The sequence below is a fragment of the Pelophylax lessonae genome, assembly GCF_965119305.1.
Source record: "Pelophylax lessonae genome assembly, chromosome: 3".
Classification (NCBI taxonomy): domain Eukaryota; kingdom Metazoa; phylum Chordata; class Amphibia; order Anura; family Ranidae; genus Pelophylax; species Pelophylax lessonae.
Window position 1 is genome coordinate 319076811 of NC_138770.1, and position 144179 is coordinate 319220989.

Below are 144179 nucleotides of genomic sequence, written 5' to 3' on the forward strand. Positions count from 1 at the left end.
ATCTTTGTGGGGTGCAGTGAACACAATCATTGTGGGGTGCAGTGAACTCAATCTTTGTGGGGTACAGTGAACACAATCTCATACTTCTGAAGATTTGAGGGTGCTGCCTGTTCCATACTCCCCCTACTCCTCATCTAGCCTTTTAGGGGTACAAACAATAGTAATTGGGGCCTAGTGTGGTTGTGTACGTGTGATATACATACACTTTTTTTGGATCATATTTTCTATTCCGCTATTTAATCAAAAACCTTTGGGGATCAGTTAAATTGGGGGATAGTCTGTGTTGGTACGTGTGAGAGAGATCCACCTTTCCAAGTTGTTGGGGTTCATCTCATACTTCTGAAGGTTTGAGGGTGCTGCCTGTTCCATACTCCCCCTACTCCTAGCCTTTTAGGGGTACAAACAATAGTAATTGGGGCCTAGTGTGGTTGTGTACGTGTGATATACATACACTTTTTTTGGATCATATTTTCTATTCCGCTATTTAATCAAAAACCTTTGGGGATCAGTTAAATTGGGGGATAGTCTGTGTTGGTACGTGTGAGAGAGATCCACCTTTCCAAGTTGTTGGGGTTCATCTCATACTTCTGAAGGTTTGAGGGTGCTGCCTGTTCCATACCCCCCCTACTCCTCATCTAGCCTTTTAGGGGTACAAACAATAGTAATTGGGGCCTAGTGTGGTTGTGTACGTGTGATATACATACACTTTTTTTGGATCATATTTTCTATTCCGCTATTTAATCAAAAACCTTTGGGGATCAGTTAAATTGGGGGATAGTCTGTGTTGGTACGTGTGAGAGAGATCCACCTTTCCAAGTTGTTGGGGTTCATCTCATACTTCTGAAGGTTTGAGGGTGCTGCCTGTTCCATACCCCCCCTACTCCTCATCTAGCCTTTTAGGGGTACAAACAATAGTAATTGGGGCCTAGTGTGGTTGTGTACGTGTGATATACATACACTTTTTTTGGATCATATTTTCTATTCCGCTATTTAATCAAAAACCTTTGGGGATCAGTTAAATTGGGGGATAGTCTGTGTTGGTACGTGTGAGAGAGATCCACCTTTCCAAGTTGTTGGGGTTCATCTCATACTTCTGAAGGTTTGAGGGTGCTGCCTGTTCCATACTCCCCCTACTCCTAGCCTTTTAGGGGTACAAACAATAGTAATTGGGGCCTAGTGTGGTTGTGTACGTGTGATATACATACACTTTTTTTGGATCATATTTTCTATTCCGCTATTTAATCAAAAACCTTTGGGGATCAGTTAAATTGGGGGATAGTCTGTGTTGGTACGTGTGAGAGAGATCCACCTTTCCAAGTTGTTGGGGTTCATCTCATACTTCTGAAGATTTGAGGGTGCTGCCTGTTCCATACCCCCCCTACTCCTCATCTAGCCTTTTAGGGGTACAAACAATAGTAATTGGGGCCTAGTGTGGTTGTGTACGTGTGATATACATACACTTTTTTTGGATCATATTTTCTATTCCGCTATTTAATCAAAAACCTTTGGGGATCAGTTAAATTGGGGGATAGTCTGTGTTGGTACGTGTGAGAGAGATCCACCTTTCCAAGTTGTTGGGGTTCATCTCATACTTCTGAAGGTTTGAGGGTGCTGCCTGTTCCATACCCCCCCTACTCCTCATCTAGCCTTTTAGGGGTACAAACAATAGTAATTGGGGCCTAGTGTGGTTGTGTACGTGTGATATACATACACTTTTTTTGGATCATATTTTCTATTCCGCTATTTAATCAAAAACCTTTGGGGATCAGTTAAATTGGGGGATAGTCTGTGTTGGTACGTGTGAGAGAGATCCACCTTTCCAAGTTGTTGGGGTTCATCTCATACTTCTGAAGGTTTGAGGGTGCTGCCTGTTCCATACCCCCCCTACTCCTCATCTAGCCTTTTAGGGGTACAAACAATAGTAATTGGGGCCTAGTGTGGTTGTGTACGTGTGATATACATACACTTTTTTTGGATCATATTTTCTATTCCGCTATTTAATCAAAAACCTTTGGGGATCAGTTAAATTGGGGGATAGTCTGTGTTGGTACGTGTGAGAGAGATCCACCTTTCCAAGTTGTTGGGGTTCATCTCATACTTCTGAAGATTTGAGGGTGCTGTCTGTTCCATACTCCTCCTACTCCTCATCCATCCTTTTAGGGGTAGAAACAATAGTAATTGGGGCCTAGTGTGGTTTTGTACGTGCGAGATACATACACTTTTTTGGATCATATTTCCTATTCCGCTATTCAATAAAAACCTTTCTAGGGCAAGATCTTAAATTACAGAAATATGAGGAGACCGTCAAATAAGGGCCGTGGCCTGGGTCGTGGTGCTGCTGGTAGAGCTCCTGTTGCAAGGAGAGGACGTGGTCGATCTGTGCCAGCTACACGCACAAGTGAAACACCTTCCTCAAGTGTGAGTAGGCGACAGAACCTGCATCAGTATTTGGTAGGGCATCAAACGCCCCTAGAAGTGATGAGGCCAGAACAAGTTGAGGCGATAGTAGATTGGTTTGCTGCTGACAGTGCCTCCAGTTCCTTCACATTGTCTCCCACCCAGTCTACTGCAGAAAGGTCAGAGTTGGCACCTGCAGCCAATGTCCAACCGTCTTTCACCTCACCCCCTTGCAAATCAGGCCAGCAGTCTGAGCCCCAAGCCATACAGCAGTCTCTTATTCTTTTTGAGGACTCTGTCAGCAGGGTTTCCCAGGGCCATCCACCTAGCCCTGCCCCAGAAGTGGAAGAGATTGAGTGCAGCGATGCCCAACCACTTATTTCTCAAGATGAGTACATGCAAGGATCATCGCAGCACGTCTCCGATGATGATGAAACGCAGGTGCCAACTGCTGCGGCGTTCAGCATTGTGGAGACCGACAAGGAGGGCAGGGGTGAAGACTGGGTGGAAGATGATGTGGAGGACGATGAGGTCCTCGACTCCACATGGAATGAACGTCATGCAGGTGACCTGAGTAGTTTGGAGGAAGAGGCGGTGGTCGCACAGAGCCACCAGCACAGCAGAAGAGGGAGCAGGGTGCAGAAGCGGAGCGGCCGTGCCCTAGACACTACGCCCGCTACTGCCCAACGCAGCAAGGGAACGAGCGCACCAAAGTCAGCTCAAAGGAGTTCTCTAGCGTGGAAGTTCTTTAGAAAATGTGCTGATGACAGGACACGAGTGGTTTGCACCCTGTGCAATCAGAGCTTGAAGCGAGGCATAAACCTTCTCAACCTGAGCACAACCTGCATGATCAGGCATCTAAGTGCAAAGCACGAGCTGCAGTGGAGTACACACCTTCAAAACCAAGAAACGTCTCTGGCTCATCCTGCTTCCTCTTCTGCTGCAGTCTCGGCCGCTCCAGCCACATCTGTAGTGATACCGGCACCTGCCACCCCGCAAACAGACGATCTGTCAGCAACACCACCACCTGGGTCACCAACAACCATCTCCACAATGTCCCGTGGAAGCGTTCAGCTTTCCATCTCCCAAACACTTGAGAGGAAGAGGAAGTACCCCCCTACCCACCCGCGATCCCTGGCCCTGAATGCCAGCATTTCAAAATTATTGGCCTTTGAAATGCTGTCATTCCGTCTGGTGGAGACGCACAGTTTTAAAAACCTTATGTCGGTGGCTGTCCCACAGTACGTCGTGCCCAGCCGCCACTACTTTTCCAGGCAAGCCATCCCTTCCCTGCACAACCAAGTGGGGGAAAATATCAGGTGTGCACTGCGCAACGCCATCTGTGCCAAGGTCCACCTAACTACGGATACGTGGACCAGTAAGCACGGTCAGGGGCGTTATATCTCCCTAACGGCACACTGGGTAAATGCAGTGGCGGATGGGCCTGAGGCGGATAGCAATTTGGCGCATGTCCTTCCACCACCGAGGATTGCAGGGCGCTTCAGTTTGCCTCCTGTTCCTAACTCCTCCTACTCTGCTTCCTCATCCTCTACCGCCTCCTCATCCGGACAGCGTAACACCTTCACCACCAACTTCAGCACGGCCAGGGGTAAACGACAGCAGGCAGTTTTACAACTTGCCTGTTTGGGGGACAAACCACACACCGCGCAGGAGTTGTGGAGGAGCATGGAACAGCAGACAAATGAGTGGTTGCTGCCAGCGAGCCTCAAGCCCGGCCTGGTGGTGTGCGATAACGGGCGAAATCTCATAGCAGCTCTGGGCCTAGCCGGTTTGACGCACATCCCTTGCCTGGCGCATGTGCTGAATTTGGTGGTGCAGAGGTTCCTTAAAAACTACCCCGATATGTCAGAGCTGCTGCAGAAAGTGCGGGCCGTTTGTGCGCACTTTCGGCGTTCTCACCCTGCTGCTGCTCGCCTGGCAGCGCTGCAGCGTAACTTCGGCCTTCCCGCTCACCGCCTCATATGTGACGTGCCCACAAGGTGGAACTCCACCTTGCACATGCTGGAAAGACTGTGCGAGCAGCAGCAGGCCATAGTGGAGTTTCAGCTGCAGCACGCACGCGTGAGTCGCTCTGCGGAACAGCACCACTTCACCACCAATAACTGGGCCTCCATGCGAGACCTGTGTGCCTTGTTGCGCTGTTTTGAGTACTCCACCAACATGGCCAGTGGCAATGACGCCGTTCTCAGCTTAACTATCCCACTTCTATGCCTCCTTGAAAAAACAATTCGGGCGATGATGGAAGAGGATGTGGCACAGGATGAGGAGGAGGAGGAGGATGAAGAGGTAACATTTCCAAGGCTTTCAGGGCAGTCATTCGCAAGGGGCTCCGAGGGTGGGTTCCTGCACACGCAAACGCCAGGGACGCAATTGTCCAGCAGGGGCACAGTTCTGGAGGATGAGGAGGATGAGGAGGAGGAGGAGCTGGAGGAGGAGATGGAACCATGTTCACAGCAGGGTGGCACCCAGGCCAGCTCATGGCCATCACTGGTGCGTGGCTGGGGGGATACAGAGGACACAGACGATACACCTCCCACAGAGGACAGCCTTTCGTTGCCTCTGGGCAGCCTGGCACACATGAGCGATTACATGCTGCAGTGTCTCCACAACGACCGCCGAGTTGCCCACATTCTAACTTGTGCTGATTACTGGGTGGCCACGCTGCTGGATCCCCGTTACAAGGACAACGTACCGTCCTTAATTCACTCACTGGAGCGCGATCGCAAGATGCGCGAGTACAAGCGCACGCTGGTAGACGCCATGCTGCTGGCATTCCCATCTGACAGCGGGGCCACAGTGGAAGCACAAGGCAGAGGAGGAGGAGGAGGAGGTCGCCAACGCAACCAGGGCACCGCCAGCACCTCAGAAGGCAGGGTTAGCATGGCCGAAATGTGGAAAAGCTTTGTCAGCACGCCACAACAAACAGCAGCACCAGCAGCTCAGATGGAACGTCTTAGCAGGAGGCAGCATTTTACCAACATGGTGGAGCAGTATGTGTGCACACGCCTACATGTAGTGAATGACGGGTCTGCCCCCTTCAACTTCTGGGTCTCCAAATTGGGCACATGGCCTGAGCTTGCCCTTTACGCCTTGGAGGTGCTGGCGTGCCCTGCAGCCAGTGTATTATCTGAACGGGTATTTAGCACGGCTGGGGGCGTTATAACAGACAAGCGCAGCCGCCTGTCCAGAGACAATGTGGACAAGCTCACGTTCATTAAAATGAACCAGGCATGGATCCCACGGGACTTTTCCGTACCTTATGCAGAATAGCAATGGATACCGACCTTACCCACCCATTGTTCCATTTTTGCTCTTTCTCACTCTTTTGGGGTGTACCCTCATTTAAAATTTTTGAAAAGAAGCAGTGTTGGCTACCTCGTCCTCCTCCTCAGGGCCAGATTAATGTAGGGGCTATTGGAGCTGCAGCTCCAGGCCCCTACCTTTTATATAGGCCCCGGGTTGGCCATATTCACTGTTACCGCTCTTCTGTCACTTGTAAACACAGAAGTCTGGCTTCTATGCTCGCTTCCCCAGGCAGCACCCTCAGAACCTCCCCACACAGCGTGAAGGCCGGACAAGGAGGGACAGTTGGCGATGCATGGATGTGTTTATGGGCTTCAGAGACAGCATCCCATGTTGAATTAGGCATGCATGGCTGCACCCTTCCTCCTCTGGGTGCATGGCAAGGCACGGCCCTTAAGGCCCTTCAAAATCCTCAGCACCAAGCCCATGATGCTGTTAATCCGGCCCTGGTCCTCCTCCACCGCCGCTTCCACCTACACCGCCCATAGGTGTGCGCAGCCTATTGCATTAAGGTGTGCACCCCAAAGTTGAAATACACATGCATGTGTTTGCCAGCAGGGAGAGTAATGTATCGGGGCCATGTACCTGTAGGCAAGGAGAAATAGAGCAGAGCAGGTCCCAGGGAGATCTTTCCCATCTCCTCACTGGCAATGCTATGTGCCCTAGGTGATTAGGGTGTGCCCAGGCACACCCAGCACACCCTGTGCGCACGCCTATGTCACCGCCACATCCACCACCACCTCAACCTCCCTCCTACTCCATATGGGCCTCGTCCTTCAGAGATGAAGAAGAACATTGTTTTATTTTTCTGTTTTTTTTTGTTGTTTTAAGTTATTTCCCTATCCACATTTGTTTGCAGAGCACTTGCCATGCTCTTAATTACGTTTTGCTGCCATTTGCAGCACTCTAGCCCTTTCCTTTGGTGTTTTAGAGCCATTTTAGTGCCTTAAAGTTCGGGTCCCCATTGACTTCAATGGGGTTCGGTGTCCGGGAAAAGTTCGGTAAAAGTCCGGGACACGGACCCGGACTTTTTTTTAAAGTTCGGCCGAACCCGTCGAACACGGACATCTAGGTGTCCGCTCAACCCTAATGGAGAGACTTATAACTGACTGACATTTGACCCTTCTTCCCATTTTAAAAGAGAACTAGGTAAATTAGTTAATAGAGGTTTTGATAGAGGGATTATTGATAAAAAAAAAAGAGAGATTAGATCTTATACCAGTGGCCCCCAGAATTCCGATGATGTATTACCTTCCAAAGGTGCATAAGAACTTCACCCGCCCTCCAGGACACTCCATAATAAGTGGGATCGACTCGGTCACATCCCCGATTGGATGATATATAGATTTTTATCTACAGCCCTTGGTGAGAAAGACACCGTCATATTTGAGAGACACTAAAGGCACTATTAAAATACTAAAAAATATAGAGTTCCGGGAAGGTTACGTATTGGCCACTGCAGACATGGCATCCCTGTATATGTGTATACCACATCATCTAGGTCTGCTAGCTGTTAAACATTATCTGTCTATGGAGAACTCCCTACTTAGATTTCACAACTAAACACAATTATTTTTGGTTTGAAAACATCTTCTATTTACAACAGAAGAGAGTTGCCATGGGGGCCAAGTTTGTTCCAAGTTTGGTGAATCTTTTCATGGCAAAATGGGAGGAGGATGCCGTTTATACTCAGGATAGGCCAGAATTGGTCTTCTTGGTAAGATTTATAGACGACATCCTCCTCCTATGGAATGGAGACCTGGATTCTTTGCAGAATTTTATGGCCCATTTGAATACCAATGATAGAGATATTGCTCTGATTTATGAGGCAAGCAAAAAAAAAAAAAAACATACACTTCCTTGATCTGTAAATAACAGCTATACATGCCAAATTAGAAATTAATACCTATTTCAAACCGACAGATCTAAACGGATATATTCCGATGGATAGCTGCCATCATAAGGCATGGTTGAAATCTGTCCCTTACAGTCAACTATTACAGTTGTGACGTTATTGTACCAATGTTTCAGATTTTGACTGTCAGGCACAGATGTTCTCAAGAATGACCGTATTTTGTGCCCATCCTGATTGAGCCAGAGTAATCTATAGGGGTGCAGCCTCATTACGAGCAGTGTTAATTTCGTCGACTAAAACATTTTCGTTGACTAAATTAACACAATTTTAGTCGACTAAAATACGACTAAAACTAAAACAATTCAGATGACTAAAATACAACTAAGACTAAAATACGACTAAAACTAAAATGGCACTTTAGTCAAAAGACTATAACTAAAACTAAATGGAAATTTGCTGCCAAAATTAACACTGGTGCATGCTCAAAGCTTAATACCATAAATAATAGCTTATTAGATTTTTCACTCCAGGACCAGCAGTAGTATATAATGAGTTTGGAAATTGTAGAGAAATGCTTAAATAATGCATTACAAATTACAATTGAACTACACCCATTCGATTATAGAGGACTAAAATGAGTTATAGTCGACTAAAATGTACTGGAGTTTTAGTCGACTAAAATGTACTGGAGTTTTAGTCGACTAAATACGACTAAAACTAAAACACTTGCAGAAGACTAAAATGGGACTAAAACTAAAATGCCATTTTAGTCCCAAGACTAAGACTAAATTGAAATTTGCTGCCAAAATGAACACTGATTACGAGGAAGGATTGCACCCAATGTAATTAATCCACTGACAAGAACAACTTTTTTCACAATTTGAAAGGCTAGTACCCTTGCTGCAGATGCAATGTGTGTCACCACAATATAAGTGGCAGGATGAAGTCAGATACATTTGAGTCCACAGTAACTAACCGAAAGTACCAGATGAAGCATTTTTACACCTGTGCCACTAAAAATATTGTTTGCTTACTTACATGCCTTTGTAAAAAAACAATATATTGGACAGACCATAAGGCCTTTTTCAGTACGAATTAATGAACATATAGCCAATATTAAAAAAGGGAAAACTAACCATAGTGTCCCCAAACATTATCTACGCCAGCATAAAAAGGACCCCACAGGTACTGAATTTCTAGTTATAGATAAATACACACCCCCTTGGAGGGGTGGTTCAGCAGTTAAGAGTGGTTTCACAATTGGAAACTTATTGGATCTATGAGCTTAAACCCTTTTGGCACCATAGCATGAATGTCGGTTGGGACATCAACATTTTTAGAATATGGCTTGAGTGTACTAGAAAGGATTATTAGATCCCTATGGTCTGATAGGCCTCTTCGCCCTATTTTTCTTCTTTTATATTTTCTGTTTGATATATTTTTTACATATTTTTCTATATATCCCCATTTTTTCATAATATTTCCTTTTATTACTTTTTTTATTGTTTGGTTGTTATACACTCATAACCATATACTAGGAGTGTTAGCTTAAATTAATATACTGTACTAGCGTATTTTTAGGCTTTCCAGTGCTTCAGGTATCTCAGTAGCTTAGAAGTAGTAATATCAATGTTTATATTTTTTCTCCCTCGGTTTATATTGAGAACTATCATACACTTTTATACATGGCCTTTTTTCTACTTTGTACGCTGACCCGGTCTCCAGTCCTCGCATTGGGGCTATGGCATATTTACGAGACTAAACTGAGGCTTGGAATGCAGGTATTGAAATGAGGAAATGAGGCGCGGCGCGCGTAGTACTGCGCATGTGTCATATATTCGCGGCATTGCGAGACGGTTTACTTTCACAGTACTAGCCAGTCTGATAGTGAGGCTTAGTTTACTTAACCACTTCCGCAAGTGTAATCAATACCCGCGGTTGATTGAGGCGTGGAACGCACACCGCTGGCCACGCTACAGACACTTCCTGGTTACTTGTATGAGGAACAGATTGTACAATCGGAGCTAATAATTTCTCTACTTATATAAAAGTGAAATGGATTGACATATACTCACACCCCAGTTGAAGTCTAAGAGGATGAAACACATTGGATCCATTGAGTTTGCGCTGTGACATTGCGCCATTTGAATTTCTTTGTGATCATACTACTTTGTACCATTATTGCCTGCTAACTACTAAGAGATAGTAAGTTTTCTTTTTTTTTTAAATAAAGTCTATCTTTGATAGTTTTACAACATGAAGAGGCTTTTTGTTTTCTTGGGTACCCAAGTTCCTTTATGCCTATCAAAAAACTTGAGGAAACTGTGACAACTATTGTCACACCACTTCCTGCTTGAATGACTCTTTACCTATGGTTTAGAGTCCACATGTTTTGGTAAGCGCTCCTGACTTGATTCTGGTGATGGTTGCACTTAGGGTGATAATTCCCTGTTTCTGAACACATGAAGTTCCTCCTTTGATCCTTTGATTGGATATAGACTTTATATTTCGGAGCACCCTTTTTTTTTTTTTTTTTAAGAAGATTGAGGATTTTATTCATCCTGTTCTGCATTTTCAATTTATGTTTGATGGAATTGATTCATTTCCACTATTGTCACACTGTATATTTATTTATATTGCACATATTTGGACTTTATTTGAAGTTTTCTTTGCACAATTCTCTGCACTTTATGGATATCGGTATCTTTGATATACACAATTGTATATGATTATATGCAACACTTTATTTCATTAGGAGCTTGTTGCTTAGTAATGCAGCACTTTTTTCCTTTTTTTTTTAGTCCATTCACAACATTTCCCTATACAGTAAAACCTTGGTTTGAGAGCGCTTTGCAAGACAAGCAAATTTTTTAAAAAAATTTTGATTTGATATACAAGTAGCATCATGTCACAACTGAGTATAAAAGAGAAGAGAGGCGCCTCTAAGTGTAGCAAAATGGTTACATTTAATGAAGGTACAATATTTAGCAACTCACATGGTTGATGATTAAAACAGGCACATCTAAGTCTGCAGGGATCTGGGGTAAAGCTGTCCACATAGACCACCCTCCACACTGCCATCTATGTCATCCCTTCTACGCTGTGCTCCACGAGTGCTTCAAGCCTCGCTTTCAGATCTCTCTACTGCAGGGTAGTCTTCCTGGTCACAATTGCAGACTGACAGTGGTGAGAACTGGCAGTGCAGAAGATGGTCTATGTGGGCAACTTTACCCCAGATGTCTGCATACTTAGATGTGCCTCTTTTATTCATCAACCATGTGAGTTGCTAAATGTTGTACCTTCATCAAATTGCTACACTTAGAGGCACCTCTCTTTTGTACTCTGTAGCTCCTGCTGGATTTTGCTTCTAATCCCCTTGTGGGGGCTGCAATTTGTGAATGGACATTTTAGGGTTACACAACCTATCACATTGCTATTGTTTTTATTTGGACTATAAACTGAAAGACTTCTGAATAAATGGTTGTAGATCGACCCATCTGAGTTTATTATTTCTTATGGGGAAATTCGCTTTCATATAAGAGTGCTTCGGATTGCAAGCATGTTTCCGGAACGAATTATGCTTGCAATCCAAGGTTTTACTGTATGTGTAAAGTGAATATTGATTTGATACGGTTTTAATGGTTAGTTGGGGAAACCACTCACACTTTAGCTGTAGGCAATTTATGTGGATCTGTCTGATCACGTATGAAACATGACTTTTTATGGTCAGAATAAGAAGTGAACAGCATTTTACTAAATTATTACATCTTAAAATGTGGCAACACTCAAAAGTTTCTTTAAACTTTAAACCATGGAACATGAAGATTAGGCACAGGGTGGTCAGTCCAGTCTATTGATGCAGAATAATGTGGCTACAATTAACAGCGCCTCTATTCATTCCAAGAATAACCAAGAGCATAGCATTACTGCTGTGACAAAAATGTGCAGAACTACGCTACACTAGTCACATATCCTGCCATCACTATCACTATTGCCGTTGAAGGGTTCCTTGACCTACTGAACAGTGGGGTACAAAAATAGGACACTAAGGCAGTGAATTAAAGAGGGATCTGTTCTACACCACAGAACATTCTAAATGTCCTACATCAGAGAAGAACATAAGTGTCCTGCCAGCTTGAAGTCAAGCAAACAAGTCTGTCTCTACACACTGCTGGAATCAGACCCAGCGCTATTTTTTGGAGTAACATATCAAAAGGAATGGAATTCGAAGGAACATCAAAAAGAGGATTTGGTTCAGTAATTACAAGTGGCTACTGTAGAAACAACAAATAAAGATGCCGTGGCTGTGTGACACTTGTTGGCGCTCTGCACTGGATCTCTGTGTGAGGTCAGCATGACCTTGGCCCATGAAGTGTCTGAACCGGAACAGGGGATTCTAAGCTTGGTAGAGCAGGAATAAACAGCTTAACATGTCAGTGCATAGATTACGATCAAACACTGGGAAAGATAAAAGTGTTGTGACAAGCCTAACACACAATTTTATTGAGCGATTATATATTGGAGAGTGAGTGGGAGTATAATGTCAAAACTGAGCAGGGAGGATGCAATTACCTTGGCAGATGCCGAAACTTTAAGTGACATTTCTACGTGGTATATACTAAATATTGCTGAGGTGTTTTTATAAAGAGATCAAGTCAGAATTAACAGGCTGCATATAATCAATTCTTTGAACATCCCCATTCTGTCATCTGTGATCAACTGATTTCTATAGACTTCAATGCTTCTGCTGCATTCCCTGTTCTCGGGGACTGTAGTGCAGTGCATCTTTGTCTGTGACAAGGCTAACAGGATGATAGGAGCACAGTGTAACCCAGTACAAAATGTGCCAAAATGAGTGATTCACATATAATGGTCATCCTTCTCATTCTCCTATGTTCATATTTTAGCTTTAATTTACCTATACTTATCCAGAATAGACAGGAAACACAATGGTCCAAAGCACCATAAGATCTGTTAGAAGGACTGAAGCAGTAATTAAATCACAGCTAAGTCTTAAGCCAGCCATAGACAGTTGGAATCTCAGCCGGTTCAGCAGGAAGGGGCCAAGATTCGAATCTTGTATGGCCAGGCTGAACTGCTAGCAGCCATTATAGCCTCTAGAAATAATCCTTGTGTTCAGAAGCCATCCTTGTCGGGAGAACACAATGGCTACATAGGAGGGATTTCCCCCTCAATGACTGTGTTGATGGGGGAATCGAGCAATCGCTCCATCTTTGGCCAGCCTTAAACTAGAATTCTATTTAGTTACAAACTGCCTAGCCTGCATGTATTCTGCAGTTCCTTTATGAACTTGGGCTGTATAAGCAGGTACTTTAATCCTCTCCTTAAGCCGGCCATAGGATCAGCAGGAACCGGCCAAGATTCGAACCATGTATGGGCAGGCTGAATGTACCAAAGTTGATTGCTCGATCGACTTGGGTACAACCAGTCTGTGGGATTTTACATGCGATCACTGCTTTTGGCTCTTACCGTTTTCTCCCGGCGAGGATGGCTTTTCCTAACCACTCCCCGCTGAGAGAACACAATGGCTCCATTGGAGGGAATCCCCCATCAACACTGACTGGTTTTCTTTCCTGCACCCCGTGGACTCAGACTAATGCCCATCCCAACGCAGACCCCACCCTCCCACTATTTCAATTGTGGCAAGTGTGAGCAAAAGCTTTAGCAGATGTAGCATGTAAATATACAGGACACATACAGGCTGGGGCTTTTAGACTAGATTCTTCTGCTTAAAAAGTACACCATGATATTTAATAATTGGAAAATAACTATTTCAGAAGTTATAGAAAAAGTACACATGCTTTAAGCACACAACATCTAGCCAACAAAGTTTAGACTCAATGTTTGCCTGCAGAAAATCCTAAAAATTACTCTAGGGAAGAAAACTTCAGTAAAGGAAGTGTATTAACAAGGCTGAATGCCCACCACTAGAAATATAGTGCCTGAAGATCTCAGATGGATGAACCTATAAGATGAGTCATGTGAATCTCAAGCAAAATGCAAATGGGGGTGGGGGGTAAATTATGACTAGGTTGGTATTAAAAATATCCATAAAAATGTAGAGATCAGTAGAACTTTTACCACTAAAACACAGATGTGAAAGTTCCACCTAAGGAACCAATTCCCACCTGACAGCCCTTTTGGGCTCTCCTAGCACCCTTAAAATTGTCTTACATTGATTTTCGGTTATTAAGTGTGTAATATACTGAGGAGGCAACGGTTTCTAATTAGTCTCTCATCACCATCAGTAAGCTGTAAAGCTACCAAAGACTGACCCACGATCTGAAGGTTAAATGTATGAGCAGTGGGCTGAACGAAAAAAAAAAAAAAAATGTCCTTGATACACGCAAGTGAGGTGGATGGAGGAATTCCTCAGTCGCTAATTGAAAAAAAGTTTTACAGCATGTTCCAACAGAAGACTTCTGTTAAACAGGAATAGCAATCCACAGATCAAAATTGGACCAGTCCCAGCTGAAGCGGCTGAATTTTTATCAGTGTATGGCTAACTTGTGCGTTGTTCTTTTTTTCTAAACTGATGGTTTGTTTGGCTATCCAGAACAGCTGATAATTTAAAAGGTGAGCTACAAACTACTATATTCAGAGCTAAAATATTATATTATATATATATATATTTATTACACACATACACACACAGTGCCTTGCGAAAGTGTTCAGCCCCCTTGAACTTTGACCTTTAGCCACATTTCAGGCTTCAAACAAAGATATAAAACTGTAATTTTTTGTGAAGAAACAACAACAAGTGGGATACAATCATGAAGTGGAACGAAATTTATTGGATATTTCAAACTTTGTTAAATAAAAAGCTGAAAAATTGGGCATGCAAAATTATTCAGCCCCTTTACTTTCAGTGCAGCAAACTCTCTCCAGAAGTTCAGTGAGGATCTCTGAATGAACCAATGTTGACCTAAATGACTAATGATGATAGAATAGAATCCACCTGTGTGTAATCAAGTCTCTGTATAAATGCACCTGCACTGTGATAGTCTCAGAGGTCCGTTTAAAGCGCAGAGAGCATCATGAAAAACAAGGAACACACCAGGCAGGTCAGAGATACTGTTGTGGAGAAGTATAAAGCCGGATTTGGATACAAAAAGATTTCCCAAGCTTTAAACATCCCAGGGAGCACTGTGCAAGCGATAATATTGAAATGGAAGGAGTATCAGACCACTGCAAATCTACGAAGACCTGGCCGTCCCTCTAAACTTTCAGCTCATACAAGGAGAAGACTGATCAAAGATGCAGCCAAGAGGCCCATGATCACTCTGGATGAACTGCAGAGATCTACAGCTGAGGTGGGAGACTCTGTCCATAGGACAACAATCAGTCGTATACTGCACAAATCTGGTCTATATGGAAGAGTGGCAAGAAGACAGACATTTCTTAAAGATATCCATAAAAAGTGTCGTTTAAAGTTTGCCACAAGCCACCTGGGAGACACACCAAACATGTGGAAGAAGGTGCTCTGGTCAGATGAAACCAAAATCAAACTTTTTGGCAACAATGCAAAATGTTATGTTTGGCGTAAAAGCAACACAGCTCATCACCCTGAACACACCATCCCCACTGTCAAGCATGGTGGTGGCAGCATCCTGGTTTGGGCCTGCTTTTCTTCAGCAGGGACAGGGAAGATGGTTAAAATTGATGGGAAGATGGATGGAGCCAAATACAGGACCATTCTGGAAGAAAACCTGATGGGAGTCTGCAAAAGACCTGAGACTGGGTCGGAGATTTGTCTTCCAACAAGACAATGATCCAAAACATAAAGCAAAATCTACAATGGAATGGTTCACAAATAAACATATCCAGGTGTTAGAATGGCCAAGTCAAAGTCCAGACCTGAATCCAATCGAGAATCTGTGGAAAGAACTGAAAACTGCTGTTCACAAACGCTCTCCATCCAACCTCACTGAGCTCGAGCGGTTTTGCAAGGAGGAATGGGCAAAAATGTCAGTCTCTCGATGTGCAAAACTGATAGAGACATACCCCAAGCGACTTACAGCTGTAATCGCAGCAAAAGGTGGCGTTACAAAGTATTAACTTAAGGGGGCTAAATAATTTTATACGCCCAATATTTCAGTTTTTTTATTTGTTAAAGTTTGAAATATCCAATAAATTTCGTTCCACTTCATGATTGTGTCCCACCTGTTATTGATTCTTCACAAAAAATTACTGTTTTATATCTTTATGTTTGAAACCTGAAATGTGGCAAAAGGTCGCAAAGTTCAAGGGGGCCAAATACTTTTGCAAGGCACTGTATATATACACACATATACATACATACACACACTACATTTGCAAAGTATTCACAGCGCTTCACTTTTTCCACATTTTGTTATATTACAGCCTTATTCTAAAATGGATTGAATTCATTCATTATTTTCCTCAAAATTCTACAAAAAATACCCCATAATGACAATGTGAAAAGTTTGTTTGAAATCTTTGCAAATTTCTTAAAAAAAAACAAAAAACAAACAATGACATGTACATAAGTATTCACAGCCTTTACCACTCAAAATTGAGCTCAGGTGCATCCTGTTTCCACTGATCATCCTTGAGCTGTTTCTACAACTTGATTGTAGTCCACCTGTGGTAAATTCAGTTGACTGGACATGACTTGGAAAGGCACACACCTGTCTATACAAGGCCCCACAGTTAACAGCTTGTCAGAGCACAAACCAAGCCATGAAGTCCAAGGAATTGTCTGTAGACCTCAGAGACAGGATTGTTTTGGAGGCATAGATCTGGGGAAGGGTATAGAAAATTTTCTGCAGCATTGAGCAGTGGCCTCCATCATAAATTGAAGAAGTTTTTATCCACCAGGACTCTTCCTCGATCAGGCCGCCCGGCCAAACTGAGCAATTGGGGAAGAAGGGTCTTAGTCAAAGAAGTGACCAAGAACCTGATGGCCACTCTGACAGAGCTCCAGCGTTTCTCTGTGGAGAGGAGAACCTTCCAGAAGAATAGTCTCTGCAGCTCTCCACCAATCAGGCCTGTATGATAGAGTGGCCAGATGGAAGCCACTTCTCAATAAAAGGCACATGACAGCCCGCCTGGAGTTTGCCAAAAGACATCTGAAGGACTCTCAGACCATGAGAAACAATTCTCTGGTCTGCTGAAACAAGGATTGAACTCTTTGGCTTGAATGGCACCGCTCATCACCTTGCCAATACAATCCCTACAGTAAAGCATGGTGGTGGCAGCATCATGCTGTGGGGATGTTTTTCAGTGGCAGGAACTGGGAGACTAGTCAGGATTAATGGAAAGATGAATGAAGCAATGTGCAGAGACATTCTCGATGAAAACCTGCTCCAGAGCGCTCTGGACCTCAGACAAAGGTTCATCTTCCAACAGGACAGCGACCCTAAGCACACGTCCAAGATAATAAATGAGTGACTAATGCCCCGTACACACGTGCAGATTATCTGCAGACTTTTGTCTGCAGACTCACCTTTTCTATGTAGTGCAAGGGCCTGCCGGATTGCATACAAATTGAAAGTGTTTAGGTTTGACCTCATATTATATGGTTTTAGTAAGTCTGCAGACAAAAGTCTGCAGATAATCTGCACGTGTGTATGGGGCATAAGGGACAACTCTGAATGTCTTTGAGTGGCCCACCCTGAGCCCAGACTTGAACCTGATTGAATATCTCTGAAGAGATCTGAAAATGGCTGTGCACCAACACCCCTTCTAACCTGATTGAGAGGTCCTGCAAAGAAGAATGGGAGAAGTGCCCAAAAATAGGTGTGCCAAGCTTGTAGCATCATACTCAAAAAGACTTGAGGCTGTAATTGGTCCCAAAGGTGCTTCAACAAAGTATTGAGCAAAGGCTGTGAATACTTTTGTAGACGTGATTTTATTTTTGTTTTTTTTATTTAATAAATTTGCAAAGATTTAAAATAAACTTCTTTCACATTGTCATTATGGGGTATTGTTTGTAGAATTTTAAATAAAATAATTAATTAAATCCATTTTGGAATAAGACTGTAACATAACAAAACATGGAAAAAGTGAAGTGCTGTGAATACTTTCCGGATGCACAGTGTATAATTTATATCATGTAAAAAGAATTGTGGGACTTTTTTCCCCCCTTTATGACTGTATAATTGGAATACGTTGTGATCTTCTTTATCTGCCTGGAGGAGTTTGGGTATAAAAAAGGCATGGATGAATTTTCTTAAGAATTGTGGTATGCTACAGCTAACACAAAAAAACTGATTGTCTAAAGTCAATATAAATTCATCTGACATTCACATTTTTCCTAGTTCCTCCCAAAGCATATACTGCAAGTTGTGAAAATAAAACCCAGTCCCTCCCCATCAGTACATGTGTGCATCTTTCATTATCAAAAGGTGCTATGGAATATGTTGGCCATAATAAATTTCTATTGTTTAACCCATGAGCTGAACAAGAGAAAAATAAAATCAATTTCCCCATCCATGCTAAACAGTGTGGATGGGAGAATATTCAATGCCAGCTATTGTATTCAGGCAGGTCTGAATACCCAAATAGTGACTACTTCTGATAGGAATTAGGCGGTAATTTTCCACCTAGCTCAGTCGAATATTTGTAAAGCTGGGTATTGCTGACAAGGCCACCCAGGGCTCAGATTTCGTGCAGAAATCAGTCACTATTCTAGCCGTCTATGGCCAGCTTTTCTGGCTTCAGAACAATTTCAATGTTTCTTTGATAACGTTTGCAGCTCATCAATTCTGCTTATTGTCTGTAGTATTTGTTCTTTAAAAAGTTCCATGTTTTAGATTAATAAGTACAGATTGCATTGTTAAACAGACTAGGATGGCAGGGTTAAAATAATACAGTGAATCATTTATTCTCAACTCAGAAACTGCTGCTGAAAGTAAAGCCTCTTGCATAATATACGGATTCACCATTCTATTCATTTTCTCACTGCCCTTTGTACAAACATGACAATGTGAAGTGTTTGTCAAATCTCCCAGTCTTAGTCATACACCTTTGATAGGCTCACTGTACAGGCTTGTACACCCAACAGCTGGAAACCATATATGGATATTTGAAGTGCTTCTCTCCCTAACTGCTGGCCATTCAGGGGCGAATTCTCTCCTTATCGGCTATTCAGGGGAAAATTCAACCCAAGGGGTCACCAGCAATCTTATTTTTCTCACCATACTGCTCGTTATACAACAAGCAGTATATATTTTTGATATTCTAAAAGAGCAAAGTGAAGACCCATCAAATGCCTGATACTATGGAAGCTCCCGTACAGTTAGGTTGTGGTAGACCGAATGTGCGATTGTGTCTGCTGCTCAGGCTGTGAAGGGTTCTAGTTCTGTGCCCACCACTGTGAGTGCCAGCCGGGGAAGGAAGTCTTGGCTCCAAAGGTCAATGGGTAACAAAGGATATATACCATGGGCTGCACAACAAAGCAAACATGCTGTAGTAAAGTGTGTGGAAGTCTAAGTCCAGGCTCCCACTAGGCCACACACACACGGGAGCCTGGGCTGAGACTAAAGCCCCGTACACACGATCAGATTATCGAACGATCTTGCGTCCGATTTTTGTTGCATGCTAGTCTCATATCAAAAGTGAAGAGGTTGCTTTCATAAGAAAATACCCGTACGACAGAATTCAACTTCAGAAGTGTTGTCATGTGTTAAATTGTTTTGTATGTATTCTTTCGTTTTTGAGCATGCCTAGTCTTGCGCTTACGATTTTTTTTCGGACGAAAACTGTACTAATTAAAACGAAAATCGTCCGTTGTGTTGACGTACGATAAAAATTTTATAGCCTGCACATTCAGTTTTTGTCGTCAAAAAATTCATAAACGGTTGTCGAAAGCACTATACTAACAATCTGAAAATCGTCAGATCGTTCGTCGGACGAAATTTTACTTTCGATTTCCGTATCGTGTGTAGGGCCTTAACACACTAGACTACAGCGGGTTTGCTTTGATGTGCGGCTCACATGATACATCTTTTGTCACACATAGGCTGTGGTGGAGTTCTAGTGATGCTCTAACAAACAGCTGACCCAATCACAATCCAGCTCTTTCACAACTTTGTCTCCAAGGACTGCCTGGCAATATGAAACCAGCATGGATACACACAGGAAAAAAATGGGCCTTTACCATGGCATTCCCAATATAATCTAAAACTTGTACTATTAGAAGCATCACATCTCGTGTTTGCCTTCCTTGCCCTCCTCATTTACAGCAGTTATGATTTAAAAATTACAGGCAAGCCAGTATGTGCTATTGAACAGTGATTAGGCAATAATAAAAAGCTAAAAGAACTTTATGGGATGACACAATATAAAAGACAAAAAAAACAACAAACCAAAGTTTTCCTTAAATAATTTAATTGAAAAAGGTATTTCTTAAAAAAAAATTATAAAATGTAAAGTTATGATGAAATTTCCACTCTAAAACGCACCCCCTTATCACTGAAAGTGTGAGCAAACTCACAAAATAAAGAGCATAAAATGGTTGCAGGGGGGGAAAGGTAACAAGGGAAAACAGAAGCAGGAAAATGGATAAACAGAAGCAGTAGTTAAATATAGGATGGGCAGCACTCAGTGGATTTTAATTAAGGGGAAATACCATCTGAGATGGGAAAACAAAAAGAAATTCGGTATTCGGTAGCAGGATTGTGAAACAGAAAAAAAAAAAAAAAAAAAAAGGATAAAAGCAGAAGTGACTAAGCTGTATGTCTCCACCTCGTTATCTATAAGAAACGCTTCTGGCCTTTAAAGAACACCTTGTTGCTGGAAGTCATACTTCTAAGTGGAATTGATCACCAACATTGGGTCTATGTATGTAAGCCGTAGGTTTTCACCTCAATATTTAATAGAAATGCTTCTGGCCCTTTAAGAAAACATTGTTGCTGGGGAGTGCCTACTTCATACTGGAATAGATCAATAACAATGAGCCTATGTCCAACTTCCATAGACCCACATAGAAAGAGCCTTCTACAGCTAGGCTTCTGTAAGAGGAGAGTGGGCAATGAATACTCTGCATGCAGATATAAACTAAAAAGAAAGGGACAATCAGGAAATATGAATGTATTCTGGTGATACATAGAGAATAAAACAAATAGCTAGCTCTGCAACCCTGCACCTTTATTATTGGCCTAGAGGTTTTTGTACTAGGTGGAAGACACTTAAAATATATTGCCTTTCTTGTACTCTCAATGGTTCCCTCTACTTAACTTTACTTTGCTTATAATCACATACACTCCATAATCTTTTCATTTACACTACTAATTTTTACACACACATTATCATTCACACAGAAATCCATTCAGACTGGTGCGCCTATGGTGGAGTAGCAGAGGCGTATCTTAAATCTTTCCTGCTCATAGCAGTAGATCAAAATGAAGTGCAAGTATCCAGCAAGCAGAGGGCTGAGAGTTCTTTTGTGCAAAGGAACTGTGACTCCACTCAAAACCCCACCACGATCCAGGATTACTCTTGTGCACCCTTGAGCTGCCGTAGAGCTCTATTTAGTCCATATTGTTTCTTCAATATGAAGAATTTGGTCCCACGGTGTTGTAACTTCACACCTGGACTGGAAGAGTTTGGCTCATTTGCAGCCTCATGTCTTGGACACTATGGAGAAGCTTCTTTTGATGGCCAGCCAGTGTCACCCCGATTCGGAGCAAGTCTCTGAAATTAAAATGAAATTAATGTACAAATCTATTGAAAAAATTCCAAAATGTCTGATACACACAATCCCATCTACTTACTCAGCTGTCATTTGAGCCACTAGGTGAAAAGAGGTGAATCCAGCACTCAGAAAGTTCTCTTGATACTGGCCCATCTTGATCGCCTCCAACCAGTCACCCACAGTAGGAAACGTTGTATAGTCTGGTACAGTACGGTCTAAAAGCTGCTGGGACACACTGGAATAAATAAATGGAACAAAATAAAAGGGTTAGGAAAAAAATAAAAAAAAACACAACAAATGATGTTAAACTGTTGTGAAATGTATGCTAAGCATAATGAGCAAGGATGAAATATAAACAAGATTAGTGGTGCACAAAAAGGAAAATTCTGATGCTGAAATCGAAAATTCGGGATGCACTTGGACGTAACCGATATTGATGGTAAAAAAACCAAACACTACATTACTTTTTAATATCATGAATTTAAAAAATGAATAGGAATTTATTGCTGACACCTTTTGAAGTGGAGTTAAAAATACTGCTTGTTGTATTTTTGGTGCATATTTGGTCAGCACTTCCCCATTGAAATGCATTAAAAATGTAGTAGGTACACATCAAAAAAGGTATTTGAGTCACACAGCTAAAAATAGGATTTTTGACTTGCTGTAAAATCCATTTCTCTGATGTTCATTGACGGACACCGCTCCTGTCATTTTTTACCATTGGGTTATACTGCCCCCAATAGGAGTAGGACAGTAGGCAGAAAAAAAAAAAAATTCTGGCTACACCTATGGGCAGTCCTAGGGGGTATACTCCCTCTCTCTGCTATAGTCACTCAGTTTTGTCACAAGCAGTGTCAGGAGAATTATAACTCCACAGAGGGGTGGGTGCTGTGTCCATCAATGAACAGAGAAATGGACTTTACGGTAAGTCAAAAATCTCATTTTCTCTTTCGTTCATTGACTGACACAGCTCCTGTCATTCTTGACCATTGGAACATCCCAAAGCAGTGTTAAACCTGAGGGGTGGGAAACAGCAAAAAATTCCCAAGGCTAAAATTAACCAACCAGGCAACAGGGGCTCAATCAAAACAACTGAAGCCCACCTGAAAAAAACACCTCAAAAAGGATCAGGTCCTCTCAACAGCAGCCTGCAAAACCTTGCAGCCAAAGGAAGCATCCCTAGATGCCAACATATCCACTTTATAAAACTTTGTAAAAGTGTGCACCGACGAAGAGGTGGCCCCCTTGCAAACCTGCAACACTGATGCTTGATGATGGAAGGCCCGGGAGGCACCAAGCACTGAGACCTGAACCACCGTCTGTGTGATCTATCTGGAGATGGTCGCAGAGGAAGCGGACAACCCTTTGCGAGGTCCATCCGTGTGCACAAATAGAGAGTCAGACTTCCTGAAAGACTCGGTAGCTGCCAGGTACACCCCGATTGCCTGGACCACATCAAAGGCATGCGAGGCAATTTCCTTCGGATGTTTATGCCTGGGACACAGGCAAGGCAACACAATGTCTTCATTCAAATTGAAAATCAGTGACCACTTTAGGAAGGAATGACGGTTTGGGGTGAAGCACCACCTTTATCCTTGTGAATCACTAGATAAGGTGATAGCCACCAAAAAGGCCACCTTCTGGGACAGCGTAAGCAGGAGAATCTCCCGAAGGTTCTCAAAGGGAGGCTTCTGGAGGACCGAAAGCACCAAATTAATGTCCCAAGGTGGCAATGGAGCCCACACTCGAGGAACCAAATGTCAGACACCCTGAAGAAAGGAACGCACCAGGGAATGTGTGGCCAAAGGTCATTGGAAAAAGACCACCAAGGCCGATACCTGGCCCTTGATGGTACTTGAGGCCAATTGCTGTTCAACCCCCTGTTGAAGGAAGGTTAAGATCTAAGCCCCTGGGAAGGAGCGAGGATACACCCCAAAAGACTCGCACCACACAATTTACGTCTTCCACGTACGAAGGTAGATCTTCCTCGAAGTAGATTTCCTAGCTTTTAACAACATCGGAATCACCTTGGAATCACCTACTCAGACAATCCTCTATCCTTTAGCACCTGGCGTTCAACAGCCAAGGCGTCAAAGCAGGATAGAAGATTGGACCTTGGGACAGCAGATCCTCCCCGAGAGGAAGCTCAAAAAAACGTTGGCGACCAGCCGCACCAGATCAGCATACCAAGCCCGGCGAGGCCAGTCTGGGGCCACCAAGATGACCGGAATCCCTTCTGCCTCCATCCTGCGTAGGAGTCTGGGCAGAAGATTGAGAGGGGGGGGGGGGGGAAGGCGTATATCAGATGATACTGACCCCCATGGGCCCACCAGCGCGTCTGTGGCGTCCGCCAGTGGATCCCTTGACCGAGCCACAAACCTCTGTACCTTTCTGTTGAGCCAAGACGCCAACAGATCCACCTCGGGAGTGCCCACCAGAGACACAGCTGATGAAACACCTCCGGATGAAGGGACCACTCTCCATGGTCCAACGTCTGCCGACTGAGGTAGCCCGCCTGCCAATTTTCCACCCCAGGAAAGTGTACGGCAGAGAGGGCAGGAACTAATCATTCTGCTCACCTTAGAATGCCGTCTACCTCCAGAGCTGCCAGGGCACTTCTTGTTCCCTCTTGGTGATTGACATAAGCCACGGCCGTGTCATTGTCCGATTGAATGAGCACTGGGCATCCCAGAAGACGATCCGTCCAAGGATCCAGACACAGTCTGATTGCTCCGAGTACAGGACATTGATCGGTAGTTTGGACTCTTCCAGTGTCCAGATCCCCGGAGCAGAATGCTTGCCAAGGACGCCTCCCCAGCCTGACATCCGTGGTGACCACTGTCCAATACAAAGTGAGGAAGGGTTTTCCCAGCCGAAGCGCTGGATAGGGAAGCTACCATATCAGGGACTCCTTTTGTTCCCCGACTCAGCTGGATTTGACTGTCCAGAGACTTTGTGGGTCTTGTCCAACTTGGTCGTAACCTCCCTTTGCAGGGACCTCGTATGGAACTGTGCAAATGGAACCGCCTCGAAGATAGATACCATTAGGCCCAGAACCTGCATGCAAGTCCAGAGGGATGACCACCTGTTGGACAGCAGGAGACGAATTGCAGCCTGCTATTTCTGGAATTTGTCCAGAGGAAGGAGCACTCTGGCTACGGCCGAGTCCAGAGTCAGGCCGAAATAGTCCAGCTTTGAGGACTGAACCAGGGCAGACTTCTGAAAATTCAGAATCCACCCAAACTCCCGCAAAGTTCGTATTGTGATCTCCAGGTTCTCTGCCAAAGCAGAGGGAGACTCTGCTCGCAGAAGGAGATCGTCCAAGTAGCCCAGTACCGCGATCCTCCCCTTTGACGTAGCAAGGCTAGCACCGGAGCCAACACTTTTGTGAAGATCCGAGGAGCAGAGGCGAGACCAAAGGGTAACACCACAAACTGATAATGCTCCTCTCCCACAGCAAAGGGGAGAAAACACTGATGACTTTCACATATTGGAATGTGAAGATAGGAATCCTTGATATCTTTAGAGATGAGGAAATCCCCCTGACACAGGGATGCCACCACTGTTCAAATAGACTCCATTCTGAACTTCTGTACCCGCACAAAGCAGTTTAGCGCCTTGAGGACCAGGATTGGATGCACTTTGCCTTCCTTACTGGGGACTGTAAACCGGTTTGAATAAAAACCCTGAAAATGTTCTGAAGTCGGAACCAGAACAATCTGTCTTAAAGGAACAGGTCTTGTACTGCCCTAAACAGACCCTGTAACCGATCTGGGAACAGGCACAGGTTGGAAGGAAAAAACCTTGCCGGGGGACCAGAGCGAAACTATCTTGTAGCCGGACCGAATGACTTTGTGAACCCACTTGTCTTGCACCAGGGAAGTCCACGGGTCTGGAAACCAGGGATGACTTCCCCCCACCACTGATACGCGTGAGGGCGCACCTTCATGCAGAAAGAGCTTTGTCCGTGGGTCTTGAGAACGCTCGCTGGATCCGCCAGAGGTCCTGAAAGGCTTCCAGCCCTTGTCAGTTGCCCCTGAGGGATGAAAAAAAACTTATGAGCTGAGAAGGAAGGTCCACGTCGAGATTCCTTGCCCTTAGTAGCCTGTGGGAAAGCCGGTCAGCCGGGTCCTTAAATGCCGGGGATTCTTCAACTGCAATCATGGTTGCCTTGTTTAAACACTTCCTGCCCATCATATAGCAAAGTGACGGCCGCAAAGTGATTGCTCTATTCTGACTGGGTGTCATGAGCGGCGATCACTGGTGCGGGGTGTCACTCTGACACACCGCATCTCCGATCCCGGTAAAGAGCCTATGACGTATGGGGGTTGGTGCTGGACCAGTGCAGACCCTTGGAGGATGCCACTAGAGCCACCAGGGTTTGCCCACCCATGGCCACCAGAGATGCCCACCCATGGCCACCAGAGATGCCAATCAGTGCTCAGGGAGCCTGTCAGTGCCCTCATCATCAGTGCTGCCCATCATTGCCATCTATCAGTGCCGCCCACCAGTGCCCATAAGTGCTGCATATTAATGCCTCATCAGTGCCACCCCATCAGTGCGGCCTCATCAGTGCGGCCTCATCAGTGCAGGAAAGAACATATTTACAAAATTTTGAAACAAACAAAAATACTTTTTTTTTTTTTTCAAACTTTTCGGTTTTGTTTAGCAAAAAAAGAAAAAACTTGCGGTGATCAAATACCACCAAAAGAAAGCTCTATTTGTGGGGAAAAAAATTACACAAATTTGGTTTAAATACAGTGCTGCATGACCGCGCAATTGTCATTCAAAATGCAACAGCGCTAAAAGCTGAAAATTGGCCTGGGCAGGAAGGGGGTGATAGTGCCCTGTATTGAAGTGCTTAATCTGGAAACCAGAGGGTTCACCACCAGTGGCACAGTCCGCTTCTTAAGAAGGAACTCCTCATAGCAGTAATGCCTAATAAAGCGCTTCGGAACCCCACGTGGATGCTATGGTCGCCCCCACTCCTTAGCGACAATTATGTCAGAATAAGCAGGGAAAGGGAACACCTTTGCCGCTTTGGATGGCTTGTGAGTGCCAAAAGGGTACCTGCGCCTCCGCCGCAGCTTCAGCTGCGTCCTCCATCTTCAGGGTCTCACACACAGATACAATCAGTGCATCCATGCGCGGTCGCAGATGTGGAGGAATCATTTTTACTATCAGAGGTTTCCAGGCACGTGGTCGCATACCCAGAAGGGTGACCAACATCAGCGGCGGCCAAAACATATTCAGGATCTGATGAGATGGATAAGGCAGGGGGAAGGTGGGGGGTGCTTTTTGCTAGCCCGTCGCCCACAAGCTGCCTCCACACGGGACACAAGGGGATCCAGGACCATCGGCAGTGCATGGATAGTTGGTTGGGACCCGGAGCGCCCCCGCTGGCTCAGAGAAGGGATCAGGTGGGGAAAGGCTCCAAAGACTCCATGAGTCACTATGAGGACCCCACAAAAAAGTGTAACACACTGCTAAGGGACAACCCCCACTGCGATGGCAGCACCACCCAGTCGCCAAGCACAAGGCACAGAGCGATCCTCAGCAGAGAGGGAGAGAACCCCACCAGACTCCCCACCTGCCGATACAGGCACCGGCAACCACCAGGAGAATCTGCACTACACGTGTGGCGATCAGGAAGCTAAATGATCCAGGAGTCAAAATCAGGGGATAAGGAGGGGCTCCCACAGCCGAAATCGCTCCACTGTCATGGCCGCCGCTTTTTGAAATGCAAACCAAAAGAAAATGGCCGCTGGACTACGCAAGCATGGCCACCGTCTATAGGAATACACAGGCTACAACAAAATGGCGGCATCATGAGGTATACAGGGACCCAGAAATGCGAGACCAGGCCTCAAGTACAGATCCAGGCAGGGTGGGAGGCCCTGGCAGGAGCTTCATCGGGAACAAACCCCCCTCCCCCCACAGTTGATCATCCGATCGCTGGCGAGGGGGGGCCCTGGCAGGAGCTTTATCAGGAACAAACCCCCCTCCCCCCACAGTTGATCATCCGATCACCGGCGGCGCAACCCCACACCCCCCCCTCACCAGTTAGTGCTCTGTTCCCTTGAGGCCAGTGACCAGCCCACCCAAGCAGCCCCAGTGTATGTGGGGGGGGGGGGGTGGCCAAAGGTTGAACAATAGAAAGGTAGCCGCTCAGGTGTGAGTAGTTAAATCCTCAAAAGGTCGGGTGCACCCCCAGTCCGCGGTCTGCGCAAATCCAAGCACAAGAAAAGTATCAACCGCACTCCGGCATGAAAGGCAATTAGTGGATTTTATTAAATAAAATATCCAAATATGACAAACATCCAGGACATAACAGGCAAGCAAAAGAAGCGGTTGACGCATTTCACTAATTAAATTTGCTTAGTCATAACCAGTTATGGTTAGGACTATGCAAATTGAATTTGTAAAATGCGTCAACCACTTCTTTTACTCGCCCGTTATATCCGTTCGTCATATTTGGATATTTTATTTAACTAAGTCCACAAATTGCCTTTCATGTCAGAGGGGGGGCTGAGGGACTCTGCAAAAACAGGGGGGGTGCCTGCGGGAAGGAGGGGAACCCAGGGGTCCGACTGTCCCCAAGAGGGGCCCACGTCCACCCCAAATCCCTCCAGGGGCATAGGGGGGGACAGCTACTCGCCATAACAGGAACCAGGTGGGCACCGCTACAGACAGATCCTCCTCGCCATTGAAATAGGGGGCTGTCGGCCAGGAGGAGTGCTGCGACTCAGGTGGAGGCCAGGTCATATGTGACCTTGCGAGACATTTAACTCGCAGGGCCAGCCCCCGACCAGTGGGGCTATGTCAAGGCTGACCTTGCGCAGGGATGAGGCTTGTGCGCGCGCACTCGCTGGCCAGACTGGGGTGACCACTGGACCTAGATTATCCAGCCTGTTGCCCAGTCCGGCAGTTGAAAGTAGATCTCACAGGAAAAATCCAGGAGGAAAAAAATGTTCCAACTAAAAAAAAATGTTGCTAGTACTAGAGATCCCAGCAAGGAACTAGGTACTTACTTCTGACTAGGCCGAAAAAAACTGAGTGACCATAGCAGGGAGAGGGAGTATACCCCCTGGGACTGCCCATGGGTGTAGCCAGAAGTTTTTTCTGCCTAGTGTCCTACTCCTGAAGGGGGCAGTATAACCCAATGGTAAAGAATGACAGGAGCCGTGTCCGTCAATGAACGAAAGAAAACCTTATTTTCGGCAGCCGAAATTTCCGTGCATCACTAATCAACATCAATAGATCTAGAAAGCTGCATAAAAGTACAGGACAGGAATCAAAGCACATAAAGAACATTAATCTATTTAAATTCATAAATTTATTAAAAGACTAGAAGTCCGCTACCTCCATCAAATACTAACCCTGCTTGAGCTGTGCTGGTCACTTTCAAACTTGCGGCATTGCGTATTAACTTGTCCAAAGAGCTAACAATCTGTGAGAATTTGGGCCTCAGGTTGCGATCACGTAGCCAGCAGTCGAGCATGAGCTGGTGCAGGGCAGACGGGCAATCCATAGGAGGCGGCAAACGATAGTCTTGTTCCACTGCATTAATTACCTGCAAATAGAGAATGTGTTGAAATGAAATCATCCATCAACATGGACCTTAACAGGTTTTTGCGATTTGATCCAAAAGATTTTACCAAAGACAAAACAGCACTTACATCTTGATTTGACATGTCCCAGTAAGGTCTTTCACCATACGACATCACTTCCCACATAACAATACCATAACTCCAGACATCACTAGCAGATGTGAACTTTCTGTATGAGATTGCTTCTGGAGCAGTCCAGCGAATCGGAATCTTTCCTCCCTGTTTAGAAAATAATAAGCTTTAAACTTTAACACGCAATGCCTTTAATGCCCCCAAATGCCACGAATACAACTAGAACCCAAGTCATTCTTCTAAACCAAATTAAAATTCAGGAATATGAAGGAGTTTGTTTCCAGCTGGATATCAATGTGTTCTTATTTGTCGTAATAATGTGCTTTCTTGCTAATCTACTGAAAACCTTAGGAGGAGATTTACTAAAGCTGGTGCACGTAGAATCTGGTGAAGCTGGGCATGGTACCCAATCAGCTTCTAATTTCAGCTTGCTCAATTAAGTTTTGACAAAAAAAATGTAGGAGCTGATTGGTTAGTATGCAGAGCTGCCACCAGATTCTGTGTGCCCCAACTTTAGTAAATCTCACCCTTAGTGTCTTCATTACTCCCAACACAGCTACTCCCGTGCCTCAAGCACAATAACTGGAATGAGACATTCCTAGGTTCCAAACAATAGCAATCATAGTACCTGAGCATTGTAAACCTGTGGACTCATTTAGTGAAAGTTTAAAGCTAGCCATACATGGAACAAAATTCAGCCAGTTCATCTGGAACTGGTTAATATTCGATCTAGGTATGGGCACCTTGGTTGTACAGAAGTTAATCAATTTCTGAAAAACCACCTTGATGGGTTTTTCTCCGAAACCCTGATCATTGTGTCAGAATACAATAGCAGTGGGAATGATTCCCCCATCTGCCTCGAATGTGTGGCTGGGGAAAAGCAGCACAAGTTTTTTTAGTTCAACCCACTGGATGAATAAAAAGTAAAAAAAAAATAAAAAATGTATAATGTATGGCCTTCCTACAACTAAAAAACTTTTGTCACATGCTGGAGAATCCAGCACTCAGAGCAAAACACTGATTTGCATGCCCTTATTTGGATACAGTCAAATATGATGCCTCATTTTATACATCATTTATTTTTTAATAGTGTCACAAAGGCTTCAAGCTGCTAAATGTTACCAGGCTTTTGGCAACCTGTATGTTTCAGTACAAAAGGGATTATTATTATAATATCGAACAAACTGGAGATCCATAAAATTAACTTTAGAGCCCAATTTGGGCTCCTGACCCCAAAAAGGTTCCACGCTTATGGATTTGAAAGAAGTGCAGAAGAGGTTTTTGCTTACCTGCATGTAATGCTATACATTTTATGTGAAATCAACTGTTCTATATTAATAATTTCACATAAAAGTATGGTTCACTTATATGACTACTTCTACTCATTCGGGAAAATTAACATTTTTCACATGCTCTCTTTTCTACAACATTTTCAGCTTTAACATTTATGAATCAATGTTAGTGTATTAAAGCGGAGTTCCACCCTGGATTTTTTTTTTTTTTTTTTTTTTTAATACCCCCGGGACAGTCAGGGCTAGTGCATTCCACAATGGCTAGCCTCTGATCTGTCCCGGGTTGCACTTACCTGTTAGGACAAATACTTACCTTGAAAACGTCTTGTCCAGCGCTGCCATCTCAGATGTGGGCAGCTTGAAGCCAGCGAGATCCCCTTCGGCGTCTTCTTCCGCCTTCTTTGGTCCCACGATGCTCTGCGCCGGCCCCGACGTCACTTCCGGGTCGCGCACGTCATCCCTCTACAGCAGGGGTGGGGAACCTACGTCCCGGGGGCCGTATGCGGCCCTCAAAGTCATTTGGTCCGGCCCCCCGTGCAGCTGAGTCTGTGTCCCTCAGCTGATCTGTCAGAACGGAGCCGATGCTTCCTGTATAGTTTCGGCTCCGTTCTGACAGTCTGAGTGATTCACAGGTGGAGTGATATCAAATGCACTGCGCCTGTGACCAATACAGGAAACATCGCCTCTTCCTCCAGCGTGGCGCCGCTTCTAGCCAGCATTTCCCGCCAGCAACACACACTGCAGTACCAGCCAGAGCAGGCAGTACCAGCCAGAACCAGCATTACCAGCCAGAGCCAGCAGTACCAGCCAGAGCCAGCAGTACTCACAGCAGTAAAAGCCAGACCCAGCAGTGCCAGCCAGAACCAGCAGTACCCACAGCAGTACCAGCCAGAGTCAGCAGTACCCACAACAACAGTACCAGCCAGCAGTACCTACAGCACAGTACCAGCCAGCAGTACTAGCCAGTAGTACCAGCCTGAGCCAGCAGTACCAGCCAGCAGTATTAGCCAGTAGTACCAGCCTGAGCCAGCAGTACCAGCCAGCAGTACTAGCCAGTAGTACCAGCCTGAGCCAGCAGTACCAAACAGCAGTAACCACAGCACAGTACCAGCCTGAGCCAGCAGTACCCAAGGCAGTACCGGCTAGCAGTACCTACAGCACAGTACCAGTCTGAGCCAGCAGTACCAGCCAGCAGTACCCACAGCACAGTACAAGCCAGCTGTACCCACCAGCAGTACCAGCCAGCTATGCCCACCAGCAGTACCCGCCAGCAGTTCTTTTTAAAACCTACCACCACAAAGTCGACTGCACTCCAGACTGACCGACGCAAACCTGGAAAACCAGTTGCGAGAAGCAACATCATCAATACCAGCTAACATCACACACCTCACCAAAGAGAAGCAGTTGCAGCCACCACATTAGGGGTGAGTTAATTAAATGTTTAACCAAATATAACAGGCAAATTTTTAAGTTGATAATTTTGTACGGCCCCCGAATGATTTTATAAATACCCAAATGGCCCTTGGCAGAAAAAAGGTTCCCCACCCCTGCTCTACAGCTTCTGGGCATGCCCAGAAGCTGTTTAGAAGGGGATGACGCGCGCGACCCGCAACTGACGTCGGGGCCGGTGCAGGCACAATGATTCCTGGGAGCTATGACGTTTAGCTCCCAGGAATCATTGCAGAGCCAGGAAGTGACGACGGGCCGCGGCCGAGGAAGGAGGAAGAAGGAAGTAAGGTAAGTATTTTTTCTTCGCTACGAGGTAAGTAAAAAAAAAAAAAAATATGCGATTATCCATTTCTTTTTCAGGTGACCCGGAGCGAGAAGATGGAGGTAAGTATTAAATTAGGGTGGAACTCCACTTTAAGTTTAAAACTTAAAAAAAAAGTTAACATTTAATACAGTGAACATCCACAACCCAGGATTCACAGTATTTTTCTAAAGAGAGCACAGCAGCTACTCCACTGACCCTACATTAACAGGAAGAAAAGTGGAGTCCTCACTCTTTCGCCTTTTGCAAGTGTTTATGTAAATGTAAGCATTAGTTATGGAGCACTGCAAACAGGCTTTTACAGGGTCTTTAAATAGTATTCATACTTCTTGAAATTTTAGACATTTTGTCATGTTACAACCAAAAATGGTAATGTATTTTATTGGGATTTTATGTGATAGACCAACACAAAACGGCACATAATTGTGAAGTGGAAGGAAAATGATAAACAGTTTTTAATTTTTTTTTACAAATATATAGCTGAAAAGTCTAGCATGCATTTGTATTCAGCCCCCTGAGTCAATACTTTGTTAAACCACCTTTTCGCTGCAATTATTGCTGCAACTCTTTTTGGGTATGTCTCTATGAGCTTTACACATCTAGAGAGTGACATTTTTGACCATTCTTTTTTTGCAAAATAGCTCAAGCTCTGTCAGATTGGAAGGAGCGCGCCTGTAAACAGCAATTTTCAAGTCAGTCCACTAATTCTTAATTGTATTTAGGTCTGGACTTAGACTGGGCCATTCTAACACGAATATGCTTTGATCTAAACCTTTCTATTGTAGCTCTGGCTGTAGAAGTTTAGGGTTGTTGTCCTGCTGGAAGGTGAACCTCCGCCCCAGTCTCAAGTCTTTTGCAGACTCGGACAGGTTTTATTCCAAGATTGCACTGTATTTGGCTCCATCCATCTTCCCATCACCTCTGACCAGCTTCCCTCTACCTGCTGAAGAAAAGCATTTCCACAACATGATGCCGACACCACCATGTTTTACGGTAGGGACGGTATGTTCAGGGCGATTCCCTCTCCCTGCTGAAGAAAAGCATTTCCACAACATGATGCTGTCACCACTATGTTTTACGGTAGGGATGGTGTGTTCAGGGTGATGTGCAGCGTTAGTTTTCCACCACACATAGCGTTTTGCTTTTAGGCCAAAAATTTAATCTGACCACCTTCTTCCATGTTTTCTATGTCCCCCACATGGCTTCTCGCAAACTGCAAATGGGACTTATTGCTTTTTTCAAAAAATGGCTTTCTTCTTGCCACTTCTACATAAAGACCAGATTTGTGGAGTGCACAACTAAAAGTTGTCCTGTGGACAGATTCTCTCACCTGAGCTGTGGATCTCTGCAGCTCCTCCATTGTTACCATGGGCCTCTTGGCTGCTTCTCTGATTAATGCTCTCCTTGGCTGGCCTGTCAGTTTAGGTGGACAGCCATATCTTGGAAGGTTTGCACTTGTGCCATACTCTTTCCATTTTTGGATGATGGATTGAACAGTGCTCCGTGAGATGTTCAATGCATGGGATATTTTTTTAATTACCTAACTCTGCTTTAAACATCTCCATGACTTTATCCCTGACCTTTCTGATGTGTTCCTTAACCTTCATGATGCTGTTCGTTCACTAAGGTTCTCTAAAAAACCTATTAAGGCTTCACAGAACAGCTGTATTATTACTGAGGTTAAATTACAAACAGGTGAACTTATTTACTAATTAGGTGACTTCTGAAAGCAATCAGTTTGACTGGATTGTAGTTAGGGGTATCAGAGTAAAGGGGGCTGAATACAAATGCACACCACATTTTCAGATATTTGTAAAAACATTTGAAAATCCTTTATCAGTTTCCTTCCACTTCACAATTATGCGCCACTTTGTGTTGGCCTATCACATAAAATCCCAATAAAATACATTTACATTTTTTGGTTGTAACATGACAAAATGTGGAAAATCTTAAGGGGTAGGAATACTTTTTCAAGCCACTGTAGCAACAAGGCAGTGAGGATTAGCCTGGTAAACATGAACAATATAACTACAGTTTCAAATGACTAGAAATGTAAATGCACAATCTTCAAATGCAATATTTAATTTTTACCAGACTAAAAATAATTTCATCTGAAGAAAATATATATAAAAAAAAAAAAAAAAAAAAAGATACATTCTAAATACCAATGGTGTCTTACCAGAGAGCTGGTATATGTGGGGTCAGATCGGCTATTCTCCAAGAACCTGGACAGGCCAAAGTCAGACACTTTACAGACGAGATTGCTGTTCACCAGGATATTACGGGCAGCAAGATCACGGTGAACATAGTTCATCTCAGATAGATACTTCATTCCTGATGCAATGCCACGCAGTATGCCCACCAGCTGGATAACTGTAAACTGCCCGTCATTCATCTGATGAAAGAGAAAGATTTACAAGGCTTAAACACTCCTGAGTAAACCAACTTACATTGAAGATTGATAAAGCACAATGCATAAACCTTTAGCAAGATTTCTGACTTCAAAGATTCTTTAGCGTTCATAAGGAACAAAAAACAAAGAACCAATATGCAGAGACAATAGAGGTTACAGATTCATAAAGCAGACACAGGAGAAACATGTGTAACAAATCTAAAAGTAAGGTTCATCAAAGGAAAAGTTATTGAAGTCACTACGTGAAAGTCTGAATTGGAGGGGGAAAAAAAAAAAAAAAACACATGCAAGGTTTCCAACAAATACATATTTCGTAAGAACTGCACTCTAAAGTGACCAGCACAATGGGCTATAAAGGACTGTTTCAAACAAGTCAGTCTCCCTGTCAGAATACAATGTCTCAGCAGAAGATATCCCAGCATCAACGTCGCTTGTGTTGATGTGGAAATCTGTCAGTTTTTTTTTTTTTTTCTCAATTTGCTGGTTAAAAAGGAAAAAAAAAAAAAACCTGAGTGTGTACCCAGCTTAAGAACTAAAGCCAGGAAAACCAATAAATATAATTTTTTTTTAAATGAGTGAGCAATGGCATCCCTTATATTGGGTCTAGATTTACTAGGCTTCAGCTTACTTTAAAAAGGAGTTGTTTGCCCAAAACAGGTACTTTATGTGGAGTCTAGAAAGTTTAGGCTACATCTGAGTTTGTATTTACCTTGGAGACTACCACTCACAGTTGTCCCCGTATCCTCTAAAAAAAAAAATAGATGTTCCCACTCTTCCTGAGGAATTCTCCATAAATAAAATTATATATATATATATATATATATATTATATATATATATATATATATATATATATATATACACACACACACATATATACATACCTACACACACACACACACACACACACACACACACACACATAATATATATATATATATATATATATATATATATATATATATATAAAATCTCAATGGCAAGTTGACCCTATAGCAAGTGCTCTCACGCTTAGTACACCTGGTAACTCACAGCTCACACCTCAACATCACAATAAATTATTAGGATATTTAGCTTTCCAGCACCTAACGAAAACTGAACCATCAAGTTTTGAAGGGACTGACCCTTCAAGGAAAAGCATTTGCTAAATAAAGTTTATATTATTGATTTTTTAAGCCTGGCTCCAAAACACACAATAGTGTGGATTGCAATAACCAACACTGCGATAGTATGTTTTTAGTTCACAAATCAGATTTTTTTCTGATGACTAAGCTGCACATAAAACAACTATTTACTATTGTGAAAACTTCAAGTCTACAGGTTAAACCTCCACTCACCTAATAAAAAAACACAAGAGCGGAGTTTAATGTATAGAGTCAAACTCTGAACACTGTTTAACTAGAAGATTCCAGAATGACTGGGCAGACTTAGACCTGTGTGCTTGGTTAAAAAAAAAATACATGTTCTATCCTACTTAAAAGAAAATTGTGCTAAAGGAAACTAACGTGTTTTGTTCAAACGTACTCCTTAAAAAAACTCAGATCCTTCAAATGTCATAAAGCTGCCTTCACAAACTACACAACAATCTATGTTCAACCCCACACAACTTCTTGATTCCTACCTACCTATCTGCATTTTACACAAACTACCTTTAACCTGAACTTACCCTTAGGAAGGAGTCAAGGGCTCCATTCTCCATAAACTCTGTTAAGATCATCACCGGACGACTCCTGGTCACAACTCCCTCTAGCCGTATAATGTTTGGATGATCAAACTGCCCCATAATGCTCGCTTCCCCCAGAAAGTCACGTCTTTGCTGTTCGGTATAGCCTGCTTTCAGAGTCTTGATTGCCACCAGCTGCTCCCTACGTCCTGCCTGTTTAAGTCGTCCACGGCAAACCTCCCCAAACTCACCTAGAGGAGAAGAGATAAGAAATCAATCTGCCCATTCTTTTCTGCTTGGTTAACAGATCACGTTCCATTTAATATATTCACGATAACCTTATGTCTGCACTATGCACTTCTCAATCCCCTACTGTATCATTAAGTGAAAGACGAGAAGCATCTGACTTTAATGGAAAGACAGTCAAAGTGTTTATGAGACAAACCTGCACCAATCACTTCTTCAATCTTCACACACGAAATGTCAATTTCTTTAGCAAAATCTCGCACAGCTTCATTAGGATCCTCATAAGTGAATGGATCAATGTACAGCTTCATGCCAGGAACCACTGTGAGAACAAGAAGCATCACGTACTTTACTGAACAGTGCCAATGAAGCCTAAAAATTCTTAATAGCCATACTGGGACACCATTTTAAAAGTGGTTATTAACTGCACGATGGACACTAACGTGTGAGATGGCCTGATCTCCATTATCCAAACAATTAAAATTTTACCCACTTAATAGGTTTATAATTTTCATTTTTATTGTAGAACACTCTATGATTGGGAAGCGTTTATCACCTGAAACCATTAGTATACCCTACGGTTATAAAGCTGCACACAAAAAGGTTTTGTTTCAAGGCAAACCGCAATTAAAAGCAGTAACCCATATTAGCCAATAAGAACTTATCTCTCACTTTCCTGATCACTTAAAACCGACGATGACTAAACTATGATGCTCTATGCACTACTAAAGTGAACCATATACATTAAAGATAAGACTACGGCTTCCATTTTCCAGAGGTTTTTTTTTTTTTTTTTTAAAGTAAAGTCTGTAGGAACCCCCCCCCCCCCCCCCCAAGAAAAAAAAAAAAAAAAACACAACAGCTAAAACCTCTGGAAAGTAGGACATGGAAACCATAGCCTTTTGAGAAATCAAATGCAGAGAGACTTAAATTGACTGAAGTGAAGAACATTTTTGCAGACAATTTTAAAGCTTTGAATGCAAGGCCAGAAAAACACTAAACTGGATTGGAAAAGTTACAAATAACTGAACATTTATACTAAAAATGTGGTAATGAAGATGAACTTTGCCTATCAATATGGAACAAAATTTGCAAGCATTGCATATGTAGTATGGCTACTTATTGGAATAGGAAATAATGTTACAATAACTGAGTATTAAAATTAGTAAAGCAGTAATGCTAATTTCCAATAAAAGAAACCATTTAGTTTGACCTTTTCCAGCTGCTCTTTTTCTCTGATAATTTATGGAAATGTTTTCATTATATATGTAAGTGCAAGTTAAAATGAGGGAAGGAGCAGAGACCAGAACACACAGGATTGACTCTTTCAGGAAGTAGTCAGATTCCACTAAAGTTACATGGGTCACACCATAGGAAAACATTTTTTTCTTAGAAAGTGGGAAAACATGCAAGTGCGTTTTTTCCTGTACCGATGCAAGGTTTTTAATTAAAAGGCGAGGTCTTATGACAGCGTCTCCAAGTATCTTCTATAACTCTAAGGGTCCATGTACACGGGACGTTGTAAATGGCTGTTTAGGAGCAGTTGGGCTTTTTTTCAGAAGCCCCTGAACCCACCTACATGTTATCTTATCTGTCCATGTTGTACACAGGGTAGTTTACAGTCATTTGCAGGCAGTTGAGTTCAGGGACGTTTTTTGGAAAGCAATTATTTGCGTTCGAACGTGTGTTTCCTGGCGTTTCAAACGTTCGCATTTTCCATTTTAAAGGGGGAATAATTTTTTTGACCTCTAGGAACGGTTCTAAAACGCAAACGCCTGCTAAACGCGGGTGCAAAACGCGACCCAACGGACGTTTCCAACGTCCTAAAAATTCCAGCATTCAAAAGGGACTTTTAACAACGTCCCGTGTACATGGAGCCTTAGAAATCACAGACCTAAAATCAATGGTCATCTACAGTCTATAAGTATATTAGGACATAAAGAATACACTGTTGGACCCATGGAATCAACAGCAAGTAACACCATACTTAATCTATTACTACTGCTATATGTGTATGTACACTAATGTAGTATGCATAGGTTCATAAGTCCATTAATATCACTACTTAAATGTGATAGAAATATCCTAAAATCAATGTAGAGTGTGGTGTAAATCAATAGTGTAATCAACTATGAGGCTTATAAATGGGGAAGCATAAACTATGAAAAGCCACAAAAATGGCAACTGTTTGGCAGTCGGTTACTAAAAATAGCATTTGGAGAACAAAACTCTGAACTATACATACACCCTCACCAAGCACTTCAATAAAACATCTTTTATGACCAGGAGATGAGGCACATGATTTGTAGCCATTAATCAAGACAAGAGAGTTGGCATAATTTACACCCCCTCAAACAGGAGGCCACGCACAACACAAAAGGTGTGTCACTAAAAGCAAGGGGAGCCATCCAGCATTTTAATGGGAAGGGGGGGAGTAATGGTATTTATGAGCCGCACTTTGTAAGAGACCATGCCATTTCAAATAGGCAAATTACTGGTGGAACAGTGGGGGTAACTATGGACTAAAGTGTGCTGCAGAAAGCTATTGTCATTCAAAACCACTTATCAGTGTAATGAGGACAGGGCTGTCACTTGTAACTAATAAACACAAAACGCAACAAACAGTTGAAGGACCACCAAAAAGTCATTTACAACAACTGAAAGCTACATCCCCAGACTTAAAATTTCAGGAACCTTGGGCAAATCTTTTCAACTGGATACATTCCTGCTGCATCAAAACAAAAAAGGTGTGCATAGGCATAGGCTCATTCACACAAGTAGTTTCCTGTGAAAAGCAATCCAGCAATGCTTGTCAGAGGGCATTTGACAGGGAGTGGGGAGGCGTTCCCCGCTGTTTTTTTTTTTTTTTTTCTAGGGGTCAGAACAGACTGCTATTGAAGGGGCCCAGTAGTAATAATACGGCTCAACTGCATGTTTTTACCACTCCAAACCACAAGTGTAAACTTCGCTTCAAAAGTTTTTTTTCTTTACCAAGCAGCTACAGCCCAAGTATACAAGACTGCCACTTGCCAACTGCTGAGAAGGACCCCTTTGGTGCAAAAGCACTGGTCTCTCTGCAGAGGTCCATCAAGTCTTAGACAGTTGCAGAACAGTGAAAATATAGGTAATTCTAGTTCCCATTAGGCATGGTCAGATATAGGACACCAGAGCTAAGGTAGAGTATTGCATTACAAAATCTATTTAGGTTAGCCAACAAAAAGGTATTGCCAGTCAGCCGGCTCTAGACCAGGCCAGAGCGCGCGGACAGCCGGCTCCAGGCCAGAGCGCGCGGACAGCCGGCTCCAGGCCAGAGCGCCCAGACAGCCGGCTCCAGGCCAGAGCGCCCAGACAGCCGGCTCCAGACCAGAGCGCCCAGACAGCCGGCTCCAGACCAGAGCGCCCAGACAGCCGGCTCCAGACCAGAGCGCCCAGACAGCCGGCTCCAGACCAGAGCGCCCAGACAGCCGGCTCCAGACCAGAGCGCCCAGACAGCCGGCTCCAGACCAGAGCGCCCAGACAGCCGGCTCCAGACCAGAGCGCCCAGACAGCCGGCTCCAGACCAGAGCGCCCAGACAGCCGGCTCCAGACCAGAGCGCCCAGACAGCCGGCTCCAGACCAGAGCGCCCAGACAGCCGGCTCCAGACCAGAGCGCCCAGACAGCCGGCTCCAGACCAGAGCGCCCAGACAGCCGGCTCCAGACCAGAGCGCCCAGACAGCCGGCTCCAGACCAGAGCGCCCAGACAGCCGGCTCCAGACCAGAGCGCCCAGACAGCCGGCTCCAGACCAGAGCGCCCAGACAGCCGGCTCCAGACCAGAGCGCCCAGACAGCCGGCTCCAGACCAGAGCGCCCAGACAGCCGGCTCCAGACCAGAGCGCCCAGACAGCCGGCTCCAGACCAGAGCCCCCAGACAGCCGGCTCCAGACCAGAGCCCCCAGACAGCCGGCTCCAGACCAGAGCGCCCAGACAGCCGGCTCCAGACCAGAGCGCCCAGACAGCCGGCTCCAGACCAGAGCGCCCAGACAGCCGGCTCCAGACCAGAGCGCCCAGACAGCCGGCTCCAGACCAGAGCGCCCAGACAGCCGGCTCCAGACCAGAGCGCCCAGACAGCCGGCTCCAGACCAGAGCGCCCAGACAGCCGGCTCCAGACCAGAGCGCCCAGACAGCCGGCTCCAGACCAGAGCGCCCAGACAGCCGGCTCCAGACCAGAGCGCCCAGACAGCCGGCTCCAGACCAGAGCGCCCAGACAGCCGGCTCCAGACCAGAGCGCCCAGACAGCCGGCTCCAGACCAGAGCGCCCAGACAGCCGGCTCCAGACCAGAGCGCCCAGACAGCCGGCTCCAGACCAGAGCGCCCAGACAGCCGGCTCCAGACCAGAGCGCCCAGACAGCCGGCTCCAGACCAGAGCGCCCAGACAGCCGGCTCCAGACCAGAGCGCCCAGACAGCCGGCTCCAGACCAGAGTGAGCATTTGGTCAGCACTGGAACAGAGCAAGCATTCAGCCAGGACAGAACCAGCTACAATATACCAGAACAAGCATCAGCAAATACTTATGAGGTCAAGCGTTCAGCCAGCGAAGTCTTCGTACACCTCCCCCCAAATCCTTTTCTAAGTCAGCAATACATCAAGTAGTGTAAGGACAAAGATGCCAAACCTGAAGGCTGCATCAACAGTCATCAATGTATTGCTTACATTTCTATCCTGACAGCTTCCCTTTGAAAAGATAGAGCAGTCTGGTGTTTGTAGATGGGTCATATTTTTCCTTTGCTATTTTTTTTTAATAACTGACAAAAATACAGTCACTAATTGATGATAAAGAAATTCGTAATAAGGGAAAAGCTAAAAACTGCAAGAGAATCCAAGGGCAGACTAATTTCTTAGCTCTGAGAAATACAAATAAAAGAAATGGTGTTTACAAGTGCCAATTAGTTTTGAACACCACGGGACATTAATTACAAATTGCTAAGCAAATGCAGAGTGAGAAGAAGCATAATGTGCAGCCACCCAGAACAAGTAGAGCAAGGCAGCTTTAACTATCAGAAAAAGGTCACTGTATTATAGAACCATAAGAGCATCAAACAGAAGAATAAACAGGGAGATAAAAAATGAGCCAACAAAAGGAGAACATGCCTGAAACATAAAAAGCAGAGCAAGAGGTATAGCTATAGGACATCAATTCATTATTCTTTCACTAAACTACACTCACTGTATTGTTGCAGTTTTTCTGTATATTCAGATTCTGGGTCATTCCTATGCTTCCTGCTGTAGAAAGAAGAAGAAGAAGAAAAAAAAAAAGGTTCAATCCAATCCAACTTCAACAATACAGATTACAAATATCAAATCCCCCACATGGACCTTCTTTTACTTTTACAAACAATCCTATTCATCCCCACCAACTATTGTGCCCCAGCACGCCACTCACCTGAAACATACAATTACAATAACGACAACTGCAATTATAAAAATCAGCCCAGCGGTCACAGAGCCAACAACCATCGGGACCTTCTCCTGAAGACTGCTCCGATCCCCTGTGCGGGAAATAGGGAAGGAAAAAAGGAGGAAGGGAGTGAGGGATCAGTGGGCACAGGAAAAACAAGGACATGAGGAGTCATACGGGTAGAGGGTATGGATCCTGCAGGCAAAAGGGACACAGGCAGTGTGGACTGATAAGAGAGGAGACAGCAATTAGCAGATGAATGGGGAAGGTGAGACATTGGAGCAAATATATCAGAACTAGAGCCAAGGAAAGCCATAAAACTCAAGCAAATGCAGAATAGATTCCAACTATTTTCTAATATTTTCCTCACAAAAGAGAAAAGGTTTGTGCTTCATTGATTGCCAATGCAAAACCACCACTTTCCTTTGCTCCAGGTTATAATTGTACTCCAAGAAGGGCTAAAGAAACAGATCTGCTGTGTGAGGACTAGGAACATGGAAGAGAAAAATCAGAAGGCAAGTACAAGTTGCAACTGAGCAGGTGAATAAAAGAAATAACTACATACAAGAACAGAGCAGTGTAAGACAAAAGCTTTGAAGCGTGTTTAATTAATACATGGACTTAAGGGAGCGAGTTTGTTGAAGTGGTTAAGGCGATGGGACTGCTAATTAATACATGGACTTAACACCCATAGGTAAAATTTAACCAGCGGGACAGGCACACATCTAAGGTAGGAATAGTGAACAATAAGGGCGATTCCTAAATAACTGAAGCAAAAAAAATATAAAAATGTTATTGCCTAAATTAACCACCCGCCAACTGCCCTATAGCAATTTAACTGCTACAGGGCGGCCGAGCTGCGCAGGATCATATAGTTATATGTGATCCTGCATTTCCGGGTACAGTATCTGGCGGCCAAAGGCTTGCTTCCACTGTGATTCTACACAGCTGGAGCTGATCAGCGGGTCCCCATGGACTCGATGTCTGCCGGCTGATCATTCAGGACACAGGCAGCTCGCCATCCTGCCTATGTAAACAAGGCAGATCACTATTCTATTAGTAAGAAAGGCACTAATCCTGTGTTCCTGCAAAGCAAGGACACAAATCAATGTCTTCCCCTAGTACAAGCACCTTCCCCACTACAGAAAAACACCAGCTAGGTACACAGTTAACCCCTCGATCGCCCCTAATGTTAACCCCTTCCCAGTCAGTGGCTGTATATTTTTAGCACTGGCCACTGAATTATTGTCACTGGTCCCCAAAAAAAGTGTCAGAACGTCCGTCGCATTATCACAGTCCGGCTATAAGTCGCTGATTGCCGACATTACCAGTAAAAAATAAAAACATTCCATAAATATATCCCATAGTTTGTAGACGCTATAACTTTTGCGCAAACCAATCAATATACGCTTATTTTTTTTTTTTGTACAAAAATATGTCGCAGAATACAAACTGGCCTGAATTGATGAAGAAATTAGATTTTTTACATTTTTTATGGGATGTTTTATAGCAGAAAGTAAAAAATATTGTTTTTTTTCAATATTATTTAAATTAATATTAAAATTTTCAAAATTGTTGGTTCTTTGGTTTATAGTGCAATAAAAAAAAAAAAAAAAAAAAAAAAAAAAGGAGGTGATCAAATACCAATAAAAGAAAGCTCTATTTGTGGGGGGGGGGGGGGGGAAAAAAAAAAAAAAAAAAAAAAAAAAAATCGGACAAACATTTTATTTGGGTACAGTGCAATTGTCAGTTAAAGTAATGCAGTGCCGAATGTCACAAAAATGACCTGGTCAGGAAGGGGGGGGGGGCTTAAATCTTCCGGAGCTGAAGTGATTAACTAATCTTGTTTTCCCTGCTTAAGCCTGCACTAGGAGAATCAAACATGGACTCAAGTTATTAGGGGTAACACCTTCACTTCTAGAGCATTCAGTTTTCATAAATTAAACATGGTGGTTTCAGTTAGGAAGAAAAACCATAAAAACACCACAAGCAGTGAGGTACCAGTACAAATGGTAGTAAAAAGAAGCAGCCCTCTTTTAGCGATTTTAGGAAGGTTAATTTGGATTTGGAAAGAAGTTAGTAAATCAATCATCTGTTTAAAGCCAAGGAAGATCACGCACCATCTTCTGGTAAAGTGTCAAATTCCCGCGGCTCGCTGTATGCCCCATATCCAGCCACTGTACGAGCTCGAACTTGAACCACATATATGGTGTCTGGAAACAAGCCCTCCATACGAACACTTGTACGCTGGCTGGTCACGGTGTTTCCTGCACCACTATGACCCTGCACAAACCAAAGAGTAGGGATTACAAGTTGTAACAGAAAAAGACAAGCACAACATAGAATTTTGTTCCATCCTAATAACAGTAGAATAATACAGATATAAAGGGGCAATACAACAAGGATGCGTTTGCAAAGAGTGACATATAATTAAATGAAAACATTTCATTTCACAATCCCACACTTAAACAACAATGGTATTATTAACAAAACCTGTGTGCTGTGTAATTGAACTTAAATATAGAAATGAAAATCATGAGAACTTTAAGATTGTAAAGCCACTTAAAGAGGTTGTAAACATCAGTGATGAAACATGAACAAAGCATATCCCTCTATATAGTGTGTACTGGTCTCAATTAGGAGTACTAAGTATTATTTTTTTTCTGCTGCTTCGTTCCTCTGCGGTCAGCTTCTGACAAATTTTCCTGACACCAGGAGAAAAATGGTGACAGGAGAGGGAGCTTCAGCCGATCGTCAGCCTCAGCTCTGTTCCTGAGTATTGTGTGTGTGTGTATATATATATATATTATATTATACATACATACACACATATACAACAAAACAAAAATTCTCCTGCACTCGGGTGGTGTGTAATGAAGGATAAATACTTTTATATATGGTCTTGGTATGCACCGCTGAAGGTCTTGCTGCCCCTTCTGGACCAAGGGTATCCAAAGTATACTAAAAGACAACAAAAGAAGGGCGCCCTGACCTTGTGCATTACCACTAAAAAAGGTTCATTAAGATCCAAAGACAACACCTATTACACTCACAAAGGAGTGATGATAAAACACAATGGAACCAGACATCTCCAAAGTATCCAGGGAACCCCTGTACTGGACGGCGTAATGGTGTTAGCAACTGTATGGCTGGGCTGACGTGTTTCGAGGGAGAGCCAAAACGTGCTACTGATGTTTGTGTTGTCTTTGGATCCTTATAAACCTTTTTTAGTAGCAATGCACAAGTTCGGTGTGCCCTTCTTTTGTTGTTGTCTTCCTGAGTATTGTGTGAAGGAAAGTGTGTCCCTTCCCTCCAATCAGCTCTCCACCTTCTCCTCCCTGACCTCTGCAGAGTGTAACTTCAGCTCTCCGTCCCCCTTTTTTTTTTTCTGAACTCTCAGACAAGCTTTATAATTCAGCACTTTGAATGGATGTAGAGGAGAGGGCTGCAGATAGACCGGTACAACTTACATAGGAGGATTGGTTTTATTTCTATGTATCATCTTCAGGTCAATTCACTGAGTATATGTAAGGATTTACAACCTTTTTCATTAATGTGATGGGTTACCAGCATACTGAAATACTTACTTTGGCATAATATTTTATCTCATAATCCAAAATGATTCCGTTGGGGCTCTCAGGTGGAGCCCAGGACAAAGTGAGTGAACCCGCTGAACGACCATTAGATTGTACAATAGGCACAGCTGAAGGGGCTGAAGAAAAATAAAGAAAATTCAATAACCTTGTATTACTGTAGATCCATCGTTCCCCTGCCAAAAGCCTTTTCAAATTAAATACTACCAACACCTTATTTTCACTTTTGCTTATTTTACCGCTCTAACTCACCTGCCTGATTGGTCGTTATATTTACAGTGTAGTAACTCGGAGGTTGGGGGCTCCTGTTAGACACCCCATTTACAGCCTGGATTTCAAAGCTGTACTTGGTATGTGCCTGAAGATGGCTGACTGAGACAAGCCTCTGGATGACCCCAAGCTGACGAGGCCAAAACTGCACATTATCATCACAGCGGCTGCACACCCGATCCGAGCACTTTTTACAGATGACATTATACGAAATATCTTCACGGCCACCTAAAACAGCAGGTTCTCCCCATTCAAGGACAACAGATGTCTCGTTCACATTGGAAATCACATGTCGTGGGGCAGAAGGAACAGCTGGAAGAAAAAAAAGGCCGTGTCAAAATCACTGTGGTTACAGCACTAGTTTGCCGCTTTCAATTATATACTTGCGATTACGTTTTTCCTAACATTTGCTGTACATTTAACTCCTATGCCCTGAGCCCTCAAGCTTTTCTGCTATTCTTGTCCATAGGAGAGTGAACAAACACCATCTACGTTATACACATGCAGCAGCACAAAACATTATTCAACCAGAAATATACCACTTATTGTGCCATTTGTTAAGACTGGCTTACAGACATTTGGGCAATCACAAAGAATTGGGGAGTCCATCAGTCCAGTTTAAGAGCCAGCTGTCCTTTTTAGTCAACAACAGCAGAGGCTCCAAAACATTAGGCCCCCCTGCTGCCATTTATTAGGTGCATTGGCTATCCAGTTTCTGAGGTTTGACCAGCCTTAAATTTAAGAATTATTAAAATATACTAAAATAACACTCATATGTAAACCAATAAAGAGATCACATGAAAGCATGTGGCTTAAAAAGCATGCTAACACAGCCAAAAATTACAATATTTTGAATGGAAATGTCAAAACTCGTAATTGCAGGGAGACCTAAAAAGCCTTGTGATTTTTAGGTTTGATTTCTAATCATGCTGTATAATTTATAAAATTTCAGGTTTGAATACATCTATGGAAGGTCTAGGTCAGGCCAAATAACCAAATCGCTGCATAATAAGCTTAAGTAAAATCCCTTTGCCCATTGTGGGGTTTAGGAGAACTGTGCCTGGATACAAAAGCAGTCTGTTTGAGAAGTCAATATTAATATGTATAAAATCACAGCTTTTCTTCTTCCTTTGAGTCAGGGAAAATGATTGCCCTTCAAAATAATAGAGCAAGTAAAAATCAATATTCATGGCACACAGACTCATTTTAAAGAGATAGTTAATTACATCTTTTCTCACTTTCAAACTAGTCTTATCTTGCAGGAAACATTACAAGAAAGAAGAAAATTAGACATGTTTCATCTGAGGTTTGAGGGAGCATTATGGACAGACATCATATTTAACTTAAATGCTTTAAAGTGTATGGGAAATGCCAACAATACATTTCTCTTAATTGCGCTCTTTTGGTCCGTTAAATATATCTTTGAAAGGTGTATAAAAATATACCGCGCTAACAATAGTGACCTGCAGCCAGCAAAAAACTAAGGACAATTCGTAACAACCAATAATAAAAGTAATGCAGCGCTGGTATTGAGTGTAAAAATAAGTAAATATGTGAAAAAGGTAACCAGACATTCAAATCAATATGTGCAAAAACTTGATATATTATTAAACTGCATTCAGTAATATGGTTTATGGTATAATGCACTTTAATATATATTCATATCAATTAATATATATTCATATCAATTCTTTTGCACAATTTTTGCACGATTTGCACATATTGACTTGAATGTCCGGTTACCTTTTTCACATATTTATTTATTCAGATCTTTGAAAGGGTTTTTAAATTTATCGGTTCAAGAAGTGCAAAAATAAAAAAGCTGTCTATCCTGCCAAAAATCTTGTAGGCTGATTTATGCAGCACTTTACATCGATTGCACATTTATATCAGTCCCTGCCCTCAAGGAGCTTGCAATCAAACATTTACCCAACATGCATATATACACATACCATACAATTTAGAAAGCACATGGAGAATATACAAGGCAGGTAGAGTCTTGGTTACAAATTAAACTATGGTTGCACCGATGCCAATACTAAGCATTTGCACAAATACTTGGACTCGTGCAAATACTCAAATATTTAAAATGAATAACTTTGTGGTGCAATTTGAGCCCATACAAAAAGAATGGGATCCAAATCGCACTGCAAAGAATTGCATGTGATTTGAACAGCAATGCGGTGCGATTTCTGTGTGAATTGCATGTGGTTTCCCGCACTGAAAGAGGAGAGGAGGGGGAGAGAGAAGCCAGGCAACAAGCCGCCAATAATGTAGCAATGTTTATTCAATGAAAGGGTTAAAATGAAACAGTTTTGCACTCACAGACATCGTTAGTGACAGGCATATAACAAGTTGTGTGTGGAGCCCCCAGTCCAAAGTTTAGTCCCCATTAGAACCGCTGGAGAAAGTGCTGTGAAGCCAAAACAGGAATCCAGGCAAGCCACGGGGAGATGCCACAGGAGACACAATCTGTCAAAGGAGCATTCAGGAAGCTGTGGCCAGTCAGAAGGCGGATGAAGGAGGCGTGGCTTGGCCCCTGAAACGCATTTTGATTGACCACAGCATCCTGGACATCTGAATGCTCCTTTGACAGAGTCTCCCAGTGACTTGCCTGGATTCCTGCTTCGGCTTCACAGAACTTTCTCTCTGCGGTTCTAGTGAGGACTGAACCTTGGACTGGGGGCTCCGCACAGCTTGTTTTTTGCCTGTCAAGAACTATGTCTGAGTACAATAATGTTTTAATTTTAACCCTTTCATTGAACATTACTATACTTAGCGCCTTGGCACCTCTCTCTCCCCCTGCCTCTCCTCTCTTGCAGTACGGGAAACCGCATGTGATTTGGATAGGAATCGCACCCCATTCCTGTTCAAATCACATAAGATTCTTTGAGCAAGGCGATTTGAGTCCATTCATTTTGTATGGGCTCAAATCCCACCAGAAAAGGTATCGGTAACTGGTATCGGCACGTACTTAAGCATAAGGATGGGTACTTGTATCTCGCTGGTAAAACAGGTATCGGTACATCCCTAATTTAAACCAATGGCCCTATTGTTTCAAGGATACTATGCTGCCCATTATCAGGTAGCAGTGTTCCCTTCTATTCCTAAGGACAACAAAACCCCTGCCTTTATTATGGACAAGAGAGGGGGGTGTTATGTAGTCTTAGCACATGCCCTTGTCTCCCCTGTCCTAGGGTAACAATGCTGCTCAGTACAGGACAGGAAGTGAGTTATTAGCAGGATAACAAGGTGAAATAGTGCAACAAAAGAAAAAGGAATGCAGCACTCAGATCTAAGGACCGGAACGCTACAATAATATATATTTTTGGGGGGTTTAGATAGCCTTTAAAGGGATTGCAAAGTCTTTTTTTTTTTTTTTTTTTTTTATAAACAAAACACAACAAACACAACAGTTGGTTTTGCACAGAGCAGCCTGGATCCTCCTCTTCTCGGGTCCCTCGTTGCTGCTCCTGACCCCTCCCTCTTATCAAGTGCCCCCACAGCAAGCAGCTTGCTATGGGGGCACCCGAGCTGAGCTGCAACCCTGTGTGTCCATTCAAGCCTAGCCCCCTCTCTCTCCTGATTGGCTCAGTGACTTTGATTGACAGCCAATGGCTTGCGGCTGTATCTCAGCCAATCAGGAGAGAGAGTCCCGGGCGGCCGAGGAACAGAGAGGGGGCACAGGTAAGTATTAGGGGTTGCTGGGGTGGCTGCTACACACAGAAGGCTTTTCATCTTAATGCATAGAATACATTAAGCTCAAAAAACCTTCCTGCCTTTACAACTCCTTTAAGTAGACCAATTAAGGCATATGGAAGCTACCCCACCAGCCTGCTTCTGAACATGCTAGCTGCCTGGCTTCAACACTTTTGAGTCATAAGCCTAGACCAATCTTGCATCAAATGTGTTCCAGGCCCTAGACTCAAGGTACCGTTGGCAAACCATCAGTGTGACAGCCAGCCAATTAGCATTCTCAGAAGTAAAAGGTCACCAACAACAGCCTTCACTTTCTTCCATGACAGGTTTCCTTTAGAGTATTATGAGCTTACAGTGGCACCTGTCAATGTGGATTCCAAAACGGATGGTCTGACAACTGACATACTGAAGTGTTTAATAACGAAAATCAATCAGCTCTTGCTTTTTCAAGAGAACTTTCTCAAAACAAGATGCAGTCTTTCATTTTTTAATATAATGTTTCAAAGTATGTCAATGTTCTAAAGCCTTGTTTTTCTGTATAGTTTGCAAACATATTTATTCAATAGTATAATGTAATTTGGCAATGCTGACATCTGCCATATTGATTTGTGTGAAGTGTGAATGTTTAGGAAAAAAGATCGCTTGGCGTTTGGCTTCTGAAGCATTGCTGATTAGTGCCAGTTATATTAGACATGCTGTACAAGAATGTCAAGTCTCTCTACTGGAACTGATGTAGAGCTGTATGCATCATAAAAAGTAGTATTTGTGACACTCGGGTTTTAATCCCAAGGAAAGATGAATTTAGGGCTTGTTTACACTTGTGAGGCCCTCTGCAAAGCGTTCCAAGGCCGATCACTTTTCAAAGAGTGTTTGACAGGTGATATGGAGGAGTTATGTCTTCTCCTCACTGCCCGTTTCAACCCCTAAAATCTACACCACAACTGTGTATTGCAGGGCCATTGCAGCGGGGCCCACATTTCCCTCCAAAGGTGACGTGGTGGTGGTGGTAGGGGGTTACATTTTTGCCGATCCGCAATGAAAAGTATTGCACCCGTGGCATGTGTACACCCTCATCACATATCTTTGCAGTTAAAGGAGCAGAGGTTGGGGGCGGGTATAACGATGTTCAACCAGGCATTATTACTAACCCTCAACAGCAAGCGTAAACAATGCCTAAGGGCGAAGCATGTAGTATTTTTGAACCAAACCACACTAAATCTTTTCGCTATACTAATCATTATCATTCACACCACAGCTTTATGTCCTTACATGTGCATGGTGTTTCAGGTGCCTCTCCGTCAGCTCTATAGAATCCAGCAACACAGACGCAGACCGTTGTTGCAGAAGAACTTGTTCGGCTGCTAGAAGGACAAGGAAGACAGGGCCCCTCTCCTTGCTTGGACTTGTATGTACTTCGGCTGCAGGCTGGAAAACAGCATTTAGAGGTCAACAAATAGCAGGATGAAACAAAAACCTCATGTGCACTGAAGCATGTTATCCCACAAATTGACTTCTATTTCTCTGCGTGTAATGGGGACAATTAACACCCCATTCAGAGAAGCCTTACTAAGAAAAATAAAAAAGGAACATCATATATTAATTACCTTGGCACTGTGTGTTCTTAGCAGCCGCCTCATAACCGGGTGCACATGTGCAGACACCTACAGGTACCATCCATTCCCCATCTCCATTGCAATATAGCTTGAGTGGGACAGAAACCTCCAGGGCATTAGGTACACAAGCTCCAGGGGCAATCACCAGTGAGGTGGGCTCCGCGCCCGTCAAGGTCTCTGGAAAACTTGCAAATCCAGCTACTGTGCGTGGACACTTCTTGTAGAAAACACGTACTGAGATTAAAGAAACACAAGCCCCCAAATCCTGAAATGCCAAATAAAAGCCAGCCCGGGATAGCGGGCCAAAACTTCGCACTTTGGTGTTCACACGAGCCGAGTCACGACTTGAGAAACTCTCATCGGGTGCAATGGTATCCACTTTAACATACGGATTCTCCATCCAAAAGGGACTGTCAGCTGATGCCGAATCAGTGTCAGATTCATAGTAAAATAAATTAAAAGTCTCTTTGCAGGATCCTGGAATGTTTGGAAGGCTGTTACAGTCTCGTACAGTAAACTTCAACTCCACATAGACACGCTGTACATCCTTCCTTGGGATAAACTGCGTCCGAAGCCAATTGTTTTGATTTGTCATCTGCACATTACACACCTGATAAGTCCGTATCGGGTTTGATGCATCGTCATATCCACTCACTTCTTCCCACTGCATCAAGGAAAAGAAACTTTGATTACTTTTTGTGTAAAAGCACTATATATTTGGTATGGGAATAAGCACATGCCAATTGGGGTTACCATGTGATTTGTTTGAAGATGCCTGCTATTGTCTAAACCATTGTTTCCCAACCTTTTTTCAGTCAAGGCACTCTTTAGAATTATGGACAATATCAAGGCACCCTTTAAAGTTATGTACGGTCTCGAGGCACCCCATTCTAAGATGTAATAAACTATTCTATTAGTTTTACATAATACATCAACATCCACACATGTAGGACAACCAACGTAGAGGCGATTTTATCTTCCAAATCAAATACACTTTTGCACACTGGTACTAACTAGTATTTCACGCCGGCGGCTAGTAGGTTGTAGGGGTGCAAAATAAAAACCTGTGGCTTTGTGTAACTAATGGCGCTTTTCCACTGCATGGAACCGAACGGTTTGGCTCGCTTTTGTGCTTTCCCACTGCTGGTACCGCATGGTATGGTGTAGGAACGGTTCGGTACGGTGGCGCTTTTCCACTGCATGGAACCGAAGGGTATGGCTATCAAAAACAGTACCGCCTCGAATTGTGGTTCCAAGAGGTACCATATCCCACAATCCTTTGCATGCAGTCACTACTAGCCACTGTTTGGTCAGAGAATCGTTGTTATCCCACCCACTTAACTTTAGTACTACTTTAGTGGAAAAGCAAACCATACCGTACTGAACCGTTCCAACACGGTACCATGCGGTACCAGCAGTGGAAAAGCAAACCGGGCCAAGCAGGGCCGAGTAGAGCCGAGCCGGTACTTGCAGTGGAAAAGTGCCATAAAAGACAGGCTTCATCCATCTGCTGGCTTGTATACAATTTTGGGGCAAGTTTTAGGCATTTTTGCCAAGGCACCCCTGAAGAAACCCCATGGCACCCCCGGGTGCCTGTGCACCCTGGTTGAAAAAGGCTGGTCTAAACTTATCTAGCTGCACCAAAATAATTTGTATGTAAAACAAATAATGTGCATAATTCAGAAGAACACCAAAAGTTTGACCAAGGCACGTTCCTGGTCAACTTGACAGTTTGGGACTGCATGAACTTAAAACTAAAAAGTTCTTGGAGAGACTAACTTGACAATGGGCAGCGTTTGATAGTTATGAGAAAATAAGATTAATATTGGGAGAAAACATGGTTTGTATACCTAGAAATATATTACTTACTCCGGATTCTGGATGTACAACCCACGCCAGCTCAGATGTTGCCCATCGCGTGTCCAGCAGAGTCTCTACACAAATAAAAAACACATACTGTTAGAAATAATAGAAGTATCCAACAAAAAAAAAAAAAAAATTCTAACCCAATAATTTTAAGACTACAGAATGCTCCTAAATGCACTTTGATTTCAAAGTTTTGCTAAAGCTAGGTTCACACTACTGCATCTTCATGCTTTAGGTCTTTTTCAAACGTTCCCATTGAATTCTATAGAGCCAAAAAACACACCAAAAAGGGGTGTGTGAACCTTTTTCCGAGTCACACAAAAGTGCATTGAATGGGTGAAAATAGAAAATAATGGGATTCCTCTTGTCCTGCATTGCCAGGCGACAAATCGCATAGGTGTTACCAGGGGCTAAACCTCAACTTCTACGCGGGTAAGGGGTTTGTATAGATGGGAGTAAAATGTAGTATGCCTTCAGGTGCTTTGCTCAGATACTTTGAAACAACTAAAAGGCAAACCAAAATATGTCAAATTGCTTCCGCATTGACATTAACCTATATGGGAAATAAAAGCAGCCCAGAGACCTCAGACCTGCAGAAACTCTAATGAGAGGGACTGGTAGCTTACACAGGGCTGCCTTTCTAAGCTCCTGGAAAGAGAATGGAGGGTGCAGGGGAGAGAAGCAATGGCACCCATGTGCATCTGAGGAGGGAGGTAGAAAAATGAACCTGTTGCTGTGCTTTGCATGTGCAATGCATAGGTTCACTTTAAAGCGCAACTCCACTTTTGTAGAGAGAAAAAAAAAAAAAAAAAAAAAAACATTCCCCTCTGGGTGATCTCTGTACATTGCAGGGATTTTAACAAACTTTGTTGCAGATTCCTACCTTTTGTTATTCTAAAAAAAAAAAAATCACGGTTTGTTCCTCTGTGCCAAGTGGGTCAAATGGAAGTGATTTCATAATTATCAATCAGCTGTGACAGCTGCAGGGCTCTAATGAGGAAATATGCTGGGTCTGCATCCCTTTAGACGTGTTCCTATTGGGATTATCTCAACAAAAATGACATTTTTATTGCAGGGGATACCAGAAATCCGACTTGTATCTTAGGCAGACTTTTGGGAAAATTAGTGAGCCAATCACACAAGCAGGAAATTATGTTTCTGGGGTGTGGTCAGTACACATTCTGTGTACGGAAGAACTCCAGGTAGCCATATTGCATTGCATTTTCAGAAAATTACAAGAGCTGCAGATTGAAAAGGAAAGGTAATTTTTAATAAAATGTAATTACAATATGATCTGTGTCGCAATTGTATACGCTATACTGTTTTTTCTTTATTTGTTTTTTTTTTTTTCCCCCCACGAAAGTTGAGTTACCCTTTAACCACTTGCCGACCAGTCACGTTGACTGTACTGCGGCAAAGTGGTCCGTTATCGTCTGGCGACGTAGACCTACGTCACCAGACATTCCCCTCTCTCGGAGGCTCGCTCCCGCTGTATTCAGTCACAGCGGGAGTCGGGCCAGGGGAGGAGCGGCGGTGGTCACCGCCGCTCTTCCCCGATGGTCGGGGAATCGAGTGTGGAGATCCACCTGCTTGTGTAAACAAAGCGGGCGGATCTCCTAAGTGACAGACAGGGTCGGTATGCAGGGTTCAGCATAGCTGAACTTGCGATCTGTCCCTGTGTCAATCAGTCACCTCCCCCCACACACGTTAGTAAGCACCAGGCATACATTAACCCCTCCCTCTCCAATAAAAGTTAACCCCTTCCCTGCCAGTGTCATTTTTACAGTAACAGTGCATATTTATAGCACTGATTACTGTAGTAATGTCACTAGTACCCCCAAAAGTGTCAAAAATGTCAGTCAAGGGTCCGATCTGTCCGCCGCAATGTCGCAGTCCCGCAAAAAAAAAAAAAAAAAAAAAAAAAAAAAAAAAAATCGCATATCGCCGCCATTACTCATAAAAAAATGACCAAAAACGACAGAAGTCTTTCCCTTAGTTAGTAAACGCAATAACTTATGCGCAAACCAATCACAATACGCTTATTGCGATTTTTTTTTACCAAAAATATGTAGCAGAAAACCAATTGGCCTAAAATGATAAAAAATTTAGATTTTTAAATTTTTTTTTTGGGGGGGGGGGGGGGGGGGGGGAATTTCATATAAAAAATGTGAAAAATATTGTTATTTTTTCAAAATTGTCGCTCTTTTTGTTTATAGCGCAAAAAGTAAAAATCGCACAGGTGATCAAATACCACCAAAAGAAAGCTCTGTTTGTGGGGAAAAAAGGACGCCGTTGCATGACTGCGCAATTGTCAGTTAAAGTCGCACAGTGCCAAATTGCAAAAAGTGGCCCAGACGTAAGACAGCAAAATCCTCCGGTGGTAAAGTGGTTAAAGCACCCTTCAGCTCTAGCTTATTTAAAGCTATAGCCAGCACTCCCATCAGGACTGGTATTCAACATTCCCAAACTAGAAATGAAGGCTTCTTTAAAAGCTTTAAGAAAGCTGCTAAGCCAGGATTAACCAATGCCTGTATGTTTAGGACTCTTTTTTTGTTCTAGAAATTCTTTACACTGCAGATGTCCCACCACATGAACCTTGCACAGCTTTTAGTCCCAGATTAATATTAGATGCAAGGAAAGCTGTAAGGAAAAAAAAAAATGTAAATATATATTTTATTTATTTACTTTTTCAAATTGAATAAATGTGTAATGTTAGGGCAAACAAACGCCTGTTTGTGGCTACATGTGGAATTTCTTTATCATCATCATCATTAAAAATCCTCTGTAAAAGAAAATTTCTAGTTCATTAACAAATGGCTTTTTTAAGACAACTCCACACTTCATTCGATACTGAGAGTGCACGGCGGAGCTTTTAAATTTGATTTTTTTGAGGACAGATCAGGGAAAGGTTAAAAATCTGGCACCTGGACAGGAAGTGAGAGGAAATCTCCCCAATGGAGACACAGATGGCAATAAAAACCCAGATAAAGGTGTTAACTATTCCCCACTCTAAGAATTGTTTTTTTTGCGGTCTTGGTTCTTGTTGGGGAGATCTCCCCCAGTTACCTAATGCGTTTGAGGCCCATCAAATAGACCCTTAACTTTTTACAGATTACAGAAAAGAATGGGGAATTAATTTGTGATAAAGTTTCCTAGTGGGGACACACAACAAAAAGGCAAGAGGAGAAAGCAATGTTTCTTACGGCTTCATGCAGCCCTAATGCATGCAAAGCCCCTTTAAAGTCCACAAAAGGATCAGTATACCTAAAAAAACAAAAAAAACTCTTGGTGAATTCTGGTGACTACACATCAAAAGCTCCCCTCAAGAAGGTTTTATTTCTTTGAAAGTGTCTCTACCAGGGTTACCACTTTCCCTGTAGCAGATAGTCTTGATAAGGAAGTGTTCAGCTTCACACACAATGAGAATATCAGACAAATGATTGGCCATTTTATTTTTTGTATGCTAGTCTCATATTGAAAACCAACAGGTTACTGAAATTAAGAAAAATTATTGTAATACAACTTCAGAAGTGATGTAATAATGTTTTAGATTGTAATGTACATGGCCCACGGGCCGAATCCGACCCTCCAAGCGACTTCATGTGGTCCTCCAACTGCAGCTGAGGCTACCTCTTCGTCTCCACCCCTACCTTGTCTCAGCAGTCGGCAGTAGAGTGGAGGTCAGAATTCCTCCACCACATCCTGCAGCCATCCTCTGCTCCTCCTCCAGACCCTGCACTTTCAGCTTTCCAGCTCTGCCCCTAGCTTTTTTTCCCGGTAGCAGCACAAGGTAAGGGGATACACTGATGTAAAGGAGGGTGGGGGGGTTTCTTGAAATCTGATGGAAGAAACGGGTGGTGTGCTCTGGATATCTAGTCTTACAGATACAACCGGCCCTTTGAGGGCAACCATAATGCTGATGTGGCCTGCAATGCGACAGAGTTTGCCCCCCCTATTGTAATGTATTCTTTCATTTCTAACCATGCATGGCGTCGGTCTTCTGAATTTTTTCAGATGAATACTGTATTGATTAAACAATAACGGTCTGTTCTGGTAACGTACAAGAACAATTTTTGTGTTTGTCCCTTTGAGTTAACTTTGCATGAACTGTCACGATTGGCTCTGTGTATTTACAATCAGATTAATTGGACTATCACCGTGAAATTATGGTTACGTCTGATTTTCTTATTGTGTGTACTAGGCATTACTCTTCCTGCTGCATTCTTCATAATGTTACATTAACTATATGGATACAAAAATGCAGAAACAAATCGGATTTGCCCTTTGGCCCCTTTCACACATGCGGACCGTTCAGATCCACCTGTCAGTTTTTTAGGCGGATCTGAACGGATGCCCCATGCATCCCTATGAGACATGTCCGCTGACATCCGATCCGATCTGATCCGTCAAATCTGGATGGAAACTCTATTTTCCATCCGTCCACTGGATAGGATGAGAACGGACAGGCGGTCCAATCTCATCCGATTTCCCCATAGAGAAGAGTGGGGACCTGAAAGCTCTGTCTCCGCACATCGGATCGATCCCCTGCTGACAAAAACGTAGTCCGCTGACGGACTCCAAGTGTGGAAGGGCCTTAATGGCCATGACAGGTTGATAATAGGGACATGGCTGTACCCGCACTACCCTGAAATACCAAAGAGAAAAAATAGCTGATAACCCACTGTAGCTGACTTGGGGCTCTTTCACATGGGCGTTCCGTATGTCCGTATATCACCATCCGTTTGCGGGTGATATACAGACATAATGCATGTCAATGGGATTGCGGGTGACCATCCGCTGACGTCCGATTTGCATCCTTTCAGTTCTGTTACGTTTTTTGGAACGGAACAGAACCCTATTTTTCTTCCGTTTAAAAAAACCAGAAAGGACGCAAACGGATGGGATGATATGCGGACATACAGACCGGAAGACACAAGTGTCATCTGTGTCCGTAAAAAAAAAAAAAAAAAAAAAAAAAAAGTGCTGGTGTCCGTAAAATAAAAAAAAAAAAAAAGTGTCGAAGCGGATTGAAATACGGTCCGCTCCGTGTGAAAGAGGCCTTACTAGGAACCTACTAGGGACTAAAGACTGATCACATATCAAAATAAATATTCATTGAGCTTAGAAAACAAAAAGATGCTTACACTTTGAGCCCCGGTTCACACTAGGGCGACCTGTGAGGCGACCTGGTCGCCTCACAGGTCGCCTCCCATAGGAAAGCTGCGGACCCGTTCTAATAGGAGCGACACAAGTCGCTCCGACCTAGAAAAAGGGTCCGGAGCTTCTTTGGGGCGACCAGGAGGCGACCGCCATAGACTTCAATGTTATGAAGTCCGTGGCGGCCGCTCCGAGGTCGCGGCGCGCTGCTCGCACCGCGATCTCGGAGGTCGCCCCTGCAAGTAGCGTCGCTCATATGTGAACCGGCGCTTAATAACTAAATCATGTACAAGGGGGAAAAAAACAAAAAAAACAAACAAAAAAAAAAAAACAAAAGAAAACAAAAAAGAAAACAAAAAAAAGAAAACAAAAAAGAAAAAGAAAACAAAAAAAAAAAAAAAGAAAAAAACAAACAAACACATCATGATTTTTGTCTGCATATGACTGAAATGAACACAGCTTCAAGATATTTTCTGAGCTCAGTGAACATTTACTTTGCCAAGTCAATATTCACTTTTGCTAAATGAACGGCCTCTTCTCTTTGGTAGATCCACCTGTCTCCAGCAAACACTGGTTTATTACCTGTTGGGTGCTCTAACCTGTCTGTGAGTCACATTGGTTTCCTCATTAATAGACAATATGACTCAAATCTAATGCAGCCAGGTCTCACTAGAAAGGCCTCCCACACAGACGGCTTGGGAAATTCAGCAATCCAGATGCTGCAATATTCCTTACAAGAAAAGCACGGAGGATTGATCACTAGAGAAAGTCTATCAGTAAAACAAATGTCTCACATCAGTCTTCCTCCATATATTCTAAGCAGCTAGAGCCACCGTAACATTATGAATTTATACATTTTCAGGTTAATATTCTCCTTGGAGTGCAAGCCAGAGCGTTATGCCAGAAGGGAAAAATAAAACCACATTACTCGCTGGAGTTACTCATAGGCATATTCTATAAAAATAAAGTGTGGAGGTGATGCCCATAGCAACCTTACTGTTTTCATCTTAAAAAAAAAAAAAAAACTGTTCACGTCTGTGCCAATGATATAGTCAGCACTTCCCCTGCAAATTTATAAAAACCACTACCCGGAATATTGCTTGATCTATATGAATCAGCCACGCAGTTCGGTTTTAAGTATTTATGAGAATTTCTAAAGAATTTAAATATTTGGAGGATTTGTTTTCTGTCAATGCATTGCGGGTAAACTCTAAATCAAAACAAGTTAACAATTACTGCATAATGAGGTAGACTTTCTAAAGAGGGATTAATGGTTCATTTACACATGTGCACTTTCCAGCTGCTTTCCATGAATTTAAAAAGCATGGTAATCAGATGAAATCGACACTAAAACAAATGCTAATCTATGGCACCACTTCCATGTCTGAGAGCGCAAGAGAAGTTTTTTTGTCTCAAGTGGTTATGCTTGCCTCAGACGGATTATAAAAAAACATATCCAAAAAAACACACCTAAAACAGGAATGTAGCACAACTTAGTGAGTGAAGCAACAAACCTCTAATATGTGCAAAGAAAAGGCATTGTTCACGGCAACCAATCAGAATCCCCCTTTACTGTCCTGGTGATTGGGCAACAATGACGGCAAGCATTTCACCGACTACTAGACACAACATAACTCTTCTTTTCAGTCACCATAACACTACATGGGTTTGTTTCTGAACTGATTTTCTCTACTATGCAAGTCAGCGCAATGCAAAAGCAACCTGAAGCAATTCATGTAACCCAGAAGAAGCTTGAAGCAACTCAAAAAAGCTCATAAGCACCTGAAAAATTATTGGATTTGGCCTGTTTTTGACTTTGGTGCTATGTGAACAATACGGCTAAATACTAAATGCAACATGCCCACTTGCCACCTGGGCCTTAAATGTCAATGTATCTCAATGGCTCTGACCGTCTGCTACAAGAACTTATGAGGTTCAAGAATTTTTGTTTCGGTTAGTTGGGGAAGCTTATGTAGTCCTCTGTAAATTGGAGTTTTCTCTGGCAGTAATGCAGGACAGCAAGGAGCGCAAAGCAGGTAATAACAGAGAGCTTTCTACTTTGCCCAGTGCGGTCAAAATAAATCATCACATATACAAAAAGTGCTTGGGCATGTTTTCTTGTAAATTTAAAAACTGCAAATTTGATGTGCGAATATATATTCCATACGACTGGATAAAAAAACAATCCCCACAGTAGCCATCCCCAGGCTTTTACAGCAGTGAACATACTCATCGTCACTGTTTCAAAACAATCAAATAGCACACAAATAGGAAAATGATGCGTTTTGCTGAAAGCTAAATTTTTGGCCAAACTGCTAAATATGTGCTGTAGCTGAAATACATATATGGCAACCAATTTAAAATCCAACATTTTAGAACTCCATGTATTCCTCTACCTGCCAGATAACCCAACCAAATCCTTGAACGGATGAAAAATGGATAAAAAAACTGATAAAATTTTGACATGACTGAGCTGATGAACTGAACGGACCATGTGTGTGAAAGGGGCCTTGGGGCTCTTTCACACGGACGTTCCATATGTCCGTAAATCACCCCATTCGTTTGCAGGTGATATACGGACATAATGCATGTCAATGGCATTTCGGATGTCAGCAGATGATCATCCGCTGACATCCGATTTTCCTCCTTTCAGTTCTGTTCCTTTTTTTGAAACGGAACAGAACCCTATTTTTGTTCTGTTTAAAAAACGGAACGGATGCAAAATCGGATGTCAGCAGTGTCATCCGCTGACATCCGCAATGCCCGTAGACTTACATTATGTCCGTATATCATCCGCAAAAGGATGGGATGATATTCGGACATACGGAGCGGATGACACGAGTGTCATCAGTGTTCGTGCAAAAAAAAAAAAAAAAAACGCCGAAGCGGAAGAAAAAAAAAATGAGTGGCCGTGTGAAAGAGGCCTTAAGGTTCCTTGAGAAATGAGTAGCGGCAGATTGATCTCCTGCCTACAATGACCACCAGTTAAGAGAACATTTTAGTTCTTACTGTCTGCCTTTCTTCACTAGCCACTAATATTTCAATTTAGAATTTTTGAGCAAACCATTCTTTAGATTTAATTCACACCAGTGTGATTTAAAGTGTTTCCCAAGGTTATTCAACACTCAACATGAAGATTCCAATTATATTCAAGGGTGCAAGCCCACACCAAAGTGCTGTGTTGCTTGAAGCTTATCGCTTAAAAAGGATACAAGCTTCTTTGATGTAAAAGTCACGTTTTTAGACTTCAATGGGAATAGTTTAAAAAAACACATGTAACAAATTTTTTATGCAATTTGTTGCCTCTCCTAGTAACTAAATTTCTATCGGATAAAACAAATACCCAATCTGAAAAACACATGTACAAAAACGCACATAAACCCCCCCCCCCCCCAAAATAAACTGTTCCAAAAATGTATTAAAAAAGCTCAAGAATAACCTCAGCCTTACTCCTTTATTTATAACTCTGTGCAACCTACTGAGCACTTGTGCCATGAGCTGGAAGACGAAACATTTTGGTGGGGGTTCACCGAGAAAATTTCAAGGGTTCACAGATGACAATGAAAGAACAGCAGCAAACCAAGGACTCATTCCTTTGTCATCTCTGCTGTCATCCTGACATTTCCTCTGCCAGCACATGAGCACTGAAGTACAACCTAATTGGCTTCTGTACAGGGGTCTCAAGAGGGTGGAATCAAGACATATATTTCTATACAGACCGTTGTACATAAAAACAAATATGAATTGTGTTTCGGGGGTATTTGTCTTTTACATCTGGCAAGAGTTTATCCATTTTCCTTTCCTTCATCGCTGTAGAGTTCCCTTAAAAGGTTGTTTACTGTCAACAATTTGAATTCATTACCAGCATCAGCAGATGGCGTATTCACTATAACAAATGGCATAGGCAGTGTGCAGCATTTGGGTGCCACAAATAGGACCGGCTGCTGAGAGACGACTATCTGATCTCTATTTACGAGTCAGTGAAAAATACAAATGTAATGTTGCATGTAACGAACTGTGTCCAAGGATTTGCCAGGGAGCTAGAATTTGATCCAATCAGGAAACTTGTAAGTTTGCTTCCAGGGTTTTGCGTTTTACAAAGTCACCACATCCATCAAGTAGAATACAAAAAACGAGGACTTGGTCTACTTCTTTTTACAAAACAGATATGTCACATGCAGAATACCAAATTCAGAAATTATAAATATTATTATATAGGATTTATATAGCGCCGACAGTTTACGCAGCGCTTTACAACTTGAGGGTAGAAAGTACAAATACAATATGCTTCAATACAGTAGGAATCAGAAGGCTCTGCTCCTTAGAGCTTACAATCTATAATGCTGGCCATACACTAGCCGAAAGATCATTCTCTGTCATTTGGTCAGATCCTTCGTTTTTCGTCCAGTTAATGGGTACAAAAAGAAAATCGTTTAACTTTTCAGAGCTGAAAAATAGAAGGAACAGTTTTGAAAATCCGCCGGCTGAACGATAAACGAACGATAAATTGAAAATCTTAATGTGTTTCTCGGCCGACCTGTTTGCACTAGGCATATGTGACAAACTGAACGAAAAACTCATTAATTTATGTCCATTGAACGATTTATTGTTCAAAATTCGATTATTACATGATGGCACGATCATCTGCTCTCACGGCTGATGTTTTGGTTTTCGAAAATTAGTTTGCCTGATATTTCGGCTAGTGTATGGCCAGCTTAAGAGATGGTAAGAACCAAGAATACAGAACCTAAACTGACATCGCTAGCTGACCATCTGTGCCAAAAACATCAAAATGCAAGCCGTAAAAAAAAAAAAAAAAAAAGACACAAATAAAAAAAAAAAGAAAAGAAAAAAGGGGTTTTTGCTTAAGGCGGGTAATCAAAACTGCAGATTTTGTCTGTTCATAGTGAACTAGGCAACCAGACCTCAGCTAGTTGTCATCAATTGAGGAAGACTTCAGACTTTTTTTTTTGCCATTTCACATATGACTCTCTTGCGGATTAAACCTGAAAATGTTAAAAAAAAAAAAAAAGGGAAAGGAAAATTTTGGTTCATTTTTATTTTGTAGAACTGTGGGAATTAATTTGCTTATACACAAAACTTGTGTGTGCAGAGGGCAAGTGATTATTTGCATTTATATGCCATTCTGCACATTCCAGACAAGCTTCTCAGTATTGTCCATAGACAGCCCTGCACCCGCTTATACAGACTCTGTTCTTCAATGAAAAGAGGTTTCTGAGATTTTAACCATGGTTTGCATCCCATGCATGGTCTTACATGTTTGGGCCAAAAAGATTTCTTTCAATGCACAGGATTCAAATGATCACAGTTGGGGACCTCTGTATCTGTTAAAAGAAAGAAAAAAAACACTACTGTGTGGCAGAATTTTTGTCAATGATCTACTGTTCTTCCGCCGATTCAGATAAGTTGGAGCCAAGCTGCACGGCCTATGTAGGAGTTACATGGGGATTTCCCAACGTTCTCTGCACCGAGTTTGTACATTCTAACATCCCAAAGGTTTGATCAGTTGGGAACAAAACAAGCAGACCTCAAATCGTATGGGCTGCATTACTTAAAATTTCACATATTTACATTTTTCCTGCAATGTCATTTTAGCAGGCATACCCATAAATGTCACTCATATTCCAAATAGTATGCAATCAGTCATTGGACAGAAACCTAAAATGACTGCCATGAACATTTCACATCTACAAACCTCACTGCTGTACCAAGACCATATTCTGATGAGCCCGACATCGAGTCCCACAACTTCAATTAACATTTGTGTTAGCTTGGACTCAAAGCTGATGTATATGAAACAAGGTTACAAAGAAAAATGCTACTTTTTGGCACTGATTTGATATGGAATGACCCATCCAGTAAGCACAGCATGTTTGATGAAAACGGAAAACTGCTTTTCCTCCCTGGCGACTTGCTCTTTATGAAAATTAAGCAAGGAAAGTTAACCTTTAGCCTTAACCAAAGGAAACGCGCTTCAGGGAAATTATCATAAAAATAATATTTGCACATTTAAATCACAAAAAGGCAATTAGCATGAATAGCCTGTGACACAGTCATCTTAAAACAGAATATACATTATGCAGACTATCTTGCACACACACACTGGAGATGGATCTGATGAATAGATCCAATGGATGGATATGATGGATCATTTCTGCTTCCTCTCTAATGGGCCATACACACTAAGATTTTCTGAAGGCTTTTTCCTTTAGACTTACCAAAACCATATAATATGAGGTCAAACCTAAACACTTTCAATTTGTATGCAATCTGGCAGGCCCTTGCACTACATAGAAAAGGTAAATCTGAAGGAAATCTAACCACAAAAGTTGGATAGTGTGTATCCAGCTTTAGGAACATCCCAATTATTACAAGCAGTGGTCGGGATGGGCTGTAGGTGACCAGTCTGAACATCTACTGCTATAAGGACACCAACCTGTTCCAGCTCAGGGGCCAAAGTCCAAATAAGAAGAACCGTGAGGAAACCCAACACAAAATACATTTTTAAATGAACTTGTGGGGAAACTTAAAGCATAGCACCATCCAAAAGGGGAAGTTTCGCTTTAGGTACTTCCCTGCCACATTTGGCATTTCATTTATATTTTTGGGGTGGTGGAGGTTTGAGGGGGGAAGGTATCTAGTTTTGCCTGGTACTCGCTCCCACTTCCACTCTAATCACCTAGGCGATCCAAGTGAAAAGTGCTCCTTTTCCCCTCCCTGCAGTCTTCTGGGACATGTCACAGGTTTCAAAAGACTGCCAGACCGTATGCACCCTGGGCACCCAGTTGTGAGTTCTACTTTTCCCCTCCCTGCAGTCTTCTAGGACACGTCACAGGTTCCAGAAGACTTCCAGACCGCATGCGCCATGGGCACCCAGTTGTGAAGTTCTCCTTTTCCCCTCCCTGCAGTCTTCTGGGACACGTCACAGGTTCCAGAAGACTGCCGGACCGCATGCACTCAAAGTTCTGCTTTTCCCCTCAATGTGGCGGACAGATCTGACACCTGACATTTTTGACACTTTTGGGGGGACCAGTGACATTACGAGTGCTACAAATATGCACTGTTACTGTATTAATGAAACTGTGATCAAAAGGGTTTAAACGTGTCCCTAGGGGGTGCTTTCTGTGTGGGGGATGGGCATGCTGAATGAACAAAGAGACCCATGTTCCTAAATAAGAGAAACACAGGATCCTTGTGTTCATTACTGACAGAACAGCGGTCTGGCACGTGTACAACGTCAGACCGCCGATCTGTCTCTATGGGAGCGATCGCGGGTGCCCATCGGTGATCGCGGCCACAGGACCCGCTGATTGGCTCCCCCTGTAGGCCACCGGTGCGTGCACGCCCCTCCATGCGGTCCTGCAAAACGAAGTACAGTTACGTCGTTTCACGGGACAGAGTTGACTTGCTGCAGTATAAGTACTGCTGGCGGTCGACAAGTAGTTAAAGTTTGACAGAAGCAGCCATTTTCTGACTCTAAAGTTGAAACAAGTGGTTTCCACGTCCGTAAATGGTTGCTTTCATTACGGTTTTCTGACACAGAACTTTTCTGTTTGTGTACCACGTACACAAGGAAACCTTACTTACAACTTGTTTGACCGCTTAACTGCTTTTCCCAGAAGTCTGCACAGAACTGGAAGTCAAATTAGAGCCATCGTCTGCTACAGAATTTTTAGGTGACATTGTCTAAGGCTTCAGCTTGTATGAGAGCAGTGTGAACAGCAAGCTTTGACAAAGCATTTGCAGTGCTTCCAGCGAGCTTTGTTGAAGCTTTTGAAGTATCATTCAGCTCCAGTTTGTAAACGTTGAACACAGATCCTAATGGAAGCGCTGATTGCCACTTTAAGCAAGCTGCCAGCAGGCTTCAGCACTTCTTGAAGCGTGTGGAAAGCCTGCAAGCAGCTTGCTTAAGGTGGCAATCTACACTCCCATTAAGATCTGTGTTCAACATTTAAGCTAGGTTTACACTTCTGTGTGTGGCTGTGGGTATCGCAGATTCCCACACCTGCAATCATTCTTACTGGCACCCCCACACATGTAAAATCGCAGTGCGAGTACCGCAGGGAAATCACATGGTCAAAAAAGACCATGCGATTTCCCTACGGCCACGTTTTGAAAAGGTGCATGCACTTTTTCTTTTTTCACAAATATAGGCACAGCAGCCCATTCATTTGAATGTGCTACCGTGCCCGCACAAATGGAGCCTGCAAAAACGCATAGGTGTGAACCTACCGTTACAAACTGGAGTTAAATGGTACTTTTCAAACAAAGCTTTCTGAAAGCTATGCAAATTCTTTGTCCTAGCTTGCTGTTCACACTGCTGAAGCCTGTGTGAAACATGTCTAAGGGCCCTTTCACACTGCTCTGTAGCATATGCGTTTTACTGCAATTTTGCAGAGTTTCAGATGCGTTTCCTGTGCGTTTTTTTGGTTGCCTGCACCTGTGAAAAATGGACAGGACTCAAAAATGCACCAAAAATGCAAAGTTTTTACAGCGATTTTACTTTAATTTCCATTCATTCCAAAGGGAAACTGCGTTTTTGGTGCGGTGTTAAAAACCGCACCAAAGACGCAGCATGCAGAACGTTTCAAAACACACAGCACCTGTAATGCAGTGATGTGAAGAGTCCCATAGGATTTAAAGGGAAACATTTGCAAGGTAAAAACGCAGGAAAAAAAACGTATCAGTGTGAGAAAGCCCTAAGAATAAGATTGCTAAATGAAGGCCACGTCTTAATAAAAGATTGAAAATACTGAGGTGGTAATAATGAAGACAGAGCTTAACATTTAGCATTCAGGTTGAGAAAGGACATGCTAATGCAAACACCAGTTTTGTCAAATGATAGATAGTTTGACTCCTCTGCAATAAACATTTGCTAAATCCCTAAATGTGCAATAGAAAGTTGGTGTGGAGGTTTGCTTTTTGAGATTAAAAGCTTGAATTTCAATTTGTTTAAAATGTTAAGTATTTGTGTAGGCAGCCGTCTTTTTGTCATTTTAGAGATAGTTCAGAGAACACCGCCACAATTTATTGTATTAATCTTACTCTCTTCTACAGCCAGTATGGCATCTTGAGCTGTGAATTTTAAGAGCGTACTTCAGAGTTTATATTGTCTGTGTCCCCAGGGGGATAATTCCCAACTTTTATACAAGTGACACCAGGAAAAGGAATAAGGGGAAAGAAGTGTACAGAAACAGAATAGGCCAGACAGGGTGGATTTGATTTAAATCACTAGAAAAAAGGCTCAATTTAAATCAACTCGTGATTTAAATAATGTTTTTTAACCACTTTCAGACCAGAGGATTTGGCTGCTCAATGACCAGGCCCTATTTTATGATTCGGCATTGCGTGACTTTAACGGACAATTGCGCGGTCGTGCAATGCTGTACACAAAAAAAAAAAAAATGGACGTCCTTTTTTTCCCACAAATAGAGCTTTCTTTTGGTGGCATTTGATCACCTGTGCGATTTTAATTTTTTTGCACTATGAACAAAAAAAAGAGCAACAATTAAAAAACGAAAAAAAAAAAAAACAATATTAAGACGAATATTGTTCACATTCTTTTATATGAAATTCTCAAAAACAAAAAATGTAAAAAATCAAAATTTTTCAACATTTTAGGCCAATTTGTTTTCTGCTACATATTTTTGCCCCCCCCCCTTTTTTTTTTTTCACAGCGCGGAGACAGAGCGGTCAGATCCCCGCTGTCCTGTATGGGGGAATCGGATGAGGACGGACCACCTGTCCGTTCTCATCCGATCCGATGGACAGATCGAAAATAGGGTTTCCATCCGTCCAGATTTGACAGACCGGATCGGATGTCAGTGGACATGTCTCCGCTGACATCCGATGCCCCATAGAGATGCATGGGGCATCCGTTCAGATCCGCCTGAAAAACTGACAGGCAGATCTGAACGGTCCGCATGTGTGAAAGTGGCCTAACTTTTTTTTAGCTGGCTCATAGATTCAAAGCAAATTTGTCAAGCCCCCCGCATTAAGATAAAAAAAAAACTTCTGCCTTTACAGCTCCTTTATTGTATCTTAAAATAGAAAACCATCTTTAATAGGTTTTTACTCGAAAAGCATTTTATTCAAATAAAATTTGATAAAAATCAAACAAAAAATTCATTTTAAATAAATAAAAAAAAAAAATTCCTCTTTTATGCGAGATGTACAATTAGGCTAGAGGTGAACACTCTTATTTTTCATTTGAGAGTGACGGTTTAGGCTTGGGCTTAATGAGAATTTCTTTTCCAGCCTTTTTTAACGTGAGGTTGAGCTGAACCCCTTTTATGTTCTTTTATATATGGAAATATACTTTTAGGCCTCATGCACACTGGACATTATAAAAACGCAAGTAGCGTTTGCTGTAGATTGAGTTTGCAGTGTTTTTCAGTGATTTTTAGCAAAACTATAATCCCACAAAAGCTTATGGCTCAAAAACGCTGATAAACGCTGAATAGCCGCATTTTTCAGCTTTTATCAGAGAATTTATACAGCTGAAAAACTTGAATGCCAGTTCACACTATAGCGATGTCAGACATTGCATGTGATTCGCACCGCACTGCAAATCACATGTGATGTCTGTGCAATGCAAATTCAGCCATATATACAGATTGTATGGCTGAATTTGCATCGCATTTGGACCAAAGTCACACCGGACCCTTTTTTGGTCGGATTGCATGGGTGTTCACATAGAGGAGAGCGGGGATCTGACAGGTTGGTCTCTGCAAAGTAAGCGCAGATGGACCCGTCATCCGCCTGCTCAGTGGGGATCAGCAGATCGATCCTTGCTGAGCAAAACAGAGTCCGCCGGGCGGAAAGCCCGTGTGAAAGGACCCTTAATGCCTCGTACACATGATCAGATAATCTGATGACTTATCGTTTGCATTTTCCTGCAGAATACGAATATCAAATTCAACAATGCGTACTAAACATATGATTTTTTTTTTGTATGATTCTGGAAAAGCTTCCTGGTTGCATAGCTACATATTGCATAGTGCAAAGCAAAAACAATGGCAGCCAGGCATTTTCCAGGTTATTTTCGTCTTTCTGATCATGCGTGGTCTTTGTCTATCGATTTTTTGCGAACACATACTGTACTGATGAAAAGATTTGTCATTCGCTAGGCTATCATATGACAAAAGTTTTTGCGTTTGTCCCTTCAGATTTTGTTGAACGAAATATCATGATCAGCTGTCGAAAGCTGTGTACTAACGATCAGATTATCGTGCGATCAATTCGAAAGGGATTTCTTTCGTACGATTTTCTGATCGTGTGTACGAGGGCATTAGGCTGAACTTCCACTATACATAAAGGACTCCTTTTGTATCAGACTGGCAGATCGAATCAAATCTAATTGAATACTAGGAGGCACTAGGGGGAGCCAATGGTCAGAAATCACTGCCTTTGCACTATAGCGATGACAGACATCGCAATTCGGAGCGCGCTGCTCTTAAAATCAAATGCGATGTCTGTGCCATGCAAATTCAGCCATACAGATTGTATGGCTGAATTCGCATCTGATTAGGACAGAACATGCACAGGACCCTTTTTTGGGTCCGCAGCAGAATCGGTTCACACCAACTCGATCCAATTCATGTCTGAACTATCAGTTCGCAGTGCGATATGCAAATTAAACTGGGGCTGTCGTTAACTTTGTTTTGAAACCCCCAGCGATGCGAAAGGCAGTGTGAACTGCTTGCGATTTGAATGCGATGCGGGAACCCGCAGTGGATTTGCAGGGTTCCCGCATCGCATATGTGTGAACTGAGCCTTACAGTGAGAACGTTCAGTGATTGGCTGCAACAGTTTCCCCGTTTATTGCAGAAACAGTGTCTAAAATTAATTTGTGATGGGTTGCTATGAGCTAAAACACATGTTAGGAAATAAAATGTTACCTAATATAGCAATGAATGTATAGAGCAGTAGACCCTGTAGAAGAGACAAAAGTACCAACCTTTCTCGCACTGTGGCTGGAAACGTATAGATGCAGGTAATTGCAGTTAATGATATTAAAGTTCAATTTCAAGTATATAAAGTGGAAGAATTCAAGAAATCTAATCCTCTGCCTATGGATACAATTTTCCCCCATGAAATATAGGCTTGGAAGTAATTTACTGCATGTGGAAAAGTACAGTTAGCCAGACATCTGTATGCAATACATACATTCACAAAATGACCAAGGTTGTCAGGAATCCCATTGTTTGTATTTATATAGAACTGGAACACATTTGGCGCTATAAACATATGCAAATAACGATATTGCCATCTCTGGGGGAACTTTATCTCCAACATGCACATGTCACTTCAGAAATGAACAAAAGAAATAAATTAAGAAAGATTAAAGTAAACCATAGGCCTATTCTTTACTTTTATGATTCTGGATCTGGAAATACTATACTCCTAACGGCTATAAGGTGAATTTACACAACATGCGGGTATGCTTTGGCGTTTTTATTTTACAGCGTGGGGCTCATTGCATTCGATTTTAAAAACTGTCAACAGATGCAGAAGTCAACGGCGTTTGCTTTTGAAAGTAACTGCGGTGAAAGGTGTCTTTTCTAAGGCAACCTGAACATGTTAGGATTTCTTAACATGGCCGAGCAGAACGAGATAAATCAATGGATTTCTCCATTCATACTAAACAGCAAGCCAGGTATTGTATTCCGACAGCCTCTGCTCCAAAAGTTGTCAGAATATCTGATTGGCTTCATTTGCTGTTCGTCCAGCAAATGTCTGCCCAGCTCCTTTAATTTTTTACAATGTTGTCAGGCTGCATATGACACGCTTAAAGAATAACTAAAGACAAAACTTTTTTAGTTTTGGATAGAGAGGGGGAATTCCCTTAGGGGCAATAAAAACCCTGAAGCGTTCTAATTAGGTATAAACCGATTATCGGCAAGGCTGATATATCGTGGGCCGATATGCACTTTCCCCAATATATATCGATATCGGCTCCAGAACTGGCCGATATTTTTGTGACGTCATTCTGCCTTCTTAGGCACCTCCCTTGCCTCGTCTGGAGCCGGGACTAGTCTCGCAGGAGTGTATCACAGCCATACACCCACCCACATCAGCCCGGTGCCAGCCAGCCACCCACATCCACAGGCCCTGTACCAGCCAGCCACAGGCTCTGTACCAGCCAGCCACAGCCACTGTGCCAGCCAGCCACAGCCACTGTGCCAGCCAGCTGCCCACCACAGGGTGCCAGCCAACCACCCACCACAGGGTTCCAGCCAGCCCCCCACCCACCACAGGGTTTCAGCCAACCAGCCCCCCACCCACCACAGGGTTTCAGCCAACCAGCCACCACAGGGTTCCAGCCAGCCCCCCACCCACCACAGGGTGCCAGCCAGCCCCCCACCACAGGGTGCCAGCCAGCCAGCCCCCCACTACAGGGTGCCAGCAAGCCAGCCCCCCACTACAGGGTGCCAGCAAGCCAGCAATTAAGCCATTAACAACAAAGTGAAAGGTTACTAGAGCATACTCTTGGTATTATTACTGTGAACCAATCAAAAAAGCAAATTCTGAGCAGTAAATAATGCTGGAGATGATCCATCCATATCAGTAAGAACTTTATATATATATAAAAAGTATCAGATCATACCAGTAGGTTTTAGGGTCCCTTTACACCTGGCTCTTTTGTTGTGTTGCCTGCATGCATTTAACATGTTGCGTTACATGCATGGATATAACAGATTTTTATGGCATGGAAATGCAATGCCAATGCACAGCAATGCACCTTTGTTTCTTTGTGCACTATAGGACAACCTACAGCATGTGTGATGCGGTGCAAGCCCATTATCACCTACTGTACAAGCCTTGTTTCTTTGTAGAAGCTGTGATTATATATGTACATATAATCACCAGACCAGAAAGCAGGATTTCAGTTTCTAAATACATACCAATCAAAATACACAGGTTGTGTAAATCGTGCACCAAATATAATTTGCAGCATTAGGCCTCTTGCATATGATACTCCTGTTTGAACATCTACTTTTTCAGATGTAATTTCAATCCTTTTTTTTTTTTTTTTATTTGCGTGCATCTGTTACACATATGCATTCATGCAAACTTATTCTAGCGTTCTCATTCTGCACAATACGCAAAGGAGGGTATTTTTACGCATCCACGTGTATTTGTGGGCATTTGCACGCATGAGGCATAAATTACTGACCAGATTTTCTATTTTTTTTTTTTTTTTTTAATACACAGCGCTTCTTTACATGCCTGTGTGTATAGGCACATTACTAATAATGGGCTGTATTTTAGCTCAGTAATAAATAAAAAAGCTGTACTGAGCTTTTTAAGCTGCAGTGTGCAAGAGGCCTTACAGGAAGAAGTGTTTTCCGATGGGGATGACAAATTGGTAACCCATTTCATAGATGGTTTATCCAATAAAAAAAAAAAAAATAAGAAAAAAAGAAAGAAGATTACCAATATTCTGACGTCAGAGTAGTCTATTCAGTAGGCAATGAGCAATGCGTAACAATCCCTAAGGTATTGGTTACTACAGGTTATTGCACTCAGCACAACACTGGCCTCTGCATCACCTTATATATGGAGTAAAACAGACCAATTTTCTGCTATGGGTCCCTGTGGTGAATAGTTTTTGATGAAAAATGCAGGATACACGAAATAAAAACATTGACGACTATTTAGAAATTGGTCGGAAAGCCACAAGCAGCCTTTAGACTGCTGCTGTTTCAGAAGGCTTTGTTATTCTTTTTTTGTACAAGGATACTTTATTAGCATTACATTACATATGTGTTGCCAAAATACAATGAAGGGATTTACAAAAGGCTTGGTACAAGACAGGAAGGGATGGGGGAGGGGGGGGGGGGTAAAGAAAGTTCTATCTTCTGTCTAATCTTGTAGCAGATTGTGCCGCTATTACCAAAGTCTCCCCCCTTTCCCTACCATGACGCCTAGTTTGCCATGACAAAATGATGAGGGGAGGTCACGTATTTTACCTTAAACACCCTGGGGCAAATAATTACTGCTAGAAGAGTTTCCAAATTGCTAGTGATAACTACCAGTGGAGCAGGTCATGAAGAAGCAAATGGTAATGGCTGAAGCAGTACGTTTCTTTTTCTTCCTAAAAAAGGAAGTGAATTTCGTACTTAGGCCCCTTTCACACATAAGGTCCGTTCAGTTCTTCAGTTCAGTCACGTCAAAATGTATCAGTTTTCCATCCGTTTTTCGTCCGTTGTCATACGTTTTTCGTCCGAACCGTTTTTTTGATGGATGAAAAATAGGGCATTCATCCGTTCAAAAAAAGACATTGATGAATGAAAACGGATGTTAACTGATGATCATCCGTTTTTACATAGAGATACATTGATGTCCGTTTTTCATCAGTCAACGGATGGATGAAAAACGGACAAATGGACAGCATGTGTGAAAGGGGCCAATATTAAAAAAAAAATTGAAAAATGTTATGGAGGGTTCAGATAGCCCGTCGGCCAAGGCCTCTAGGGGGAAATAAGCTTATCTCCCCAGCTGTGACACTTTCTCTTCTCTCAGATTCCAGCTGGGCATGTCTGAAATGTTGCAGGTGATAGTCATGATCCTGTATTTAGTATCTGTTCCCGTTTCCAGAATGTGACCGAAGTCTATCCCTTTGTTTAGAGCTCTTTTTTCCATGAGTGCTTGCCTCTGCTGGATCCATTCCCCTTTGTGCTGCACCTTTCAGCCCCGGCTTGCCCTGGGATTTACACACTTCCTAATTTTATAGCCGAATCATCTACATGTTCCACAAAAGCCAACTTGTGGAGCATAAGAAAAAAAAAAAAAAAAAGTTTGTCAGGTGTCACATGGCCATCAACCCCTGATTTAATTGTCCCTCAATAGCATGTAGTTAAGATCATGGCAGGGGTGATTGAGAATGTGAAAACCGTGACCCAGTCTACAAAGTCTTGTCAAGATATGATTTAAATTAAACCGATTCCTCTTTAAAGCTTCCTCTCCCTGAGCCTGCATCTGTCTGGCTCTCTTACCATTGTCATTCATTACTTTCTTAACTTTCAGTAATTTGATATAATGATTCCCAGACTCCTTGACCTTGTAAATGTCATATTTTTATTAGAATCCTGCTATCCTGTCACCCCGACATTCTTCCCAGGAACGGCATACACTTGCCCACCATGCAGACGCACTTTATAAAATTACGCAATTCAGCCCTCTCAGGGATCTCTGCCCTCCTGACATGCGGCAAGACATGAAGCACATGGTGGACAGCGGAGAAGTAACTTTACACACAGAGCACCTAGGTACATGCACACTCTGCCCTTAGAAGTATTTCTTTTTACAACATAAGGTTTCTCTGTAATTTCTAGGCCTGGCTACGTTTCAAGTCGGACACATTTTTCTCATTAAAAAAGGAGGAAAAAAAAAAAAAGAAGGAGAATAAAAAAGAAAGGCTTGGATTTGGTGCAGATTGCTGTGTAAAACAGGGAAAGCTAATCCTAACACAGCCCCCTCCATCAGACAGTCCCGAGGGGACCCCCCCTCCCTACAGGACAGCTCAGCTCAGAAAAGGGCCCCTGTCAAGGGGGAGGTGTGGGCGCACTTGTACAAGCTTTGCAAGGCTTGTAGTAAAAAACATGTATGTCTTTTTGCCTGCCCTTTGCTATGGCTGAAAAGGCTGCAGGGGTGAAATATAGGCCCAAACATAAGTTTAACTACGCATGCAGATTTTTACACTTATTTTTACATACTGTCTCAATTTTTGTATTGTGTTTTTGTGCAGCTATAATTAACAAAAAAAAAAAATACAACACTAAAACACGACACACACAGGACTGGGGCCTAGTCAGTAAAAAACACAAAACGGAGCACATTGGATCACACAGATATTAACACCTTTTACCAAGTAGAAAAAAAAAAAAAAAGATAAAAATTGCACTTTTAATAAAAGGGACTATAAAAAAAACCTCCAATGGTAAATCAGGTCACAATACCATATGGTAAAGACACTCCTGGTAGCCAGCAAAAAAATAAATAAAAAAATGTTAGCTGTAACTTTAACCTCTCCAAAGTAGATGCTGTAAGAACCAGAGTAGGAATCTACAAAACACCCTTTAACATGGTACAGGAAAACAGATGTATCCTGGGAAAGTAAAATACTAGAGGTGCACCAAATGGAACTTTTGGTGCTGAAACCGAAAATGCAGGATGCACTTGGTCTGAAAACCAAATAGGACAGTGAAAGTGGTATTGAAAATGCAGCAATGTTACATTTGTGATGGGGTTTTTGAGTCATATGACCTATGAAAAACAATAAGCACAGTAAAATCGCAAATATTATCGGCAAAATGCTAATACCATTTTGAGCCAATATGGTTAGAGGGCCGAAATTTCGGTGCATCTTTAAAAAATACCTCTACCAACCAGGGGTGGACTGACAACTTATGGGGCCCCCGGGCAATCAGAGATCATGGGGCCCCGTGTCCACACTCAAGCCACACAAAGCCCCACCTACAAATTGCAGCTCAGCCACAGCATAGCCTGCATGGAAGGTCCTGGCTTCTTTCTGTAGTATGTAGCCTCTCATGGGGCCCCCTACTGCCCCTGGGCCCTCGGGCAGTGCCCTAATCCCTGAATGGTCAGTCCGCCCCTGCTACCAACATATTTTTGGTGCCATGCCCCTTCATCAGGGTGAAGGGGCATGGGCCCTAAAACATGTTCGTGGAGGTATTTTTCAGCATCCACTTCAGGAGGTTACCATTGTGGAGGAGCTTGAAATGTGTCCTGATTCTAGTCCAAACCCACCTGAGTGAGCCTGCCAGGAAGCTGTATTGAGCCAATTATAGGCTGCCAAGGCATTCCCCACCCTGCAGCCCTACATATACATCAACAAGAGTGTACTGTATATGTGCAGCCGCAAATGATTGTCCCAGTACTGGTGGCAACTTCTTGGTGGGCTCAGAACAGGATCTGAACATGCCCAGGTTTACTCCTAGTTACCATTTTGCTAACACCTCCTCTTTTGCCTGAAATCTAAAGAAAGCATCCTCAGCATCTGTTGGTGTTACCCGGTTTATCATTTATGTCCTGATCAAGTGCAATTCTAGGATTTTTACCTGCACAAACCCAGTATTAGGTAGGGGTGCACCGATCCGACTTTTCTTGTCCAGATACCGATATCTGGCATTGTGTATCTGCAGATACCGATGCGGAACTACACACATACACAATATGCATGCGGCTGCAGTACAGAGCAAAGCCGCTGCATCATGTGTATGGCTCCTCCATTCACAGGCGGAGTGCATCTGATATCACTTCGCCTGTGAGTCGGACCTATACAGGAAGTAGCGGCTCCCATACTACTACTACACCGAGTTAGGGACGGCTGAGTCGGGACTCAGCAAAACCGGAGCGGCCCGTGAATGGGTTAATTTTACCGATCCCCCGATCCAGCTATTGTGGCAGTATCGGCGCCGATATCCAATTGGTGCATCCCTAGTATTAGGCATGCTTCTATGGTATTTGGATCTATACAGAGCTTGCAAACACAGCCAGATTTCCCCCGGTATCAGTGAAGTGCGGTGCATTTTAAGAGACTGGGGCCTAGTCAATGAATGTTTGGCTAGTGTAAGGAATGTGTTTGGGCTAGGCTCAATTTTTGCTTATCCCTAGGAATTCCAGAATGGGCAGGTTGTTCTATTTTCATTTAAACATCTGAATTAAAAGGCAGCAGAGCAGACTTTAATCATACACTCAAACTTTACTCAAAGAGAAATGAAATAAACACAGTGAAGGACAAGCAGTTCCTCTAAAATGTCAGAAGGCTTTTACTTCTAAATTTTGCTAAGGAGGGAAATGAGAGGAAAAAGCAGTTTTATATTAATTGTTCACCAACCTACAGTTGCTCATGGGCCTATTCTGAAGTGTAATAATATTTTACGGGAAGGATAAAAAAACAGCAGCATCTCATCTCTTAGAGCCGGTTCACATTAACGCGACTTGTCAGCCTGACAAGTCGAGCTCCCTCGCGGTCCATTGACCGCTACAGGACCCCTTCTAATAGGAGCGACACAAGTCGCTCCGACTTAGAAAAAGGGTCCTGTACTACTTCGGGGCGACCTCGGAGCGACTTGCATAGACTTCCATTATGTGAAGTCCCTGCAAGTCGCTCCGAAGTCATGGTGCAATGTAATGCACAAGTCGCTCCCGAAGTAGTAAGGAGTCGCCTCAGTGTGAACCGGCTCTTAGTCTAAACTTGCCATGTAATGGTCATCTCATTTAGTCAAACTAGTCTGTAGAATTCAGATAGTGTTTGACTTCATAACCTTTTGTATGACCACTGATTATACCCAGCTGTATGTGTAGAACAGCCTTTCTCAACCTTTTCAAACGTGGAGGAACCCTTGAAATAAATTTTCAGGTCTCAGGTAACCCCTGCTAAAAATGACTATATTTACAACTCATGATACATTCGCAGTGGTGTCCAAACTACGGCCCTCCAGCTGTTCAACAACTACAATTCCCATGAAGCATTGCAAATCCCTGACATAACTAGGCATGATGGGAATTGTAGTTCCTGAACAGCTGGAGGGCCATAGTTTGGACACCCCTACATTAGTGTGATGGTCAGTGGAATGAATGCTCCTTACACTTGTGGACATTGGGAAGAATTACCTAAAAAGATCAATAGTGTCAGGTGGGACTTATCGGAGAGGCAGAAAATTGCTCAAGGAACCCCTAGCAACTTCTGGAGGAACCCTAGAGTTCCACGGAATCCTGGTTGAGAACCACTGGTGTAGAAAACTGTATGTACATTCCAGTGCCTTGTTGGACTACCTTCTTTGATATTCTTGTATTTTTTGTATTCATTAAAAACCTTACTAAAAATTATTCTTAAAAAAAAAAAAAAACCCACACACTAGGATGTTGGGTATCTTGACTATGGCTAGTAGTAAGATATGACTAGTATGTTGGCAGCCAAGTGCTGTTGCAGGTTCTGATATTTTTTCTTTCCCCCCAGCTCTACAAAAAAATGTAAAGGGAGTAAACCATTATTAACAAATGCCTCCTTCCTAAGGTCAGGAGGTAAGCCAACAGTTTTGGCGGTCTACGTGAGGCCCCCAGTCCACCAGTGGAACACCTCAGACTAGGCCGAGGAACGCCCAGGAAAATTTGGTACAAAGTAAAATATTTATTACAAAGCAGTTTGACACAGTGCAGGGTATAAAGCATATACAAGTTTGTATTATATATTAAGCCCCAGCAATTTATTTCCCCCACAGTTCCCCGGTTTTATGCAGTTACACTACAATGGTCATTATAAACCTAGCATGGTGTTGCCATAGTAACCATCTGGGAATTGTGCCAAGTTGAACTTTGATACTAGTTGTATCATATTTTTGTTACATTATTCTGGGCAACATGCCAGGGCAAGAAATGACAGACAGTGAAGATCGATGTCATCTACTAGTCTGTGACTAGTAAAACAAAAAATCACTACAGACATATCTGAATGTATGTGTTATGTATCAAGTCGTATCAGATTTTCTATATATTACACGTACAGACGTGGAGAATGTGAATGAATATGAAGCGTTCGAAAACGCCAAGAATTTAGTCATTGCAAAAGTTCAAATTTAAGAACCAGAGTCCTGCTGTTTACAAGGGCAAGCACATTAACCACTTGCCAACCAGCCGCTGTACATATACTGCGGCAGATCGGCTCCCACAAAACGACGTACCTGTACGACGCTTCGCGGGGCACCCGCCCATTTGCCACAGAGGAAGCCAATTTGTGGGCCCAGCGGCCGCGATTGAGACGAGGAGACGGAACGGCGGTCTGCCATTTGTAAACATGGCAGACCGATGTCTTGTCAGTATTGAACACAGGGATCCTGTGTTCCTCTTATTTAGGAACACAATTCATTCAGTAAATACATCCCCCACAGTTAGAAAGCACACCCTAGGTTCACATTTAACCCTTTGATCACCCCTGGTGTTAACCCCTTCCCTGCCAGTGTTATTAGTACAGTGACTGTGCATATTTTTAGCACTGATTAGTAATGTCACTGGTCCCCCCCAAAGGTGTCAAATGTCAGTTAGGTGTCCGATCTGTCCGCCGCAATGCCGCAGTTCCACTAAAAATCACTGATCGCCGCCATTACTAGTAAAAAACATAAAAAAAGGACAAATATCGTTCCCCTAGCTTGTAGATGTGATAACATTTGCGCAAACAAATCAATATACGCTTATTGGGATTATTTTTTACCAAAAATACGTAGTAGAACACAAACTGGCCTAAAATGATGAAAAAAAATTAGATTTTTAATTTTTTTTTTGGAATGTTATATAGCAGAAAGTAAAAAATATATTTTTGTTTTTCAGAATTGTTGCTTTTTTTGGTTTATAGCGCAAAAAAAAAAAAAAAAAAAAAATGCACAGGAGATCAAATAGATCACCCACCAAAAGAAAGCTCTATTTGTGGGGAAAAAAAGGACATCAATTTTATTAGGGTACAGCGTTGCATAAACACACAAATTGTCAGTCGAAAAAAACGCAATGCCATATCACAAATAACTGGCCTGGTCATTAAGGGGGTAAATCCTTCCAGTCCAGAAGTGGTTAAAGCCCTCATTTAATCCTTATGTATTAAGTAGAAAAAAAAAAATATCAGTCCTCTTTATTCCCGTCTCCTGACAGCAGCATTCAGACAAAGAGGGGTGGCACTGTGAGCTACCCAGGCTTGACTACATTGTACAGCGTTGTCAATCTAAAGCTGACCATACACTAGAAGATTTCTGAAGGATGAACATGCAGACGAATATTTTGATCAGTATATTCAATGACTTAACGACTGGCTTTCAAAGTACTTTGAAATCTTCTTTTCTTTCAGCATTTGATTTTAGGACAAATGGATGTTTCCAAGCGAAAACCACAAATCACAGTTCGAAAATGAATTTGTTCGAGAAAACAATTTTTAATCCTGCTCCTTCAAACTTCCCCATCACTGCGGTCAAAAACGAATGTTGTTTTGACACCACTAAGGATTAGAAAAATCGAATGAATGTTCTGAAAACAGACATTTTCTAACAAAAACCGACTACAGTATGGCCTGCTTAACAAACGGAGCTAGCTAAAAACGGAGGAAAGAGCACAGAGACGACCCAGTCAATGTGATTCTGCTCTTTCACCATCCAATCACAGCCCTTAAAGCTGTACTATTCTTACCATCGTCCAGAAAACCAATAGTTTTCTGTGTGTCATATTCATGCGAATGCGATGTTTCGATACGTTCCAGAGCTGTGTGATACTATGCAATATGCCTGCATAATATCCACCATCATCACTGGATGGCCCTGAATCAAGCAACACCAAGTGTCAATTTGTGCACTTTACATAAAGTTAAAACAAAACAAAAAAAAGCACAACACTGCAGCAGCATTTGTTTATGGAACGGGACCGGTTATTTTGCTGTTTGCCCTGCTGAGTTTATTTTTCTTAACTTCCTGTCTGGGAGATGTATATTCATTCATCTCTTATTTTGGTGACAACTCTAATATCTTGGATTTCAGTCATTTTCCGTCTCATTCCTGTAATGTTCATGATGACATAGAAGTGCCTGCACACATTCCAGAGGTAACAGGACTGAAGGACACACTGCGGAAAGCAGTGTAAGCAATACCATAGCAAATTGGGCACCATCAGCTGGGGGGGGGTTCCAAACTACTTTTATATTAGTTCCGCTCTAAGGGAATGAGAAGAGACAGAGCGAGGAGTATCTTCTATTACTTCAGATACACTTTAACAATCTCCATTTTTGAAGCTGGTGAAAAAAAGGTTACTTGATAACTAGCTTACGCGGGTTAGGAAAGAGGAAAAAAGGACAGAAGCAGAGAAAGGCACCATGTAAGGGAAAGTATACATTATTTTTAAATGATAAAACACAGCAAGGCTTGTGTCAGACAGGTCACTTTGACTACAAACTTGGCTATGTAACTTTAGTTGCTAAGTTCGATAATAATGCTACCTGAAGGTAGGCTGTACTAAGGATGTAAGCTCCGGGAAAGTATGGTTTCAAAAAAGTTTCTCTTAAAGTGGTTCTAAGGATTTTTTTACCTTAATGCAGTGGGGGTGGGGCAAGCGCGCACATCTACTCCCAAAGCAAACACTTGCACGCTATGCTTTGAGCGTTTGTATGCTCTGGGATGAGGAGGACCTTTTTGCCCCACAGGAGACAGACTCCACAAGGGTTGAAGTGGCCACTCTGTAGCCCTATCATCACTTATTTGGAGAAACCTAAAGATCATATTGTGCCAGTAGAACATTAGGATTAATGAGAGTTCTGACAACCACCTTATTGTTCTCATTTACAACTGTCCCATTTTTAAGGGCATCAAAATGCTTTGGGTGGTCTTTCCCTGTAGTATGCCAATATCTTCCTAACATCTTGGCTAACCTAAACTAAAAATGTCTCCTTTATGTTTTTGATACACTTTATCATTTGATGCATAGAAACTGGACTACTCTTTCCAAAGGACCTATCCTATTGTTTACACATGCAGCATCCATATTTATCTCCTGAAGAAGCTAATTCATAGCGAAACATGTAGGAGTAAAAACAGAGTGAATTGGAAAGACTGCACAATATGTGTAACAATAATGTTTCTTTTATTGCTGAATATTTTTAACTTAATATTAAAAAGAAAAAAAAAAAAAATTGAGGAGATTTTTATAAAAGATTTTCTCTTTTGTGTAGCACCTAAGAAAACGTAATTTCCCTTTATTCGCATGGTTTTTAAAATTTGAGGGGTGTGGTGTTTATGATTTTCAGACACCCAGCCTAATTTCTTGTTAAATATTAAAGGAATATGAATTTGTCAGCCATTATTGGTATCTTTAGCATAAGAAAAGCTCAAGAAAAATATATATATCCCTTTTAAATCCTATGTATGTCTTCACTCTGGCCCATTGCGCTTCCGTTGTTTTGTTAAAAATCCAACTTGCTTGCATTTTTGGTCAAATCGTGGCAAAAAAAAAAATCACTGTAAAATCATGGCAAGATGGCATTTTTGGCGCCATTATCTGCAAAATTTCGGTGCATCTTAAATTTAGTGGTGTTACTAAGAAAGGAGTAAAAATTGCAAAAGGAACAATAAAAATCTGACAGAGCGTCAAACCCTTTTCTATTCTATCAAACAGGTTTGTCCAGAAATTCTACTTTAGGGACACAAACATTCCTATTACCCAATGTATCTACTGTCCTGTAATACTAATCATGTGACTGGCAAAAGACGGATGTCCCAATAAGAGCACATTCAGGGAGGAAGTGTCACATGCGTAGTGAAATACCTTTTCTCCCATATTCTCAACAAAAAGGAAAAAAGTAAACCAATTCACACCAAGATTTTACATAATTACCCCCTGGGCGAGTGCCAAAACACCAGAAACTTGCTCAATCATTGGAATCAGCATTTGAATTGGCACATTGTTTACTGAGATCAGGCTATATATGGGCAACCAAATACTTTTCCTTTACTTCCTCCAGTTTATTTTTAAGTCAACCCTGCAGTCTTGAAAGCCAAAAATGTAACTTTTTTGAAGTAATCACAGAGAAATCATTTACACACCTGGGAAACCCTAGAGGCGTGTTTAGACATATCAAGTTTAGTGACACAAGTGGAAGATCACCAAGGTCAGGTACGCTCAACACAACTGGAAGATCACCAAGGTCAGGTATGTCCTACTGTGATTCCTCCCGTCTCCAAGATCAAATTATGGTTTTACGATAGTAAAAGCAACAGGATATACAGCTTAAAAGTGACTTCAAACAATAAACCGTTCCATTTGTGGTTTAACGATACAGCAAAAATACAATTCCTACAGATCCCAAGCCCTTCATATTACCCAGCTATCTTGGCCTCTATATGCCAAGATGAATCTAGATGGTAATTAGGCTTCCTCCTCCTAAAGAAGAACTAAACTATTTCAATCCAAATTAAAGTGGAGCTCCACCCAAAAGGCAGCGCTCCACTTGTTTGCATTACCCCCCAACCCCACCCCCCACTGCCACATTTGGCACTTTTTTGGTTTTGACGAGTACCCCACTCCCACTTTCGAGTAAGATCCCTGTGACGATCTACGAGTAAGTCTGGCCCCTCCTCCCTTCCCCTGCTGCCTTCTGGGACACACACAGGTCCCAGAAGACGGTGGGGCCACTCACAAAGCGCAGTGCGACTCACGCATGCGCAGTAGGAACCCACCTGTGAAGCCTGAAGGTTTCCCTTATGCCCCGTACACACGTGCAGATTATCTGAAGACTTTTGTCTGCCGACTTACCAAAACCATATAATATCAGGTCAAACCTAAACACTTTCAATTTGTATGCAATCCAGCAGGCCCCTGCACTACATAGAAAAGGTAAGTCTGCAGACAAAAGTCTTCAGATAATCTGCACGTGTGTATGGGGCATTAGTGAAGATCCCAGTGCCTGCAGCCCGAAACAGATTGAAGAATTGTCTCGGGTGCCGACATCGCTGGATCCCTGAACAGGTAAGTGTCCTTATATTAAAAGTCAGCAGCAGCTACTGTATTTGTAGGGAGACTGGAGCTCCTCCTTAGTTATTTTTAATCCTAATGCATTGAATATAAATTAATATAGAGAAAGCTATATTATATTTACTAGATTTAAACTTTTTTCTTCTTCATTTCTTCAACTGCTTCTGGCCTAGGTCAACATGTCATACATCCCAGAAGTCCTTATGGGCTTTTTTTTCTAAGATAAGCACACTCTCCTGCCTTCATGCCTAAGCCAAGAGCAGATGGATGCCAAGATGCTACACGAATCATCTGCCCTAACTCAAGCTGCTACATGAATCATCTGCCCTTACTCAAGCTGCTACACGAATCATCTGTCCTTACTCAAGCTGCTACACGAATCATCTGCCCTTACTCAAGCTGCTACACGAATCATCTGCCCTTACTCAAGCTGCTACACGAATCATCTGCCCTTACTCAAGCTGCTACACGAATCATCTGCCCTTACTCAAGATGCTACATGAATCATCTGCCCTTACTCAAGATGCTACATAAATCATCTGCCCTTACTCAAGATGGCTACTGCTAGAAATGCTATGGAGAGGTTTATTGAAAGTGATTGCTCAAAAAAAAATAAAGCATGGAGACGTAAATGGATGGATGGGCAAGTTTTTCTTGACTAATAAATAGCATTTCTAGTTTGTGGTGTTCATATACAGTAATCGGCCCAGCCTTGTGCTGCCTACACAGAAACTTAAGGTCAGATTCAAAACCGTGCCAATAATTTTTTGGCATTATCAAGAAAATCTTAACTAGACTGATCTTCCTTTTCTCCATCTCTGCCATAACAGGGATTCTTTAATGTTGTATTCTTTTTAATTAAAACATTCAGAGCGATTATTATTGCATCCTTGTGCTACAGAGGAACGCTAGATTATCTATCGAAACGAGAAGGTCTACAGCTCAAATTGCATAATGCATCTAATTAGCATGCTGAGAGACCATAGAGAAAACCATGTAAAACTACTTAACAAAAAAAAAATAAAAAATCCAAGTGTTTTTGTTCCCCAAAATTTGTCAAGCACAAAAAGCACCTAGCTGACTGCAACCTAACAGGGTAAATGGAAGTCAGATATACTGAAGAGAAATCTCAGTACAGAAAAGGAATAAAAATGAGGAAAAAGAATTCAACATTCCATATGGGAAAAAAAAATGCTAACATAACACAAAGAACAGGTCATAGAAGGTAGTGGTGAGAAAGAAGACAAGCCACATAATGGACCAAAAAGAAAGAAAAACACACGGGTATGTAAACAAACACATATTTGACCCGACACTCCTCCTAGGACTCTATAGTTGAGAAAACAGATTATTCACAAATTCCAGTGAGGTAAACCTCAAACTGCCCAAACCAGAAGGGAGGAAAAGGGTGTGAGTAGCATACAACACTACGTAGTCTAATCCAGCAAACAACATAAAAGTTAGCCAGTACTTGTTACCCCTATATGCAAACATACAGAACCATCTGTGAGTCTAGACATGTACAATAACTTCTCATGTCCAGACATAAAACTGTATCAAACCAAACCAAGAGATATATGCTCAGGACAACAGAAGGTTACAAAGTTAAAAACACAACACACAAAAAAAAAAAAAAAAAAACACATATCACACAGCCCAACAATCTGATATGTACAGTTAAAGCCTAGTATCAGAGAATCGGGCAAAAATATCGCTTTCGAAGTGATGGTATGATAAACCTGATCATTAGCACACAGGTTTTGGGAGCGGATCACGACGGTTCTTCCAAAATGATCTAAAGGGACCAACACGAAAGCTCTCATACAATACCAAATCATAGGATTTTCATTTCATCAGTACAGTTTTAGTCCGAGGAAAAAAAAAAAGAAAAACTGGAAGAGCAAGACTACGCATGCTCGGAAAATAAAGAACACATTACATCACTTTTGAAGTTGTATTCTATTGTACAATAATTTTTGTAAGTTGAGTAACCTCCTCATTTTTCAATATGAGACTAGCATGCAGAAAAAAAAAAAAAAAAAAAAAAAAAGGATGATCAATCGTCCAATATTCCCATTGTGTGTACAAGGATTAAGCTGGAAAAAGATGGATCAAAACTGGACTGGTTCAGCAGAGACTGAACAAATTTCGATCCATGTGTGACCACCCCCACTCTACAGAAGTCAATCAATTTCTGTCAAATGGGAATGTAGCAAAAAACTTCTCTCGATCAGCGGCAGCAGCCAGTGTGTAAATGGAGGAATCTGTCCCTTATGTCCCGGTTCACACATATGCGATGCGGGAACCCTGCAAATCCACTGCTGGTCCCCGCATAGCATTCAACTCGCAGGCAGTTCACACTGTATGCGAATCGCTGGGGGTGTCAATACAAAGTTAACGACACCCCCAGATCAGTTCACATATCACAGTGCAAACTGTCAGTTTGAACATGAAACAAGTCGCATAGGTGTGAACACCCATGTGATCCGATTCTGGTGCGGACCCAAAAAAGGGTCCTGTGCGAGTTGTGTTCGAATACGATGCAAATTCAGCCATACAATTAGGGCTGCAACTAACGATTATTTTCATAATCGATTAGTTGGCCGATTATTGCTTCGATTAATCGACTAATCGGATAAAAACCTAAAAAAAAAAAAAAAAAAAAAAAAAAGTGTATAAATTTAGTTAATATTCTTGAATATCTATATGCAGTGGTAAATATAACTATCCAGCTATATAGTTGGATATTTAATCCACTCTGAAACAGATATATGTATTATTAGAGGTTTAAATGTGGTACATATCAGACTCCGAGATCAATATTTTTAAAAGACCTAAAACACTGTTTTGCAAATTTTCAGACCGGATTTGTATATAATCATGATAGACTCCCTTATTAATAGGCAGGTCATTTGATACAAGCTCCCTGTGCCTGCTGTCACTTATGCTGGTAATACACAAACTAAATTTTTTTTAGAAAATTTTTAAAAAAACATTCATCCGATTTTTCTAACCATTAGTGTATATTGGTGTCCGGTGTCAACCACAGTGACAGGAAAATTTGAAGGAGCAGAATAGAAAACTTCTCGATCAAACAAATCTTCAAATAGTGTATGTGGTTTTTGCTCAGAAGTTTTATTCATTTTAAAATTTATTGTTAAAAGCAAGTGGAATTTTCAAACAACACTCGTCCATTCAACAAATATACAAATCATTTTTTAACAAATATAGATGCAAATATTTTTGTCCAAAAATCCAATACATGTATGGGAAGCAGAAGACCTTTAGTAGCAGCAGCATGCTTTTTTTTTTCATGTGTATGTATATAAAAAAAATATGCCCAGAAGTCAGATATGCAGGATATTTTAACTGGGAGTCAGACATGAAGGTATATGAAGGGTGGAGGGGGGAAAATAACATTTATATATTAAAGTAGTACTAAAAGCTGAGACTTTTTTTTTTTTCATGGATATAATAATTTTAAATACAGCATAATGCCCAATACTAATAAACTTTTACTTTAAATGCTGTAATGCCTTATATCACCTCTAGTCTATCAGCCTCCATCTTCTCTGGGTTCAGATGCTCATCTTCTTAGCACAGAGCCCTTACAGTGATTGTAAACGTTGGATTCTTTTTAACAACAATCTTGTAATACTTATCCTCTCTGTGTAATGATTTTTCACAGAGCAGCACTGATTCTCCTCTTCTGCCCCCCCCCCCCCCCAAAGGCACTTCCAGCCCCTTCTGCCTTCAAAGTGCCCCTATAGGAAGCAGCAAAGTATAGTACTGTACAGAGTGTCCCTATAGCAAGGTTAAAAAACCTCTGCCTTTAGAATCACTTGGTTCCTGCTCTTGCCCAGGACTACATTTCCCATGAGGCATTGCTCCTCACACATTCACAAGTTCTCTGTCATCTACTGACATGTATGGATGGTTTACTGACTGAGCTGTATGCGTGTTGCACTGTATTTTCTGATATGTAAACAAATAATGCATTCTGTATGAAGGACAACTAATCGACTGACGATTAATCGATTACGAAAATAGTTGACAACTATTTTCATAATCGATTAGTTGACGATTATAATCGATTAATCGATTAGTTGTTTCAGCCCTACATACAATCTGTATGGCTGAATTCGCATCGCACAGACATCGCATGTGATCTGCAGAGCAGTGCGCTCCGAATCACATGCATATCGCATATATGTGAATCGGCTCCATTTCTCATTAAATCAGAGCCATCTATGGCCAGTCTCCAGAATCTAAGTTAACCCGGAGTTTAATAACCTAGAAGAGCCTGAACATGCCTTTCTTCTAGAGCCAGCAATCACAGGAAACTATGGGGTTGATTTACTAAAAAGTAGAGATTTCAAAATCTGGTGCAGATGTGCATAGAAACCAATCAGTTTCTAACTTCAGCTTGTTCAATTAGGCTTTGACAATAAAAACCTGGAAGCTGATTGGTTTCTATGCACAGCTGCACCAGATTTTGCGCTCTCCAGTTTTAGTAAATCAACCCCTATGGTTGCAAATATCAGCCTTCTAGCAACGAAAATTGCGATACAAAACATAAGAGAAAGGTATGTGCAAGAAGCTACAAGTACTAGCTGGTAACTTCTGGGGTTAGGTTTTCCAGGTTGATTCAGGGGACAGTTTTTCTTTAAAAGAGAAACTATAGAGGTTTTGGATTTATTTTAAACATATGTTTTGGCTCTTACATTTTATTTAAAATATTTATATCACAATTAAATAGTTTGATACTGGGTGCAACCATGACAAAGGGATAAAAGAGCATTAACAACATTTTTCTAACAAGAGAGCACAGCAGTAGCAGTTTCCTTTCAGACTGTCACTCTCTAATGGAGCTGTACAGAGCAGGAAGACACAGGAGAAGAAAGATACAGTAAATCACTGCTCTAATTTAGTTGCGAATATATATATATATATATATATCCAGCTTGAGCAACTAAAGTTTATAAACCATTCTTTCCAGAAAAGCAGTTAAGCTAAGCCCAGTAAAACAGAAGTCTAGAGCGCCACTTGCTGACTGGAAATTGTACATATGAAATATTCATATTCAAAAAGGTCTTAAAGAGTGGTTTTAGTCCCAGTTATATTGAATACATAAAAAAGTGCAACTATTTCATTAAAACGGATTCCAGTCCTGATATCAAAGGCTAATGGAGTTGGTCAGGCTGAATCACCAACCATCTTCTTATAGCTGACAAACTCCGCCAGCCAGTAGTTTGTGTCTCCAAAAGCAATATGAAGGGGGTCATTCTTACAGCTGGATTTTCCACTTATATTATTCATTATCTACAAATGGAGAATGATACCATCACATGGCTTTGCAATGGGCCATAAAAAAGTATTTAGGGTAGGCTCTCTCGCCATTGAAGTACAAGCCAAGAAGTTATTCAAAAATTGCCAGCAACCACACGAATCTAAATGCCATTTCTGGCATGGATTTGACCTTTACCTAGGTCATCCATGCACAGCAGGATTTTGACAGGCACATTCCACAAATTCCATGTAGATGTATAATAGGTGGGCTATACAAATGCTCATAGCAATTATAAGTTGCAAAATTAGATAATCAGACTAGATGCCTAGAAAAAACACATTCTCCCACCAGAGACGTTTGACGAGACCCTCAAATTCTAGTTGTGCCAACTAATTTGGGCATGTTTCGCCACACAGTGCAAAGAACACCGATATGTACGTTGCCTAAAACAACCAATCAGAAATGATCTTTCTCCAGGCAGGTATCAGACGTATAGTTTTACAGCCACACCTAACCACAGGATGACATTGCTAAAAGTAGATCACAAGCAGACATGTGCCAAGTCTGCTGGTTGGATCGTGCATGAAAGAGTGACTCCAGGTGACCCTGAAGGGGAAAGGAGCCACCCTAGAAATGGACAAGGCACTCAACCACTTAGGCCCCTTTCACACTTGTACGACTTGTCCTGCGATTTGGGACTACAAAGTTGCATGAGAAGTAGTACTCCATGATTTCCAATGAGTACCATTTCAAAGTAGTCCCTGCACAACTTTGTGACGATTTTAACGTGTTTGGAGGTCCATAGGCATTGCTTCAAGTCCAGTCAAAATCACATCAATAATCGCTGTAAAACCGTGGCAGAAAAAAAAAACGGAATTTTTGTAAAATCTTACCTGTAAAATTCCTTTCTCTGAGTCCTCCGACAGTCGCCGCCTCTTCATATTCGTCACATATGGGGTATTAGACTTTGCTCCGAAGGAGTAGCTAGGCAACAGAATATGTTAACAATAAAGCTTTAACATATCCCACCCTCAAGGGGTGGTCCCCTCAGTCAATACCCTCCTACTTCCTGCAACCATATCTCAGTTTTAGTGGAATAGCAGTAGAGTATACATTCAAACCCCAAAAGAGGGGCGGGGGCGGCGACTGTCGGAGGACTCAGAGAAAGGAATTTTACAGGTAAGATTTTACAAAAATTCCGTTTTCTCTTACGTCCTCCGACAGTCGCCGCCTCTTCATATTCGTCACATATGGGGACGTCCCAAAGCAGTGCAAACATGAGGGGTGGGAAACGCATCCGCGCCGAAAGGCAACGCAGTCTCCACATCAAAGAAAGGAACCTTACCAAAGGAAGGAAACTAGCTGGGCAACAGCAAAAATAAGTGCTCAACAGGAGCAACAACCCAGGAAAAGACAAAAAACCAGGGGATACAAAACTTATCCCAACAGCCAGGAGTCCCCAACAAGGGACCCTAGGGAACAGCCGCACTAAGAACCTTGCGGCCAAAGGAAGCATCCGCCGATGCCTGAACATCTACTTTGTAGAATTTTGTGAAAGTGTGCACGGTCGACCAAGTCGCCGCCTTACACACCTGGGCTACAGAAGCCCCATGACGACAGGCCCAAGACGTACTCAGAGATCTAGTAGAGTGCGCCTTCACAGGCACAGGGGGAACCTTCCCCTGCAAGGCATAAGCCTGTTCAATGGTCTGCCTGATCCATTTGGCAATGGTAGAGGCGGAAGCCGCCATGCCCTTCCGAGGACCCTCTGGAAGAACAAACAAGGAGTCCGTCTTTCGAAAAGACTCAGTCGATTTAAGGTAAACCCTAATCGCTCGAACAACATCCAGAGAATGCAATCTCACCTCCTTAGGATGTTTAGGCTTCGTGCACAACGAAGGCAAAACAATATCCTCGTTAAGATGGAATTCCGAAACTCGTTTCGGCAGAAAAGAAGGATTAGGTCGCAAGACCACCTTATCCAAATGAACAACCAGGTACGGAGACTTGCAGGACAAAGCCGCCAGTTCCGACACTCTGCGAGCCGAAGTGATCGCCACCAAAAAGGCGACCTTTTTGGACAACATAGACAACGAGATCTCCCTGATCTGTTCAAAAGGAGCACGTTGTAACACAGACAGGACTAGATTCAAGTCCCAAGGGGGCAAGGGATCCCTCCTAGGAGGAACCAGATGCCGCACACCCTAAATAAAAGTGCCAACCAAGGAGTTGGAAGCTACGGGACGTAGAAACAGAACGGCCAGCGCAGACACCTGACCCTTTATCGTAGCCAGCGCCAAACGCTGATCGACACCCGTCTGAAGGAAAGACAGCACACGGGAAACCGAGTACGTGCGGGGTGAAAACCCCCTGGACTCACACCAGGCAAAATAGGCCTTCCAAGTACGGTAATAAACCTTTCCCGAGGAAGACTTCCTCGCGTTGATCAAGGCATGAACAACCTCTGGAGAGAGACCCTTCTCCTTCAGGACCTCGGTCTCAACAGCCAGGCCGTCAAAGCCAGCGACTGTAAAGCAGGATGGTAAATCGGTCCTTGAGACAGTAGATCGTCCCGAAGAGGCAGACGCCAGGGGGCGTCGACCGCCAGATTCACGAGGTCTGCGTACCAGGACCGGCGAGGCCAGTCCGGTGCCACAAGAATCACCGTGCTGCGTTCCGAGTGTAACCTGCGAAGGAACCGGGACAGCAACTGAATCGGTGGAAACGCGTACATCAGCCTGTACTGATGCCACGGGGCCACTAACGCGTCCGACGCGTCCGCCCGAGGGTCGCGCGTCCTTGCCACGAACCTCTTCACCTTGTAGTTGAGGCGAGACGCGAACAGGTCCACATCTGGAAGACCCCACTTCGCGCACAACATCTGGAAGACAGCCGGGTGGAGAGACCATTCCCCCTGATCCAGGGTCTGGCGACTCAGATAGTCCGCCTGCCAGTTCTCCACTCCCGGAATGTGAACCGCCGTTATCGCCGGGACATGAGTCTCGGCCCAAGACAGAATGTCGGCCACTTCTCGAGCCGCTCGGGCACTCCTGGTGCCCCCTTGGTGGTTGATGTAGGCCACCGCCGTGGCATTGTCCGTCTGCACCCGAACCGGGCAGCCCTGCAGCCGGTCCGTCCAGCGATGAAGACAGAGCCTTATCGCACGCAATTCCAGAATGTTGATCGGGAGGGAAGACTCCCCCTCCGACCAGGTCCCCTGGGCGGACAAAACGCCCAGAACACCACCCCAGCCCGACAGGCTGGCATCCGTGGTGATTATCGTCCACGAGATCGGACGAAACGACTTGCCCCCGGACACCAACGGGGACTGGAGCCACCACAGGAGGTTTTCCCTGGTGCGATGACTCAACGAGATCTGAAGATCCAGAGATTGAGGTCGCCCGTCCCACTTGGACAAGATCTCCGCTTGGAGACCCCGCGTGTGAAACTGCGCGAAAGGAATCGCCTCGAAAGCCGAGACCATCAATCCCAGACATCTCATACACGTCCGCAGAGACGAGTTCGGAACGTCCCTGAGGGACCTGACTTCCTCCTGAAGAGTCCTGAGTTTGTCTTCCGCCAGGAAGACCTACGCCTGCACCGAGTCCAGTATCATTCCCAGATAGGGAAGACGAACCGACGGACTCAGAGTCGACTTTGGAACATTTATCGTCCAACCGAACTCCTGCAGAGTTTGCATCGTGACAGACAGGTCCTTCTCCAGACCCTGACTGGTCGCAGACCGAATCAGAATGTCGTCCAGATACCCCAGGACAGAAATGCCCTGGGCTCTCAATAATGCCAGAACCGGTGCAAGCACCTTGGTGAAGACCCGCGGAGCCGAGGCGAGCCCAAAGGGCAACGCCACGAACTGGTAGTGATCCTCCGCAATGGCAAATCGAAGGTAGCTCTGATGACCCTCGAATATGGGGATGTGAAGATACGCATCCTTCAAATCGATGGAGGCCATGAATTCCCCCGGAACCAGGGCAGCCACCACCGAGCGCAGGGATTCCATGCGGAACTTGCGAACCCGCACAGAGCGGTTCAGAGCTTTCAAGTCCAGAATTGGACGAACCTTGCCCTCCTTTCTGGGCACAGTGAACAGATTGGAATAAAACCCCCGAAATCTGTCCCGATGAGGCACCGGAACCACCACTCCCTGAGCCCTCAGGTCCCGCACCGCCAGGCGCAGATCCCGCAGGCGCTCTGGAGACAGTTGTAGATTTGAGGGAAAAAATCTGCTCTCTGGCCGAGAGAGAAACTCGATCTTGTAACCAGATCGAACGATTTCCAGAACCCATCTGTCCCGCACACGGGCCAACCAGGGCTGAAGAAAACCGAGCAAGCGTCCCCCCACCCCAAAACTGGGTGAGGGCGCCCCTTCAGGCCGAACTGTTATGGGCCGCAGGTCCGGATTGGCCGGACTTCTGTTTTCCAGACCAGGGCTTCTTCTGAGAGCCCTGGCCCTTGAACGGTTTGCCCTTGTAGTGCGGCCGAAAGGCACGAAAGGACCCCTGAGGGGGCCGAAAATTAGCATGCTTCTTCCCAGAAGCCCCCTTAGCCTTGGGGAAATGGGGCAAGAGAGTGCTCTTACCCCCAGTAATCCCCTTAATCAACACATCCAGGGACTCCCCAAAAAGGCGAGACCCATCATAAGGCAGATTGGCTAAGGTTTTACGTGAAGATTGGTCCACCGACCAACATTTCAACCAAACCAGGCGGCGAGACAACACCGCCACGCTGTGCACACGCGCGGCCAACGGAATCAGGTCCAGGTCCGCATCACACAGATACATGACACCCTGGTGGATCTGATCCACCATATCCAGGGTCGCCGCCGAGGCCGAATCGGCCACTAGGACGCGCCTAAGCATCTGCGTCCAACTTGCGATCGCCTGGGCCGCCATGAGAGAAGCAAACAGAGCCTGAAGCATAGAACCCGTAACAGAATAAGTATGACGGGCAAGAGACTCCAGTCTCCTATCCGTGGCATCACGGAAAATAGGGGATCCCTCTGCCGGGATCGCAGTGGCTATGTTCAAAACCGCAATAGCATGATCTACTGGCGGAGGCACACACCACCGTTCATCAGTGGCAGGCGAGAAAGGATAACGCAGCTTAAATTTACTTGGTACCGCAAAAGGCTTGCGCAAATCGCGCCATTGGTCCTTAACAGCGCGCTGAAAATCAGCATTGCAGGGAAAGACCTGCGGCGTCCTGCGTTTTCTCTGCGTCCCATAAGCCGCCAAGGCAGCTGGGGGACACACCTCGTCCTGCAAACGTAGCGTCTGCTTAATGGAAGCAATCAACTCATCCATGATTGCAAGCTCTTCAGGCGAGCCAGGGGGAGAATTATCAACCCCCTCAACTTCAGCCTCTACCTCAGACCCCACTAGATCCAGAGAGGAGCGGGACCCCGATAGGGGGGTCCCCGCCAGAACAGCCCCATCACCTTCACCCTCAGAATCAGAGGACAGAGCAACTCTGGGCCGTTTAGTAGATTGAGCAGCCACCAGCATTTGCACCTGTGCAGCAAGGCCAGCCACAATAGTGGCCAAATCCCCCCCTGGGGGGGAAACAGCGGTCCCCTGGCTTTCCACCAAGACTGTGGGAAATTTGCCCTCCTGAGAATCCATTGCCCCTGTATGCCAGACAACCAAGGGTTAACTGCCCCCTTACAGCAAGCGCGGCAAGCGCAGCCCACCGCACCACACTCAGGCACAATGAGACCCCCACAGGGAATATACAGACTGAATACAGGCAATGGAACACAGGAATAGAAGGATAAAACCTGAGGAGACTCCGCTGCAGCTGCTGCCTCGATCGGTGCTTCCAGGAGAGAGGAAGTGATGCTGCCAGGGCGCTCTATGTAAGCCTATGGAGGCTACAAGAAAATGGCCGCCGTGCATGTAAACCATGCGGCCGGAGCGGGCGCCGGTAAAATGGCGCCGTTTGGCGCCGAAAACGCCGCTCCACAGTGCATAAAATCACACACAATATCATCCCATAATATGGATACATGTTAGATCGCCGCAGCGATCGCTGTATATGCCCCAACATGCCATTAAAAACATGCCCCACAGCACACAGCTCCTCACACTGCCCAGCCTGACATACTCAGTGTCATACAGCTCCCCCCCCCCCTTGCAGCCCACAGCATGCAGCCGAGAGATAGGGAGACAAGCAGTGTGATTAAAGGCAGGTTACACAGTCCCAGACTGAGACCCCCCCAGACAGACAGGTCCCCACATAGATACACTTACCTCACATGGCGTGGGGAACCCGCACAGGCGAACAAGCCGCTGCACATGAGGCAGGGAGAGTCGCTACTCAAGACGCACACAATGGCGGTTCAGAAACCGCACAGCGTCCGGTGAGGTAGCCACCTCACCAATCATCCCTGCACCGAACAGGGATGGGTCGTTCACCGTGCCAGGAGCGTTACCTGGCTGAACGCTCGATGGCAGACTGGGAAGCCACTGACCCACGACCTGCGACCAGGGGGATCAGCCCGAGACCCAGTCCGCATGATCCTCTTCGTCCGAAGAACTAACTAATGCTGACAAAAATAACAGCTAAGTAAAGGTAGAGAGAAAACTCAAACAAAATATCAAAAAGAAGAAAGAGTCTGGGACAAAAAGTCCCAGCACAGAGAGAGCCAGCCACTCCTGACAAGCTAGACATTAAAACTGGGATATGGTTGCAGGAAGTAGGAGGGTATTGACTGAGGGGACCACCCCTTGAGGGTGGGATATGTTAAAGCTTTATTGTTAACATATTCTGTTGCCTAGCTACTCCTTCGGAGCAAAGTCTAATACCCCATATGTGACGAATATGAAGAGGCGGCGACTGTCGGAGGACGTAAGAGAAAAAAATATTGCGTGACTTTTAGGTCACAAGTGTGAAAGGGCCTAAACTAAAAACAGTAAAGTTAGCCCAATTTTTTTGTATATTGTGAAAGATGTCACGCCTTGTTACGGTTTAAAATTGCGCACATTCGTGGAATGACAACAAACTACAGTACTTTAAAAATCTCCATAGGCGATGCCTACATTTTTTTTTTTTTCTAACAGTTACCAGTTTAGAGGACCTACAGAGGAGGTCTTTTTCTAGAATTATTGCTCTCACTCATCAATCATGGCAATACCCTACATGTGTGATTTTAACACCGTTTTCATTTGCGGGCACGACTTACGTATGGGTTTTCTTTCGTGCGCGAGATTACGGCGAACTGGGCGCTTTCATTTTTTTTTCCCTATTTTATATTTTTAACACGGTTTAAAAAAAAAAAAAAAAAAATGAAATAAAAATGATCACTTTTATTGCAGTCACAAGGAATGTAAACATCCCTTGTGACAGTAATAGGCAGTCACAGGTACTCTTTATGGAGGGATATGGGGTCTAAAAGACCCCTCCACTGCACTTCAAAGTATTCAAATGCCGAAATCTGCATTTTTAAATACTGTCAGTTTTTTTAAATTGGCGCCATTGGCAGCCGAGTAAACCGGAAGTGACATCGCTTCCGGGGTACATGATCAGAGACCCAATCGAAGTCGAATTTGGCTTCGTTCGGGTCTTCAAACAGCCGAAGGACGTGCCGGCTGGGACAGGAGACCCGGGCAGAGCTGCGGAAGGCAGCACGTCCCCTCCCGCTTGCTGGGATAAAGGCCGAGCGGCTGCTGAGCCGCATCAGCTGTTGTCGTCTAAAAGCCGACCCGGCTCTAAAAAACGGTACCGGGGTGATGCCTGCAGCTGTGCCTTACTGTGCTTATCTGGATTTCTCCAGAGTGAACTTGCAGGAGGGGCGAGGATCTGTGCATACAGGATCACACAGCCTTTTTACACAATGCAGAGAGCATTAATCACTTAAGTGGGGTACACACTAGTAGAAAATCTGCCGAAAATTCCCATCCGAGGTAAAATCGTACAATTTTCAGCTAGTGTGTACACAACTTTCAGCAGCCGATGCCGACATTTTCAACGAAAAAAAAAAAATGGAGGGACAAACACTAAAATTTTTATCGTCCATCCCCAGACGACCAATTTTCGTTTAATGTGTATGCAGTACGTCCGCAAAAAAATCGGATACGAAAGACCACGCATGATCTGAAGTTGCTGACGACCCGGAAGTCTAGGAACAAAATGTCCCAAAAAAAAAAACTGGACGAGAAATTTCATGAACATTATGCACTGTCAACTAAAAAACGGTTATGACCGCTGAGCATGAGAGAGAAAAATTTGGGAGGATATATTGTCTGATTTTCATCAAGTGTGTACGAGCCTTTAGGGTCCTTTCAAAGGGGCAGTCCGTATCTCCGTTTTTCCTCCCATCCGTTTGCAGATGATAAAACGGACATAATGTATGTCTATGGGATTGCGGACGCTAGCGGATGACCATCCGCTGACATCCGTTCTGCGTCCATTCCGTTCCGTTTTTTGAGACGGAAGAGAACCCTATTTTTCTTCCGTTTAAAAAATGAAACGGACACAAAAACGGATGTCAGCGGATGTGATCCGCTAACGTCCGCAATCCCATAGACATCCATTATGTTCTTTTTTCATCCACAAACGCATGGATGAAAAAAAAACAGACATACAGAACTGAACCTACTAAAGTGTCATCAGTGTCCGTTTAAAAAAAAAAAAAAAAAAAAAAAAAGGCACTGAGTGAAACAAAAAACATAGCTGGCCGTGTGAAAGGACCCAAAAGTTACACAGTAAGTATAACAAGCATGCTATTCTGCAGCTATAGACAGATTTTACTGTAGTGGGTTTAGTAGTCCTCTCTACAAGCAGATGTTGCAAAAAAATTGAAAAAAAATATATATATAAAAAAAAAATAAAATAAAAAGGCATTTAGTATCAGTTTGAACAGGGGTCAATCAGATTGTCACGGTAATACACAAACTGAGTGAGATTCCAGGACACTATGTGGTCTTTAGCATGTATTTCTGAATATTGGAGTGTTCTTCTAGTAGCAAGTTCGCAGACTACATTGTAACAAACTTTTGAGTTCCTAAATAAATTCAGATCACAGCACTTGTATAAGCAATAAGCATCACCAATGTCCTCTATCCTATTAAAAGTCCACAAGACTGATGCCTATATATATATATATATATATATATATATATATATATATATATATATATATATATATATATATATATATATATATATATATATATATATATATATATATATATATACACACATATATATATACACACACACACACACACACACACACACACACACACACACACACACACACACACATACATATACACACACACACACAGCACAAGAATTATTTTACAGCGTAAGCTAGCCTATTCAACCACTGCCTTAATGATGAAAAAAAGTCTAAGGAACAGCCACACACTACATAACTACAACAAGGTACCAAATGTCGCATCTACTTTCTACTAAGCCAACAGATAAAACAGCCAGCATCTACTCAAACACCAAACTGACATCAAAAGAACTGGGAAAACCCCTGTATCCTCCTCCAACTGAAACTGCAAACCAACACCACAGGAATGTAAAAACATCCCAAGGCACATGTAGCCCAGAAACATCAGCGGAATGAGTCAACATCCCAACACACAACAAACCAACAACTCGGGACAGTCCTCGTCCCCACCATCTGGGTGAAAATCAACCAAACACCTCACAGACAGACAAAAAAATCCACACACCCACAGAAAATCTCCACTGACTCTGCAAAGCCTTCCACCTTCTTATACCTGAGAGCCAAAAGACATAACATACCTATCTTGGTTTATCTACATGAAATACCTAACACTGGCTACAAAGGTCTGGAGCACTTCTAAAGCTCGTACACATGCAGGCACCTTCAAAGAGGTGATACTATCAGGTCACACCAATTCCTTCAAATGTCAGTTTATGTTTCTTCTATATAATCAAAAGGGCAACATTACACAGCACATTTACAGCACTGTAATAACACGGTACGTGTGTGGATGCTGGCCGGAACAACTGGAACCCAACTGGACTCCAGAAACAAGTACCTGAGCCATTGTAAGAAGCAATACACCAATTTCCCCAACCTGGGAGCGACTTGCATTGACTGCCATTATGTGAAGTCCCTGCAAGTCGCGCCGAAGTCGCGGTGCGCGCTGTGCACCACGACTTCACAGGTCGCCCCCTCGAAGTCAGATCGCCTCAGTGTGAACCGGCTCTTACTGTGCCGAGACAGACCTGTCATCTGCCAGCTCAGCGGATCAATCCCCCGCTAAGCAAAGTGGAGTTTCCAGGGTGGAACGCCCGTGTGAAAGGACCCGAAGAGTTTCTTTTGAGCTACAAGCATTTTTGGCCCCAATAGACTTTAAAGCAGTATTAAACACTGCAAACTTTTTTTTTTTGGAATGTGCCCGCTACAGTTTTTTACCATAATATGCACTACATAATAGACCATTATTTTAGACAGACTTTTCTTTTAAACAAAGCCCTCCAGCACTGAGCTATCACCGCTTCCATCTCTACTTGGTCTTCCTTCTGCCGCTGACACCAAGATACACCGGACCGCCAGAGCCCCGTGCCGGAAAGTGAACTCCCGCACGCATGCGCGGGAGTTACGGTATTGCGGCTTCGGCCACTCACAGCACCGAACCGCCGAACCCGGAAGAGACGTCAAGGGATGAGGTCAGCTGCCTCAGTGGTGTCCGGGGGACTGTGTCTGGGCTTTGTTCTAAGGCAAGTATTTCATAATGTGCTAGTTTGCGATGCAGACTAGCACATTATGCCATTGTCCAGCAGGGTTTTTTTTTTTTGGGGGGATATAACTGCTTTAATATAAGCTTACCTGTACGACAAACTTAAAAATTAGAGTTTATTGCCACTTTAATGGCAGCACCTGAAAAGAAATATACTGTTTATTTTTCCCCTTTTAATTAGTTTTCTATTGATTACAAATAATTAAAAAATACACTCAAGCCTCAAACACCTGAAAAAAAGCCTGTAAAAAAATAAAATAAAAAAGCCGGAAAAATGACCAGACAAGAAGTTTAAATGTGAATGCAGCATTGGAGTAAACCAACACGTATTTCTTCCTTTGCTTCCATTTCAGATACAGCCTGTCACAAACACCTGACGCCTACACACAGACATCAGTTTTCAGCCACCAATCTGACCTGATGGTGGCCTGGAGAATCTTACTGCGGTCACCGGTTACCCTATCGAAACGTTGCTGCTTTTTATACTTTACTTTGTGTGTAAACTCAAAAGATATTAGTTATTTGCTTGCTTTTTATTTTACATTTTTACCGTGTAATTATGATATCCAGTTTCATCACCATTTATTAAAATAAAAAAAAAATTATATATTATATATATATATATATATATATATATATATATATATATATATATATATATATATATATATATATATATATATAAGAATATTTATTTAACAGCCTTTTTTTCCAATGAATGGAAGCAGGAGAAAGAATTCCCTTATGTTTTTTTTTTTTATCCACAAGTTCCAAGAACTAAAAGAAGCATAGTAAAGGGTTCAAACTTACCATCATAACTAGGCCCTTAAGGCTCAGATCTCACTAGTGTAACTAGAAAGTCACATGATTTACGGTGCAATTTTTGTTGCAAACAGAATGCGACTTAATAAAATCTATGACATTCAAGTTTCAAGAAAGTCACATCAAAGTAGTGCAGGAACATTTTTTGGCATGCAGCAGATAGAACGGTGGCCATGGAAATACATAGTTTTCACGTTGCACTAGTGAGAACGCAGCCTTAATCATTATTAATGGCATTTAGGTAAAATTTACATTTATAAATTAATTATATTTTTTTTCTATCAGAAGTCATCTTATCTAAAATATTACTTTATTTTCTCAGCAAGGTTGAACTTGATGGGCCTTTATATAGCAAACCAGCAGGAAAACCAAAAATGAATCCCTATGCAAAGTTGTTTTTTGCCATTTTAAGAAAGCCGCCACGTGATCTATGACAGACAAATCTGAGGCCATTAGTAAAGAATATTATAGTACCCTGCCATTGTGTTTGGCTAAATGTAACATTATGTCATGGAGCACCTGACATTCAATGCCTAGCATTCCAATCCAAAGCCAATGGGGTTGAATAATAAAAAAAAAAAAAAAAAAAAAAAAAAAAAAAAAAAAGTGAACTTGCTCAACTCTTTTTGTAATTTAACCCCAATATTGATATAATTGGATTACAAAACAGCTTCCTATAGCACCAGTTATATTCAATAGGTGATAAGTAAAATACAATACCATGTAGCACCCAGTCAGGGTTAAACTTTCAATACGCTGCCTGCAGTTAAATAAAATTTGATTGTTTGCTAAAAGTTCCAGGACTTTGCACATCATCATTATTCCACTTCACTAAATAAAGCGGCAGACTGCAGGCAGGGTCTACTTCTCATTTATGGTAAGATTATAAAACCAGCTCCAACTCTGAATTTTCAACATAAGAACTAAAAGCAGAATTCTCAGTAGGTAAAGTCCATCATCTTCAAACAACAGAAAAACTGAATTGTAGAGAGAAAAAAAAAGAAAATATTCAGTACGCCATAATTAAAAATGTGCTCATGCTTGCACAAAGTTAAAAATAGTAAAATCCTACCTACATAAATTGCTTAAAAAAAAAAACCTGCCTCATTTTTCGTGTTTAAAGGTAATACAATTCCAACTGACTCATCGTAACTCGCTAAGGCAAAGAGATTTGCAAGATTACGGAAAAAAAGAGAGCGATAGATAAGAACCACTCCCAGCCAACCAGGAGGAAAGTGAGGTTACATGATCACATAGCTCACCTGAGAAAATCACAGTGGAAATTTTTCAGGAACAGGGACAGAGCCCAATGAGTGACCATACAAGATAAGCTAGATGAAAAGTAGACCGCCTCGAAATTTAACTACGCAAAATAATGTAGAGTAATAACCTTTTAAAAGAAATAAATAAATAAAAATGACGATCTTGCTTTATACCACCTTGATCATAAATTATTCATAAGCAACAGGAAAGGAAAAAAAAAGAAAAATCATGAATATTCACAATCAGTTGAACTAATTAGTACACATACGGTTTGCACTAGATAAGCCTGAAAGAATAAGCGTAATTAAGGAAATGCGAAGAGTTTATTTTCCATGCGTTGAATCAGACTACACAATCTAACATCCTATGCAAACGTTTGCCTAATTCACCTTGGAAATCAGATTTTTTTTTTTTTTTAAAAGATTATAATGAGGAGGTGTGCAAACTGGAAAACAGTCACCAACTGTGTTCTAAAAATGTTACCACACCCTGTCCTTATCATGTATTCAAGAAGGATAAAGGCAAGAAAAGATGGGAGATAGGGAGGTTTTTTGGCAGGAAAGCAATTAGGAAGGCACAAAAGGTAAAAGAGGCCAAAGGAAATCAAACTTTACTATACTACAGTCCTGTCATTTATAGAAAATGCCTATCAATCATCTAAACAAGAGCTCTTCAACGTGTCCCAGGCACTGCTCAAAAGCTGTTAGAAAACACTCACGTATGTGTGTTGTTCAAACACATTGGAGAGTCAAAATTACTGCTAAGTGTAATAGATTGAAAAAAAAATAAATAGAAAAAAAATGAAGAATTTTGTTTCCCCGAGTATGCCCTATTTCTAATAGATGTCCTGATAGAAATCTTACAAAAGAAAAACGTCAAGCGCAGAGACAGCGTGTCTGGGCCATTAGCACTAACCAAACACCTAGGTTAACCCATACTTAAGCAGACCTAACCTTTTCAGTTCCCAAGATCATCACCAGCATTAATCTACAGGATCACATAGGCAAGAAGGTACTAAAGTAACAATTATGGAAAGTCATTATTAAAATGACATAAATAGGGAAGTCCACTGTTGTGAAAACACAATCTGTATTTTACAAATAGAAATACTTGCCCAAGAAAAATACAAAACAGTCAAAAAAGCCTGGGCAAAATTTTACAGCAGTTTCTAGAGAAATGGGGGTAGAGCTCTAGCTCAATGCACAGTATGATCCTGTTACACATGAACAAAGGCAGAAATAGCTAGCATAGATCTACAGATACTACACTGCATTAACACAGCCCTGTTATTTTAAGAGCAGCTGCGGACTGCTCACATCGCTTACAAACAGGATCAAAGGTGAAGAACCCTTTCCTCTACTGGGTCCCCCATCCATCACTCACTACATCATTGACATACTTCAGGGGAAAATAACTCATACCTGCAAGCACAGTGCAAATTAAAAGAAAAAAAAAAAGAAGGCGGCTTTTGATAACCTGTTGCTGCAGCTGTTGATGGAACTACAAATCCCAGCATGTCATAGCACTGAGACTTGTAATTACGCTACAAGGCTGATGTGCCCAGACTACATTTTTGTGGTTGACAATGGCTAGGTAATAGGAGACCAGACTGGCCCCTAAAACGAGGGAGTGGAGCACTTCTGCATACAGAAAAATAAAAGTAAATGATGGGGATAAGTTTAGTTTAATAGCTCCAATGAAGTCCAGCGGGGCCTAGGTCCCCTAATTATAAACCGGTTAGAGACAAACCTGCAACCAGATAAAGCAGACCACCACCTCCAGTGAAAATTAGAGGTGACACAACGCCACTCAGCACCCATCCAGTGTACTTCTATCATGGAAAGTAGACACTGCCCAGGCAGCAGCCACAGGTGCCATTAGATCTTATAGAATGGGGCAACTCTGGAATGGTGGTCACTCTATTGAATAGGGCAACTCTATAGAGATGGCCATAGTAGGGGAATACTCTATAGAAGGTAGGTACCATTATAGAAGGATCTATAAACTGGGGAAGACTGTCCAGAATGATGGTGACTTTATAGAATGGGGGAGAGGGGGTGGCCATAGCAGGGGAATACTCTATAGAAGGTAGGTAACCTTTACAGAAGGTGACTATCAAGAAGGATTTATAAACTGGGGAAGACTGTCCAGAATGGTGGTGACTTTATAGAATGGGGGAGAACGCTCTATAAAATGTGGAGACTCTACGGAATGATGATAAGGCTCAATAGAAGCCAATGATGGGTCTATGGAAATGGCGGGGACTCTATGGAATGAAAGGTGACCCTAATAAACAGGAACACTGTAAAAATGGGGAGACTCAATGGAATGGTGGTGAGGCTCAATAGAAGCCAATGATGCCTCTATAAAAGAGGGTAATAGGTCTATGGTAATGGCAGTGACTATGGAATGAAAGGTGACCCTATTGAATGGGAAGGCTCTATGGAATGGTGGTAAGGCTCAAAAAAAAGCCAATGATGGCTCTATAGAAGAGGGTGATGGGTCTATGGTAATGGTGGTGACTTTATAGAATGAAAGGTGACCCTATTGAACGGGAAGGCTCTATAAAATGGGGAGACTCTATGGAACGGTGGTAAGACTCAATAGAAGCCAATGAGGTCTCTATAAAAGAGGGCGATGGGTCTATGATAATGGTGGTGACTATGGAATGAAAGGTGACCCTATTGAACGGGAAGGCTCTATAAAATGGGGAGACTCTATGGAACGGTGGTAAGACTCAATAGAAGCCAATGAGGTCTCTATAAAAGAGGGCAATGGGTCTAGGATAATGGTGGTGACTAGGGAATGAAAGGTGACCCTATTAAACGGGAAGGCTCTAAAAAACAGGGGAAGGCTATAAGGAATAGGGGTGACTCTACAGAATGAGGTGGCTTTATAGACTATGAAAGGATGGGGATCACTACGGAAGGTAGGGGGTATCGCCATGGAAAGGAAGACTGTTATGGAAGGGGGGGGGGGAATCACTACAGATGGTTGAGGGGATCTTTACAAAAGAGGGAGATCACTATGGAAAGGGGGGGGGGGGTCACTACAAAAGGGGGATCATGGGATCATTACGGAAGGGGGGAAATGCCATGGAAGGTGGGGAGATCTTTAGAGAAAAGAGGCAGATCACTAAGGGGGGATTGCTACGAAAGGTGGGGTGGGATCACTATAGAAGGGGGGAAATTGCTACAGAAGGTGGGGGAGATCTTTAGATTAGATGGGGAGCATTACAGAAGGGGGGGAATTACTACAGAAAGGGGGGATGCTTAGAGAAGAGGGGGATCACTACAGAAGGGGGGGGGGATTACTACAGAAAGGGGGATGTTTAGAGAAGAGGGGGATCACTATAGAAGGGGGGGGTTACTACAGAAAGGGGGATGTTTAGAGAAGAGGGGGATCACTATAGAAGGGGGGGGGGTTACTACAGAAAGGGGGATGTTTAGAGAAGAGGGGGATCACTATAGAAGGGGGGGTTACTACAGAAAGGGGGATGTTTAGAGAAGAGGGGGATCACTATAGAAGGGGGGTTACTACAGAAAGGGGGATGTTTAGAGAAGAGGGGGGGATCACTATAGAAGGGGGGGGGGGGAATTGCTACAGAAGGTGGGGGGAATCTATAGGAAGACTACAGAGAGGGGGGTCTTTAGAGAAGAAGGGGATCACTATAGAAGGGGGGGGTTATACAGAAGGTGGGGGAATCTATAGGAAGACTACAGAGAGGGGGGGTCTTTAGAGAAGAAGGGGATCACTATAGAAGGGGGGGGGTTATACAGAAGGTGGGGGAATCTATAGGAAGACTAGAGAGAGGGGGGGTCTTTAGAGAAGAAGGGGATCACTATAGAAGGGGGGGGGGGTTATACAGAAGGTGGGGGGAATCTATAGGAAGACTAGAGAGAGGGGGGTCTTTAGAGAAGAAGGGGATCACTATAGAAGGTGGGGGAATCTTAAGAGAAGATAGGGAAGACTAGAGAAGGGAGGGAAATTGCTACGAAAAGTGTGTATGGGGATGTTTAGAGAAGAGGGGGGATCACTGTAGAAAGGTGGAGATCCCATGGAATTAGAAGCAGTCAGTCCCGGTATTATGAAGGCAGATCACGTAGTACGGAGCCCGGACACACATAGACGCCGGTGTCTCTCACCTTCCAGTCCTGTGACCCCCGCCAGCAGCCACATCAGCACGATGAGGCCGATCATGTCTAGGTGCCCCGCACACATCACTCCTCTCTCTATAAGCTCCGATCACCCGATCATCCAGGTGGATCCCAGGACACCGCTCCGCTCCGGGTGTAGATGCCGGCACACTCCTATTGGTCGCTGTGTAGATCCGATCCCAGACAAGTCCTCCCGATGTGTAGCCCGCGGGTGTGCACGGCTCTCTTTGTCCTCCCCCTCCCCGGCGGGTGTATCCGGCACACTATAGGTTCCCCGGGGTACACTCGTGCCACTTCGGCCCCCCGCGGGTGTTTACAGTCTCGTGGACCCCCCCCGCGGGTGTACTCGGGTAACTCCCGACCTCACACTGGCGAATCCCGCACTGCAGCCACAGCTCAGTCTGGGGGAGGGGGCGCGTCAATCACGGTGCTGGTTCCGCCCACATGCCCTGTCAGCAGTCCCCCTCTCCTATTGCTAGTCGGCTACCAGCGGAGGCTTCACCCAGATCGGCGCGGGACACGTGGGGAACTGAGCGGCGTGGGCGTGTCTTAGCGAAAAGATGAATTGAGTTGGGCGGGCTGAGATGCGCCGGCGCCCCGCCTTGGTCTTTTCATTGGCTGCTTTTTCCGTCGCCATGGCAATACGGTGGATGGGATGTCAATCACGGCCAGGGTATCAGCTGCGGCGAGCGGCCTCTGGCGGCTTAGAGGCGACACTACAGCCAAATGAAAGGCACAGAGGAAGGAATAAAAGAGGGAGTGCAGGAAATAGGAAAGGAATCATGAAAAGTGTGCGAGGATCATTAAAGGCGATCTATCATCGTTCTCATTTCATTTCCTCTGACTACGACTTCTGTCACAAAGTTCCTGATAGCCAGGACTCCGCCCTCTGTGGTGGTGACATGCCAGGCGTTAAACCATCTCCTCTGAATAGAGAGAAGACTTTTATTTCAGTATGGGGACTGAAAGATAAAGAAGCCCCCAACATTTTTATGGACGTGTTGCACAGATTTCTAGAATATTTTTTATACAATGAGAAATGATAATAGCTGACACTTGGCAAACACACCTTAACCCCTTACCTACTGGGCACTTTCACCCCCTTCCTGCCCAGGCCAATTTCCAGCTTTCAGCGCTCTCACATTTTGAGTGACAATTGTGCGGTCATGCTACACTGTACCCAAACGGAAATTCATCATTGTTTTCACACAAATAAAGCTTTCTTTGGCTGGTATTTGATCACTTCTGGGTTTTTTATGTTTTACTAAATAAACGAAAAAAGACCAAAAAGTTTGAAAAAATAAAAATAAAAAAGTTTTTTATAGTTATAACATTTTTCAAACAGGTCATTTTCTCCTTCACTGATGTGCGCTGATGAGGCTGCACTGATAGGCACTTTTTAGGCGGCATTGATGAGTACTTGTAGGTGGTACTGATGGGTACTGATGAGGCTGCACTGATAGGCACTTTTTAGGCAGCATTGATGAGTACTTATAGGTGGTACTGATGGGTACTGATGAGGCTGCACTGATAGGCACTGATTAGGCGGCATTGATGAGTACTTATAGGTGGTACTGATGGGTACTGATGAGGCTGCACTGATAGGCACTTTTTAGGCAGCATTGATGAGTACTTATAGGTGGTACTGATGGGTACTGACGAGGCTGCACTGATAGGCACTGATTAGGTGGCATTAATGAGTACTTGTAGGTGGTACTGATGAGGCTGCACTGATTAGGAGGCATTGATGAGTACTTATAGGTGGTACTGATGGGTACTGATGAGGCTGCACTGATAGGCACTGATTAGGCAGCATTGAGGAGTACTTATAGGTGGTACTGATGGGTACTGATGAGGCTGCACTGATAGGCACTGATTAGGCAGCATTGATGAGTACTTATAGGTGGTACTGATGGGTATTGATGAGACTGCACTGATAGGCACTGATTAGGCAGCATTGATGAGTACTTATAGGTGGTACTGATGGGTATTGATGAGACTGCACTGATAGGCACTGATTAGGCAGCATTGATGAGTACTTATAGGTGGTACTGATGGGTACTGATGAGACTGCACTGATAGGCACTGATTAGGCAGCATTGATGAGTACTTATAGGTGGTACTGATGGGTATTGATGAGACTGCACTGATAGGCACTGATTAGGCAGCATTGATGAGTACTTATAGGTGGTACTGATGGGTATTGATGAGACTGCACTGATAGGCACTGATTAGGCAGCATTGATGAGTACTTATAGGTGGTACTGATGGGTACTGATGAGACTGCACTGATAGGCACTGATTAGGCAGCATTGATGAGTACTTATAGGTGGTACTGATGGGTATTGATGAGACTGCACTGATAGGCACTGATTAGGCAGCATTGATGAGTACTTATAGGTGGTACTGATGGGTATTGATGAGACTGCACTGATAGGCACTGATTAGGCAGCATTGATGAGTACTTATAGGTGGTACTGATGGGTATTGATGAGACTGCACTGATAGGCACTGATTAGGCAGCATTGATGAGTACTTATAGGTGCTACTAATGGGTACTGATGAGGCTGCAGTGATGAGTACTGATAAGTGTCACTGATAAGGCTACACTGATAGACACCGATGAGGCTGCACTATTGGGTACTTATTAGTGATCGACCCATATTGGTTTTTTTAATGCCGATACCGATATTTTGGTCATCAGATATCGGTATCGGCTGATATCTGCCACTATTTTCACACATGTAAAAAAAACTTTTTATTATTTATTTTTTTTTTCTACAGGTACTCCTTGTGGAGGGACCTGGGGGTCTAAAAGACTCCAAACCCCTCCTCAGCACCAAAAAGCATTCAAAATGCCATGTTTGGCTGTTTTGAATGCTGTCAGTATTTTTAATTCGGCTCCGAGTACCCAGAAGTGATGTCATGACATCACTTCCAGAGACTCGGGTCTTCTCTTGGGCGGCGGTGGTGGAAGTGGAGGTAGGATGCCCGGTAGGACGGGAGACCCGGGAAGAGCTGCGGAAGGCGGCGGGAGGGGGGGCGTCCCCTCCCGCTCCTTTTAATGACAGCTGAGTGGCTTCTCAGTCGCATCGGTTGTCATTACAAGTCAGCCGACCATCGGCTATGGACACCGGTACCGGGGTGATGCCTTTAGCTGCAGGCTTCCCCCCGGTACATGCACTTTCCCTAAATATTGGCAATATCAGCAAATCAAAAGGCCGATTCTGATATATCAGGGAAAGTGCATATCGGCCCCCGATATATCAGTGTTGCCAATAATCGGTCAATCTCTAGTTCCGAGGAGTGGGTGTGGATGTAGTATCTGGGGGTGCACATACATAATAAATTTAGTATATGGGGGTGCACATAGATAATAAACTTAGCATATGGAGGTGCACATAGATATGAAACTGGCCTGGAGAAAGAACATTGGAGGGCCCTATAGGAAGCAGGGTCGGGACAAGGGGCGGGCAGGAGGGACAGCTGCCCTAGGCACAGCGGAGAAAGGGGTCAGAGAATGGACACAAGGCAGTAGAGATGGGCTCAGGAGTATTCAGGATTCCACCTGCTTGATCCCCCAGGAAGTCGGCACAAGGCTAATCACAGGCAGTGAGACATTTCCTGATCTGTGCAGCTGTGGACCGGGAAATGTCTTACTACCTGTGATTAGCCGTGTGCAGTGTCGACTTCCTGGCAGGATCAGACAGGTGGTATCCTAAACACGCCCGGGCCCATTCCTCCAGGGCAATAAAACCCATTCTACAGCATGCATTAACAGTGGGCGAGGGGGTGCAGTTACACATCCTTGCCCTGGGCGCTTGATGAACCTGTCCTGCTACTGATAGGAAGGGCCAGAGCTCCCTCCATTTTTGAGGCGGCTAAGATCTTTTAACCTCCGAAGATGTTTTATGAGTCTGTGGTGGCCAGTGCTCTCCTGGATGTGATGACCTGCTGGAGAAGCATTCTTAAGAGGCCAACACCGACAGACTAAATAAGATGATCTGCAAGGCCAGTGATGTTGTTGGATTGGAGTTGGACTCGTTATTTACAGTGTCAGAGAGGAGGACTCTGTCCAAGGTACGTGCAGTCTTGGGACAAATCCTCCCACCCACTCCACAATACACTTGTCAGTCTGATGAGTACCTTTAGTGATAGATTGTTACAACTACAATGCACCACAGAGTAACACAGGAAATCATTTCTGCCTGTGGCCAGGGTCAGATTTAGACGTGGGGGGGGGGGGGGATTGGGGCAGGGCACTTCAGGGTCAGGGGGGGCCCTTATACACACAGTTGGTTTGCATTCTCAATCAGAGTCACACATTTTTAAAATGCATGACACAATGAGGAAGATTTACTAAAACTGGTGCAAACAGAATCTGGAGCAGCTGTGCATAGTGATCAATCAGGTTCTAGGTTTTAGCCGACATTTCAGTCTGACTTCGGGGGCCATTTCACAGACATCTATGTGGGTTCCTGCACAGATGTCTATGGAAATGGCCCCCCCAAATCGCCGAAAGTAGTACAGAAACTACTTTTGGGAATCGGTGCGGCGCCACAAAGTCAGCGTCGCACCAATTCGGAACGGTGCCATTGTCGGCAATTGGCTCCGATTTGGCATGTCAGATAAGACCAATGTGAACATGGGCTCATTGCCACAGCTTAATTGAACAAGCTGAAGTTAGAAGCTGATTGGTTACTATGCACAGCTGGACCAGATTCTGTGTGCACCAGTTTTAGTAAAGCCCTGTACACACGCACCGATTGTTGGCCGACCGATCGGCCGTCTTTTGTCCAGTGTTGTTTGAAATGTGCTCTAGACTTGCACTGGACTTTTGTTGGCCGACAGAAACCAACTTCAGAAGTGATGTCATGTGCTGGTTTACTTTCCGTGTGTTTTTCTTCTCTGAGCATGCCCAGTCTTGCTCATCACATTTTTGTCTGTCGAAATCTGTACTGACTGACGAACAATCGGCCGTTCTGTTGACGGCCAACAAAAATTTTATAGCATGCACACCAGATTTTTTTCGGCCGAAAAAAATCGCAGTCGGTTGTCGGAAGCATCATACCAACAAGCCGACAATCGGCCGATCGGACGTTGGCCGAAAATTTACGGCCAACAATCGGTGCGTGTGTACGAGGCTTAAATCTCCCACAATGTCATTCTAAGGTCACACATGCCCACACACACGCAGTCATAGTGCTCTATGTGTGGTTTGCTTGAGAAGCCAAAATTATTTTTTGAAAGAACGATACAATATACCATTTCAGAGTTTTACAGATAATGGCTGGCAAAATATCTCCCAAGATACATTTAATTTTAAAAAAAAGTTTTTTTTTACTATACATTTTATATTATTTTAGCTACTTTTTTGTTTCATTTTTTTTATATATCATTTTTTTATATTGTTTTATTTCATTTTTTGAATAAAGGGGGCCCCTTCTGTCAAGGGGGACAGGGGCAATTTCCTCTTTTGCCCCTCTATAAATCCAGTCCTGTCTGTGGCCATCAAATTATATACTTCTTCTCTGTGAGTACTGGTTGGAAGGATTTTAATGTCGTTTTTATATTATAATAGTATCAGGTTAATTATGCATAATAATTTTACGGTAATGTTTAGATAAAATGGTGTAATTTTGGCAGTTTGCTTTTCTGTTATTTTTTATTCGGTTTTATTTATTCAATGCAGAGTTTTAATAGGATGGTAGGCATATTTTAGTATAGTATTTAATTTAGGTTTTAATTGTTTTTTTTCTTTTCCAAATCATGGTACTGAATATACTCTTTTGTTAGTGTTTTTTATGTTTTTATAGGTGAAAATGAAAGGAAAAAAGCCCCAAAAGGAAAAGGAATGCAGGAACCACATCTAAGAATTGGAAAACTGCACTTGTTTTTTTCTTTTCCAAATCATGGTACTGAATATATTCTTTTGTTAGTGTTTTTTATGTTATGTTTGTTATTGTGTGTTTTTGTTTAGTTTGTTATTGTGTTTTGCCTTGTTCTTTGTTGAGTATATTTGTATCCTAATAATTTGTCTTCGGGATTAATAAAGTGTTCTGAATATGATTGATACTCCTATAAAAAGCGATACACACTCAGATCAAGAGACATTTGACAAGTGGTGAGATTGCCTCCTTACCACCTGTTTTAACCCCCTAAATGCTGCACTGCAACCGTGTTTACTGAAGTCACGTCCACTTGAATACGTTGGGTTGCATTTGTCGGGCAGTTGTGGCTGCTGAAGGTATAATTCTTAGCAAAGCACCTCGGCTACATTATGTGTACTCCACTAGTCGCTGTCTTTGCAGCTTAAGGGGGAGTGGTTGGGGATTAGAAAAATGTGGCTCAATTGCATGCTTTTACCACCCACTAACCACAAGTGTAAACAAGCCTTAGCAGTTTACTGTGTTCAGTATGAAGACTGTGCATGCCATTGTTCTTCCACATTTTGATGCAGAGAGCAGCTGCACGAGAACGCGAGCGATCCTTCCCATCCCGTTCCTTCCACACACAACTGTCAGACGGACATCTCTCTTTATATCCGTTAATTGCCTTCATTGAACCTGATTTTCAGAGAGGCGGTCTGCAGAAAACAAAGTGGATTGGGAAGGGTTGCCAAACCAGCTGGATTAGTGAAAACACTGAAATGAATTAGCCAAGTAATCGCCTCTGTGCTCCAAAATAGCCATCCACGTGATGTGAGAGATTTGCTGCACCTTGTAGGAGCATTTTGTTTGCTTCAAATACCCAGCTATGAACGAAAATCTGGAAACAGTTCTACAGAACAGGGTTTTGGGGCTGGTTCACATTATTGAGTCCTGATCACCGCATGGCTGCTGGTGTGAGCCACTGAGCAGACAGCTGTGCAAGCTAACCAATCAGCTTCTAGCTTCAACTTGTTCATTTACCCTTGAAAATGAAATGTAGAAGCTGATTGGTTGCCATACACAGCTGCCCCAGATTCGGTCTGCTCAAGTCTCAAAGCCCTTTTAGGGATGAAGGAAGGATAGGGGTGTAAACATTTTATGAGCGCGTGAAAGTGAAGCACTTTACAGACCATTACGTGCTTTTTACGCAAGATCCTGCATAGATTTCAGTATTGTATTAGGGCCTGCATGCATGAACTCATAAAAAGAACTGATTTACCGTGGGTCCCCAGCAGGACTGCTGTTAGAAATCACGGGGCTCTGTACAACCTACCTGGCCGCATATATCAGGACAATATTTTCACAAAAAATACACTAATATAATTTTCAGCGGACACAAACATAACAACCTGTGTAATTTAGCACTTTTTAATTGTTTTTTACATTAAAAAAATATATATAGATTATAATTATTTTTTTAAAATGTTTACAATTATTTTATTTTACAATTTTTAAAATAATTTTTTTACAATGTTTAATTATTATTATTATTCTTTTTTTTTTTTTTTTTTTTTAGAGTTTATTTTTTTACAGGACAGGGAAGCCTGCAGCACTCTGGGAGGGGGGGGGGGGGATCAGAAGCAGGCAGAACAGAGGGGGATGGGTGTCAGAGAAGCAATTACAGGAAGGATGCTCTTTGTCTGTGTATCTCTATGCAGCAGCTGAAAGCTGACAGAAGGGGGAGAAACTGACTTTCAGCTGCTGCAGAGAGCTACACAAGTCTTCCTTCTGTAACTGCCCCCTTGCCCGGGGGTGGGGGGGAATTAAGTTCCACTTTAACACAAGAAATAGTTTTTTGTTTTACTAAAGGCAAATCCATTCTGCACTACAAGTGCACTGCAAGTGCGCTTGGCAGTGCAGTTGCTGAAGATCTGGGGGGGGGGGGGGGGGGGACATGCAAGCAAAATAAAAAACAGCATTTTTGCTTGCACATGATTGGATGATAGAAATCAGCAGAGCCTCCCCTCATTTCAGATCTTCCCCTCAAATCTACAGCGACTGCACTTCCAAGTGTATTTGCAATGCACTTTTGAGCAGAGTGGATTTGCCTTTAGTAAATCAACCCCTATGTTAAACTAGGTCTTATACTAAATCAGCCTCTTTGTGTTTTGCACTTTCTTTTTACTTTTTAAAGCTGAACTCCAGGCAAATAGCCAAACACACAGTTAAAATGCATGGATGGGAACTGTTATACCGACAATGGCTAATGCGATTTTTTTTGTAGCCAATCTTGTAAGGTTGGATCCCAGGCCTTCACTGATGGCCATACACATATAGATTTTTCTTATTTAGTCCCATCAGGCTGAATGAAAAAAAAAATAATTTAAATCCCTCCAGGAATAGATGAATCCCCACTGTTGGCTATTGTGTCCAGCAGCCACTACTGCAATGGCTGCTGAATAGCCAAACAGTGGCTGCACTGAATTGGATGCAGACACTGTTCAGCTAAATATTTTCCCATCAGATCCTTTACTAAAAGTAGATTGAATGTTGTAGACTAGAGCAAAGCTGTGCTGACAGGGCTACCCACAGCTTTAATTTTATCCGATTCAGCAGTCATTTTTGCCCTAATTATGAACTAATTTTTTTTACCACTGTATGAACTTTTTTAGTTATTTGTGATTTTATTTATTATCTGTGATTTTTCATTAGTCATCTGTGATTATTAATCGGTTCATTAACTTTATTCACTTTTTTTGCATTTATTGCACCACTAATTAAATTGCACAGCTACTGGATTGCTTATCTGCACATATTTTATGATAATGTGTTCATATGGTGATATATTATTTTAGGATGATACACATTTTTATATTCATATTTTATAAGCACACTGATTGTTTTTATATATTTTATACACACTTAGGAACATCTAGAGCAGTGCCAACACCCACCTCTTTCTTGTATACCCCTATTTTATCCATAGACACCACTTCCAGTGGTCAGTCAGGGTGGGGACCGCAGTGTTCACAATTACCAGATCCATAGCGTGGAAACACATATTTATAATACCATTTTTTACATCCCAGGAGTCTTTAGGAGAGGAGGAGGGGTTTTCTCAGCTAAGCACACTCCCCTGCATGCTTGCTTGAGCCAAGGGCAGATGGATTCCAGGAAGTAAATGCTACATGAATCACTTGCCCTTACTCAACATGGCTACAACCAGAAATGCTAAGGGGTGTTTTTAAAAGTGATTTCTCAACAAAATAAAGCATAGAGACCTGGATAAATGGGCGCGCTTTGTTTTGATTTGAATATTGTTTTTGGTTTGTGGTGCTCAGATGCAGTAAAGATCGGCTTTAATGAGCGGTTAACAATTGCAATGCAGATGCAACCCAATTGAAAGGCAGGACTTTGAGTGTTTCCCAGAATTCAGCTCCAACAGTAACAAAACTTGTTCATGAACAACCCCCCCTCCCGACCTGCTGATTGGATAATGAAGAATAAGCTGCACACTTATACGGTAAGTGATTCTTCTGCCGTACAGGAGATATATAGGAGGCTGATATCTTATATAATATAATGCATTTAAATATACATTTTATTTTTACAAGAAGAATATATACATTTAATGAGTTTTAATGAGTACACAGTTGAGTATTGTCCATTATACTTTTTTATTTGCACTAATAGTTACATTTTCAGGATGTATCCTCTTCTTCTAAGGTCCAAGCAGCACTGATGCAAAAACTGTTAAGCAAGATGTTAATAACAACATTTGAACAGATAATTGCCACTGAAAAAATTCAAGGCTAACTCCACTTTCGTGGAGAAAAAAAATATAAAATAAAGAAAAAACAATATAGTGTATACAAATGCGACACAAATCATATTGTAATTGAATGTTATTAAAAAGTACCTTTCTTTTTCAATCTGCAGCTGTTGTAATTTTCTGAAATTGCAATGCAATATGGCTACCTGGAGCTGTTCTGTACACAGAATGTGTACTGACCACACCCCGGAAACAACATTTCCTGCTTGTCATTGGCTAACCAATTTTCCCAGAAGTCTGCCAAAGATACAAGTCAGATTTCTGGCATCCCTTGCAACAAACATTTCATTTTTTGTGAGATACTCCCAATAGGAACACGTCTAAAGGGATGCAGACCCAGCAGATTTCTTCGGAATAAGAAAAGGTAGGAATCTGCAACAAAGTTTGCTAAAATCCTTGTAGTGTACAGAGATCACCCAGAGGGGAATGTTTTTTTCTCAACATAAGTGGGGTTTTGCTTTAAGGCTCCGTTCACATCTAGGCGTTTTGGGGCGTTTTTGGGGCGTTTTTCTGCTCTAGGATCAGCTCTCAAAACGCCCAACAAGACAAATCCTATTCATTTCAATGGCCCCTGTTCACATCTGAGCGTTTTGACGCTGTATACAAAACGCCCAACGCTCAAAAAAGTACATGAGCTTCTTTTTGGGCAGATTACAGGCGTTTTCCATTGATCTCTATTCAATCTAAAAACGCCTGCACAAAAATCGCGGTAAAAATCGCGGTAAAATCGCGGTAAAAAATGCCGCAAAAATCGCGGTAAAATCGCGGTAAAAAACGCGCGAAAAACGCTACGCTCAGGTGTGAATGTAGCCTAACACATAATTCATATGTTTGGTTTTTCTGTCTACCTGGAGTTCAGCTTTAATTCCTTTTTTACAGAAATATGCAGCTGGAAAACAACACTCCCCAACACAGGTGCATTGAACAAACCCATATGACTTGGTCTGGAACCTTTAATGTGTGTCATCATTGGCAGACATCATGGCAGCCATCGTTAGGAATGTCCAGATATACCAGATAAATAGTACAAAGCAGAATCTTAAAGCAGGACCAAAATAGTTCCATGTATTTTCTATGCTTTAAAAGTGGAGAGACAGATAAATTATATTTGGGGTATTTCAGCAAGCTGAACTAGTTTTAGAGGATTCTGAAATAAAGGCTTCACATCTTTATTATTGTTCATTTTTTTTATTTTGTAACATCAAAAGAATCAAAAGAAATGCATAAAAATGCAGTATTAGAATGAGGCTGTGCTCTAAAAATAATTCTCTTAGTTATAATAGCTAACATATAAAGTGTGACAGAAATGACAGACATTCCTGTGGATGACAGAATGTAAAAGGCTTCAGATGATTGAAGAAAGACCTTTGCCCATGAGACTGAATTCACACTATGGTATTATAACAGAATAGGACAAGAATATTGGTGCAAAAAAAGGGGGTATGACTAAGCCCCACTGGCAACGATCATAATAATAACAATTAAGTCCATAGATCAATCAATAGTACAAGTCCATATGCAGGCTCCTTTTAGGTGGCAGCTCAGTGTGCAAGAAAGAAGAAGCTTGTGGATAGCTGGGAAGGAAACACAAGCGCCATCTAAGTGTAGTATATGAAGTTTAATAGCAGCTATGTAGAAATGTACTCGCAATGACAAGTCCTATATTGGGCATTTGAACAGCGCTGCAAGATGTCCCTGTTGGCAGATAGAGTCAGGATGGCCTCGGGAGGATGTGGCCAGTGGATGCTGGCACTTCCTAGAACAGCGGAGCACTCACCACTATGGTGTTGTAAAACTGCTGTGCCATATTTAATGTAAAATGGAACTAAACTCATTGATTAAACCGTTTCTCAAAACATTTATATTCAAGACATGCCCTGAATTATAACTGTTACTGTTGCTTGTGCTCTCAAGCGATCTGTCAAACCATTGCATGACTGGTGTGATGACTGATCACATGTGCAGCAACATGGCATCCGCAGATCAAACAGAAGCTATGATGATGGCTTCCTTGGCTGTAAAGTATCGGAGGGTCTATTTTCACCTTAAAGCAGAGCTCCACCCAAAAGGTGAAGTTCCGCTTAAGGCCCCCCTGCCTTTACCAAATGGCACTTTTTATGGGGGGGGGGGGAGGGTCAGGGAGCGGGTGTCTGGTTTTGCCCACAGCTGGTCTGTTAAAGTAAGTTAAAAAGTAACTGACTTACTGGCTGAATCACCAGGTGAAAATGAAAGGAGCAAAGCCCCAAAAGGACAAGGAATACAGGCACCACATCTAAGAATTGGTGAACTGCAATTTAATGCATTTTTGTTTTTGGGGTAAATACCGCTTTGGGAATGCAGGAAAAGTGCAGCAAAGAATGGCTGATAAAAATGCACACTACAATACAACGTTTTTTCTAATACTACGTTGTACAAATCCAGTCTGGCACTATTAATTCAACACTACATGTGTTACATTGTATTTACCATAATGGAAAAGAGCCTAAAAAAGAAAACTAATGCAGGCACCACATCTAAGAATTGGTAAACTGTAATTGAATGCATTTTTGTTTTTGGGTTTAATACTGCTTTAGAAATGAAGCAAAAGTGCAGCAAAGAGTGGTGAATAAAAGTGCAGCAAAGAGTGGTGAATAAAAGTGCAGCAGAGTGGTGAATAAAAGTGCAGCAAAGAGTGGTGAATAAAAGTGCAGCAAAGAGTGGTGAATAAAAGTGCAGTAAAAAGTGGTCAATAAAAGTGCAGCAAAGAGTGGTGAATAAAAGTGCAGTAAAGAGTGGTCAATAAAAGTGCAGTAAAGAGTGGTGAATAAAAGTGCAGCAGAGTGGTTAATAAAAGTGCAGTAAAAAGTGGTCAATAAAAGTGCAGCAAAGAGTGGTGAATAAAAGTGCAGCAAAGAGTGGTGAATAAAAGTGCAGCAAAGAGTGGTGAATAAAAGTGCAGTAAAGAGTGGTGAATAAAAGTGCAGTAAAGAGTGGTGAATAAAAGTGCAGTAAAGAGTGGTGAATAAAAGTGCAGTAAAGAGTGGTGAATAAAAGTGCAGTAAAGAGTGGTGAATAAAAGTGCAGCAAAGAGTGGTGAATAAAAGTGCAGCAAAGAGTGGTGAATAAAAGTGCAGCAAAGTGTGGTGAATAAAAGTGCAGCAAAGAGTGGTGAATAAAAGTGCACACTTCAGTACAGAGTTTTTCTTACACTACATTGTGTAAATTCAGACTGACAATTTTGACTCACCACAGCCTGTGTTACACTGTGTTTACCATAAAGAAAATGAAATAAATTGCTACAGGAAAACAAATTGTGGAACGATGTTGCGAATTGTGTACGTGCCCTAATAGAAGTTACAAACCAGCAGAATTGTGAAAGTTTATACAGTAAGAATTTACCTTCACCTATCTCTAGCTTCTAAAAGACCTTCTCACCTTGATGTATCTAAGCGATAGTAAATAGCATGGCATACCAACACGCCATGAGAATGCTGCCTGTCAGTACACTGGTACACATTTTTAGAATTGTGCTATATTTGGAAGGAGTAAATATAGCACATATTGTTTCATAAGGGCAATAAATATTTTCACTTGTGCATGTGACCATGAAAAAATATAAACTGAAAACTATTTGCAATGCTTGGGTTAGTAGGAGTAATTGTATTCTAAGTCAGTGTGATTCCGTTGTGTACTTTGTGTGCCATATATACTATATATATAATGGCCTTACTAAATGTATTTTTTAATGTTTTGATGTTTATTTCCACCCACGTGGTGACAAACTTTGTATTTATTCACACAATGAACCCTCCTATGTGGATTATATATGCCTCGGGGGTCATGTAGCGCCTCAGGGTCGAGTGGACAGCGGAAGCTATGGTGTGCTTTTGACGTGACATGAACCCACTTGGAATGACAAGATGTCAGTGTACGCCTAGGGATTAAATGCATGACGGCCATCACTATTAGTTTTTTTCCAGTACTACGCACTCGATGCCTGTGTAAGATATATTCAAGTTCATACCTCAGACTTTTCCACAGAAGTTGACCGAGACATACAGAATCAGGTATTCTCCTGCACTATGGTGTTCCAGGGAGCTTTAGGGATTGGTGCAAAGGATGTGCCAGTGGCAATAAATTGTTAGCATATTGTGCTCAGGTTTTTGGACCTCTGTGATTTGTAGCTTTGACGCAGGCCATTTCAAAATTCACTTTCAAAGCAGAACAGCTTCTAGTGAAGGATAAGGTGAGGATGCAGGATAAGAATTAAAAAGTGTTAGTACAAGTACTCGTGCAAATACCACTGGTATCAGTGCAACGCAGCTACAGTATATTCACATAGCTATCCAGGGCCTTAAGGGCCATACACACTATAAGATTTTCTGAAGACTTTTTACTTCAGATTTACCTTTTCTATGTAGTGCAAGGGCCTGCCGGATTGCATACAAATTGAAAGTGTTTAGGTTTGACCTCATATTATATGGTTTTGGTAAATCTAAAGGAAAAAGTCTTCAGACAATCTTATAGTGTGTATAGCCCATTACTCTGCCCAAATAGGCATTTTTCTGTGATTTCCTAAAACTATTGCTTTATTAATTAAAAAAAGTGGTAAGTATTATATTCACAAGATGACAAATGTATCAAGCACATCACATTGTACAACGTCATCCAATCCACACTGCATTATATCATTTGGTAGGAGAAGGTAAAGATCCAATAGGATAACACATTTCGAGGGCTATCTTCTTCCTCCGAGGCTCTGAGGAAGAGGCAAGTCCTTGAAACGTGTTAGCCCTTTGGATCTTTACCTTCTTCTACCACATGATATGATGCAGTGTGGATTGGATGATGTTGTACTTGATGTGCTTGATATAATTGTCATCTTGTGAGTATAATACTTATCAACTTTTATATTAACTTCTTCAGATCCGCGCTATAGCCGAAGTACGGCTACAGCGCGGACTCTAATTTCCGGGAGGCCGTCTTTATATGGCCTCCCAGAGACAGGCTCCCCACGCGCTCCAGCGAGCGCGCATCGGGGAAAATCTGTGTTGGCCGTGTCCCTTGGACACAGCCAATCACAGATCGTGGTAAATGGCCAATCACAGCGGCCATTTACCATGTGATCGGCCCATGCAATGAGAGATGATCTCATATGTAAACATATGAGATCATCTCTCATCGCCAGCTCTCCTTCCTCACACAGAGATTGCGTGTGAGGAAGGAGCAGAGCCGATCCGCAGTTCGGGGACACAGAGGAATGTAATCAGAGCACTGATCACCAGTGCCCTGATTACACAAGGTAAATACAATACACTAAGTGCCCACCATCAGTGCCCACAGTGCCCGCCATCAGTGCCCCCCATCAGTGCCAACAATCCGTGCCCATAGTGCTGCCAGTCAGTGCCCATCAGTGCCTGTTCATCTAGGCACTGATGAGCACTGACTGGCAGCACTATGGGCACTGAGTGTGGGCACTGATGGTGCTGCCCGTCAGTGTCCATCGGTGCCACCCATCAGTGTCCAGCAGTGCCGCCCGTCAGTGTCGCCTCTCAGTGCCCAGCAGTGCCACCTCTCAGTGCCCAGCAGTGCCACCTATCAGTGCTCATCAGTGCCACCTATCAGTGCCGCCTATCAGTGCTCATCAGTGCAGCATATTAGTACTTTCTCATCAGTGCCCATAAGTGCCATCTCATCAGTGCCCATAAGTGCCACCTCATCAGTGCCCATGAGTGCAGCCTATCAGTGCCCATCAGTGCCGCCTCATCAGCGCACATCAGTGAAGGAGAAAAATTTATTTATTTTCAAAATTTACTCGCAGAAAATAAGAAAAACTTTTTTTTTTCAAAATTTTCTGTCTTTTTTCTTTTTTTTTTTGTAAGAAATAAAAAAACCCAGAGATGATGAAATACCACCAAAAGAAAGCTCTATTTGTATGAAAAAAAATGATAAAAATTTCATATGGGTATAGTGTAGCATGACCGCGCAATTGTCATTCAAAGCGTGAGAGCACTGAAAGCTGAAAATTGGCCTGGATAGGAAGGGGGTGAAAGTGCCCGGTAGGCAAGTGGTTAATAAAGAGATGGTTTTAGGATAATGCATTAGATCGGTGCACCCTCTCTTTCTTTTTGTGGTTCCAGTTGTTCCAGACTCCCCCAGTCTTAAGAGGGCAGCAAGATGAGGTGTATCCATATAAGCCATGATGGAAGTATAGCCTACTTACATTGTGTGTGCCCACCCCTAATGGGCCATACACACTATACGATTTTCTGAAGACTTTTTCCTTTAGACTTACCAAAACCATATAATATGAGGTCAAACCTAAACACTTTCCATTTGTATGCAAACTGGCAGGCGCTTGCACTACATAGAAAAGGTAAATCTGAAGGAAAAAGTCTTCAGAAAATCTTATAGTGTGTATGGCCCTTAACCTCCCTGGCGGTATGATTCTTTTAGATTTTAGGTGCTGAAAGCGGTACCATTATTTTGCATGTAATTCTTGTGAATGAGCAGCCCAAACCAACTGTATACACTTATTATATATATATATATATATATATATATATATATATATATATATATATGTATGTATGTATGTATACATATTATATATATATATATATATATATATATATATATATATATATATATATATAATATGTATACAGTTGGTTTGGGCTGCTCATTCACAAGAATTACGTATATATATATAATATATGTGTGTGTGTGTGTGTGTGTGTGTGTGTGTGTATATATATATATATATATATATATATATATACATAAAAAGTACAGTAAAACTGCAGGAAAGGGCACTGGGGGGCAATGTAATGTGAATTTTTTTTTTATTTTGAATGGTATCAGTGTGTTTGGTGTGTTTTACATTTGAATTTGCCGCCGGTTCCACCCCTCGGCGGACGTCACGTCGCCGGAGACGGAAGCCGGGGCTCGCAGACGATCGGGAGGAAGCTCCGCCGCCGCATACCGCCCGCATTCTTCGCTGGATCCCGGAGAAAAGGTAAGTAAAACCTCTACCAGGATCCAGCGATCTTCCTAGCGCTACCCCGAGTGTGGCTCGGGGTTACCGCTTTGGCTCTAAAATCTAACCCCGAGTCACGCTCTGGAATACCGCTAGGAAGGTTAAGGCTCCATTCACACCTGAGCGTATCCTTTTTTAGGCATTTTTTTGGGCATTTTTCAGGCTTTTTTCGGGCATTTTTTAGGGCATTGTTTGCAGGTGTTTGGAGTCAGGCATTGACATCTAACAACAACACAGGTAATTTGCCCAAAAAGAAGCTCATGTACTTTTTTACACTTCAGGTGACAAAACGCTCATTTGTGAACAGGGGCCATTGAAATGAATTGGATTTTGCTTGTTGGGCGTTTTAAGACTTTAGAGATAAGCATTTTAAGAGCTAAAAAATGCTCAGGTGTGAACAGGGCCTAAATGCATAGGGTTTTTGTGTTTCTGTCGTTCTATTGACTACTTCTGTCTCTGTATATTTCGGCGGTAGTTATGGCCAGGTGTTGGCAAAGAGCTGGGGCGGCTTAATATAATTCACAGATAGGCTGACAGGCTTGACAGTTGTTTACATTTAATCATACATGGAGCAACGTATAGGCCGATCATCTGTCCCTAACCTGTGGGACTGATGATCCGCATATTAAGTAAAGTCCATTCATCTGTCCCTAACTGCAGGTAATTGCTCCATGTGTGACTACATGTGAACTGCCACAGACAATGCCAGCCTAGCATTGTTTTTACAGGTTTCCTTTCGCCAGAAGATCACAAACATCTGGCAGCAAATGCCGCAGAAATGCACTAATCTGGTGATTATTATTATTATACAGGATTTATATAGCGCCAACAGTTTGCGCAGCGCTTTACAATGTGAGGGAAGACAATACAGTTACAATACAATTCAAAACAGGAGGAACTAGAGGGCCCTGCTCGTTAGAGCTTACAATCTAGGTGATGTACAGTATGTTACCTGGGTGACTGTGTGAATAAGCCCTAATGGCTACAGATGTCCATATTTTTCCTTTTATTTATTACAGCTATTTATATAGCACTGACAAATTATATATATTGTACATTCACATCAGCCCCTGTCCTCAAGGAGCTTACATTCTAAGGTCCCTAAATCACATACAAAAGGCCCATTTAAACAGGAACCCATTAACCTACCAGCATGTCTTTGAAGTTCTTTCTATATGAGCATTCCATTGGCAATTGTAAATGACCGTGGATCAATGTATACAAACAAACAAATGTAAAATTGGAAGATTCATTGGAGAACAGCAGATATATATTTTTTTTAAAGCAGAAAATAATAAAATCAGTAACAAATGCCATTCATGCAATTTATGATAGCACTGCACTGCCTTGCAAAATGAAATTTGTCAATAAGATGGCATTATATTTTTAATACGGTAGTGGCTTAAAACCTAAGCCTTTAATACAGCGGTGGCTTAAAACAAGAACCATATGAAACCTTCAATGTGTATTTGTTTTATCTATATAGTCAAATAAAAAGAGGAAGACTTTAAACATTCTCAATAGATAAAAAAAGAACAGCTGATATAAAAACAATAAAAATCACTCAATAAAATTTGTGAGCTGTAACATTCGGAGCCGGTGTTCACATGACTGGATGACATACACTGGTGGGGAAAGATGCGCCTCTCATGCACGGTAAACTCTCAGATCTGCTGTGATGTCATATGGCTGGTATCACATCCATGTACTAGTCATAGTTTTTAGAGCGCCGACTCTTTCTGTTGCCCTCAGCGCATTTCAGGCTTCTAATTAGTGCTAAATGAGGTATGCAGCCTGGACATTTACACTTTCAAGTATGATTCATTAGCTGACTCAAGCTGAGGCCAAGTCATGGGGTCTTCAACACACACACACCTGTTTAGAGGCCAGGAAGCAGGAAGTAAAACACAAACACCCTAAAGAGAAATAGGTGACAGTGCTGACAAACCCTGAAGGCATGGAGGTAGGAATTAACTGCTTTACAACTGCATTGCAAGAAACAGTATTTTAGTTACCGAGATATACACTGCTTGCCTTGTAAGGTGAAGTAACGTGCCCACTCAAAAAAAAGGAAAAAAGAAAAGAAATGTATATATATATAAATATATATAGATATATATATATAAATGCTTGTGCGTGTGTATATACAGTATATATTTGCTCATATATCTATCTATATAAATATATATACAGTGCCTTGCGATAGTATTCAGCCCCCTTGAACTTTTTCGACCTTTTGCCACATTTCAGGCTTCAAACATAAAGATATAAAACTGTAATTTTTTTGTGAAGAATCAACAACAAGTGGGACACAATCATGAAGTGGAATTAAATTTTTTGGATATTTCAAACTTTTTTAACAAATAAAAAACTGAAAAATTGGGCGTGCAAAATTATTCAGCCCCCTTAAGTTAATACTTTGTAGCGCCACCTTTTGCTGCGATTACAGCTGTAAGTTGCTTGGGGTATGTCTCTATCAGTTTTGCACATCGAGAGACTGACATTTTTGCCCATTCCTCCTTGCAAAACAGCTCAAGCTCAGTGAGGTTGGATGGAGAGCGTTTGTGAACAGCAGTTTTCAGTTCTTTCCACAGATTCTCAATTGGATTCAGGTCTGGACTTTGACTTGGCCATTCTAACACCTGGATATGTTTATTTGTGAATCATTCCATTGTAGATTTTGCTTTATGTTTTGGATCATTGTCTTGTTGGAAGACAAATCTCCGTCCCAGTCTCAGGTCTTTTGCAGACTCCATCAGGTTTTCTTCCAGAATGGTCCTGTATTTGGCTCCATCCATCTTCCCATCAATTTTAACCATCTTCCCTGTCCCTGCTGAAGAAAAGCAGGCCTAAACCATGATGCTGCCACCACCATGTTTGACAGTGGGGATGGTGTGTTCAGGGTGATGAGCTGTGTTGCTTTTACACCAAACATAACGTTTTGCATTGTTGCCAAAAAGTTCCATTTTGGTTTCATCTGACCAGAGCACCTTCTTCCACATGTTTGGTGTGTCTCCCAGGTGGCTTGTGGGAAACTTTAAACAACACTTTTTATGGATATCTTTAAGAAATGGCTTTCTTCTTGCCACTCTTCCATAAAGTCCAGATTTGTGCAGTTTACGACTGATTGTTGTCCTATGGACAGAGTCTCCTACCTCAGCTGTAGATCTCTGCAGTTCATCCAGAGTGATCATGGGCCTCTTGGCTGCATCTCTGATTAGTCTTCTTCTTGTATGAGCTGAAAGTTTAGAGGGACAGCCAGGTCTTCGTAGATATGCAGTGGTCTGATACTCCTTCCATTTCAATATTATCACTTGCACAGTGCTCCTTGGGATGTTTAACGCTTGGGAAATCTTTTTGTATCCAAATCCGGCTTTAAAATTCTCCACAACACTATCTCGGACCTGCCTGGTGTGTTCCTTGTTCTTCATGATGCTCTCTACGCTTTAAACGGACCTCTGAGACTATCACAGTGCAGGTGCATTTATACGGAGACTTGATTACACACAGGTGGATTCTATTTATCATCATTAGTCATTTAGGTCAACATTGGATCATTCGGAGATCCTCACTGAACTTCTGGAGAGAGTTCGCTGCACTGAAAGTAAAGGGGCTGAATAATTTTGCACGTCCAATTTTTCAGTTTTTTATTTGTTAACAAAGTTTGAAATATCCAATAAATGTCGTTCCACTTCATAATTGTGTCCCACTTGTTGATTCTTCACAAAAAATTACAGTTTTATATCTTTATGTTTTGAAGCCTGAAATGTGGCAAAAGATCGCAAAGTTCAAGGGGGGCGAATACTTTTGCAAGGCACTCTATCTATCTATCTATCTATCTATCTATCTATCTATCTATCTATCTATCTATCTATCTATCTATCTATCTATCTATCTATCTATCTATCTATCTATCTATCTATCTATCTATCTATCTCCTGGCCAAAAAAAAAAAAAAATTGCTACCTGGAACTAACTAAGCAACTAACTTAACAAACCATGCAGTAACTATCCTATTGGATAGGTACAGCATGTGCCCAAAGATTGAGGTCAGCTGACTATCTGAATATACTGAATGACCAGGTTATTCCATCAATTGATTTTTTTCTTCCCTGATCGCACGGACATATTCCAAGATGACAATGCCAGGATTCATCGGGCTCAAGTTGTGAAAGAGTAGCTCATGGAGCATGAGACATCATTTTCACACATGAATTGGCCACCACAGAGTCCAGAACTTAACCTCATTGAGAATCTTTGGGATGTGCTGGAGAAGGCTTTGTGCAGTGGTCCGACTCTCCCATCATCAATACAAGATCTTGGTGAAAAATGAAGGCAATACTGGATGGAAATAAATCTTGTGACATTGCAGAAGCTTATCGAAACAATGCCACAGCAAATGCGGGCCATAATCAAAGCTTAAGGCGGTCAAACGTGTGTGACCTTTTTCTTTGGTGGCGACTTTTGTTTTTGGCCAAGCAGTGTATCTATACTGCATATACTGTTGTAGCGGTACCCTTGCAGGAGACGCTTGGATATTGGTTTGGGATCAAAAGAGAGCGCAGCTCCAGGTGAGTAATCTAATCAGTGTGTAACTCCACATGTGGGTGCAAGCCCAGACTAGCTTCCGAGAACAGGATCAGTAGAAAGAATAGCTGCACACCATGCTGGAGTCCAAATCTATTTATTTTGAAAAACTGTGAGACACAGACCAGACAACAGAGACAGTAGAAAATGAAAGGTTGATGCGTTTCACACAAATATCATGTGCCTGGGCATCCCACTGATTACTCTGCAGCCATTAAAGGGTATTTTCACACAGCCAGGTGCACACACTTTTCCACGCGTTATCTTCAGTGACCAGTCTAGGGGATTTTTTTGTGTGTTTTATTTGGAGAACTTGGATAGGAGAAGGGATTTTGTAGGATACTTCAAATTAACTATTCACAGGTGAGGACAACTCTCTCAATATAACTGTATCCCACATCATCTGCAGGACCATACAGCACCTGTATGGGATAAATAGTTCCTTTTGTAGCTGAATGAACTCAGTTAACCTTGCCTCCTCAAGACACTAGCCAGTGTCTCCTTTAGTTTGCACCCCGTAGCTGATTTTTAGCACCCAGAGGGGATCTAACAGCACAAGTCGCAGGGATCCCCTGTGGGGATCTGTACTCACATGACTCCTGAAGCACACATGGTAGCCCTCTTTAGGAATACCAGACAGGATCCACAGACATCCTCCCTCAGTCAGCTCTCATAAGGACCATGGGTTGCAACTTCAATATTTCAGGCCATCAGGTCAACCACCTGAGGCCGCATGGCAGCCTGTGCCAGGGAGAGGCGGCAGCACCCTCCCCACCTGGACCTCTCTCTATAGGTAGCCTGACCACGAGCCCATATACTTTCAGATATAAATACATGTACCCAGCATGCCTTGGGGCACATCCTCTTCTAATTGGCCAGGGCTGTACAGACATCCATGCTCTTATCTGCTAGGTTTTCTGTCCAATGTACTATTGAATCAGTGTGAACCATCAAGACAGCATGAGCAGCACCAGAGCACACTGAGCAGCCTCTGCTTAACAGTTACAGCTCTCTGTTAAGTAGACAGCACATAAATATGTCTAGCTGTCTTCCTGTTAAGCAGAGAAACCAAAAACGATATACACTCACTCTAGCACCTATCTAGGAGGGCGCTACACTGTATATAAAAACTTTAACACATACTATTAGCATTATTTATATTAACTGGTAAGTGCCCTTTTAATGGATCTCACTCTTCAACTTCACCTTCCCACCATTTATGTGATGGTGGATATTCTTAATCGGGAAAGACGGCCAACTCAGCGAGCTCTTAAATAAAAGTACTTTATTTGCTACATGGGTACAGGTACAAAGTAAAATCTGAAGTGTTTCGGCTATGAAGCCTTCATCAAAGCATGTGATGGAGTATGTTTACCTTAAAGGATAAGTTCACCTTTGGGAATATGTTGCATGTTTCACCTGTTTTTAGAGTGGAACATGTAACATGTTCCCACTCCTATAGCCTTTCCCCAATCCCTCTCCCTGTGACATCTAGCCTGGGATCTTCTCCCTGCTCCTGCTGTCACTATTTGAATAGAGCTCAGCTGTGGGGTGCTACACCCACATGGCCGTGTCATGCATTCTGTGAATGAATGAATTACAAGTACCAGTAGCCTTTGTGGGCTGTTGAGCACTCTCGGTAGTTCATTGATGCTTGCTGTCAGAGTGTAACTGCCTGCCCATACAAGGTACGAGCAGGAAGCTTATACTGACAGTCTGAAGGAGCCTGCACTGCACCTGTGATCTGCTGATCGTGGGTGCAATGCTTTCCAGGCTCCTGCAAAAAAAAAAAAAGTTAAATGTACATTATTGTACCTGCAAAAAAATGTGCATTTATTGTTTTTTTAAAAGGTGAACTAATCCTTTAGCCACTTCCGGACGGCCCGCCACAGCTTTACGTCAGTATTTTGACGTTATATATTGGTGTTATGGCAGGAGATAGCTGCCATAACCCAAGCATTTTCTTACAGGGCCGACGGTCCTCTTTCACATAGAAGTGGTTCTAGCAGCAGATTCACAGTGAGATCACTTTTATGGGAGCCGTCTGTAGCGGGGAAAACGATCTGGCCCTTCTGTGTCCCCGGCAGGAAGTCGAGTGAGGGCAAGATGGCCCCCACTCAACTCTATGGCCTTGGAGGACCGGAGCGACGTCACACGTCACTTCCGCCCAATGGCCTTAAAAGGCCCATTTTTTTTCTTGCTGAAAAAAAAAAATGACACTTTTTTTTTTCTGTGTATAGTGCAAAAGTATACCTGCGCTGCTATCAAATCAAATGCATAAATAAATCCCAATAAATATGGTGTATAAATAATCTGTGTAAAGTTCTAGTGCTCAACTTCAAACACACATTGCTATATCATAGATCCCAAACAATATATAAAAAATATTAAAAATACAATAAATACATATTTCATCATGTGTAAATAAATATCAAATAAAGTCTTTCAATAAAAGACGTGCTTAAATAGTGACAGTCTTAGTGCAAAACATAAGTCCAAAGTGCTGCGTGCTCGTAAAACAAGTGCTGGTGCTTTCTCTACACGAGTAGGTGCTCCCCTCCTGGACCCCTACTCACCAGAAGCCAAATAATACACCGCTTTCAGAATATCCTTAGATAGGACGAGCCTTAATGGACCATCAACTCAATCAGCTTTTCTGTAGGTCATATCATCCAGGTATTGCTCAAAAAATGGAAAGAGATGCTGGCATCGTGAAGTATGTAATCACTTTATTCGATGCACACAATACAAGATACACTTACAATGTGACAAAGGTTAAAACGCCTAAAGAATCATCCCACGGGTTGCCAATCCAAACGGCTATACTCACTCCCCGTGTCCCCGTATGTCGGAAGGTGGATGTAGTTTGGCGTAGTACGTACTCGGACGAACAGCTTGACGCGTTTCGCTCCGCACACAGAGCGTTATCAAAAGCCTTTTGATAACGCTCTGTGTGCGGAGCGAAACGCGTCAAGCTGTTCGTCCGAGTACGTACTACGCCAAACTACATCCACCTTCCGACATACGGGGACACGGGGAGTGAGTATAGCCGTTTGGATTGGCAACCCGTGGGATGATTCTTTAGGCGTTTTAACCTTTGTCACATTGTAAGTGTATCTTGTATTGTGTGCATCGAATAAAGTGATTACATACTTCACGATGCCAGCATCTCTTTCCATTTTTTGAGCAATACCTGGATGATATGACCTACAGAAAAGCTGATTGAGTTGATGGTCCATTAAGGCTCGTCCTATCTAAGGATATTCTGAAAGCGGTGTATTATTTGGCTTCTGGTGAGTAGGGGTCCAGGAGGGGAGCACCTACTCGTGTAGAGAAAGCACCAGCACTTGTTTTACGAGCACGCAGCACTTTGGACTTATGTTTTGCACTAAGACTGTCACTATTTAAGCACGTCTTTTATTGAAAGACTTTATTTGATATTTATTTACACATGATGAAATATGTATTTATTGTATTTTTAATATTTTTTATATATTGTTTGGGATCTATGATATAGCAATGTGTGTTTGAAGTTGAGCACTAGAACTTTACACAGATTATTTATACACCATATTTATTGGGATTTATTTATGCATTTGATTTGATAGCAGCGCAGGTATACTTTTGCACTATACACTTTATAAAGGCACACCACCTTTTATACCAGCAGCAGCCCACTATACAGTGGTATCAGAAAAAATAGTAATCCTCAGCGCTAGCCTACAATCTTTACTTTTTTTTTTCTAACCACTTTTTTTTTTCTAACCACGGTAGATTTTGCTGCTTAATGACCAGGCCCTATATTGCGATTCGCATTGCGTTGTTTTACCTGACAACTGCGCGGTCGTGCTATGCTGTACCCAAAAGAAATTGACGTTCTTTTTTTCCCACAAATAGAGCTTTCTTTTGTTGGTATTTGATCACCTGTGAGATTTTTATTTTTTGCGCTATAAACAAAAAAAGAGCGACAATTTTGAAAAAAAAAAAAAAAATTCACATTCTGCTATATAACATTCCCAAAAAAAATTTAAAAATCTAAATTTTTTAACATTTTAGGCCAATTTGTTTTCTGCTACATATTTTTGGTAAAAAAAAAAAAATCGCAATAAGGGTATTTTGATTGGTTTGCGTTTACTAACTACAGGAAAGATTTATGTAATTTTTATTGTTTTTTTTTTTAAAGTATTGGCGGCGATCTGCGATTTTTAGCGGGACTGCGACATTGCGGCGGACAGATTGGACCCCTAATTGACATTTTTTACAGTTTTGGGGATACCAGTGACATTAGTACAGTAATCAGTGCTAAAAATATGCACTGTTACTGTAATAATGCCATTGGCAGGGAAGGGGTTAACCCTATGGGTGATCAAGGGGTTAAATGTAAGCCTAGGGGAGTGATTCTAATTGTGGGGGGGGGGGGGCTTTTGAAATGATTATAGAGACATACGATCCTATATAGCAGGATCGCATGGTCTCTGTGATCATGTCAGGGAGAATGAGAAAAGGCTGTGTTTACATCAGTCGTCCGTCCTTCTCTGTCAGGAGGGGGAGATCGCCGGTGTCAGGCGACCATCGGAGCCGCCTGGCACCCGCACTGGCTTCCCCGCTGACACCTGGCACTGCACACTTGCCCCCTAGTGGCCTCCCAGGCAGATGACGTGATTTTGCCTGGGAGAGCCACAATGCCGAAGTAAAAAAAGGCAGTGCAGCGACGGGAAGTGGCTAAGTGTAAATATGAGATCTGAGGTCTTTCTGACCCCAGATCTCACATTTAAGAGGACCTGTCCTGCTTATTTATATTACAAGGGATGTTTACATTCCTTGTAATAGGAATAAAAGTGATCAAAAATAAATATTTTAAAGGGACAGTGTAAAAATAAAAAAAAAGAGGTAAAATAAATAATTTTTTTTTTTTTTTTTAAGCATCCTGTTCCACTGAGCTTGCACACAGAAGCGAACACATACACAAGGCACACCCACATATGTAAACGGTGTTGAAACCAGACATGTGAGGTATCGCCTTGATCGTTAGAGCGAGAGCAATAATTTTAGCTCTACAACTCTACAAATCCTCTGTGACTCTAAACTGGTAACCTTTAGAAATTTTTAAAGCGTCGCCTCTGGAGATTTTTAAATACCAATGTTTGTTGCCCTTCCACGAGCGTGTGCAATTTTGAAGCATGACATGTTGGGTATCTGTTTACTTGGCATAACATTATCTTTCATTTTATAGAAAAAAATTTAGCTACATTTACTGTTTTCTTATTTTTTGATTCAAAAAAGTGTACTTTTTCCAAAAACAAATTGCATTTGTAAGACCATTGCGCAAATATGGTGTGACATAAAGTATTGCACTCTTCACTTTATTCTCTAGGGTCTCTGCTAAAAAAAAAAAAAAAAAAATAATGTTTGGGGGTTTTAAGCAATTTTCTAGCAAAAAAATAATGAATTTAACTTGTAAACAACAAGTGTCAGAAATAGGCCTGGTCCTTAAAGAGGAAGTAAACCCTCCTCTGCAAGTTGTACCTATAGGTATGCCTATGATAAGGCTTACCTATAGGTACTGTAAATATCTCCTAAACATGTACCGTTTAGGAGATATTTACCTTACATGCAGCAAGTGACGTCACTGGCGCATGCGCTCCGAAGGAACAGCCGCTGGTGCCGTTCCTTCAGAGCCCCGTGCCGTGACCGTCGGCTCCCGCACGCGTGCGCGGGAGTGACGTCACCGCGGCTCCGGCCAATCAGATGGCCGGATGCCGCGATCCCGGAAGAGGGCGACTGAACATGTCGCCCGTCATAGAGGTAAGCGGGCGGCACAGCGGGGGCTCGTTCTGAGGTAAGTATTTCGTTCTGAGATGCATACTAGCTCATTATGTGTTTCTCTTTCAGGGTGAAAAAAAAACAAACAAATTTGGGTTTAAAACCTCTTTAATTGGTTAAATGCAGCTGCAGGGCAATCTACACTATAAGGCATGCCCAGTTCTACACTCCCTCGATAAAGCATATCAGTTCTGTATCATAGCCCCTGGGAATGTTTTCCCTGAACTCTGTCTACTTCAGTGGAAGGTCTGTCTGAGGCCCATCAACCTTGTAGGCCTTCCATTGAAGACAATGAGGTTCAGGGATAAACATGCACAGAGTGTGGATGCAGGCTTCGGTTTTGAGTTTTTGCTGCCAGGGCAGGACAGATAGCAAAGATCACCACGAAGCTGCATTTTAGATAAATATATAACATTGCAAAAATGCTGATGGAGGGGGACCCAAAAATAATGTGTGCATCAAAATTCCACTTATTCTTTACACTAATCACATTCACATGCATCACTAAAGAGCTTTACAAGAAAACTAGCTACTGCGTAATCTTATCCTCTCGGACAAACAATCACAGTAAGCATGCTAGACAGATGATAGCAGAAATCCAAAGTGTAAAATACTTTGTGGGTTCGGTAGGCCACATTTGTTAAAGTGGAGTAGAAAGGCAATGAAAAAATAAGTGTCGATACCTCATAAGGTCATGTCATAGATTCACGCAGATAACTGATCTGTATTTTATCTTATTTAATTACACAAAGGTGTGAAGTTCCTTACCAGTCCTTTCTTCAAGAAAAATCAGAAGCATGGCCTTCTGTTTTCCAGTCGGTATTTTCAATGCAGCAACACATGGAGTTCTAAGATTGACAGGGTCATTGCTAATGACCCTATGAAGGTACCAAGTTGGCATTTTAAGGCAGCCATCAGGTTTCTATCTCATTGGCAATTATAGAGAATTAAAAAACTTTCCCAGGACTAAAATTTACTTTATATGAGGCTTCAATCCAGCCCATCCAAATTAAAAATCGTAATTTTCCAGAAACAGCATGTAAGCAGGTGGATGTCAAATATCTTATGTAAATTAAAAATGTTTTACTGTTTCGCAGTTTCTGTATGTGGTTAAAAGTAACCATGTGCTGTTTGGTTGTGTTTGCTCTACTGAGATGGTACTCCCTGGGAGATAAGGGTTAATTCTGCTGGCCTGGCTTTTTGGGAAAGTACTTCCCTCTGCTGGGATAAACACATAAAAAGGGAGAGAACCATCTCTCAGGGGTGTCATACTTAATAAGTGTAAGATTCCGGTACCTCCGGTACCCTTAATCACCACTTTCCTCTGTAATGCGTCCCACCTTTCTCTTCAGGTGGTACGCATACACCTTTAAGAACGATGATGTCACTGCTGAGCGCCGCAGAGCGGCTATTTCAACCGCCGGCGGTCTCACTCACATTGTTCGTTCAACCTGCCTTGATATCCACATGCTTTCAAGCCTGTCTCTCGATCGGAACCTCCAGCTAATCCCTTTACCTGGAGCGGACCGGAACCTCGCTACTGATCCCTGTATCTCGCTACCGGATCATTCCTCATCTACTGGACCTCTCTAAACTACTAACATTACAAGTGATAAGTACCCCGCAGGGGAACCCTCCATAACCTTATTGCACTATCTACCTATGCACACTAAGGACTGTTACTACCTATCCATACTATCCTATCATCTGCACTGTTACATAGATTGCTAGCTCTTGAGCCTACTACCATCTATCATCTGCACTACTGCATAGATTGCTAGCTCTCCTGTCTACTACTATCTATCCTTGCACTGGGTTACTCTATCCTCTATTTGTCATCTGCTGTCCTCACCACCTATTAGCATACTCGATACTAACCTATCTGCATTCCTAAATACCATCTTGAACTCTCCTATACAAACCTATCAAGTGATTACCATCCTTGTCACTGTTCACACCTGTCCCTTCAGCACATCACCTTCATACTATCATATACATCCTATCACTCCAGGAACATCTCATTGAGTGTGTATATATCTGTATGTTGAAGCTGACAGGCCCACGGTGATGAGTGCTGGAGAGTTGGATCTGGTATTCAACACATCTCTACATGACTACTGAGTGGAGATTTTGCAGCTGCAAATCCAGCCTATACTAAAAACGCAGGAGCGTTACAATAAGACAGCTGGAGGTTCAGTTCCAGGTCTCCCCATTCAAGGAGGAACATGCTGCTAGAGATGTGATTCACTACTTTGCACTTAAAGCCGACCTCCATGTTTCCTGTCACTTTAAATAGTTTGTTTGGACTGAGAAGGTCCAAGCGAACTACTGTATTTCTTTCACTAAGTAATGCACTGGTTCTAAGCACTGTATGTACTGCTCGTAGCTTCAGCTACATACAATACACAGTGCTGGGTTTCCAGCTGTGTGAGAGAGAGACTTTCCCTCTTAAACCCAGAACAAAACAAGAGTTGGTCTGAGCGGCGCTCAGGTATTCATAAGCAGCTTTGTATTCTCACTCAGACAGACTCTTATTTTCTTTTGGGTACCAGATGGGAAGTCTCTGTCTCACAGATGGAACCCAACACTGTGTACTGTATATAGTGGAAGCAAATACAGTTCATACAGTGCTTAGAGCTAATGCAGCACTTAGTGAAGGAAATAGTTTGTATGGACCAGCTTGGTCCAAATAAGCTATTTAAAGTGACAAAAAACATGGAGATCAGTTTAACCACCCCTTGTAGGAGCCCAGTTGGGGTTATAGGGGTACGGACTCTTAAAACTTTTTCAGCTGTTCAAGGTATCACTACCTCTTGCAAAAAGGGGCACTAGTAGAATAAATAAGGGGCACTTATGTACAGGAATGTGTGATGAAAACATCTTTGTTCAACTGTTCATATGTTACTCATAACAACTTCAGTAAAGAACACCTTACTCCATAGAATACAGGGCGATAGAAAGTATTATTAAGAAAAATCTACCCATTGTTTTTTCAGACCTCTCTTTATAGGAAATTTTGAAGCATAGTTATTGTTTCTCAAATTTCAGAGCCCCATCTTGCCCCTAGTCTGTTTTGCTCTTTAGAGGACATGATGACAGAACATGGTTATCATATAAGGGTTCCTTTAAATGTGGTGCCAATACTAGAAAATATTGTAAATTGCATAAAAAAAAACAGAGAGAGATCCAATTTTTAGTGACAGCACAGATCTACCGTATTAAAAGTTATATGTAGTGGCGCTTCGAATACGGTTTATACTATTTTATGTAGTACATGCTCATTACAATACATGGGCTGTACTAACTGCCCCCTCAGAACCAAGATAGGTGAGCATTTCACATTACACAAATTATAATGTGAAGCAGTTATCCACATTGTCTCGTCATTTTAGGAACAACCATGGGGGCACTTTGACAGGATTCAGGTTTTATGGGCTGGAAAAAATTGTGAAATCCCTGAGGGGCCTAACAGTCATAGGAAGTTGTTAGAATGTAAGGCATGGTGGATCCATAATCTAAATACTGTACTTGGATCCCTCAAGGATTAAATCAGAGATGGGATATTACTTTCCTTTTAATAGAAAAATAAAGTTTGGGACCGTGTCTCAGTTCTTAATTCTGTGCTTTTTTGGTTTGTATCAGTTTCTTTTATTCTATATTTCTTTCTAAAAACAATCCTGATACTATGTAAATGATTTGTATTCCTTTTACCTCTCTGTGACTGTGTCTGGGGTAGGATTTTTTACATTACACCAGTGTATACTAGTTGTAGATAGGCAGGGGAGGGGAGTTCAACTGTGCTTTTTGTTTTGCAATTATTAAAGAAGAGTTACAGGCACTTTTCAAACTTTGCCCCACCCAGTTTTGTTTCTAATTTTAAAATAGCATAGGCACTTTTTTTCTGTCTTTTTACCTTGTTTATAAAGGCATTTTCTTCCTCTTTCTGTGTATCCCACCGCGGCGAGGTTCATCATTTCGGGCAGGCATTGGCTCCTGGGAGATGAGTGTCATCAATCCCAGGAATCAATGGGCATCGCCAGCTGGTAGCATCACTTCATTTCCAAACAGGAAATTATGTGATGCAAGGCGGCGATATGTACAGAAGAGAGACACAGCGGCTTCACGTGCCCTCACTCTAGATGGCCACGCTCTACAGTACATGAAAAAAAGTAAGTTTTAAATGCCGCTCAAAAACAGAGCAGATGACAGATAGATAGATAGATAGAAGATAGTTCAATGTTAAAGCACAAGCAGTGACTATTGCAAGGGTACTTTTATCTAAAAAAAAAACAAAAATCATCCGGAACTCCACTTTATAGGCCCACATAGGGGCTGAAATGTTTGAGCATAGAAGCATGCATGATTGTCAGTCAGTGGCGACTCTAGCAACAATATACAGGAGGGCACATAAGATACCACAGCCAAAACTGGGGGGGGGGGGGGCAATCATAATTTTCACCACTAAATCAAACCAGTGAAAAAACTAAATTATATATAAATAAGGTATGTTAATTTCACCCACTTGCCGTAAGTGATACCGCTCCATTCGGCATCCACTCAATACTGCTCTGTCTCTCACCCACTCCATCTCCCACCCACCCGATACCGATCCCTCTCTCACCCACTTGCCGTAAATGACACCTGGGTGATACCACTCCGTACGGCAAGTGGGTGAGAGATACGGATCTGCCAGCAGATCTGCTAATGTGGAATTGCTTATATCTTTAATTTGTACATATGTGAGTGGCATATTCAATAACATTTGTAAACGGAATTATGCTATGTGACATCATTTTACCGGCAATATCGGCCAGTTCCGGGGCCGATACAGATACAGTATATCGGCAAAAGTCAATTGCTGATAATCGGTCAAACCCTACTATAAAGTAGATAGAAAAGATTGATTTCTATTAATTCATTGTATTAAAGCAAGAGGGTCAGCATGACAGCAGGCATCCAGTAATTTATGAAGAACAGGGCAGCTACTGTAAATCAGACTATGTAATTCCTTTTTAAAACCTTCTCTGTAAACCTAACCAAACATAATACATTCTGGTATGAACTGTTCTTAATCCATTTTACAAACATACTGTAATTGTTTTCATAACATCTACTTGTTGTTTAAAGCTATGTAAGGTTTTTTTTTTAAATGTAAAACTGGGTATAGTATTTTATACAACATTTTCCATTTTAGGAGCATTTATTCAATTTTCTAATCGTTAGTGTGATCATATTCATGTTCGCTTTTGACTGCAGTAGTGAGAGGATTCAAAGGAGGAGGATGGAAAATTTTTCTCATTTGGTAAAGTCCATTCATTCCAAAATTGAAGGCTGAAAGCAAATGAGATTTTGAACATTTGTCAAGCCTTCGAATGTACTGAAAATTTTGGTACAAATTTGCGTTAGAAGAATCTACTTGTGTACAGCTAGCTTAAAAAATGGTTCTTTAGATACCATTAACTAACAAACTCGGACAGCCCAGTGTCTAGATTTCCCCCACTTTAACATTCACAATTCGTGTTTGTCTTGAAATACAAAATTGGAATAGAGAGTTGTAGTCAAAGGGGAATTGTTTTGCCACCAAGAGGGAATAAAGGAAATAGAAAAAATGGAAACAGTTGAGCTTGAGCTGTAGTTAGAAAAAAGATCAACTAATTATGTTGTAAAATAGTTTTCATTTCTCTGAAAGACATAGGAAGGACATATTTTATGAATAAAAAAACTGTGAATAAACATCTCAAAAAATAATCTTCCAGGTAAGGACGCACTACTACTAAATACCACCTAAGGGAATTAAAAGAGAGCGGGAGGCATTAGTTCAATTAAAAGAACTACACTGGGACCAAGAAATAATGATACCATTGATGACATTGAAAAGGAAAATTCAAGACTCGCTGTTACTAAAAGATAGAGAAGAAATTATTTATTTATTTATTACAGGTACTTATATAGCACTGTCAATTTACACAGCACTCTACATCTATATAGAACATTCACATCAGTCCCTGCCCACAAGGATCTTACAAACGAAGGTCCCTAAGGCTCCTTTCACACTATCCGTCCGTCGGACGGATTCTGTTTTTCTCAGCGGGGGATCGAGCCGCCGATCCCCCGCTGAGCAGGAGGATGACAGCTGTGTCTCCGCGCTGTGTGCGGAGACACAGCTGTCCGTTCCCCATGCATCTCTATGGGGGAAATCGGATGGGAACGGACCGTCGGTCCGCTGGACGGATGGAAAATAGGGTTTCCATCTGTCCAGATTTGGCGGATCGGATCGGGTGTCCGCGGACATGTCTCTGCTGACATCCGATGCCCCATAGGAATGCATGGGGGGACCGTTCAGATCTGCCAAAAAAAACGGACAGGCGGATCTGAACGGTCCACCTGCGTGAAAGGGGCCTTACTCACATTCATACATACACATACTAGGGCCAATTTAGTCAGGAACCAATTAACCTACTAGCATGTCTTTTGAGAAATAAAGGCTCTTGGAGCAATACTAGGTACAAAAAAAAAAAAAGCACAGGGCCCATAGCACACTCCATCCACTGTTGCCCTAAGGCGTTGGTGTATAGTGCTGCATTTCTTTGTGAAGTTCAACCCATGTTGTCTTGACTTTAATCACGTTATTGTTTCTACACGGCAAAGTGTTTTTGATTCAAACCACAAGGGTATCATTAAGAATTCATATATTTTTTATTTGTATAGTGACAGGCAGATGAACAGTTTAAACACTGTAAATGGTAGCCTTTATTGGATGGCTGTGATTAAACGGCCACTTTTTCCAAGACACGAGGGCAGGGACGATTGATTTGAATGTATAATAAACATGTAAAGCACTGCCTTAATTGATGGTGCTATATAAAATATAAGTACCTGTAATAAATAAATAAAATAAATAAATAAGACAAAGCCATACAATCTCCATTGTACCCTAATGGTATTCTTTTTTTACTTTAAATGCCCTGGTCTTTGCCCTGTATTCTTCAGGATTTCCATTGCACTACTAGCTTCAGGCTGTACCACCTGCAATCTGTGGCGGACCTCTGCGGCCTACATAAGTGCAGGGAGGATGTTATCTACCATTGTAAATCACACATTGATTTCTACATCACAGCACAGGTGGAAAAGTGGGCAAGAGAATTTTCATCGGTCATTGACGGCGATTTTAGGTAGGCGAAGCACACCTTTACATGCATAATACTGTACAACCCTTAAAAGGAGCAATTTTCCTTGCCCTGATGATTTCCTAAAAAGAGCAGTTCCCTGTTAAAGTGAATCACCAGAACCAAGCTGTTCTCCTTACTGTATTTTCATCACCAAAATGAGCAGCTCTACCTGCTATAATGCAGTGCTGGAAAGGAGCAGCTCTACCTGCTGTCATTTATCATTGGAAAGGAGCAGCTCACCATGCTATAATGAATCACTAGAAAGGAGCAGTTCTCCCTACTGTATTACATCACTGAAAAGGAGCAGCTTTCCCTGCTCTAATGCAGTATTGATAGGGAGCAGCTCCCTGTGCAACAATGCATCACTAAAAAGAAGCAGCTCTCTCTATTATAATGTATCACTAGAAAAGAGCAGCTCTCCCTGCTATAATGCATCCCTAGACAAAATAGAATAGAATAGGATAGGATGGAATAGAATATCTTTATGTTCATGCTCAAAACAATTGCAATAAGATTACATTAATACTCCCAAAAATGATGCTTCAGCAACACACATTACATCAGCATAAACATACAGCTTATGTACTGTATATGTTTATAATGTACTGTATATAACCACCAACCCTCTAAAATTAAACTAAAAGCCTTACGTAAAAACATTTCTCATATTATTACACTAATCTCAGTTTTGTTAAAATAATTGATCAGTATATAATAACTGATCACCATATTTCATAAACAGGATGGGGGGGTCATTTACAAATTTACTATCATTCAATATATTTATGGCAGTTGGAAACAGCTAGCTCTAAATCTCAACACCAACTGGCAGTTAAAGCAACCTTCAGGTCATATACACAGTGAGCAGCACTACATCACAAATCCCATGATAGCCAGATTTTCATGTCAGCGTATGTCGGACTGTATCAGTGTTTGTTTGTGTCAAGAGACAAGGAAGTGGGGAGTGTGTGAACCAATGGACTTGGGGAAAAAAAACAAAGGTTAAATAGGCAGAAAAAAACAGATCTCTTCTTTTATTAAAGGGTAAAATCTAAAATCTAAACCCAAGCATGGAAAGGGTCTGTCAGGGAAAAATTGCAAAAAAATATGCAGTACATCTCTGTATTTCATAAATGTTTCCTTGTGTTTTACCACTTTAAAGGACCTGCAAATACAGAAAAATATCTGTTGATCTGACAGAAATGCACTGAGCTCTTACGTCTTACTGTGGGCTAACAACACAGCATTTTTGTGTAGTGTCAGCCCTGCCCAGTTTTCTATTGCTGAAATACTTAGACCCTTCTCCTCAACGAAAGTCTAATCATCCTGTAGTCCCAAGATGGGGACTGGGAGGGCTAATTGCTTTCCTGGATACAACACAGAAAGTGAGCACTGGAAACAGAATGGCTCTGAATTTCTCAACAGATATTTGTTTGCACTTATCAAATAGATATAACAAAACACCAAACATTGTATTTTTTTATAGACCAAAATGGAGCACTATCCCTTCCTCCTGGCTAGCAGCAGAGGGAGCAATCAGGAAAGGCTGAAGGAGGATCATGGGACATGTAGTCCCCCTCGGAGCTCTGCCCACTGAAAGTACAAAGCCTGCACTACAGCCTCCACCAGACCCTGCAGAAGAAGGGGGAGGGGGTAAAGAGCTTCTTACTCTGCAGAGAACACAGCTTCCTGTTGCCATGAGGGAGCCTAGTGAGTGCACATCACTGTCCAGTATGCAGCACTAGTGCTGCATTCTGAGTCCAGATGTGCTGGCAGTCAGAGTCACCTAGGTGCAGAGCGGTCTAATTGCTGTGTGTGACAGGATGGCGAGCTGTGATATCACTGGGACTGGTGAGCTGCTGCTGTGAGAATTTATTATCTGCTGCTAGAGAGACTGAGCCCTTTAGAAACAGACCATACAGCCATCTAGTAGCCTTTTTGCTGCCTGCAGGCTTGACTGGGACTACTCTCATGTGCACCAACAGTGCACCTAGGCCCAATGCTAGCCAGCTGAAGAGTTAGAACTAAAGACTGTCCCCTTTGCAGCTGCTAGGCAAAGACCCTCACCTATTGTTTATGCTAAGAGGTACCTCCCAGGGGATTCTGCACCATATCCTAGCCATTCTCTTACTAGTTATAGTATTAATCACATTGCAGTTAATGCTTATATGCATTGTTTTTTGCTGATTTTGCTGATTCATGAGTTAATCCCAGGCTAGTGGTACAGACCTCTATTTTAAGTTACCTTGGCATAGTGAATATACTGTCTAGTGGGCTGTGTCTGAGCCTACCCTCTGTGTGTTATTTTATGCACAAACCACCATTTATTTTGACCCATACCAGTACATTGAGTTAATTTACCACTAAACGGTGTTGTTTCTATTTCCTGTTGCTAAGTCACAGCCGAGTTAAAGGTATCATTACTCATGTTCTTATAAGTGCTTGCAGTACCTTTCATTTAACTGGTTGTGTCAGAGGAGCTGAGGTTGTTCTTGGAGTTGAGGCGCAGAACAGAGAACCTAAATTACCAAGCAGCCTCTGCAGGGGTAGCCCTACCTATACTTTTGGACATGTTTCTGTAAAGTCAAAAAGTTAAATTTTTTTTAACACCACAGCCTCTACCCCTCCACAATTACCCTTCACAATGGTTAAACTGGCCATACGTTATGCAAATTTCAGCCAGTTCCTGATGAATCAGGTGAAATTTGCTTTGTGGTCCTATTGGCCCTGTCCCTGTGACCCGGGGGAGAGGAAGGCTCCCAGGGGAATTTGCCAGAGGCACTGCGGCCTAACCTTTATAGGTCTTCATCCAGCCCATGGGAAGGGTTGTTAGGATACAGACAAGAGTCACTGAATTAGATATCTGATATTGGTGTGTCTGTGTACTACTGAGAGCAGTTACAGGACAGTTCATCACTGGAAACAGTAGGAGAATCCAACATTTCCAGCAGCTCCTTCATGGGTCATTGTTATGTTTCCTTTTTTTAATGACCTGCCTTCAATGAAGACATACCAGCAAGATGTAACCACAGAAAATTCCTTTCCTAGGGTGATAAAAGTTGTTTGAACACACAATGAGCTGACACATTCAGCTGTAGTCACCACAGTCAAACTGTGATGTTCAGTTGCTGCTGGAGCATGCAGATATCCACAGGAAGCTCATACAAAGAGTCTACAGAATGTGCACCGTGCAGGAAAAGAATACACAGAATAAGAGGAAAACTGTCATTAAAATAAATGCGATCCTGTTTCTCTTACAGTGCCCTACAAAACTAACTAATCATTTGTGAGAATTTTGTGCTACTTTACCAGCAGATTTTTTGGCATGCCTGAGAACCTTTTGAACTTAGCCCACAGGCTAATCCAGAAGGCCTCCATATTCGATGTAAACTCTGGTCCTCTCATCTGTTAGAGTAGTGACATTAGCATCATTACTCCTACACACAGAGGGGAGAACTATCGTATCTAAACAGAATAAAAACATCATTTATTGCAGCTTACCATTCCTTAGATTTGGTGACTACATTTGTTTTCTTTTTTAAGTCCTCAATCCTCACCTGATGATTCTGGCAGTAACCCACTTCCTGTCCTAAAATGTCAATGCTTACTTACCCTTCTGTATCAGGATAACAGAAACAAGATAGGACTACAGAAACCCCCTTCTATTCTACATATCATAGAGGGAATCTATAGTCCTCAAAGACAGCTGAGAACAAAGCTAACTAGTAACAGATGTAGCACCCTCCAAGGTAGGTGCTAGGTAAAGTATAGTGGGCCTTGTCTGCTTATCAGCTTGGCCATGATTTTCAGCTAGGCTGGCTTGTGTTCCCAGGTGTGCCTGTTGAGTTGGGGAGTCTCCCCACTGTGTCCCAATGAGGGATCTCATTGGGCAGTGGAGGAAACCTGACCAATAGCACACCAGGGTGTGTATCCATCCTGGAAGGGCAGATTCTGCCGCAGAGCATTCTGGGAAGGGGGTATAAGTCTGTGGGGAGCACATGACAGGTTGTCTTTGGCGGGAAGCAGAGTCTCAGGAGGGAGGGTACGGCTGTGTCTCCTCCTGTCAGGAAGAATCGGGTATCCCATGCGGCTTGCCTGAGGGGAT

General features: G+C 42.6%; 1 protein-coding gene across 2 annotated transcripts; it reads right to left on the minus strand.

Moving 5' to 3' along the window:
* Positions 1 to 19934: 19934 nt before the first annotated feature.
* Positions 19935 to 106282, minus strand: EPHB3 (EPH receptor B3). 2 transcript variants are annotated; one of them, XM_082249035.1, is made up of 16 exons: positions 105764 to 106282; positions 52803 to 52867; positions 50925 to 51597; positions 50590 to 50745; positions 45604 to 45933; positions 45346 to 45470; positions 43879 to 44041; positions 41744 to 41849; positions 41528 to 41580; positions 36523 to 36645; positions 36081 to 36328; positions 34182 to 34397; positions 28937 to 29086; positions 28637 to 28830; positions 21337 to 21492; positions 19935 to 21256 (listed from the first exon to the last, which is right to left on the minus strand). In XM_082249035.1, exons 1-16 carry the CDS (start codon positions 105837 to 105839, stop codon positions 21148 to 21150), a joined length of 2943 nt encoding a protein of 980 aa, XP_082105161.1. In that variant the 5' UTR covers positions 105840 to 106282; the 3' UTR covers positions 19935 to 21147. The 2 variants fall into 2 exon arrangements, with proteins under 2 accessions (XP_082105161.1, XP_082105160.1); XM_082249034.1 differs by having other exon boundaries at positions 41528 to 41583.
* Between the last annotated feature and the right edge of the window lie 37897 nt (positions 106283 to 144179).

Bases quoted from the DNA above. Each gene is read 5' to 3' on its own strand.
- EPHB3 (XM_082249034.1), bottom strand. From the start codon at position 105,839: ATGTGTGCGGGGCACCTAGACATGATCGGCCTCATCGTGCTGATGTGG. The intron at 45,471-45,603 runs GTGAGTTAGAGC...ATTTTTCTTCAG, and splicing joins TATAACGACCAATCAGGCAG to CCCCTTCAGCTGTGCCTATT. The intron at 21,493-28,636 runs GTTAGTATTTGA...TATTTATTCCAG, and splicing joins ACCAGCACAGCTCAAGCAGG to TGTGTCCCAGCAGCTTTTAG.